This window comes from Lagopus leucura, unplaced genomic scaffold (genome assembly GCF_019238085.1).
Source record: "Lagopus leucura isolate 7727_CA_CO unplaced genomic scaffold, USGS_WTPT01 Super-Scaffold_810, whole genome shotgun sequence".
NCBI classification, from domain to species: Eukaryota; Metazoa; Chordata; class Aves; order Galliformes; family Phasianidae; genus Lagopus; species Lagopus leucura.
This window is the reverse complement of record NW_024962261.1, coordinates 2,563,769-2,707,947: the sequence shown is the minus strand read 5'-3', so window position 1 is coordinate 2,707,947 and position 144,179 is coordinate 2,563,769. Positions and strand designations below refer to the sequence as shown.

The 144,179-nt window shown below is 39.4% G+C and overlaps 1 protein-coding gene across 3 annotated transcripts; it reads right to left on the bottom strand.

The window, feature by feature from the left end:
* Positions 1-37,021: 37,021 nt before the first annotated feature.
* On the bottom strand, positions 37,022-142,858 carry VCAN (versican). Of its 3 annotated transcripts, XM_042866261.1 has the most exons (16): positions 142,712-142,858; positions 135,135-135,210; positions 126,657-127,028; positions 115,363-115,537; positions 115,121-115,248; positions 103,952-104,245; positions 88,971-92,147; positions 65,816-71,323; positions 63,605-63,718; positions 62,031-62,144; positions 54,610-54,768; positions 53,788-53,870; positions 40,254-40,398; positions 38,737-38,919; positions 38,073-38,213; positions 37,022-37,390 (listed from the first exon to the last, which is right to left on the bottom strand). In XM_042866261.1, exons 2-15 carry the CDS (start codon positions 135,202-135,204, stop codon positions 38,083-38,085), a joined length of 10,653 nt encoding a protein of 3,550 aa, XP_042722195.1. In that variant the 5' UTR covers positions 135,205-135,210; positions 142,712-142,858; the 3' UTR covers positions 37,022-37,390; positions 38,073-38,082. The 3 variants fall into 3 exon arrangements, with proteins under 3 accessions (XP_042722195.1, XP_042722194.1, XP_042722196.1); XM_042866260.1 differs by having other exon boundaries at positions 37,022-38,213; XM_042866262.1 differs by having other exon boundaries at positions 37,022-38,213; positions 91,734-92,147.
* Between the last annotated feature and the right edge of the window lie 1,321 nt (positions 142,859-144,179).

Below are 144,179 nucleotides of genomic sequence, written 5' to 3'. Positions count from 1 at the left end.
CTTCAGATACCTTAACGCAACCAGATTTCCACAAAGCAGGTGCTCAAGGCTTTCTGAAAATTTACTCCACTAATGGCGTCTCAAGCTGGATATCCACAAAACAGAGGCCACTGATAAAAACATCTTGGTCTTGAGTAATCTTTTAGGCATTTTGACATTCTCTATCCAGTGTTGGTTCTACCACTTAAGAATGTAGAACTCTTTTCCTATTCCATGCTTGCTGACATTGAAGATATCAGAGGACCAATATTTGTATTGCACAAAGTTTTGTATCTTCCCACTGTTTCAATATCTAACAGAGATGTATCTAAGTAGGCAACAACCAGTAATCTTTCATGAAGAGCTTAGTGTAGATATGTTCCCATGGACATGAGTAAAACTCATTCCCAGAGTGGCTGTGGTCCTATGTTAAAATCCTGTGAACAAACCAGGAATAATAAACAATAGGACTGTAGTGGAGAGATACCATGGTGTGTGGTATGTTGTGCTGGAGTTCATTCCCATTAAGCTCAGAAGCAACTCTCCATCCTTCCATGTCACTGTTAGTACGACTTCTTTCTCATACCATTCAGATTTAACAGATGTTGGTGCCAAACTACCCCTTTCCCTTTTTTGTTCAAACTGAAAGCTGGATGCTCTTGGAGCTCTATTGCTTAGTTTTTAATAGAGAGTAATTATAAGCCAAGCCCCTAAGCCCACATAATCTTTACCCATCAGCCATTTTTTAAATCAGTGCCCATTTCACACACTTTCTTAGGGCACCAGAGCCTTTTCCGCACACTTGGGAGAAAAGAGAAACAGAAACGGAAATAGAAACAAAGAATACTTGTGCAAGAGGAGGAATGGAGTGTGCAAGACTGGACTGTGACCAGTAGAAATACATGTTGTTCCCCCATCCAACCTTCAAAAGTATGGAAACAGAGGTCAACAGTATTTCAAAGTCTCTTCTGGAGCTTGGACAGGGAGACTGTGGAATAGGAAAAGCCATGGGGAGTGTCCCAGAGTTGTTTTTCATTCAGCTAGAACCAGAGCTGCTGCGAAGTGGGCAGATCCAAAGATCTGCTTGGCTGGTGGGAGCCTGCAGATGTTCCTACTGCACAGCAGTTAAGAGACCCTCGTGGAATTTTGTTTTGTTTTGTTTTTTACCTCTCCAGAGAAACCCTTCACAGGGTTTCACCCAGACACATTTTTTTTGCAGGATTGGGGATTATAATGTACCTGCATAAAAATGTAGTCATCCAACCCACTCGTGGGGCTGGCTGAAGTGCCCTCACTGCTAGACCAAAGGCACTGCAGGAAAGGCGAATCGAGCCTTTCATCAACTTCGCAACATGTTGGGGATGGCTGGTCAGGTCCTAAATCACAGCAGTCTCAGGCTTGCTCTTGCTTATGCTTTTTGCCTCCGCATCCTGGGGCTGCCGCTGTGACAGCCCGGGCGTAGCACGTCACCCCGCTCTGTGCATCACCCAGCCCGGCTGGTGGCTGAGCAGGCTCTGCACTACCCATGCGTCCCCTGGCTCTGGGAGACGTTCTGCTGCTCCCAGTCTGGCAGCATGACGAGGCCATGGCACAGCAAGGAAGGAGCGGCCCTGGGCTGCGGTGTGAGCACAAGCGGCAAAATTATCGCTCAGCTGTAGCTTTAAGTTCACACTGAAGATACCGCTTGCTAGGAAGCAAATGCAATGTAATGGAGTCTCAGTACGTGAATTTACATCTGTCATGTTAATTACAAAAAGCCCAGTAGGCTAACTTGGGATCAAGCTAGTTTTAGATCACTATATTGATATGCAACATTATATATATTATTATTACAGGTAAAGTTAAAGGGATAGTGTGATGAAAATATGTTTGTATGGAAAATATAATTAGCTCTAATGTAAGCAGGTTTAAAAACCATTAAAAGTGTATGAATACTTGCTATATGGGCACAGATAGGCAAGAAGACATGAATTCTATTTATTTTTACAGCTACTGACTCCATTTCCTTTTATAATGTCAAATGTTAGGATGTTTTCTTATTTTTGAATAAGCTAGCTAGGTGCTTGGATAAAAACCTTAAAAAGCAGCTTAAGAACTGGATAAAAGTCTGTGCTATTTTCTGTTGGTGGGAGAAAATTCTATCACTAGAATCAATTCATGTTCTCTGTCATTATCTTGTATTTCACAATGTATCTGAATTTTAATGCCCATGAATGACAACAATTAAATCATGTTGTTTTTTTCAGTATGATGATTTCTTCTTATTGACTGGCCGCTCTTCTTTCTTAGAAAAGACGAAAGGGAATAGAAAAGATCAAAGCATGAAAGAACTTTGACATAGTAAACTAAGCAATTACCAGCGTAGGGAAAGGAAAAAAAGAAGTCATTACTCTGTGAAAATGATTTACAATGATCATAAAGAGGACCATATTCCAGAGCTTTTGTTACATGCTTCTCTGAAGCAATTTGAAAGTAGAAATGCGAGTGCCAGTTTTTATTTCATGTTCTCTTCCATCATCTAAAATAAAGTATATTCAAGGAAGGTTGTTTTCTTTTTTTTTTTTTTCCTTCTTTCCTTCTTCCTTTCTCCCTTCTTCCTCCTTTCTTCCTTTCTTCCTTTCTTCCTTTCTTTCCTTTCTTTCCTTTCTTCCTTTCTATTATTTTATTTTTATTTTTTAATTTGGTTGGCACAGTACTCCACATTTGCACTGCCAGAAATTGGATGCAGAACAGCATGTCACATTTTAGAAAAATTATGAAACTCTTTCTTTGATCCTCTGGGCTTGCAAACTAAGAACGTACAAAAATTTCTCTTTATAATGTGTAACAAGAAAGATTTGTAGTGACAAGCAAATAATTATTCAAAACATGGGGCCAGATTTTCAGCTTCTGTAATCACACAGTTTCTGCATTCATGTATTGATCTGTGCTGGAGATTTAACCCTGAAAGTTACACACGGTGCAGTGGCTTGCTGAGGAACATTAATCTTTTAAAAGCTTATCATCCATATTTAAAAATGGATGAGCAAGAGCCTCAAAGGCAATTGATCTGAAAATTTGATCACTGGGGATAAGGGAAATCTGTAATAAAATCAATGCATGATGAGATTTACTTACTTGATTTTCCAGCAATATAGTTAAAACAATTTTTAAATGGGTGACATTTTGACTTCAGAGCATTAAGCATAAAATTAAAGCTACCTTTGGTAGAAAGAATCCCTCAGTAATTAGTATTTCCTTTGTAGCAGCAGCGCCCATTGGATGACATCCCACTGTTTGAAACAGGGACACTGCCTTCATGTTTGTAAGTGGCTGGACTTTGGCATACATTTGATGGAGCTAACACAGAAAGACATTTTGCCCTAGGACATAGTAAATGAAGTAAGAGGCTGCCATTTTATTTGGCCATTCTCTCATTTACACACAAAGCATATTAGCAACTTTCTGTTCATTAAGGACAGCAGCTAATTGTTCTTCTTGAAGGATTTAAGATGCTGAATCTTACACATTTGTTATGGAAGCTGAACAACTACACCACAGGGAAGCAAAATTCCAGTGCTAGGTATTTTTTTCCTGTAAAATGAGAAGAGACTTCAATTCAAAATATAAAATAAAGAAATTTAAGAGAACAGTATGAACTAGTCTATGTTCCAGAAAGTAAGGGTGAAATGATGAAGATTAATTCTTTAAAAAATACTTCTCTTCCTATGTCAAGAAAATTGAGGTGCACATCAAAAGAGAGATAACTTGGACAGTGCTTAAGGAAAAGAAAATAAGACAGAAAACAATACTTTGGGTCCTTGTCTGTCACAGTATGTTTGCCTTTTTCACACTGAGCCCAGCAAAAATTAAGACACCAGTTTAAATATAAGATTTTTTTAAAAAGTAAACAAATAATAGTTGGGGGAAAAGAAAGAAAAGCAACACACATTGAAGTAGAACACGGGTTTGGAAAGGATTTCATCTTTTTCTTCAGCAAGCCTCAAACTGGAGAAGGAAAATTCCCATTAGAAAAGAAATATTTTTCTCTTTTTTGTCTGTCTCAAACTGTGAAAACACTGCAGATTAACATGCAAAGTCCGTCTATTTCTTCAGTGTTGTGTCAGGAGCAAGCAATTGTTTAACTAATGACAGCAGTCCTGACGTGGTGCTACGCTAATGAATTATGCACTAGCGTATTTTTCAGTCCAACCATCCAGTCCAACCATTTTTTTAATATATATTTGATATTTTTTAATGGCTAGGAAAAAAAAAAAAAAAAAAAAAGAAGAGAGAGAGAAAGGGGTTTGCAGTGATTCTATTTGAATGAGAGGTTCAGTTTCTACTCCTTATTAAAAGGATATGCTGCAAGGCATGTCAGCTCATTACTTCCAATGCTCATATTCACTCTTATTTGCAAGCACGATAACCTTTTCCTCCCAGTTAATTTCATTCTGATTTCTTTAACAGCAGAAAATTAATTATCTGATTATGTTGAGAAACACCAGATTTCAATAATTTCAAGTTCTACCTCAAACACAGCATAATTAACAAGTCTTCATTTCAAGAGTTGTGGCTTTTGAATCCGTGGCTGCTTCTTACCATGGCGAGCTTCTAAATCCTATTATAAGACTAATATATTTTTTGTGTAACCACACACGAAGCAGAAGTGACTGTTCTTTTTCTTCTCAGGGATGCTTTTTTGAGTTTTTATTTTCTTGTTAGTGCTCTTAATTTGGAGATTTTTTTTTTCTTTTCATTGACAGTGAATAAAATGGAAGAAAACTGGGCACAAAAAAATGCAACAGAGTAAGAACTAGTAGGGGAAAATCCAACCAAGAACAGTGGACGTCAGTAATATTTTAATAATGACACTGAAGTATGAAAAATAACCATAGCTGATAATTTCAGTGCTTTACTCCGGGGAAGGCCTGCCTGCAGGACTGCTCTCCCACAGTTCCTGCAGTATCTCATGTCTTTCTGCCCCTTGAATCTCAACTGGACATCTTTCACCTGCCCCAGAAAGGTAAACGGGGTGGGAAGACCCACCAGATAACACAGCAGGATGCTATGGAAGATGTGAAATCAGGAACAGTGCAGCTGGAAGGAGCTCTGAGTTTGCTCTGCAGATTAGGAGAGCAACTTCCTTAACCCTGTATAATGCTCCTCGGTGCCCTTTTACCAAGGTTTTCTCAGTGAACATCAGAGACACAGACATTCACCTGCAAACCAGGTGCCCCATATGCTCAGTGTCAACTTTTGTATTTATATTACTGCATGAATAGTAGGTGAAATGCTCATTTGACCCTGCTCGTTTGCCAGCTAAAAGCTTCAGAATTTTTGAATCGAACTTTTCTTTAGTTTTCTTCAGTTAGATGACAATTTAAGTGCACTGCACAGAGGCTGATGTCACAGTTACATACGGCTGCATGTACATTAAAAAGATAACACAAGTAACTGAAGGCAGCTCTTCAATTTCGAAGTGTATCTTTTGGTCACCTACACTTCTTGTACTTTGATTTGTTTCATGGAGAAATCCTGTTGGGCATGAATTAGATTATCTTTGGAAGAGACTAAATTGTAAGCTCAAGTGGAGGTGGACATCAAGTGCCCCCCAGCCCTATGGGGTAGATAAAGGTCTGAAGCAATTCTCCGTCCTTCAGATATCTTCAATCCACATAACTGCAAAGCACTTTTGGTTCAGACTAAAATTTAACACACTGAGAAATACTACACACCGATGTAAGAATCCCAGCACTAACTACTCCTATCTGATGAACCCCTCCTGTGGTATTGATTTATTTGCTAATACAGACATAGAACAGATGGACAACATGGAGTGCTGTTGATAAGTGTGTAGCCACAGGGATAACAGCTCAGTGGTATTTCCTAACAGCGATCATTCCCAGCTACCAGGAGTATTGGATACAACACTCTTGCACCTGTAATACAGATTTACTTCATGTCCTAGGAAAGTACAGTGGGTTGCTATCATGTCCAGTGAGTCTTATGCAGGATTTTATGTATGTATGTAGACATTTAAACCCCCAAGTGCTTTGCATAGAGAAATTAATAGTCAATCAAATGAATAATTCATCGACTTCACAAAAAGAACAAACCTTACAGTTCTTGCTGTCTTTGAACTGTGTGTCCAATTGTAGATGCATGCTGTATGCTCCCTTTTACTCTGAGTCTTTTAGGGATAGAAGGATCCCCAATAGAAGGGATGGAATGGTTAGGACTGGTAGGTACTTAGGTATCATACTGTAAAACTAGCTGCTGCAGTAGAGGGTTTGGGGAGGCAATCACAAGACCCTCCCTAGAATCCTCTTTCCTTTTTCCAAGCTCTCTCTCAGGGACGTGTCAGGATGAGCCTCAGAATACAAAAGGCATGAAGGATGCATCCTGCTTCATGTAACTTCTCCCAGGCCGGTACTCAAATTGAACAGGCTCCAGACAATCTCTCAGAGCTAGGTGGTTTCTAAACATGCGTTTTCAAGCTGTTGTGCACAGCCTTTAAAGATGAGACTACAAAAATAAGATCGGAGAGTAGCTTTCAGGCACATCAAACAGTATCCCAGTGCTAAAGTGCAATCATATTGTTTTCATCAAGTTGCTAAATCCCAATCAGTTCCAAAAGATACAGAAAATCTATCGATTTGTTATACAAGACTAAAAATAATTTTCTTTGTTATCAATGCAACACATATTATTAGCATGCACCAAGTATTGCTTGTGTGGAGAGCCAGTAAAATAAGACTTTTTGCTGCTTGTGACAGCAATCAAGTAAAGCTGAGCTTCACTGCATCAGTGAGTCTCTAGGGAGGCTCCTTGGATATATGGTTCTATTACTGATATTTCAAAACAAGCAGTTAGGGCATTTTAACCATTTCATTTCTCTGCTTCTTCCCTCTTTAGTGATGCATTCACATTTATTACACCAAGAGATGACATCCTAATGCACAAGAATGGCCTCAGCTAGAAAACAGAGCTGTGGGAAGTTTTTCAATTCTCACATTATCTGAAAGATAATTACCATAAAATGACTGCATCAATGATTACACCAGGAAAGACTGTCTTTCTAGTATTTAAAATATGGTCTTCAATACTTAATATTTCCTTTTCATATCTGTACTTAAGAATTTCTGAAGATAGCCTATAAATCTTGATCTACTCTGTCAAAAAAAAAAAAGAAAAAAGTATATACACCTTAAAACAGAAGCACTCTACAAAATAATCATGTTGTGGTTCTTTAATACAGTTCTCAGATGTACTATAAGACTGACAATCATAATTATTACTACTTAAATAGATGTTAATTTTTCCTCTGCAGTTTTCAACACCTCAGTCTCCTCACTGATTCAGAACAGAAATGAACTTGGCCATATATTGATTCTGTAGGATATTCCTCATGAGGTTTTTCTCAAGTTGTTATAAACTACAGTGGGAATGCAGTAATCAGCTGTGCAAGATTAACTATATATGGAAATCAATCAAGCTTTTTAAAGGAAATTTTGTATTCCTCACAGAATAGCAGAATTTCAAGTTAGATGTATAATAGTAGTGATTTCAGAAGCATGGGGGATTGATATCATTAACAGTGCTAGTCTATATTTTGGCTATCTTCACTTCTAAAGTACTTTAATACATACACATATTTGGCATCCCTGCCTGTGGCAGGTGGGTTGGAACATGATGAACCTTGAGGTCATTTCCAACTAAAGCCATTCTATGGTTCTATGATTCTTATGTGCAGATATGTGCGTATACATATACATGTATTGTATATACTGTGACATGTTTGTCCGTTGTAATGTTAAGCTAGAAACTAACAGCTAAGAAACTAACTATGGAAAGTCACAGGAATGTCTATCTTGGCATTTACTCTGCCCCCTGAAGTGCCTGATACACCCAGAGCAGTGTGCCCAGTACCATGTCCAAGAGACTTTTGGAAATCTCCAAGGAGGAGATCCCACAGCCCCTATGACCCTGTGGCAGCTCTCCATCACCTGCACAGAAGTGCTGCCTGATGGTCAGAGGGAGCCTCCTGTGCTCCAGTTTGCATCCAGTACCTCTGGCCCTGGCACTGGGCAGCACTGAACAGAGCCTGGCTCCCTTCAAGTATTTATGGACACAGATGAGATACCCTGAGCCTCTTCTTCAGGCTGAGCAGTCCTGTCTCTCTCAGCTTGTCCTCCCAGCAGAGCTGTTCCAGGCCCTGCAGCATCTCAGTGGCTCTGCACTGGGCACTGCACTCTCCAGGGGGCCAGAAATGAGCCCAGCACTCCAGGTGAGGCCTTGCTAATGCTGAGCGGAGGAGAAGAATCATCTCCCCTGGTCTGCTGGTGATACTTTGCCTAATCCAGACAAGAACACTGTTAGTCTTCTTAATGGCAAGGATGCATTACTGACACATACTGAACCTACTGTGCCCACCAGGACCTCAAGGCCTTTCCTGCAGAGCTGCCTCCAGCTGGGTGACCTCAGCCTGTGGGTTTTCTTCCCCAGAAGACTCGGCACTTCTTACTGTTGAACTCCATGAGGTTCTTTTCAGCCCGTTTCTCTAGGTTGCCCACGTCCCTCTGGGTGGCAGCATGGCCAAACAGGACAAAAGTCTGGCTTGCACTCCCACTTACCATTCTCTAAATGGATTTGTTGTTGTAACGGTGAAGCTGTGATGGACAAGACATGGCCTGTCAGTTGGCCAAAAGCAAGTACGGATTAGGTAGTAGCTTGTTCTGCTTTCAAAGGGCATCAGCACTTCAAAGCTACTTAGGTTTGAAGGATGAGGAAAAGGACCTGTTACTAATAGCTACTGTCTAAAACATTGTCATTCATTTCAGATAGAAAAAGTTTTGAAGGAAAGCAAGAAATCAAAGCAAAAATACAAAGACATGGTCTTACCCCTGTTCTTGTGAATCTTCACTCACTGCACACAAGGTGTATACAGGACTTCCCTTGCTTGCAGCTGCTGCCAGGGCAACATCATTCTGACGAGTGCAGCTGCACACACTTCAGCCTCCCATCCACACAGGAACTATAAATGCCTCTGCTACAGCCTGTATTTCAAAAGAGATCAGCAAGGCTTGTACCCCACAAAAATACAATTTGCGTGCATATGATAACTGGAGACAAAATATACACGTCAGCAAGAAGACAATGCCACAACTGCTTAATAATCCATACCTACTCTTGCATTGTTCTTAAAACTTTATTTCCATTACAGATTAGGCAATTATTTCAGCCCGATTTGAAACAGAAGCCCATCTAATCCATACTTAAAATCATAAGCACTTTTATAAAAGTCTTCATGCAAATTATACTTAGCCAAACTAAAAGGTATAACTAGAAAATGTGACTTAGATTTACGAACAAGAACTCTGAGATCAAGCAGTAGAGCAGCACTGCTAAGTATTTCCATCATGGCATGGATTAAAAGTCCACATTAATAAATACCACACATTTCCCAAGTGGAAAGTAATGGTTTATTAATCAGAACTCCACAGTAAGAATTTGTTGCAACTATTAGTCATAAAGCTATAACATTTGTTCTGCTGCTTAAAGACTCCCTGCCCATTTGGTAAATGCCTATTTATAAGCATTAAAAATGCAAAGCAATATGTATATTTCACTGTTTCTGCCTCTGAAGCTGATCTGAGTCACTGAGCAAAGAAACGGAGCTCAGCAATTCAGTAACATGAGGACAAGGACTCTGAAGTATCTCAGCTGTGATGCACAGGAATAAAGAGGAAGTCAGCAGATGAACCTGCAGGATGCTGCTGCTACGGCTGGACATAGCTGTTGTGTGCACAGGGTGGTAGCAGCCATCGCCTCTGCATCCCCTCCTCAGCAAATAGTCCCTTGTATGGTCAACAGGGACTTACAGCTCTGCCAATTCTTTCCCCAGGCAGGGCAGCCTTCATGCAGTTCTTACTTGGACAGACTTTTCTGGTGAAATACCGTATTTCTGTCTTTTTTTAGGAACCAAAATGAAGAGCATTGTTTCATTTCTCATGATAGCTGTGGTGCAATTGGAAAGAAACTTTCAGATAAAGTAAAAGGCACTGCTTCCTTCTGGGAGAACATTGTGAATATCCAAGCATTTAAGTGGTTTTTGAGATCACAGCAAACAAACAAACAAACAAAAAAAAAAAACCTAACAGCAGCTAATCAGCTAATTACACAAAGAAATGCTAAACTATAGTGTTCCAACAGAGTAAAGAAGGTATCTGTGAAGTAGTACTTGCCTATAGATTAGCACAAGCAGAGATTTTTAAGAGAAACTGGCATTGTCTGACCTTCCCCACTTACTTAAAACCAGCAAAATTAAGAAAATTAAGAATGCTAGAAATCAACACATGAAGTAGCGAACTCAAATTGGACCATGAGGGGTTAAGACTGGGTATCAGGAAGAATTTATTCATGGAAAAGGTGGCATTGGAGCAGACTTCCCAGACAGGTGGAGTCCCCAACCCTGCACGTATTTGAGAGACATACAGATGTGGCACTAAGGGGCATCATTTAGTGGTGTGCTTTTAGAGTCAGGTGCTGTTTGAAACTGATGATCTTAAGGGTTCCTTCTGACCTGATTCCATGATTTTCTGAAAATCACGTAAAGCAGATGGCTGCACAATCACACTGATCCTCTGGCCAGGAAGCTAAATCTCATCCTATCCAGGTACCATGTTGCTGATCCATGTCCATGAATGAGAAATGAAGGTGAATCCAGGGCAAGGAGGTCATCTGGGATCACTGCCCAGCCTCAGCTCTAACTGCAGCTCTTGAGGATGGGTCACTTACTAATTATGAGGCTTAGCATAACCCAGCAAGGGAAAAAATAAAAGGAACATATAAATTCAGGATGGAGTTCAGTACTGCTACCACAGCATCAAATCTAGTCCCATTTGTTTTTTTCCTTTGCTGGGTTAGGAGAGCCTGAGCTGGTTCAGCTGTAAATAACCAGGCGTATCCAAATACCTCCTTCTCTGATGAAGGACCTTTTTATTTCTGAAAAAATGTATGGTCCTTTATATATTCCCTTTGTGCCTCTGAAGTTATGCATTTTTTCCTCAGATACAGCTTCCTTTCACTATTCTTCTGCTTTTCAGTGAGGAGGTAGAAAAGGACAGCAGGCTTATTTACAGTGCCCTCCCAAGGCAGCAAAGCATTTCCTCCTTGCCTTTTCCTGAGGCTGGTGATTAACAGAGACACTTTGTGAAGATGCAGTCTAAAACTTTGGGGGTTTCTGTAGGGCCGTTTGTTCACCCCTAAACCCACGATATATGCCAAGCCCACGACATCGTCTTCAGAGCCAGCAATTTAATGGAAATTGTTCTCAGTTTTTATTTCCTACCACAGGCTTTCTGAAGCACTCCCAGAATTTTCCTTTCAGGTTAAACTAAAGTTGTTCTGTATAAATGTTTTTCTAAGGGTGTGAAGGGGGAATCACCTTCCACACTCCACCCAACAAAAATGTTGGAAAAAAATGATACATTTTTTGGTAGTCCATTTCAAACATGTGGACAAGGACAGTCTTTGACTGTATTTTAGTTCTTTGCTGGCTGGCAGCCACTTCAGTCTTTGCCAAAATAAAATTAAAAAAAAAAAAAAAAAAAAAAAGGAGAAAAAAAAAAGTGTATTTTAATAATCTAAAGGAGAGATATTTTTTTTTCCCCCCAATCTCCATAATTTCTTTTCTGTGTTCAAATGTATGGTTGTCTATAAAAGTACGATTTCTGCTCAGGAAATCAAGCCTAGACATGAGTAAGATACTGCCCCAATCAGTTACAAGAACGCCTTTACAGTGATGTTTCCACACCAGACAAACAGAATAGGCTGGTCCTGCATTGCAGTATAGAAGGCAGGGAGTCCTCACTGCCCATTTCTCTCTTCTCTCAAAAATGTGGGGAGAGGGAGAGCACGTTGATGGGGCTGAGGCTTCTCCGCCGTGGAGTTGAGTGTGCGTGTTTCCAAAGGGGAGGAGTGAGGCCAGCTCAGCACGCTTTGTACTCAAGGCATGGGAAGCCTGACATTGCTGTCTCCATAATTAACCCCTAACACACCTCTTTTCTTACCTTCCTCATGTTTACACTTCAACTAGGGCTTACTCTGCTAACCCTTCCAGGTGATCGGGAAAATAACTCAGGTCCCAACAAATCTCTCCAAATAACCGCAGTCCTTCAAAGCAGCGCAAGGTCACTGTGGAGCTGGGCATTCTGACACCTTCCTGAACGGGATGGAAATTGTTCTGCTCTTCCATTGTTTATGGGAGAGAAGTTTGTGGAGGAAAGCTCAGTAATCAGGGCTACTGGGTGACACCACAGATGTAAATGACTTGGTCACTTTGAAGCCCTACATGTGCCATATGCCTTTTTACCCTGATCACATTTCATGGGATGACTTTGGAATTACTGGTGTTTGGAATCTGTCACTGAAGTGTAAATTTGCTGAGACACATTTTGCTGTCAGACTCTGACAGCCCACTTGACAGAACCATGATTTAATGCTCTGACCTTCCTGAAGGACAGCTGAGTCTCTCAATTGCTGCTCTGATCTGTCTGAGCTTCCAGATCTGTGCCACATAGTGCATTTAGTTAGAGGGAGAGAGAGAGACATGCACTGGGCATAAAGAACAAGAGAACGAATGAAAACCAAGTCAGGATGTGCCATTTAATTCCCAAACTTCATTTATTGGCTTAATTTATTTTTGAACTTGCATAACTACAAGGTGCTCATAATCACTTTAGGTCAGTACTTAAGATCCTCACTCTGAATATATTTGAAACTCATGTTCCAATAGCTTCATATTGAATTAGTGATAGATTTCTACTTTAAAAAGTAATTCTAATAAAAACTTGGCAGTACAAAATCAGAGTTTCAAGGCAAAATATATATGTAAAAAATAAAATTCTAAAAAAAAAAGGGTCTGTTCTCTTTCCCTTACTCTGTTAAAGAATAAATACTATGTCAAAAAAATCTTGAATTATTGTCTTAATTGGATAAAGAGTGATTCATAGATTTTGTCTTTTTTGGGAAATCTCCTTAACTGTAAGTTAACTTTCTAGCCTTTAAATCAAGACCAGAAGGTTTTTGAACAATCAGCCCTACGTTCTTGTTACTGGGATAGAACTGAAAGTCACTGAGTACATTTTGTGGTATTGTGGAGTCCATGTTCTACACGAAAGAGAACAGCAACGGCCCCAGCTGAATCTAAAAAAAGCCCTGCAGAGCTCATGCTGCTCATGCAGACAGTAACATTTCTCAGCTGTCACCTTTTCAATGGGGCCATCCGACCCAGGCAGGTGTCCACAAGGACCAGGAGCAAAACACAGCAGTAGCTGTCAGGATTGGGCCAGAAGAAGGGGCCCTGATGAAAAGTGCCCCCATGACAGAGTTCGTACAGGGAAAATTAGCCTGACCCCAGCAGACAGTATAACTCATTACTGTCACCAAAGTGAACAAAACACAGGCCTCATTCACCCACAGGGAACCCATGCTACCACACCTAGTGGAGGTAATGTGGGAATCTGTATCTCATTGCAATGTTTTTTTAACCTGCAATGTATAATACAGTGTACAGAGAAACCTGAGGTAGCACTGCTTGAAAAGGAAAGACAATACCAGGTTTGTGGGTAGGTGAAGGCTCACATCAGCATTTTAAAAGTAAAATACATGATTGTTTATTCTTATATATGTTTTTGTGTTTTTTTTCTAATCTCTATTTTCAGGAATAATAGAACTAACCAAACTCAAAATTTCTCATCTTCTGTTCCCCCTTCATTAGGGGATTTTTCATGGGAGAAGAGGGGACTTTTTCTAGAATGTGTATATTTACTTCAAGTTTGATGGCATTTCCAAGTTTGCTGTCCTGATTCTTGCATCATTTTCAAATGACTGAACAGAGAGCATGCACAATTTTTTCTTTCTTGGCTGTAGACAATTATTCTTACTTATGTACCAGAGAGTACTCGTGCTCCAGGCTCCAGGCTGGTTGAGCAATTCCTAGTTCTCTGCCAAGGAAAAGAGGGAGGAAGGGAAGGGACAGCAGAGTGCATTGCACAGCACAGTGAGCACTGCGGATGGACACTAGCAGCTGCTCTTGCAGGGTCCGTTTGTTACGGACACTTTCCTAAATGAGTGGTTTAATCAGTTTTAGCCAACTAGGTGCAGCTGCAGAGGCAAATATTTTTCTGGGCATATTCAAAGGAGCATTTTACTACACAGTGAGGATATGGTTGTGAAGATACCTCAACCAGCACAGCTGTGCCCAGCACAACCTCACAGAACTTGTCCTACAGAAAGACGTGGCTTGTCAGCTGTGACGGAGCACTCTGCTAATAAGGCAAATCCCATCACTGCTGTGAGCAGAGCCATGCCCTCCCAGAGTGGTGGAATTTGGGATTCCCCACCCTGTGCACACTCCTAGATCTTGCACAATATCTTACTGTATGGAACAGCCAGATCCAGGCATCACTTTTGACATGAGTCTGCCTGGCTAACTGTGACTAATTCCAGACAGGCTGCAGGAGACAAAAACAAACAAACAAAAGCTACGAAAACAAAACAAACAAATAAAAAACAACAACAAAAAAAAAGGGTGGGAAAAAGTAAGTAAAAAACAACAAATCAAGCCAGACCAAAACAACAACACAACTTACAAAACCTAAGCTAAACAAGCCATCATATCTTCTTGGCAGTTTGTCTTAAAGGCAAATTCAACACTGCAAAGCAGAATTTTCTTGCCCATATGCACATTGTTTCGCAGGGAACTGGATAGAAGTGCTTCCTTCCATATTTCTGCCTTGGATGGCCTTTCCTTACCTGCCATAGTTTGGAGGTGTATCTCCTTCCACTTACCTCTCATCCCAAGATCCCACACCTCCAGTTGCCTTAAGACCTCTTTGTCCAGTACCTGACACACTCATTTTCAGGTTCCCCAGATCTGCAAAGGCAGTACATTCCTGCAGCCTAACCTAGCTGTATCTCCCATACAGATTTGTAAGGGCTCCTGAGTGTAAGAAGCAAACTTGGGTTAAGAAAACAGCATGGAAACCTGGGTTAGTTTAGATTTACCTTATACAGAACAGTACTAGTCCTTTAAATATTATTGTTCTGACACAGACCATAACAAAACACGTCACTGCACAGGACAGTCATCTATGTCTGCTGTAAGCACTAAAGACCAAGGTCACAAGTGAATCTCAAATGATTCATTGCACTGTGCACTGACTCCATTTTCATTGGCACCTATACTTGGCTGAGTAATGTTTTGGCTTGATAGGTCATTTAATGAAAAAGGACAGCGGCAAGTTGTCACAGAGACTGATGATAACAAACAAAAAAAAAAAAAAAAAGGGGGTGGTGATGGTGGTGGTGGTGGGAATAGAGGTGTGTAACATTTCCTTACATCATTTGGTTAGAGCCACAGAGGTCTTAATTCCAAAAATGCAGTGATGTTCAGAAATCAGATATCTTTCAAAGATAGAAAAAATCATTCAGAAAACTTTCTCCTGTGAAAGCTCAGCACATACTTGTTACTCATACTATCAGAACAAATGCCTGTAAGTAGCAGGTAAGGTAAAGAAATAATTGTTGTCCTCTAGATCAACACACCATCAAGAATCTATGTGATAAAGCAGCCTCAGTCCTGGGAACAGTGGAACCTCTATTTTGAATACTACTGCTCTGTGCTGTGCTGGCAGCACTGCTGAAAAGGCCCCCCCACACACACACATACACACACACACACACACACACACACAAATTACCTTTGTTCAAAAACTAATAATAAAACTAATTCATGATTTTCAAAGTAGAAGTTGATATTTCTTTTAGACAAAATTAATTCAGTGTGTCATATTTCACCCATTTTCTCATACTCACAAGGACCAAAATGGACACGTCCAGCAGATGAGTGCAACAGAGAGGACAAGTAACACCAACTACCAAGTTCCTACCATATCTTCTAGGTTTGTCTTGATAGGCAACGAGCTAGGGTTATTTTGACTAAGTGTTTCATAGACTCTCAGAATAATAGAATCATTTGAGTTGGAAGGCCATTCTTTAAAGGCCATCTAGTCCAATTCCCTTGCAGTGAACAGGGACACCTTCAGCTCCATCAGGTGCTCAGAGTCACATACAGCCTTGCCTTGAATGTCTCCGTGGATGGGGCATCCACCACTGCTCTGGGCAACCTGTCCCTGAGCCTCACCTCCTTCATTGTAAAAAAGCCTTCTCTTACATCCAATGTAAATCTCCTCCTTTTAATTTGAAATCATTTCCCCAGACCCTGCTAAGAGTCTGTCCCCTTCTATCTTATAGTCGCCTTTAGATATAGAAAGGCTGCTATCAAGTCTCCTCAGAGTCTTCTCCAGGCTGAACAGCTCCAGCTCTCAGTCTGTCCTCACAGGGAAGGTGTTCCATCCCTTGGATCATTTTTGTGGCCCTCCTCTGGATGCACCCCAACATGTCCATGTTTCTCTTGTACTGAGGACTCCACATCTGGATGCAGTACTGCAGATGAGGTCTCACCAGTACAGAGCAGAGGGGCAGGATCACTTCCCTCAATCTGCTGACTGCACTTCTTTTAATGCAGCCCAGGATACGATTGGCTTTCTGGGCTGTGAGGACACATTGCTGGCTCATGTCCAGCTTTCCATCTGCCAGTACCCCTACGTTTTTTTTGGCAGGACTGTGTACCGTCCTCATCCCCCAGCTTGTACTGATAGTGGGGGTAGCCACAATCCAGGTGCAAGACCTTGTACATGGATTTGTTGAACCTCACATGGTTCACATAAAACCACTGCTCAATCCTGTCTAGGTCTCTCTGGATGGCATCCCATCCCTCTGGTGTGTCAACCTCACCACATAGCTTGGTGCTATCCTCAAACTTGCTGAGGGTGCACTTGATCCCAACATCAGTGTCACTGATGAAGATATTAAAGAGCATCAGCCCCAGCACTGAGTCCTGAGGGACACCACTCATCACCGATCTACATCTGGACATTGAGCCACTGACCAGCCCTTTCTAGGTACCATCCTGCAGCCAGTTTCTCACCCATCAAATAGTCCACACATCAAATCCATACCTTTCCAATTTGAAGAGAAGAATGTTATAGGGATCTGTGTCAAAGGCCATTCTGAATTCCAGATAGATGATATCAGTGGCTTTTCCCATGTCCACTTATTCACTTACACAATCACAGAAGACCACTAGGTTGATCAGGCAGGACGTGCTCTTGGTGAAGCCATGCTGGTTGTCTGGGATTACCTCCCTCTCTTTCCATAGCATCTAGAAGGATACGGTCTGTGATATAACCTGGAGCAGTGGTGAGGCTGACAGGTTCATAGTTCCCCAGCAAAATTCCTTAGGAGTCAACAATCATTCTTGGGTCAGTGACTTATATCATGTTGCTGCTTTGCTTACCAGTCTCAAGATTTGATATCACATGGTCAAACAATTCCTGAAAGCCACATATTCCCAAAGTCCATCAGTGTTTATGGAGACACTGTTTCAAGAGACACTAGGTATTTTCATAGCCATCCAGTTCATCTCTCCCAAAAGAAGAACAAAGGAATTCAGAAAGCTTTTCTCAAAGTTTCTCATCACTGCATAACTGTTACTGAAAGGGTCTTTTCTTTGCCATGCCAAGACCTGAACTACTGCTCTCAGAACTCAGAAGAGGGAATCCAGAGGGAAGTGGAGAGATGTCTCAAGCTCAGCATATACTCTGCTAATGCCCCTGCGCCCACATCCCTCTTGTAAAACATGTCATTGTTGGCATGTTACAGCATTCACAGATTTCCATGTTAGGCTGCAGAGGTATACTTCAATCAATGCCAAGGTAATTAAAGAAAAAATAAGAATCAGTGGGAAAAAAAAGAAAAAAAAACAACAGAAAAAAACACCACCAACCTCCCCTCCCCCCCCCCCCAAAGCAAACACACGCAGCTAATACTTCCTGCTTCACATTTTTGAACACCATCAATTTCTCTCAAGCTTTGAACACTCTCGAGAGACCTGTCAGGAACATGTCAAGCAATAAATTTCACTGGAAGCCTTCCAAGGAAAGCTTCACTTTATATTGAATTTTTGTGACTGGCTGTTGCTCAGTCAGTAGGTCTTCTTCCCTCTTGCAATGAGGTCTCTGTTAAGGTGAAGAAAAGAAGTTCATGCAGATGGTTAAGATGTTTCATTTTTGTGCAGGATGGATTTAAGCACATTATTTAGCACCGTGTCCCTGTGCGGTCTTACACAATTTGTATTTGTATCTTCTCTGTGCATCTAATGTAAAATGGAAATAATTTTCCCTGCATCATCCAAACTGTTACCGGGCACAGAGATACTACAGCTGCAAGAGCCCTGCAGTGCCAACAATAGGTTAAGTGTAAGCTCAATTGCTTCAGTAAGGAGCAACACAGTAGGTTATCCTAAATGTTATCCCAAGTGATGCCTACCAGAAGAAATAGCTGATATGTAATAATCCCTAGTCTAAAATATATAGTGATAGAAGAGTAACATGCACAAAACTTTCATCAGAAGGCTTGAAACTTTTTCTCCCCCTCTGAGTGTGAAGGAGAAACTTCAGGAGGGTCCTGCGTGTCTCAGGTTTCAAGGGAGGATCAGGGGCCATTTGGAAACCAGCAGGAACTCATAAATCAGACAGGAGAGGACTCTGGGTCTACGGAGGAGGGAAAAGAGATTACTAACCCCTTCATCTCACATGTTGACTTAGCCAGATTGACTGGACATCTCAAGATAAACTGCCAGACATCTTTTGAAGAGAAGGCCCTGCTGCTTACTGTCTCTTGCCAAGAAATCAGCACGTTTTGTCTCAGCTGGAGTTCACAGCTGTGGTCACTGAAGCCATGAAAGTGTCTTACCTAAATTCCTGTCTTGCTGTTTTGCACTTTGTTGAGCACTTTCAGGTCTCCTTCACCACAGTTACATTAACAGTCACAACACAGTTACTACTGCTCTCCTTCCCATATCACAGATCACTGTTTATCAGTGGGTCTGCTCATTCGTTCTTTTGAACTGCCAGTGCATTTCCAGCTGTGCTTCTTTTGCTGTTAAGCAGGGCTTGAAGAACCCCTCATCCCTTGCCCTTCAGCCGCAGTTGCACTGCACCACTGAGATCAACACCCTTCCTCCCACAGCTCCTGGCACGCCAGGTCCCTGAAGGCTGGGGACATGAGGAGGGCACAGTGAGGGTGCCCCATTCTGCGTTCTGATAAGAAACTTGTTAATTCTCATGGGTAGGATTTTCTTTTATGTTTACAAATTCAACAATTAATACAATCAGTTTATTTAATGCCCAGGTTTGAATAAATACAAAGTAAGTGCACTTTGCTAGTCAAATCCTACTGAAGTTTGCTCACTAACTTCCTGACTGAAAAAGCAACTGAATTTGTATTAAATTACAAAATAATAATAATAATTCTAACTAAATTAGGTTACAGACCTTTCACAATAAACAGTCTAGATAAACACATTTCAATCTGGACCAGATTTTAGCTAGCAAATGTAATCTTTGTCTCTGGATGACTGATGTATTTGGCACTTACAGATACTAGGCTTGATCATTAAAACTATTCCAACCCTTCAAATTACTTGGGCAATGAAAAGTAAAAAGAAAGCTAAATTGCAGTGCATTGAAGATGTATTTCTTGCAGAAAATGTGCATCTAGCTCTGGTGCTACCAGAGGTTCCCACTATCTTCTGCTACACAGCAAGTTTCGAGTGGATATGAGAGTAGGCTCAAAAATTCATTGCTTTCCAAATTAAAATGACAAAAAGCCGATTCTCAAAGCACCTCCAGTATTCCAGGAAGAACAGTGATTCAGTAAATCTGCCTCTGATCTCACTTTCCAGGCTGGCTCTAAACAGCAAAGTCTTGTAGGTGGGCAAGGTCTCACTCTCCTGTGTCACTCAGTATTAGACTGTCCCAGCTTGTAAAGAGTATCCTTGTACTGCCTGCCTGGAAAACTTTCACATACCTTGAAGGGTGCTTAGGGGAAGAAATGGAGAACTGGCCTAAAATACACATGGAAAACAATTGCTAAATGTTCTTCTTGCATGTTTAACATGATGCAACTGCTGTAGTCATTATATGTTGTCTTTAATATGAAATAATGAGACCCATATTTAGCTCTGCTGCCCCTCCACATGTGTGCAATACAATGCTCCCAGTTTAGAGCATGCACAGGTCTTCAAGTAGACCTTGAGACCTCCACTGTTGCAAAACTGCAAGAAATGAACCATGACCTTTCACAGAAATACTTTGAGTTATATACAGACACTAGTTTTGTTTTGCAAAGTGATTCTGGAAATATTATAGTTGTGGGGAAAAATAGGAAGTCGTACAAAAGTTAGAATCTCAGAATCATAGAATCACGAGGGTGGAAAGGACCTACAAGATCATCTAGTCCAACTGTCCTCCCCTTACCATTGCTACCACAAGCACTAAACCATATCTCGTAGCTTCTCATCGACACGCCTCTTGAACACTGCCAGGGACAGCATCTCCACCACCTTCCTGGGGAGGCCATTCCAGTGCCTGACCACTTCTTGAGAGAAAAAGTTTTCTGGCACAACTTGTGGCCATTTCCTTTCATTCGTTCCTGTTTTTTGCCTGGGAGAAGAGTTCAAACCCTTCCTCATCAGAATCTCCCTCCAGGTATGTAAAGTGCAATGAGGTCTCCCCTGAGCCTCCTCTTCTCCACACTGAACAATCCCAGCTCCCTCAGCCATTACCCTTAAGACTTGTGCTCCAGACCCCTCACCAGTTTCGTTGCCCTTCTCTGGAGACATTCCAGGGCTTCCATGTCTTTCTTGTAGTGAGAGGCCCAAAATTGAACACAGTACTCTAGGTGCAAATGTTGCAGAGGTCTTTATCACTGACAGAAGAAACTGTGCAGATACCATTGTGGATAATTTTTGCTCCCAGCAGCCTGCCTGACTCTTTGGATGAAACACTGCCCTCTTTGTAAAATTAGGGGTTGTCTCTGACATGCCCTCTCTACTGCCATGCCAACAAAATTGGAAATGAAGGTAAGCATCAGTATTTTCTTGACACTGGGGCAAGGAAAAGGGTGTGCAAAAAGAAATATGAAGAGAATAGGGAAGTAAAGATTTGCTTTTTGTATATCAAACCTTAAAAAAAATGTGAGTAAATCAAAATCAAGACAAAAAATAAAGTATAAGTCTGTAGGAGAGGGAAGAGAAAGTAATTACTTTGCATCTAATATTGGGCAATTTTTTTATTACCACTCACCAGTATGTAACTCCTGTACTATCATCCACGCTTAACTAGGGGGGCTGTGTTCATGTAAACAGACAGCTAACTAAAGCAATGAAAACCTTAAAGTTTTTTATTGTAGATCCGAAGGAAAAAAAGAAGAAAAAAAAGAGACCAGATGTCTTTAGTTTCCTTAGAGTTACAAAAATGGGAAAAACAAAACACAACTAAGCCATTACTCACACTGAGAGTCACACTTGTTGAGTGATAAGGTTACAGTCCTGTACCCAAAAAATTCCATATGAATGCAAATGATTAAGCATAAACACGCAGACAGTTCTCAACAACTTATGAAAAGACTGTTTTTTCTCCTAACTCTGCAGTGGTCCATCACACCATGGCTGTACTCTTTTCTGTACCAGATTCTTGGTGAGAGTACAACAGAGAACAGTTCCCAGGTGGTTGGTGTTTGCCTTCGGTATGCAAGCCCAGGGCCACTTCATCAAGGTTTCACTGCCAAGGGCTTGGTGGAAAGATTTGTACAGTGAACAAAGAGCCTTCCACCAAGGGAGTGCCCTTGGCACTCAGTGGTGATTCTGAGGATTACCTCTTCTGGGATGATGACTAAAACTCATATCTGAGTGAGGAGTAAGAGCTAAATCCTGCAGAGGGTCATCACCAGCTAGGAAGATAGAGAACTCCAAGATCATGTTGACTTTGAGCACAGGTTGTACAGGAAACATGTCATGACTATAATTAAAAAAAAAAAAAAAAATTAAAAAATGGAAATTAATCCCATTTATAAATCAAGTGGAGATCTATCTCTACATATTTAAATATTTCTCCATTGATCCATCCTGGATTTTAACACTGTCATTTCATGCTGATAGCCTTACTACCGTTCTTGCAGTGCCCAATTCCCAGACACTAGTATCATCATGCACTAACCGTGAATTATTTATTTGATTAAAAGGTTATTTAATAACATTGCTTGACAGACAGTCTTTCAGGGCACTCAGGCAAAAGGCATTGCTGTCTGCCTCTTTCAAATAACATCATAACTCATGAATAACCTTTGTGATGTTTTGCCACATAGTCTTCTAATGCTGCTGCCAGCAGCATGGCTCACCAGGTTGTCCAATGATATTTTGGTTCTTTTGCTTGTCATTTGCTGAGACATTGTAAATGTATTTGAAATTGTGTTCCTATATTAAACATTTTAAAATTGCCTTCTCTCTGATCTACTCATGTAGGAACAAATATTCTTCCCTGTCCCACTTAATCTGCATCTGACCTTTACAGTTACAAAGAATACGGAGGAATCATAGAATGGCTTGGGTTGAAAGAAACCTTTAAAGAGCATCTAGTTGTACAATAACAATTTTCAGTTCTGGATACACTTCAGTTTGAAATAATTTCTTTTTACAAATATCCATTCTACATAAGGCATATATTGTATGAAGAACACTGATGTCTCTGTTGAGAATATATGCCCTGTGAAGAAGAAATAAACTGGGTACCCAGCAAGCATCCTAAGGATATCAACGATAGAATGTGGAGACAGCAACAATGGGTCACCTCTACTGGTGCAGATCGTTAGGAGCCCAGCATGCAGGCTCTTGTTCATCAGTGGTAAAAAATGCATAATTAACTGTGGTGACTTTGTTTAAAGATAGTGGTTTGCAGATGAAAATTTGCTGACTTTTGGTATTATTGTGCTCTTTGTATTTGTTGTTGTTTCCACAGAAATACAGAGGAGGCATTACTTTCAGAGCAGCCTACTTAGGATATAGTTTCATTTCTACATCAAACCAGAACTTGAAGCCATACCTCCTCCCCAGCAGATGTGAATACTTCTCTTTCTGTTTTCAGTTATTTCACTCTGTATTTCTGTTTGACTTAAGCCAGACTACTAAAAAAGCAACCGTTCTTTTTCGTTTATACATGGCAATAATTAACTATAAAAGATCATGAAAATTTAGGATTTTAAGTATTCCATTCAACATTTTCTGCATCAACTATGATGACATGAACTATGACCACATGATGTTACCTGATCCTGTGGGCTGAGGCAGCTGCTTGAATATTCAGAATTCATACCACTATTTAGCTGGGATGGAAGTTTGGAAGTATTCCGAGACTTTAAAAAAGCCTTACTAAAATTTAATGGACAAGAGTCTATGCTGAATGTAACATCAAAGTCCAAAGAGCAGGTACAGATTTTGGTGTGCTGAAACAAGTTTTCCAGGAAGGGATGGTTGGCATCATGCAGTCAATGCAGCTTGTCAAGGAGACCAACCTCGATGAAAACTGATCTGCTACTCAAACCCCACATAACTGGGGTTGGAACCCCCAGCACAGCAGGCCCCCTGTAGTGGGCTGCACAGGTAAGCACCCAGGTAGGCTTTGAGTATCTCCAGAGAAGGAGAACCACGGCCTGCCTGGGCAGCCTGTTCCAGTGCTATGTGCTGCTCCTTAACACTTCATGTCCAGAAACGCATGGAACTTTATCTTGGTAATACTGAACCTCTGAAAATTCACAGTCTCCATTCAGTCCAGTGGTAACTGTGCAGACTACATAAAACATTTGCTTTTTCCTTTATATTCCTCCAGCTCTGCTTGTTGGCCATGCCTTTGCAGTGACACAGAACTCTTCAGAGTCTCCCTGTAGCTGTTGGCCCAGCCTTCAATGATCACTGCTGTCTGCACACACTAAATCACTGATTTAATACCCAACCTGCATTCAGCACCAGGTGCAGACACGTTCACTTTCCTGCTTCTGCCTCATGCAGTTCTGCTTATAAATCCACATAGCAGAAAATCATATTCTTTCTGTACATGTTCCCTACATTTCACAGCCCACAGGCATTATATTGACGAAAACTAGGACTGAACAGTAAAGGTGGTGAGGCACAGGGACAGGTTACCCAGAGAGGTGGTGGATGCCCCATCCCTGGAGACATGGAAGGCCAGGCCGAAGGGGGCTCAGCACCTGATTGAGCTGTAGATGTCCCTGTTCATTGTAGGAGAATTGGGATGGATGGTCTTTAAAGGATGGCCTTCCAACTCAAATGATTCTTGGAAGGCACTTGATAGACTTTAGAAGCCTGCTGATGGAAAGAACTTGTTGAAACCCTGTGGGATGTTTTTCCCTGCACTCTTAGTACCTTTTACCAGCCTGCCTCAACTGTTTGGATCAAATTCACAGCTAAATTCCCTTTTCAAAATAACAACTTATCAACTCAAATAACAACTTATCAAACTGTGGCAGTTATCAAAGCAGTGTTTAATTTTCTCTTGTCACAATTAGGGTAGCAAAATGTAGAAATTCAAAATTTTCATGTCCCAGGCACCAATTAACAATTTAAAGCAATTCGTGATAAAATCAGTCAAATTCTGCAAACGAACTTCAGGACAACTCACACAACTGGACAACAGTGGTTTTTTTAGTAGAAAAAAAAGAGACACGTAGTTTACTGTCTATGCTCCAAAGAGTCTCAAAAGACTGAGTAACAAAGGCCAGGGATGTGACTCTGGGCAGCCTGGTCTGGTAGCTGGCGACCCTGCACACAGCGAGGGGGGGTTGAAACTCGATGATCACTGTGGCCCTTTTCAACCCAGGCCATTCTATGATTCTGTGAAAAGCATTTCAAGTATGATTCGTGGAATTCTTTGTGATTTGGGGAGATTTCAGGCACATACTTTAACTAAAGCACATACTAATCTTTACTGCTAGGAAAAAGAAGGAAGCATCAGGAGTGGCATACATGGAAATGTTTCGTGCTGTCATAACTGCAGCAAGAACCTGCATCCTTATAGGAATCCCAAAGGCCTGAAGATGCAGTTTCGACCCGCTTCTACGCCAAGTACGGCAGAGCGATCCCTCGCCTCCGCCTGACACCTAGCGTCGGGCTGAGACAAGGACAGGCGCTGCCTCCCGCAGCTCGCTCCGCTGCTCCGGCAGGCCCTCGCTCACACGGATGGATTTCCTTTTATTGGGAGATGCCGTGTTGATGACAAGATGAATGCGAGCCAGCACTGTGTCCGGGAGGCAAAATGGCCAGCCGCGTCTGCGTTGCGTCCGGACCAGCGCTGCCATCGGGCGAGGGGAGGGGATGTGCAACTGTGCTCTGTGCTGTGCAGGGTTGGGTGCCTCGGTGAGAAGGACACAGAACTGTGCTCTATGTGACAGTGACAGGGCCCGAGGGAACGGCATGGAGCTGTGTGAAAGGAGGGGCAGCTGGGGGTCAGGGAAAGGGTCTGTGCCAGAGGGAGGTGGGCATGGAACGGGATGCACAGGGCGGTGGGCACAGCCCTGAGCTGCTGGAGTTCGAGGAGCGTTTGGACAGCATGCTGAGATGCAGGGTTTGGGTTTGGGTAGGGCTGTGTGGTGCAGGGGTTGGTCTCATTTTTTGTGGATTCCTTTCAACTTGGAATACTCAGTCATTCTATGAAAACCAAAGGCTTTGCACTGCGCTGCCATCTAACTCGGAAGGGGGAACCTTTTGGCCTGTTCTGCTTGAAATCCACTCCCCTACCCCAGTGTGTCCACACAAAGGGCAGAACAGGTGGCAAGGATGCTCTTCTCACTGCTGCTGCTCACACACCACCATCACCCCCAGTCCTATCACACATCACCAAGGAAAGAGCAAAGAGCTCATCCAAGGTGCCCCACAATCCCTTACTCATTCCAGAGAGGGGGAAAAAGTGCATCCTTAAGATACAATTATTTGATAACAGGTCTGAAATTGCTTTCCCCTTTCTAGGAAGACTAGTACTGGTAAATTAACCAAGTTCGTGCCATCTGAAGAGTTAAAAAAAATAGTGAATGCAGACATTCTATCCATAGTACAAAAAAATCATTGCAGAAACAAAAACTGTCTAAGGAAATAAACTTCACTGAGTAAGTTTTGGTTTTCCTATGCAAGTTGCAAGTATGTTGGCGTTGTTTTTCAGATACTTAATTGGATATTGAGGTAATGGTCGCTGCTGTACAGTTATTGACATTTATAATTTCTGTCGTTGTTGGACTGACGAAGTAAATAAAGCATAGAGATTTTCTGATGCTCCTGAAAGATCTATTAACAGCACCACCACCAACAACAACAACAAAAAAAACCAACAAAAACAAACAAACAAACAAAAAGATTCAGAAAGCAAACAGTACTTCTGTTCCTAAATTCCCTTCATGTTTTGGCAAACTTATCCTTAGTATCCCACAATAAGTATCACTTACTGTCAATAAAGAGCAAAATCTGCAAGGAGAGCTTTTCTTCTTGATTGACTGATAAGAAGAAAAGGAATATACATTCAGATGCCCAGTATATATTTTCTATTTCAAACTGTATTTCTGGCTTAAGATCAAATTTGCTATTTTAGCAGAGATCATGCAAGAATATAATGAAAGGCAAAGGTTATAAGCAGATCCATCAATTCACTGATGTGGTTTGTTAAAGACTATTTTATAGTGAAGGGGAAGAAATGCACCCCCCTCAACCCTTTGCTCTAAGAGGAATGCTCAGAAATTGCTTCTGGGACCACAGTGCTTTCCTTCCCCGCTCTGCATGCAGACAATATTTAGGTCAAACTGGAAAGGTCGGACTTGAATCTCCACAGAGCTAAATTCTGCAGTCCAACAACACTCAAAGAGCTGTCATATCACAACTGCATCATGACTACAGATGGTGGAAGACAGCCTTTTTAAAACTGAGGGATATGCCTTTTCCATGCCAGAATATTCCTAGGGAAAGAACATGGTACATTTTCCTTGCAAGAAACCAGAAGAAACCGTGAATTCATAGGCCATATGAGGTCACCTTTTCTTACAAACCAGAAAAAAATCAACAGATGGAGTATCTGAGAGTAATTTGACCTGGCATTGCTAGAAGCCAAATCAGATTGCGAGAAAGACACCTCATATTGCAAAGGACAGAAGCTAATCACAAAGCTAATAAAAATAACACTTGCCATAGTCAGCTACTAACATAAAATAAAACTGCCAATGAAGTAGCAAAAAACCAAATGTCCAAGAAACTCGTTTAAAAAATCTTGGCATATAAAGCACTGATAGTTTAACTGAAAATGCTCCATCACCATAAATTGGTAATGCCATTATCAATTTAGAGTGTTGAGAGGAGAAGGACCTAAGTTTTAGAGCCAGCGTCTATATGCCTCTTCATCCAAGGACAATTAAGTCCAACGTGGTTATGGAAAACAAGGCAGGAAAAAAAGGAAATCTTAGATGACAGTTTCAAGCACTTCTCCCTCGTGTGGTGAAGGGTGACAATTACATCCCAGTCAGCAATAGCCGTCACTCCTGAGCCCTCTACAGGCTGGGGATGTTTGCCACAATGACTTGTCAACGTCAGTCCCCCAGAAACCAAAACGATGCTACCAGCAGCACTTTGCATCTGACATGAGTAATGTCTGCTCATCTGATCACTGGTCAGAATAAAAGGAAATTCTGATGAAAAGAACAAGTGAATATTCATGCATCGTGTGAAGATACTCACAGGAAAGTGATTTCAGAAAAGTACAACTCTGAGAACAGAACAACATTAATTTCAATCACTGTCATTCACTTTCTTCTGTCCTAGACATTGCTGTTTGTATGTTTAGCAAAATGTGGTGTTAATTTGCTCCTCTCAGTTTACAGAATCACAGAACTTTAGGGGTTGGAGAGCAACTAGTCCAAGCACCTGCTAAAGCGGGTTTCCTACAATAGGTTGCACAGTTTAGATTTCCTTAATTTAGTCTTTTATATTCTGTCTCTGCACATTGATTGACAACTGTGTTAAAATTTATCATTCCTGACCATCTCTTCTGTTTTATCTGCAGCTGTTGGGCAAATGTTCTGTGGTTCTTGTTTGCCAAAGCAGCTGGAAACAGGGTGGCATTCTGTGGAAGTGAGGTACTGATATAGTGGCAACAAGGAAAGTAAATTAAACTGTTGGAATTCATCCTTGTTATTGATGTATAATTAAAAAAGATAAAATAATAAGTACTAAATTGGTGGACTCTAACCCCATTCAAGGGAAAGATACATTATATTACAGAGGATATCACTCATGTTCTCAAAGAAAAGATGTATGCCTCACCCACACCAGGTGGCTTTGAGCAGAAGCTCGCCACAAGCATTTCAAAGCACCTTAGCTTTATTGCTTCTTGAACTGCAAAATAAGTGAAACTAGCATACAAGAATAAATCACAATCTCAATGCAGCCAATTCATCCAAAGAGCAATAAAAATTCCTCCTAGGTTTCTCTATGAATGTACATTCATGTGTTTAAAGGAATAATTTGTCATGGCCAATCAGCCAGCCTACCTCCAGCAAAACATTCTCCAGCAAGCGTAACATGATCACAGGTGTAACTCTCAGAATTGTCATGGGCAAACAGTGCTCAGTGTTCCCACCAATCCCTCTCAGAAGACTTACATGTGCTCTACCACATACTGGTGAGGGGGAAAATAGAAGCATTTTCACTGAAAACACACAATTCTACACTACCACTAGTGTTTTCTGCTTTTATGAATGGTATTTGCCCCTAACATAAAGACTGAGGCAGTTGGGAAAAGTAATGGTTTTCCTTTCAGTTTCTATACTTTGACAGTGGCCACAGAGAAAAACAAATCATCAGGCAGTGGAACATCCCCTGATGGTTCTCCATTACACTGTCAATAAAATGTACACAGCACTCATCTGTGCAGGTCTTTGTGGCTCAGATGGAGATTTTGAATGTGTTGTTGCATGTATGTAACCTAAGAAACTCTTTTTTTTGTTTGTTTGCTTCCCTCACAGGGAATTCAACATTTGTATCATCACTATTGAGATTTTTTGTTGAAGTCTCCAATCGTACAAGAATTCAGCTTTTATTCAGAAGCAAAGCAAAGACATTCAGCTAATACTGTGCAATAAAAAACTAAAAAAAGAATCAATATCATTTCGGAGTTAGAAATCAGCTTTCTTGTCTAAGGGCTTTTTGAGCGTTTGGCATTGGCAAGATTCTGCTTTGCTAAACATATTAAGTTTAAAGAAAGAGAATAAAAAACTGTCTTACCTATGGCTTTGTACTGATAAGTGGAGAAACACTGGAAATATTTTCAACATTTGCTCTAAAATAGGAGAAAAGAAAAGACATAAAATAGAGAAGTGCTAAATTGAAACAGCTTGTGGTTCAAATGAAAGCTGAGTACATGCATGTTAGGTAACTCTAAAAGGCTCAACAGATCCATTGGTGGGAATGTACAAAGACGCATGTTCCTATTGTTCAGCCTGATGGATGATATTAACAGGTGACCTTCCGCTGGGAAGAAAGGCTTTTATCAACAGCAGTAGCAAATGTTACATCCTTCTGTAACATCTGTGAGCTAGCATCCAGCTTGGCTCAACTTCTGCTTCATCTTTCAGGGGTACACTTATAGCTCCTACAAAAAACACAAGCAGTAAGTAGTGAAGTTGCACTTCCACAGTGTTTCTCCATTATACTTTTTCTATCTGGATGCTTGAGGTTACAGAAGGTAGCATTTGACATCTGCCTGCTTTAACTTGGCCGTTTTGAACTTGGTCCTGAACACACAGTGAATAAAGGCATGAACATTTGGACATTTATTTATTTAGTTGTCTTTGGCTTTGTATCAGTAAACATGGCCTTGAAGCATGATATTGGCTGTATTGCATAATAAGATATTTACTGCATTAAAAAAATACTGGAGCAAAGCCCCAGATCCTGGGTGTACCAAAACTTTTAGTGCTGAAAATTTGTTTGCACAGCCCAGATGTACGGAAGAGTGGGTGTGAGGAAGTGCTAGAATATTCTAAGACCAAGCTTTCCATGCTTATGTATTTCATTATGATCCTTGGACAGAAGGCATGCCCATGTAGCACCACGATGCTGTAAAACACATCTTACTGGCATATGTACATACTTCAAATATATGATCTGCAATTAGTACACTCATTTTTTTTAAGCTATCCCATTTTCCTTTTTGACTTTGTTCCATGTAGGCACAGACTATATAAACCTGTGGGTGATACAACACTGACTTTGTAGCTACCCAAAGCTACACTTTGAATAGATGAAGAGCAGTACTAGTTTTGCCATTGACTGAAAACAATGTATGTTGTAGGTTTATGAGTTTGGGACATATATGCCTTCATTTGGGGACTTTACCCATGTCATTTTTCTTTTAAGTAAATAACACAGGAAAGCAAACAGAATGCCTCCGGCTCTAACTCCTTGACTATGTATCTCTGAGGAATCAGGCAGCTATATGCCTGCTGCAGGACGGGTGCAAAGCATGGAGACACAGTCTCTGTAAAAAAGATTTTCCTTGTCTCCTGCTGTTGTCATCATGTTGGTTATTTCATCCGAAAATGTCTTGGACCCATGGCATAATATATGGGTTTAATTTCTGTACGTGTGGAAAACTGAGGAAGTAATAAACTGTAATAATATCCATGTACTCCAATGTTTCTTCAAGCTTATCTCATTCTTGGACATGGCGAGGCTGCTCTTGGAACAAGACTTCCTAATGCCTACCAGAACAAATCTGAACAATATTTTTCCCATTGTTTCTCTGTTCTCATAGCATCATCGAATGGCCTGTGTCAGAAGGAGCATTTGAAGACATCCTGCTCTTTCCTTCTCCTTCTCTTCTTCCTTATCTGTACATGTAATCTATGCATTTGCAATGTTTGTACAAAAATCGATGCTTTCCCTGTTGTAAAGATGAGACTAAAGGAAATGACCCATGCCTTTTCATTTTGTTGTAAAGTATTAGCTTGTATGAGCCCTCGCTGTGGGCACGCGTCAGGGACAACTGCACTCTGCCTGCAGGTGAAGAATCCTGGATGGCATTTTTGGCAACAGATATGACTGTGTGACTACCTGGTGGCCTCAAAATGAGTAACAGCCCTTCATTTGAGAAGACCCATTCTCCCTCCAGCTGTACAGTCAATCCCATCTTACTCGTACACACTCTGGCCCACATTTCCAATGAGTACACCAATGCAAAAACAGATACAAGAAATTATTGGCAAAGTACTCCTCTTCTGCCTGGCTAGCACAGAAACTTCTACCCATGGCTTTGCATTGGTCCTTCAACATGTCCCTGTGCCTTTACATTTTACTCATACTGTGTATGGGGTTTAGATAGCTGAGAACAAGTGCTGCAGTGCCCTGCTCATGATCTGGTATTTGTAGCCCTACCTCCGCATGCAATCTCTTGTACTCGGATTGCACAAGAACACACAGGTAGTTGAGTAAATGTGTGAAATACTGGGATGCAGCTGCAGAAGGGTGCAGAGGAAGGGCAAGGCCTGCAAACCCCAAAGAAGTGAAGTGGAGCTTAGCAAGGGTGGGGATGGCCTGCAGGAGAAGTGTCTTAAGGGACAGCTAGCTACTCCAAACACGCATGGATCATGGCAGCAGATTATGTTGCGTGAAGGGATAATTTTGAACTGCATCCTTGTTTGGAAAGCCAGTGATGTAACACAAATGTAAATGTACTCCCACAGAAATGAACTGCAGCCATCCTAGCAGCCTGAAGATTTGTTGCACCATGCACATTATCCTTATCTGCAAATTCAACCCTGTTTTACACTGGTTCAAAATACACTGACTTGAACATGCCTATGACACCAGTCCCAGATACCCTGCATTCTCTCTTCCTCTCATAGCAGACCTGTTACTTTTGCAGAAAAAAAAAACAAAACACTGTATTTTCCTGTTATCTTTCACATTCATCTCTGGGAACAACTGTAGGAGACGGTGGATATCCTAAGCTATTTGCTTCAGAAGTCATTTCACTTAATCAATATGTTAGTATCACTTGAGGTGTTCCAGAAAGACCTTTTTTATATTTCCACTGTTTGTCATTTTAAACTCAAATATTTGGGTTTAGTAGTATAAATAGGTGTTCCTAACCATTTTCCAGGACTAGAAAGTCACTGAATGTGTAGCCCACTTGCACAAACACCATGTGGAAAGTCTGTACTAAGAAAAGTCCCGAAAGATTTTAGGAACTTTAAAAAGTTCTAGTAACAAAGTGCAAATAAAAATTCTGCTACTGATCAAGAAAACATTCATTTAATCCTACTTACTGAAAACTACAGTAGCATGTATCTTATACTATAACTAGCTGTTATACTGATGTACAGTCACAGAATACAACTCTCCAGCTGGTGTAAATTTTTTAGTTTAAAATCAAATTCTTTCCTAACACAAATTTAATATGGATTGACTTACCATTTTCAAAGCAATGACTATGTTCTTTTCATCCAAACATTTTTCCTGCATTTTTCCTCTGACTTCTTTTTGTGACAATATAATTTCCATAAGACTTTGGTCCATTTTAACCTGCCTTTGGAAATGGCAGTCTGGAGAGCATGCCCCTGGGGAGAGCCAGGCTGCTGGTGCGGAAAGGACATGGGGGAGTAGGAATGAAATAGTAACTTTTTCCAGTCATGCCTTTTTCCTTAGAGCATTGCTCTCTGTCAGTGACCACATAGTGACAACAGAAATTCCTTTGCTTCAGAGAAAGTGCTGCAGATACCACGTGGAGATCCCACCCACATAGAGACTGTCGCCCAGTGGCATGCAATTGATTAGGTACCACAAATTACTGGTATGTGTAGGATCTCCTACCGCCCCAACAGTACTAGAAAGCTAGCATGAGCTGCCCAGTCTACTTTGTTTTCCCCCGAGCAAAGGGTCACAGGCAAGGTGTGTGGGATGGGAGTCTGGCACCTTTGGAGAATGCATTGGAGACACCCGGGTGCGTGTTAGGGAGATGTGGCCCAGCCACCAGCTGTGGTTACCTCTTAGTCCTTGAAGTAAGGGTTTTACCATTGCAGAACTTCTCACCTGTGCCTCTGGAATGAAAACTTCCATCTTCTAGAAACCTTTTTTTTTAAAAACCTGCAAAGGAGTAGGGTCCCTATGAAGTACAAACTCATTTCTTGGGTCTGCTACAGATTTTTGTATGCAGTTTCTGCCAAGCTTTTGTTTCCCTGCTGTGTAGGAAAATTATTTTTGATTAACACCATGAACACTGCAATGTAAGAGATGAAGGACATCTGCTATTACCAGCAGAGAAAATCATGCTGCTGCTTCTCTTTCCTGAGCTGACCTCCTCCTGCTTTTTTCTTCTACCATCACAGAACTTTTCACCACTGCATGAAGCAGCTCCTATATCTTACAGACAGAAGCCATATAGTTGTTGGTTAAAACTGTTGTATTAGTGCAGGACCACACAGCCTGTGTTTGCCTGGCCTGTAGCTTCCCCTCATGGAATCACAGAACATCTGGAGTTGCCAGGAACCCACTGTCAAACCGCAGATCTTCTGACCAATTGAACAGTAGGACTCCAGACCACTTCCAGCTCGAACTGACCTCCTGGCTACTGGCAGAAGGGACATCTGGAGGCACTTCTGTAGCATCGTGAATCCATTCCAATCCTTGCAATAAAATTCTTCTGATACACCTGTCCCTCTTTTTTTCTTTCTGCACTTAAACATTATATTAGCCTTTAGCGCAGATGACTTCCTCACTTGAAAAATATGTATTTTCCATGAAAGCCAGAGTTTGCATCAAACTGTGCTTTCCAAAATCTTGCATTTCCTTTAATTTCTATTGCATGAATGTTCAGACCATAAACATTTTTGCTGCATTTTTCTTCTTTCCTTACAATTACTGTACTTCTTGGCTTCACCGTGTTAATGACCTTATGTGGCCTCTTTGCATGTCACAGCTTTCTACAGTGCTCAGTTTAAACAGCATCTCTATCCCTTTCACAGCTTGTAGGAAAAACAGTATGCTTGTACAGGCCTACACATGTTATTATGGCTTATGGTAAATAATACAATGAAAAGAGACAAACTTCCCTTTGAGTTTTAATGCAGCCGCACTGAAAACACAAATATTTCATCATTTTTAGTATGTGCAGCCTTAAACTTTTGCTGGTGAAGGAGTGTTTTTTCTACCAGATAGCTGTGGCAGGGCAGCCAGAAGGCCAAGCTGCAGGGCTTTCAGCGAGATAAGATGGCCTCCCTCTCTCCCTGCTCTCCGAACAAAACTTCAGCTCAGGTTCACACCACCAGGATCTCAAACCTCTTCCTGTGAATGCCATGGGAGCTCAAGGATCTGCCCCACAGCCCTGCTCAGTCCTGGGGTGTTTTGGAGACACAACGAGCAGATACCGCCCTGTGGGGCACCGGGTAGCAAGGACAACCAGCAGACATAAACACAGCCCTTCTGGATGCCAAGTTGCCAAGGCAGCAGCGTGCAGAGATTCACAGAGGATTTAATTCTATCCACAAGCACTGTTAGGACTTTTATCATGATCCCAGTTTCCAGCAGTTACATAATAACGTTTAGGTTAGTAGCTGAAGCTGCTGCTTGCCTTGCTCCCACCAGCCAGGCAGCCGTGCCAGTGCTTCTCACAGCTCTGATCACACTGGCTGTGGCAGGTCCATCATCCTCTTGTCAATGAAATGTGTCTGCATGTGTGTGCTGGCTTCTGCATCTGCTCAGTGAGGATCTTTCACTTACAGTGACAGGGACCCAAACCATTCCACAGACTGACCCTGCATCAGTGGAAGGTCAGTGTTCAGTCATGGCCCTGGCAAAACCCTCCCACACTGCAAAGATCTCTTTGCATGCTATCCCTTCCTTTGGTAGCCCCTTGCCAGCCCATTTTGTACCTTGCTAGTCCTTGTATTTTCTTTTGTGCTATACTTCTATCCCCAGCCTCTGATAAGTCTCTGTTTACAGTGACAGTTCAATAGGAGGTCCCAAAGGCGCCAGTATCCTGCAAGAAGATAAAGCTGTCTTTTTCTGCCTAGATTCAAGTCGTGCAGTCTTTATGGTGTAGCTGGGGTACAGAAATTTTTCCACTTGGCAGCACATGCCTAATGCATTACCCCTTAGAGATGCTCTACCAGAATATGTGGCCTGGTTTGTCCCTGTCCTGTGTAAGTGCTAAGCTCTGAAGGAGGAGAACCTCATCTGCAGAGGGTGGTCTGACAAATGTTAAGCAGGATCCTTGGTAAACTTGGAAGGCAAGAAAAGAGAGCTAAGGAAGAGCGTTTAAAAAAATAATGTATGTAAATCCCTGGCTTTGCCAGCAGTTCCTGTACATCTCAAATGCCCTGTCATGTTCTGGAGACCAGTGTTGCTGCAGTGACATCCCAGTGTCCCATCAGACCTGCCCTGTGACATGAGTTCCAGCACTGGACAATCTGGGATTCAGATCAGGCTTAAAAAAAAGTTTAATTATCTGTCTAAATAAACAAGCATGGGTAACAGGTTTTTTTTTTTTTTTTTTTTTTTGTATTTTTTTGTATTTCTTTTTCTTTTTTAATAAGGAATGTTGTCAGTCCTACTTTATTATGCGTAATAGAAGGAGGTGAAAAAAAAATCAATATAATCACTGCACCTAACCTACTTAAACTACAATCACAATGTTATCTGACTGCCTTACAACATTGTTTAAATCCAACAAGTAGACAAGAAAACAACAAATCTATGCAGGGTTTTTTATACATATGGTGAGAAAGTTTGCAGAATGTTAAAATATATTTTCTGTTCTGTATGCTTCTGGTACAAGGAAGGGATGTGCAGAATACTGTATACTTATGAGCAGAGCCGTGACTCATACAAACAATAATCAACTTCAGAACATAAACTGCATATCTTAAAATGTTACTCCAAATCTCCTACCATTGCTCGTATAAAATAAAATCCAGCACCTACTAAAGTTCAGCCAGCTGATTCTCTTTGACTCCAGTGGGCATTTGACCAAGCCCATGATGACTGTGAAGTACCTGACAATTTAATTGTATTCATATGAAAAAAATCACATTGCATAGATTTAAACAGGAAGACATGCAATAACAAGACAAGTCACAGTATAGCAAAACCTTGTTTCTTTGGTGAAACAGAAGCAGATATAAAAGTTACAAAGATTTTAGACTTTCATTCACAAAAAAACCAGACATTCACATTGTACACTATACAAGATAATATAAATAGAGAAAAGTATTATGTGCATTGTTTGGGGGCAGGGGTGGGGAATGAACCAGCCATCGCAGCGATGCATTGCCAGGCTGAAGCACAAAGGCCAGGTACCCAGCATGGAGCAGTCACTGCCATTTTCTTAGGAGATATTGTCTGGGACTGTAACCACTGTTCCCAATAAGCTGTGGCAAGGCTGCCTCATGGGTAGCTCTGCCTAGGACAAACTCGCTGTGTTTTCAACTCTTTTCCTTTCCCTTTCAACTTTTCGTATCATTTCTACACGTAACACAAAGGCATAAAACTCTCATCTGTCTCTGTATTTGCAGTGACATTTTAGAAAGTGTATCCCAGGGAACTCACTGTTCTTCATTTTCCCTTTTTCTTTCCTTTTTTCCTGTGCCCAAAGCTGCGCAGGGAACTTCTCAGAAATAATCACAGTCCTTTATGTGGAGAGGTCCTTTCAAACATTACCTTCTACACTTACTGTACACATCCAGGCCAGTTGTCACACTGACCAAGGTAAGAAATTAACAGAAAACTCCTACGCACACACTGCACCAACTACAACCTATAATTTCTTTGTGCACACACTTTTGTCTAGAAAGCCAAGATCCTGATTCTTCTGCAAGTCGCACAGATCTCACCCATCTAACCACAAACAAATGAGCCTGTTTAGCAGGAATTTTTGTTCTCTAGGGAAATAGCATAAGATGGTTACAAAAGTGGAGCTCAGGGGCTAATACTGCTCTGGAGAGCTCTTTTAATCTTCCTTGCATGGGTAAAATAACATCCAATAAATTAAATCAGTATGGCTTACTTCATTTATTTATGTACGCTTCACAGCTGCAGCATTCATACACAAACATTCATTACTTTATAAAAAGATTAAAAAATGGTTATATATACAAAATTATTTACTTTTTTGATTTTGTTTGTTTTTTACAAAAATTGATCCCCCAAATACTAGGTCTATCTCCATTTTAGAATGCAGAGACCTGTAATATAGACCTTGTAGTTAATGTTGTGAAAGTCATTTTTTTCTTCTTTTTTCTTTTTTCTTTCTTTCAAAAAAGGTGGCCCTGGTTGATAAAGTTAATGTATTAGCACTTGGATTTTTACAGGCCCTCCTTGTCATATACAAGTCCTCCATGCAGTCCTTTCTCACGAATGATGAGGCTGGAATGGAGAGCAGAAAAAAAGTTCCACATTGCAGTCCCTAGTTCATGCTATATCCCCGCTTATGTGCTCTAAATTTTGCTTCACATGGACACAAACTGTACCTTGAATGATAACTGGCACAGTTTGCATTTAAAAAAAATTCATGTAACTTTTGTGTTTATCTTCACCTGTTAATAGCAAATTTCAGTCAGTAAAGTTATTTCCACCATTTCCAGCCTAAGTAAACATAAAAACAATGTCATAAATGACTGAAGACCTCTGAGGCCATTCTAACCATAAATATGCCCGAACTTAGTGTGACTTTTCATTTTATATACAGGATTTTAAAAACAAAAAACAATTAAACAACATTAAAATCATCTTATTTACATTTTCATTGGTGCTAAAATTGAGCTGTTTAAATATTGCAAAAGGCTGGTGAGTATCATAAAATGGTCCACACTGATGGCATATAGAAAAGTAATGATCATTATAGGCTGGAAATGGTTTCTTTTTATCCCCATAAGCACTTCTCCTCTATATACTTTTTAAAATTTTCTGATAAACACAATATTTTTGCAAAATGCATTGTGAATACCGGAGTCCGTAGTTTCAAAACAATTTCGTAATACTCCTAAAAGTGATAGAAAAGGCACAGAAAGTTAGAACTTTGGCTGAAATGGTGGAAATCCCCATTCACCATTTAGCACTCAGCGCCTTGAGTCCTGCCACGTCCTGATCCAGCGATGATAGTGTTTTGATGAATTTAATGATGTTCCCTTTCCTGACGAAGAATGTTTATAGTAGTATTTCTTAGAATAAGTCCTTTGGTATGTGGACGCTGCAATGAGGAGGAGGAAAAATAAAAGGAAATCAAAATAATTCAAGCACGAATCATTCGTCTTTCCATCCCTTTCTATTTATTCTTGGTTAATTAGAGGGCTAACAAATGATTAACTAGTATGACCATGTTACAGACAGGAGAATCATCTCTTACACAAAGTCAGAACACACCGATAGAAGTTGTGTTGTAAGTAACCTATTACTTTAAGTAACCTATTACTTTAACCTATTACTTTTAGGGACTTTGCAAGAGGCCTGCTGTTTGATTTAAAACAATCTTAATGGCTTCTGTAAAAGCAGAAAAGCCACATTCATGGTAGCTCTTGGATCCAGATGACTTTTCTACAGAGGGAGTTGCACTGCTGTCATCATCTGTAATGCAAGACTTTGTTTATATCTCCTGCACTTCTCTTAAAAGATGTGCTTGTTACTTATCATTACTTATAATTATAGATGATAATTTTTACGTTAATGAGCCTATTGATCCCAGTCCAACACCAACTCATTTTCAAAGAACTTACGATTCATGCATGTAATTTTAGGCATATCCCATCTTCCATTCCCTTGGCAGCGTATGGTTGGAATATGACGCTGGATGAAACCATCTTTGCAGTGATATCTAATAAGGGAGTTAATCTCATAACGAGGTTTCATCTTCCCAAAGGTCTTTGCATTTTCTACAACAGGAGGTTGACCACAGGCAACTGAAAGGAAGACCAAAACAAAAAACAAAAAACAAAAAAAACCAAAACAAAACCCAAAATGTCAGTTAGTGAAAGCTCATCTGAATGTGATAACTGCCTTCTGCACCAGTGGCTTCAGCAAGACTCCAAAGAGACACGTTCAAACAAGAACAGGGAGATTGGTCTTCTATTCTTGTAGAGCAAATGGGAAATGGGAAATCACAGGTTGTGTTGTTAGTATTTCCTTTTTGCATTAAGTTACTGATATAAATTTGAACCAAAAAAGTTTTCATACTCACTGGAGAACTGTAAAACCTGAAAAGTATTGAAGTTACAACAAGCATTTAAGAAAATTATCTTATTCTCAAAACGTATCATGTCCTCCTCAACAGCACCTTGTTTAAAGACACATTGAACTCATGCGTTCATCAGTGCACAGAGAACATAGTAACAAGCTGCAAACAGTAACTGGGCAGTGATGAAGTACACACAAGATTTTTGTTCTTCTTTATTTCCCCAGTCCAAAGAGGCAGAGAACAACTAAGATGTTAATGTACAGCTCCTGGCATTTCTCAGATTTATTCTATCAGCTTTAACAGTGTGTAAGCCCAGAATACATTTCAGATTCCTAAAGTGCAATTGCGGTTGGACTGTATCTCAGAAGTCTTTTCCAACCTTAACAATTCTATGATTCTGTGATTAAGCTACACGGTTTTGGAAAATGTGGAAGGGAAGGGCAGCATCACTTGACAGATGATGCTCAGTGCTGAAGAGGCAATTGGAGTCTAGAGCAATTTCCAGATCACTTTAGGGCTAACCAAAAGTTAATGCATGTTACTGAGGGCATTGTTCAAATGCCGCTTCAACACTGACAAGCATGGAGCACCCACCACCTCTCTAGGAAGACTGCTCCAGTGTCTGGCCATCCTCACAGCATGGAAATATTTCTTAATATCCAGCCTGACCCTGCCTTGTTGCAGCTTTGTTCTGTTCCTATGCATACTATCTCTGCTGCCCGCATCATTCACAGTGATGTCATCAAAGGAAAGAAGAATTGGTAGTATTTTCAAGGCATGCAAGTAAAACAGTCCTGCCAGGTCTGTGAATGTCTCTTGAGATCAAATAATAAATAAGAAATTTGCCTGGTTTTAACCACGAGTTTCAATTGGGTATCATTCTGTGTCTGAGTCAAAAGAAGACTAGGAAATGTGATTTGCGGATAAAGGTGATTTTGAGGGGCTAACTCACTTCTGAAATCCTTGTACTGATTACCAGAAATCTACAATATTTTGTCCCGTTAACATTACAAAACCGGAATAAAGAATTATATGCCATAGTTTCTGTAATGTTTCTACCTGTTCCTTTCTTGCAGGTGTAGGTCAGGTGGTAATTGCATGGAACATCATTCCATTGTCCATTCTCATGCCATATTATAACAACACAGTCTTCTCCAGCAGAAAAGAAACTATCTGGCTGGTTTGGTCGCCAGTTCTCATATTGCTGCAGGAAAGATTAACAAATTCATTATTTCCAGAGTTGAGATACATTTACATTCCATTTTACAGAAGAGCACACAATATTACCATTAATGAGCAGCAATTTCAATTGTTTGGTTCAAGCAGTTAAGCACAAACTAAACAAAGCTAGATTTACAGTATCTTCCCACTTTACTAACAGATGCAATAAATAGACTACTATCCCTGCTAGTCCATGACTACTAAATGGCAAGACACAGGTTGGCTTCTCAGATTCAAATTATCTATCCTCTGACTTCATTTAATGAAGCCATGCAATGGGACAGCTTGCAGAATTAGGTGTAAAATAAATAAAGGTGTCAGGGTGTGTGCCCAGATCACTGCAGATCGATATCTCCATTAAAAACTAGAATATAGTACAGAGCAGCCTTTCAGATTAAGAAATGATTATCTTAATTCATCCACCTGAAAAAAAACTAACATCACAGATATCTTGATCATATGAGGGCTGCTCCGAAAGTATTGCTTCCTAATTCTTTCTGTTGGCTCAGGACGTCAGAGGCAGACGTTGGTTGGTGGTATGGCAGTAGAAGTTAAACCTTCCCACCAATATTCTGTTACATGTTATTGCCATGTGACTGATAGCAGTAGAGGGGCAGTATGACAGAATGGCATCTGACATGGAAATGCAGATGAAATGAATTTGGAACTGAATTCCTCCACGTGGAAAAAATGGCACCTGGTGACATTCATTGATGCTTGCTGAACTTCGATGGAGAGCAGCCAGTGGACACGAGCACAGTGAGGCAGTGGCTAGTATGTTTCTGCAGTGGCGTCCACAATGTGAAAGACAACCAACGTTCTGGATGGCCATGCAGACTGTTACAAGCACACATGAAGGTTCTTGTTCATCACTGGCAAAAATGAAATGCATAGCTAGTGGTCGTAACTACATTGAAAAAAAGTGTTTTGTAGCTGAGAATTTGAATTTGCTCTCCCAAATAGTGTTACTATGGTTTTTGTATCTGTTGACGTTTCCATGGAAGTAAATAGGAGGCATTACTTTGAGAGCAACTTACATGTATCTGTGGCAATGAAAACTGAAACTTGTACACTGTTATTGGAAGTACAAATCTGGTTGTTAGTACGTAATAGAAATTTTAAAAAGCTTATTTGTTTATTTATTTATTTATTTATTTACAAACTAAATTTTCTAGCCCAGTACCTGGAACACAAATCTGGCACATCAACATAGGCAGGCTCTGCATTTGGGGTTCTAAGATGGCAATATACAGATTTGGAGTGACATCGCTACACAGCTCTCAGCTTCCAGCTCAGGATCTGCCTAAGTTATGTCCCTACCAAGAGCTGTGTGATCATGACTGCTGGCATGCTGTGTGCAGTTTGATACTAATGCATCTTGATGGGCTAGATGACTTTTTGTTTGTTTGTTTGTTTGTTTTTTTCCCTAACTAGCAGGAAAAGCAGAAGCAAAAGAATTGTCACACAGATTGAAAATCTGTGCAACAGTCTTTGATAGGTTACGTGTGATTTGCTGTCCTTGCAGTTAGCAGAGGCAAGATAATCTTTACTCCACTTCTTGTTTCATCTTGATCCCCAGTTAAGCACAATAATTTGAGACTTTCATAATGTTATGCAAAGGAAAGCTTGAGTAAATACGGGAAACTATTCTTAGCAATTTTCTTTGGGATTTCTGTGTCACCCCATGAAGAATTTAATGAAAGATAAAAATAGATATCTAAAAGAACAGGAATTCACATAAATGCCAGACTTTAACTGGGCAGACAGTCCCTTGTATGGTCAAAATGGCAGAGTTTCTATAATGCTTATGTTTTCCTGAGTGCTTACATCTTTCTGACTAGAGCTGGGCCATATAAATGTCATAAAAGTTTAGCTTTCTATTTTCTTAGCTTATCACTGCCTGTGTGAACACATTTTAGAAATACAGTTAACAAATGCCATGTGGGTAGCATTTACCTTACAATGAATCAGGCTATGAAAAAGAAAAAAAAATTGACCTTTTCCTGCTTTATGTCATCTCATTCATCACAGATTTTAATTCTCCAAGCAATTTAACAATTATAGTCTAAATAAATTTGTTCTGCACTGAATTTATTACCTCTTCCAATTCATAAAACATTCTTCAAGTGCAACAAGCTTAATTTCATTGTTCTTAGTGTCATCTGTGTCTAATAGTCCTAAACTACAATTCATGCTAACTTCTTTACTCAAGACCAGAATTGAGTACTTCACACCAGCTCCCAGCTAAGCCACACTCCATACACTGCTACTTGCCTTGCCTTAAGAAGCTGAACATTTGTGTTTGCTTTGTTGGCAGGGCTGCTGTGTAATGGCAAAGGATTATATCTAGACTTTGTGGTTTATTCAAGAATGTCTGATATCCTCTAGCATGACATGCTGTTACCTCACATCTGATATCATCATTGCACACATTTATGTTGGCGGAATACCACTGATTTGGCTTGGTTTCAGTGCCAGAATTGCTAAGCAGAGGAAGTTCCAGACTGCTGAACAGTTTCTTAGGTCTCCACCCAGATCTTCTGTAGTTTCTCAGTTCCTTACTTAGCCACTAATTACATGATAATGATACAAAAAGATTCTCACAGTCCTAGTGGAACAAACTGTTAGAGAAATAAACCAATGCGCTTTTTGGTTTTGTTTTTTTTTTTTTTCCCTCACAGATGATATTTTTGCATGGCCACCAGCTTGAAACTGTTTTCTGCTTTCATAACTACAAACCAGAGGTGATTGCACTAGATGCAGTAAAACTACAACAGCAGAAATTTAGTGGGAAAGAACCAAAAAGAACCAAATCCCTTATACCAGACAGTGTATGCTACTGTTGATTTTCAACAACACTCCTTACAATCTCATACAAAGTGTGCTAAGTGTAAACACTCCCTGCACCACACAAGACAAAAACAAGAAAAAATGTATTTTAAACACTCCATTCATAAATTTTCATTCAGAAAGCAATGCTCAAAATATTCTAAATAAGATGTCACTTAAGATCCTCAGTGCAATTACAGAATTTTATAGAAGTAATATTTTACTGACAAGAAAAAAGCTCAATATTTTAATTTCATTCCTTGGCAACATGTATCATGTAAGACTGTTTGCCTTTTAAGACCATGTCCAAAATAGATCAGCCATGGTCAGAGAGGAGCCAAAACCCACCGGCAACATCCCATGCAGCCTGCTGCTATGTCCACATCACATCCACACCAGCAAAACCACAAGAGGAAGCACGGTGTTTCAGTGGATGAAGTGCAGGGCATCCTTCTGCCAATAGGCAAGCTTCAATCATGGCCATTAGCAACATTTTTAGCTGTATCACACATGAAGTACGAGTTATATTTCTTGTGTTTTGCTATCTGTATTTTCATTTGTCTCTTTGAGAGCTACACCTCTGTTGTGTCTTACCATTAGCTCTCACTGAAAATATGAGCTCCTGTTATACTTTTTTTTTTTTTTTTTTTTTTCAGAAATCTTTCTTGTGTTGTCTTTTGATGAAACTGAAGTCCACATGATGAAAAGTACCAAAAATTTCCCTCAGGAATAGGACAGAATGCCTATGGGTTAGAGCCACAGTTGAGACAGGCTTCCCTGGCTGAGTGATCTCCAGTCAGTGACACAGTGGCAATGTGGGTTCTTGTCTTGTTCCTTATTGTAAAAGCTATATGTGTTTGAGGAAGATTTCCTTAAGCAGGATTGAATTAAATTGCAGCCTTAATCAGATGACAGGATAAAGTAGGAAAAGAAAACCAAGATCACACAAAGAATTGTGAAAATACTGATTTTAGTGGCCATCATTTTTGTCATTCAGATGGCTGGCATTAAGCATCACTTCCCTGATATGTACAAGATCCTATCTTGTGGGAGATTTGTTAATTTTTATTTTTATTTTTTTAAGATAGCCAGCCTTATTTGAGGAACTAATTTCCTTCTTAATGAGTTATCCATTCATCTCTTTCAGATGTTTGCCTTGCCAAGATGAATCTCCAACCCAGTATCTGACCAAGCTCTTAGACTTTTCAGCCCTCCCTTTATCTCCAAAGGATGCACCGATTGGTTTAGATCAATGACTGGGTTCTGCATTCCAGAACAGTCAACAAAACCATGTTTAATGAAGCACAGCTACTGATGCAAACAAAACATTACTGCTTAACCCCTTTGTAGTGCAAAGGCTAGTAATCTCTTGTATGTAACCAGAGCTAGGAAACAGCTTATTTGAAATGCAACTACTGTTTAGATTTATAGGCTTAATGACTTTACTTTGGATTAAGAATGCATGTTTTCAGCATCTTTAAATGAGTTTAAAGCATAAACTTGTCTTGGCTACTTTTGGCACTTATAATGTCCACCATGATTTTTATTTTGTTTCATTTTGGCTGCTTTCCTACCATATAGCTTGTTAATGCAAGGTTAATGTAGCTAAAAAGTAAAACAAATGAACAAAACTAAACAAAAAAGCAGTGATGCAGGGAGTCAGCTGACTGAATGTTCTCTATGTCATTTTAAGTGAAGCACGACATCATTAAGCCAGTGTAAGCCACCATTACAAAGCTTATTGGCTGCTGTCTCTATTTTTTTTTCCCACTATTTTGCTACAGAATAGGAATGTATTTTTTTCACAACAGCAGACAAATTCTTAGGAGTCTTCTTCAGAAAAGCCTTGTGAACATGTCCCTCACTCTGAAGGTTCTGTTATAACTAGACTACAATTCCTGGTCATTTCCCTGCCTTATAGGTTGGGTGAATGAAAACAGATCAGTACCAGGGCACAGAAAGTACATGGATCACCTCAGAAATCTTTGGCTTGAGGCTCATGCTGTTAACCAGCACTGATACTGTTACATGAGATATTCATGGGGGGGTGAAAAGCATTGCATTTCCTTTCAACAGGAAAAAAAAAGTCAGATTACTGTGAGGATTTGGCAGTGAATAAAATACTTACATTAACTTCACCTAGTCTTTAAATACATTTATACATTGAGAAAAATGTACTTTACAGCATAGGTTCTGTTTCACTTCATTTCACCCCAGTCCTGAAAAAGATTTCCTGTTTAATTTTATGAATGGGAGTAGTTTGACAGAACTCACCGAAAGTATTTGTAAGACTAAAAAATCCATTCAGTGGGTGCTTAAGCACAGGTCTTGTTTTAAAGCCATGGATGGTGTCCTAAACTCCATAGGGTAGATCCCATGCATACTTCAAGCACTTGCTAAAATAACACACTGAAAGAAGGGATTGGGCTATGAAAGTTGGCAAGTCTCTGCTGCGAGAAATTTGAGTCAATTTGAAAACAACAGCTATGTCTAAACATGCCTATGAGCACATAAGATAAATCACATAATTACCCCAATATTATGAATATTTAGATCATAGCTGAATGACCTGCCACAAACCCTTAATCTGGGCTTTTTTCATGCGACTTGGGAAACAAACAGAATTTGGATCAGGCAGGCATGCAGTCCTCCCCACTGCAGTCAGTCACTCCGTGAGCAAGTCAAACTCTCAGGAGGAGCGTTGCTAAGGACCTTTGCAAAAGACTTCCCTCCATAGGCTTTTTTGTTGTTATTTTTTGTAACAGATGTAATGGTTCTGTGATTTTTGGTTTTCAGCATTCCACATCATAACATCATGTAGTGCACTGGGAGTTAAACTGTTAATGCTCCAGTTCTGGGACCTGTCTGGAAGAGAAGAGCTACATACCCCAGGGGGCTTTGTGGTCAGGGAGGAGATATAACCCCTGGTAAGGTCACCTGATGTGCCCTTCTTCATCAGCTCTTCTTCATCTCCCTGCTGCTCAACCAGATTGTGCATCTCACCTCAGTGTTGTGGTGAGGCCTATCCATCTTTGGACATTCTCTCCCTCATTATATTTGATTTATTAGCTTCAATTCTAATTATATTGTTTTATAGTGTGTTATCTTGCATTCTGATACTATATTTAGTAAATTTGTTTCTCCTGAGATCATTGCTGCTGTTTTTAATTATTTTGGGGTCCCCTGTTTCCCTTTTCCAGAGGCGCTGGTTTTATGAACCTGCCCATACACCGCTGACAACAGAGCAATCAGATATACTGCAAATGCTTTTAGTTCCTACAAAACAACTTGTAAATACAGACTCAGAAAAAATTTTGTGTGGCTCTGTAAACATCAATTAGAACTGATCACATATTGAATAAGCATTAAGATTTTTGCAAAAATATACAATTGGGATAAGAAATCTAGGAACTAGGATTGAAATATGTAAAAATGATTTGCTAGCTGATGTTGCTGAAACACAAAAGCAGTACCAAACCTGTATTTTGGGGGGAGCACAAGTTGCATGTATGGCAGAAAATTCCCACTAGATGGCAATGTCTACTCACGACTGCCTCCAGCTGCTTGCAGTAGTTTCAAAATCATTATTCAGAAAAGATCTTTCTTTTATGAACTCTGTTAAAACTAACTGAAATAAGTGGACAGCATCTCAATGATTTTGACCTGCTCTGGACCAAGTCCGCTTAGGGTGTTAACTTTCACTGCAGTTCACAATGGTTCATTTTTATGAGTATACTGTGTTGGTCTTCCAGTATACTCCTTAGTACAGAGAATGAAAAATGAGTGGCACAGAGAGCTGGTGAAATTCTTTTGCTAGTGGTCAGGTGTTTTACTGGAAGAAAAGTGTTTTACAGTGTTAAATATTGGTTGACAGAATATATGTTCTTTGGGAGTCACACCAACATAATTATATGTTATCAATGTGATGCAAATTGTACAGGGTGTGACTTTCTCCTTTTGTGCACAACTTCCAGGAGAGCCACTCAAAAAAGAAAATCTTCCACTTTGTCATTTATTTCAACAGTTATAGCACGTCTGAAGTTGTCCAAGAGCTTTAGCCCAGCTGAAACAAGGCTCTGATGGAACTGGCCCCATGGGCAAAAGTAAGACAAAAAAATACTTTGTCCAAGAGGCCCTCCTTACTGCCTATGACATTCTGAACTAGAAACATACCTGTCATTAATAACATTATATAGTTCTCCTCCATTTAAACACAGGTCAAATGAGCATCTTAAAAAGAGGCTGTAATGACTGACTGCAGCATAAAATCAAAACATTTGGTAAATTTAAAATCTCCTTCAGCAGGGATCCTGTGGGATATTGGCACAATGAGCTTTTTGTTTGCAGCTGACTACAGTAGTTTTTAGTTTGTTTGCTTTATTTAACCCTCGGAGGCAGGCTGCCTCCCTACAGTACCCTGAGCCTTTTGAAGGGCTTTGCATTTAATAATGTTACTCTTTCTATGAGGACGCAGTTATGGATTTGCTCAGGCCAGAGCCTTCTGATTCACTGACCAATAAAGAGAGGACAAGAGAGGGCTTTGTTTTTTGCCAGAATTAAACTTCTGTTTGGTTTTGCTTTTTTTTTTTTTTTTTTTTTTTTTTTTTTTTTGCTTTGTTTTTATGTGACTACCTAGCACTGACAACTGCAGGGCTAGCATTGTGAATGCAGGGTGTAACGTTGTAGTGCCAAAGGGACGAAAAACGAAATGGAGTCTCTGGACAGTATTAAAAGCAGCAATATGCCCCATTACTCTCCCAGTGACAGACAATCTGGCCACAGACACTAGCCAGCTCTTTATTACTGTGCTAATCTTATGTAATGGGAGTGATCTCACTGCCCTACAAAGCATTAATTATCAACAGCATTTTCCAAAGGGTATGAATAACACCCCTTGTGAGATGGAGGCCCAAGGCACAACCCCAAGTAGCTATATATGTGCTTAATCCATAACATGAATAGCTCCAAAGGACTCCTTTACCACTGTGCCAGCTCACAAGGGTCCTTAACAGTGAAATGCCAGCAGCCAAAACACAATGGAGAAGCTGCCAAGAACAACACCAGATTTTTTCTGTGTGGATGGGTGTGCTTTACAGCTGTAAAAGTTACTATTCACAGAGTTAAGTGAATTAATTAAATTCAATTTCCCTCAGATATTTTCAAATGTCACGTTGTGTTCATTCTTTCCTAGATCAAGCCAATTGTTAAATGTCTCCACTGATAGGTTAAGTCTTATTACTTTATGAAATTCAAGTCATAAAAGGACTCAAGTAGTTATGGACAAACTCTTATTTTCCTACAGTCCTATGACTGTTATAGCCTTACCTCCTTCTGTATCACATGACTTTCCAAAAGTTATTTGTTTTTGTTGCTTCAAGATTACAACGTATGTGGCATAAAATTTATCCATGATTGAACATATAAGAGTTATTCACTATCACAGAAATGTCAGAAGAAAAATTTACAGAGAAGTGCAATAAATAATTTTAATCCTGTATATAAACTTAATAAAACTTAATAAAATATTTTATGTAAATAAACTCTTATACATGTATTTTGATTCCCTTGTAAACTACGAATTGAAGTAAAACTAAGGCCTTTCAACATCAAATACCAAGAGCACATAACCACACTGCGAAAGAATGAAAGCAGAGCAAACAAAACATGCTCTGTAACATTCTATTATTTCCTTCTGCTCTTCCATCTGTCAGTGCAATCATATCTGAAATGTCCTGAACAAAAATTTGCTTGATTTTGAGGAAGAAATGAATAATAAAGCCCTAGGAATAGTGGGGTACTGGTAAGATTAGATGTTTGGAAGCTGGGATCTAGGCAGGCAGGTCTTGGTAGGCCCAGTTTTCCTTCTTAGTGGCCCAGGTTAACTGGTGTGCTACCAATGTTCCAGATCTACAGCCATGGCCACTAACTTTCTGCAATCATTGTGGTGAAAGCTGAACTTGCACAAGTTCAACTTCGGTTTCCTGAAAGAACATGAACATTTTGTGTTGCACTCACACAGTGGCAATCAGCGCCCTGGGAACACTGAAACAGAAGAAATAGTGCTGAAGTGCTTTTCATGTAGCAGTTAGCTTCAGAACACAAATCCAACTTTCTTAGCCACTGGAAATGTTGGAAAATTCTTTCTATGAGAAATGGATCAAGAACATATTGAAGATGATAAAAGATTGCTTACTGCCGTACTGATACAGTGCAACAATTAGAACAAACTAACAACTACAACAACTACAGGTGGCCAGCAATAGCTTTCACAGTTCACTGAAATCAGTTCATTTTGGTTTACATATTGGGCAGGATACCCTAGGCTTAGCCCAGAAGCTCCTTTGATGATGTGCACTTACGTCATCTAAGAAGCTCCCAATTATGTCTTATAGAAGAGTTATAAAAAAAATAGACAATTACAAATAAAATATGTCCTGGCTAATAAAATCCCATGTGATGTAGTATTAGTTACCTAGAAAGTAATCTGTTTATGGAAAAGTAAAGTCTAGACTACCAACTGAACTATAGGGTATAAAACGTATTACCTAGCTACTTTACTCATGTTATTTGGCAGTTTTCAAGCCCAGTCTGTGTTTCAGATGTATTGGGAACAGCATGTTAACAGGTGTTTTTACAAGGAAATAGTAAGATTTTATTTAGACAAGTAAATCCAGTGCATAACACTGTGCTATTTTGCCTAAAAGAAAGGAAACTGCTGAGCAGTTTAACATTAAAAGCTACCTTACAACAAAGACCTAAAATCTGCCAAAATTCACTAAAAGCACATAGATAAATATGTACCAAATGATTCAGTGAGGTACATCAAAGTCTTCCCACATTCTCTTTGCAGGAACAGAGCCACACAATACGATGAATTATGACTATGTATGTTTCTATTTTGTTAAGAAAATTTTCCTTCTCCTAACAGTTCTCCTTAAAGAAAACATCTTGATGTTTTCAGTGTGTAATGTCAGTACAGTCAAACAAATATATTCAGCAGCACAGACATAGAAAAATGTCCTGTGGACTGAAAAAGAGTTTTAATGTTTCTGATGCTATAAACACTACTACTTGCTTTCTCATTGAATTTGATTGGACATGCTTCATTACTGAAAACATCTTCTTTGTGTCCTGAGTAACTCTGAGAATCAGACAGTGCTTTTACAGGATTACTCTTCATTTTTTCCAAAATATGCTTACTGGTATTATTTTTGCAAGTTAGATACAAATTCCAGTTGACAGATGAAAAATAAGCATAGGAATAGGTGGGCTTAATGCACTGCTACTCTTTTTGATGAACTGTTGACTGTCAACACTTTCTGTAGGGAATTAAAAGAATGCTAAGATACTCAAAGTGTCTAACAATAGTTAGTTGATTATTAGGCACCTAAATAATTGCCCCTGTTTTCAATATGACCATGAACCTGTTCTGCTACCCTAGCTTCAGTTATGGTTTCCCAGTAAGAAGCTTAATTATATATGTTCACTCTTTAAAAGCCTTGGTCATATTCTCCCTAAGGAGTTAAAAACAAATCTCCCATCTGACTGAAGTGGCATGAACGGATCTCATAGAAAACTTAAAGGCCCTTTCTTAGTTGACCAGCAAAACTGTTATCCATTGATTCATTAGGGAGGGGAAATTTCCACAACCGCATCAGAGAATCTAAGCCTTCTCATATTACTAGACTAATGATAAAGAAAAACTCATCACTCTCTCTCTAGTCCTATAGCTGCAGCATTTCAGTACTCATCTCATATGATTGTATAAGAAGGCTATGCTGAAAAAAAAAATAGTATTTTGGGAGCTGATGGAGTTAAAATAGCACACGATTTAAAGCCAATGTTTGATATGACTATGAAGTCCACAAAAAGTAGCTGAGGTGTGTATTCAAGAGCACACTATAGATAGAAATGATGCACAGTGCATTTGGATGTATGTTTGCTGGTTTTCAATAAGGAATTCATATATGTGCTTTTGTCCGATGGTCATAAATAATAGTGGCTGGCATTTAGTTTCAGTTTAAAAATTCTGGAAAAACACACGGCATGGTTTTGAGCTGAAAACATTAAAAAAGTGACTGATTTCCTTCAACTGAATTCATTGGTTGAAATATCCTATAGGTGCAAATGTTAAAAAAGCATTTGACCCTTTTTCCAGAAATTGTTAATGAGCTGTATGCAAACACCTGGTAAAACTTCCTTTCAACATGCTGAATATTTGAGTTGTGGGTTCCTTATGTCCACAGAAGAAGTGTAACAAAATAATCCAAGCCTTATTTCATACTGTCCAATAGTAAAGTCTGTCATTCAGTGATTCTCAGTTCCAGTTGTAATGACTCCTTTAATTTGGCTCAGAAAGAAAAATTAAATGAAAGACAAATCATAATTTTTTGTATAAACACTTTTCACAGCTATTTAATCTGGGCAGTACTAGGTCAGTTGCAGCAGTGGGCCAATAAGTTAATCCATAATGTGTCTTGCTGTTGGTAGTGTTATTCATTTGCTCCTGTTTTTTTAATCTACTAAATATCACAACTTTTTTTTAACCCAAAAGCTTAGAAACCACTCAAGTATGATTTTCAAATTAAGCTAAGCTATTATCATAGTATATAAACAAGTATCAAAATAAAAATGAATGTGAGCTACTTTTATATGCACTATCTAGAAGTTTGTGTTGTGATTTTGATAGTAGGGAAACTCTTTATGTCAGGGGAATACCCAGCAGATTTGGCAAATTTTCTACTAAGTTAGAAGTCTTGAATAGAATCCCTGAATAGAATTGGATAGAAAATATTCTCTTGGAGAGGAACTGGGCTACAAAAATAAAAACAGCCAAATTACAGATGCACTCTGATATATATAAGTTTTAATATATGCAACAACCTCTACTCAGAAATTCATAACAGAATATGAGTTTTTAAGAATTAATGCTTATTTTTAAGATTGTAAATTAATACTATCATGACTGCTTTTCAGCTGCAAATACATAAATGATGTAGATTTTTGAACTATAGTACTGAAATTCATTGGAATTTTAGGTCAACATCAGGGGATTACATTTAATGAATACTGTTGATTATGTCATTATTTCTGTTAATTAATAGGGAAGTAACAAATCACTAGCAATAGAAAGTAGTGACGTCAAAGTTAAACCATCCTCAGTGGATGCCTGTTGCTGTTAGCAAGGTATGAGAAGCCACATTAAGAGAAACAGAATTAACTCATCTAGCATGAATAAAGTTTGAGGCTACGGTCCATCTTTTGCTTTCAAAAATACATGAGGAGAATTAAGAGAAAGTGATGAAAAGAAGCTCCTCCACTCACATCCTGAAAAATTATGTGGCTCCAAGCACAAATGGGCACATTTGTTTGACCAAAGAGTCACCAAGCAACCAAGTGCACAAGAAAACTTATCATCTTCCTTCTTTTTTCCCCATATTGGCACCTCCCACGGTAGTTTCCCAAGAAATGGCTCATTTGTAAGTCATTTAAAGAACTTTAAACCTTTGGCTATTTACATGAAATGGCAATAAGTGAAGCCTGTTCCAGGTGTCTGTCTACATAAGCTGTAGCCACACAGAATGCAGTAAAGTACACATGTAATTATGTACATATGTGAGTATGTGCACATGTGTAACCTGAAGTCCAGATGCTTTCTTCTTTAAGAAGAATTCATAACTGGAAAGGAAATGAAAAGCGAACCACTTCTTTATATACTTGTGTGTGTGTCTGTGTATATACGTACATATATACATGTACAAATATACATATAAATACACATAATTCAGTGGATATTAAACAGCATTAATACAACTATCCCTGTTCTGGTGGAAAGAGCTCCACCATTTCCTGTACCGAGCATGCCTCTTTGATCTAGGTTAGCTAAAGGTCAGCAGAAAGTGTTTTCCCTCTCTTTCTGCTGATTTTCCTTTTTGTTTTAAGGTAACAAATTGTATCAACAGCAACTTAAACGTTTATGGACAGATAATCAATTAAAGATCTCCTGAACCACCTAAGGATGGTACTTCCCCAGCCTAGCTGCACAACTGCCACACAGACTAGGACAGCCTCCAAGAAAACCTGAGAGGCTCCTTCATGCATTCTCAAAGATCCAGCCAATATAAGGGTTTGTATGCCATACCTTCATCCAAAAATAAATAAATAAATAAATAAATAAAAAGCATTCTGCTCTGTATATGTAAGGAAGAAAGGTGAATTGCTATATGTCATAATGTAAGAGCTGAAGATCACAAATTCTTCTCCATTTAAGAAGTATACTTAAGTAATGGTCTTAGACAAAAAGTCTAAGAGTTTTTCTCTTTGGAAACTCTGGGAGTCCAACATGTACAATAATAAGAAATAAGATTTTAGAACTACACCACAAAATAGTAATTATCCCAAAACAAGATGGTGTGCTGGTTGTTTGCTTGGATGCGTATTTAGCGACTAGATGTTTTTCATGCAGTTTCTCTCAGTTCTGGTGGGAACTTGATAAAACACCACAAAAAGCTGAGTGAATGATTTCATTTTAAAGGCATCTTACCAGTGGGCTACCATCAGTCCAGCGGAAGTCACGCTCAAACATTTTGTCATTGAGGCCAATCCACTGGTAGTCATGCCCAATACCTAATGGGAAAAGAACCAGCAGGATATTTTTATTAACTTTCCCATAAATGGCAGTGATTTCATCAAAGAAAATTAAAAGAATTTGCTCAGAATGAATCAGACATCCTTTTCTTAAGATTCTTCTAATACCTATGCAAACAACTATTTACAGTTATTTTCAGCTGATTTTTATTTTCAACATTTTTTTTAATTTTAATTTGAGATATCTATAATAAAAACAGATTCTCATCTAACATTTTTAAACAATCTTGCCTCTTCTCTCCTGACTACATCCCCCAAAGAAAACAGATTTGTTTCCTATCAGTGCACATATCAGGAAACCACACTGAAAAAAGCCGTGTATTTAAGTCTACATTTTTAAAGTTTTATTTAGACTGTAGACTGTGACCAAAGTCCAGATTGTGCAGCATTTAGACACAGGAACCTTTTATGCCCACCTAATATGATGGCATTCATGTTATTTGAACAAGAAATGTAAAGCCACCAGAAAAAAGTTTCATTATTTTCAATGCCAGAACTCCGTGTCTCATTCACTTCCTCAAAAAATGAAAATATTCTTCGTAACAAATCGTAGTTTAGTAGAGATAGGAACATCACACGGCAGAAGTAAACACCAGGAAAATGAAGTGCATCTTTTAAACACTCTTAGTGCATTTTAACATGGAAATGCAAACGCTGAACAAACAGGAGGATACGTTGTGAATCCTGCACTTGTTTAGAGAGATGATAACATACGTACGGTTCACAAAGACTTGTTCCTCATGGGATAAAATGCTTGTCAAATGGGCCCCTTGTAGGCGGCATTCTCGCTCAGCCGTATCCCAGGTACGTCGGTGGGCAAAGTATTTGTAGCACTGTCCTTGGAACTTGTGCCAACCATAATCACAAGTCTCTGTGTCTGTGACAAATAAACAAACCACAATTCTGATAATGGGTGTGAAATATAAATGTTTTACATGGATGGATTTTTTGCAAGCACAAGGTGAAGATATCCACTATCTGTAAAGAGGTATGAACACAAGCAATGAGCACTCATCCTTGAGTACTCATTCAATTTGTTTTGTCTACCCACTTCAGTGTAAGCTTCAAGTATATTATTTGTGTAAGGAATATACCCATAACTGGTAATTCTGACCTGCTGATTGAATTATGCTGTACACCGACAATTCCACAAGGGCATTTTTACTCCATTACCCAGGGTGAACGAAATGCCTTTATGCTACACTGCAGTCAGTCTATATATCATCTGAACTTTCTGAGTCTGTATGTGAGGATTAGGATTTTTATTTGTAAGGGCAAATAGTTCTGTGAATGACTGCACTGAATTACCTTGGTTTGGAAGAAACTAATAATGGAAAATAACCATACAGGAAAGTTCTCACTGTTGTTCAGACCACAGATGCAAAGTTGCAATATTACCTTTCTGATTTTACTTCTCCAAATCCTTCACAAAAACCCATCTTCCTTGATAAACTATCAATTAATGAGCTTTAGGCATCAGTTTCAAAAGAAGGCTATAAAGCTGAAATACAAACTAATGTACACTGCCAGTACTCATATGAGGGACGATGCTGATAAGAATATGTAATAGTCAAAAGTTCATATCAGCCAATATTTCCTTTTATATAAAGAGAAATAAACATGATCCTCAGAACAATCTGTGGATTTGATATTGTTTTGTCAAGGGTAGGCAAATGCAATCAGAATACGGAGAATATGGTAAAGAACAAGATTTCCATCCCAAGTCTGCTTCTGGACCAGCACTGTAGGAATGAATCACAGATGTAACTCAGCATTAATAAGATACGCAATAACAAATTTGATGCCTGGGTTAGTCTGATCTGTGCTTGGTAATGGGAAGAACCTGTCATTGAGAGAGCTTTAGAGAGGAATGGGCCAAACTTCAGAGAAATCTCAGGATTATTTTGAGCAGTGGTGGGTAAAGTGGCACCAAAAAGGACACTTTTTGGTGGCACAAGGTTATGGTGTGTTCTGACTACAGCTGGTTCCAGCAAACTAAGCACATGCTACTCATCCTGAAGAGCCTCAGCTGCATGATGATAACGGAAACAAAAGCTTCTGTTTAATCTCCAAACAGGAATTTGTGACTTCCCAGAAGGTCTTGTATCAATGACCAAACAAAGCCTTATCTGAAAGCAACCATCTTGCCTTTCCAGTGTTATACATGCATTGTGGGTATGAATCTGATCTCTTGTTTTCAGTTAAGTAATACAGATAATTGTTAGTAAGATTCTCTGGCCTGAAGGACTCTTTGCACTTTTTCAGGAAAAAGCCAAATACTATAGAATAGCCAATGACATATGTCTGCGTATAATTTAACTATGATATTTCTCAGGTTTGAGCTGCTACCACTGAGTCAGTTTTGGAAAAACAAGTCACAACAGAAGGCTGATTCTTAATTCACAGAAGGAAGATGCTGCTTACATCCTGAAGCATGAATGTGTCAATTTTTTGGAAGTTTTTTGCCTTTTTTAATCTTCTGAGACAAAAACTAAACTTTAAAATATATGAATGGATATGTGCAAACATATAACTTCAGAGGCTTTCCCTGTCAGCTCTTGGCAACGTCATTAACAAAACAATCTCATATCAAAATCTTGTTTTAGGTCATCACATGGATATACTGAATATGAAGGCATAATACAGCTTACGCTTGTTACCTCTTTTCTGTTTTCAACAAGCTAAGCTGCAGAAAGCTGCTTGTGCATTGGCTAATACCAGATATGAAAAAGAGATGTAATCTATACTATCAACTTGTTAGTTTTTGGTGTTTTCTGCTTTGCATTCTGTAGGAGGTGCAGGCTGTAATCTCTGGGATCTAGGCCATTTCAAAGTTTAGTCTGCCTTTGGCTCCTTGAACGTTTTTTTAACCACACATTGCTGACTAACAGTGCCGTGTACACTCTGAAGGCACTTCAGCTTTTATTATTCATCTTGTTCAGGGACAACCCTGTCCCACAGGAAAGAAGCCAGATAACAACAAGTCATGTGTTGCATGTTGAGAATACTGTGGCTGGAGAGCGAGTGCAGATCAGGGCTGTGCTAGTCTGGCTCCAGCACAGGAGGAGCTTCACAGTTTGAGAGAAGGTCTGCAGAAAGGTTGAATGGGAGATAAGGAGTCTTGAAGAAAAGACTGAAAGATCAGGCTCAAAGAATGAGATATAAATGGCCTGAGCATAAATCATAAATCATACTACTGAATACAATACTGCATTTTCATTATATACTTATTCTGGGTTGTAATCACAGCTTTCTGCAACCTTGCTCCAAAATATGATGGAAAGACTGATAAACTGCGTGCTAAATTTACGGTATTTTAAAAGTTGTCTGAGTAAGCCTCAGGATTTATTACAACTTACAGGCTCCAGTGATGTGTGCAAGGAGACACCCACGCAGCTCCTGCTCTTTGCAACTGCAATTGTATACATGTAACAACATCTCTAAAGACTGCATTAAAAAAATGTATTAAATCTGTTCATTTAATACACAGACAGGCATGATAAGTACATTTTCAACAGCTGAAATACACTGCTGTACATCCTTTGTGTTTAGATAAATTTCATAAGAGGCATAAAGTAAATAAAAGAGTGAAAAACAGGTATTAGAACATAGAGTCTTACTTAGCTGTGAATTTTATCTGTGACTGTCACAAAATCATAGAATCACAGAATCACAGAATTGTAGGGGTTGGAAGGGACCTCCAGAGATCATTGAATCCAACCCCCAACTGTCAGTTTTAAGGTATCTAACAAAAGTATTGGGCCCATTAGCTCACATGTCTTGAAGAGGAACCATTTCTAAATATTCAAAATAGCCCTTTCTCAGCTGCAAGACATCAGCTAGAGACCATCTGTTTTCAGAAATTATCTCTGCATTGAGCCTTTCTCAAATACATCCATCCCAGCCTACCAAGTTCAGGGAACAAAGTGAATCAAATGAGACAGAGGTAATCATAAGCATTTCAACAAAGAATTTATGTATGAATAATGTTATTAAAAAAAACAAAAACAAAAACAACACATTGTTCCTGATACAATTATAAAGAAAAAAGCTGTTTTGCTTTCAGAACCTGGAATACAGACCAGCTGGCTATAGTATCCCATGGAGGCACGTCCAGCAACAAACACAAAGGCATCATTACAAAACACTGGGCCACGCGTGCAGCTGCATTTGGTAAACAGACTTAGCTAGGTGTGCCTGCAGGGATCCTGGCAGTGGAGAAAACCAAAGTTTGAGTCTGAAATGCAAACAACATGCCTTGAAAGCAGGTAGATAACAGAGAGAATAACAAGGAGAGGGGGCAACAAAAAGCGAAGGTAACTCAAGCCATTCAAGGAAGGAAAAGGAAGGTAGAAGTACATGCTGATCTACCCAATTACTCTTGATGCTGCCGCCCAAATTGTAATTCTCTACCATTCTGTCGTTTCCAATGTAAACATGAAATATGGTTCCCCTCATCCTAAATATGAGCAGCTAAATACTGAATCAACAGTTGCATACATTGAAGTGCTGCACTGTACATCTTCTCTGGCATTCATTCCACAAAATGTGTGCCTACCTAGATACCTAGCTTGTCCCCTCTCCTCCTTTCTCAGCCATGGAGTGTGTGAAGCAACACTCTGGGAAGAGGAATTGGAATGCTCTGAGCTCTGACCTCATTTATGCAGATGCTGGAAGTTCTCAGAAGGTCTTTCCACAGAAGGATGCCAAGGCAATGACCACTGGCTCCCCTGGGATAAGGCTCATACCGAGGTCTACTTCAGTTTGCAGTCATCCTTTGAAAAACCTTTTCTGGATATTTCTGCATTTAGGAAATGACATGCAAATGTCAGCAAGTGGCATGCTGCGCTTTGAAAACATGCATGTGATGGAAAAAGAGAGTATTTTCTAGCAGAGGTCCTCCACTCCACTTTGATCTAGTCTGATTCAGAAGTAATGCTGGCATGCTGACCTACAAATCTAGTTTAAAAAGGAAACACCCTCAGTTGCTCTATTTCTAACATCAGACAACTTTAGCTCTCTTCAGGAAGAAGTTCCCGGGCTTGGATTGTCTGCTGAACCGCTTCCACCTGGCAAGAAAAATGTCTGTCACAGAGCCAGTTACAGCTCACTGGTTCTCAGAACCGATTCTTTCACTCTGGGTTAGATCACCCTGAAGGCTCCTCAGCTTCTACCACCTACTGGAGCTCCTGGGTTTATCCCCACGTCACATTTCCAAAAGTTGGCACACACTTAAAACTGTGGGGCTTTATGTCAGCTGGAAATCCACTATCCTAAAAAAGTCTCATTTTGAATTTGGTTTTCAGAAGCAACGTGCATTCATTTCTTCACTTCCATCATATTTTGAATACTCAGCACCATGTCTAAGAAAGCCCTTCAACTTCACTTTTTCTGAGGATCTCTAAAATGAATAGTATATACTGAAGAAAAAAGAGAAAGTAATGAAATATAATCTTAGTGTGCTCAACTCCACCTTTCCTGTGGCACTGAGGTACATACTCTGTTGTTCTGGCTGCTCTTTTAATCTAGTGAGGTCAGGACTGGTGCCCTGAAATAAAGCCTGCTTGCCAGACAACTGCATCTCAATTGCCAACACGGTTTTATTTTGTCTGGTGGAGTGGAAATTTGGCACTGAACAATTTTCCCAAGTCTCAAACCACTGCAGGACTTTAAGCAGAGGAAATTTAAATTCCAAAGCTGAGTGAGCAGGGCTCTGGTTCTGATTGACAAACTAGGAAATGTTCCCATTAACCACCTAAAATGCACTCTCAGGTTAGTCATAGCAGCTGAAAGCTACCATGGTACTGGGAGCCCGTCACTACTATGCGTTTGCTGAAATTAAAGGTAGAAAGAAGGAGAGGAGCAAAAACACTTCTTTCTTTTGTTGCGGGAATATTGACAACTCGCAATTTTTAAGAGCAAATTCAGAATTCCTTTCAAATCACAAGGTTGGGCAGACTACTGAAAAAATTCAACAGTGAAAAGTCCTGGAGCCAGTCAGCTTCAAGAGGTTTAAACTCTAAGAAACATCTCTATAGGTTGAACTGGAAGAGTTTTCAAACTGCCTTCCACTCACTGAATATGAGACACAAGCCTGAAAATAGGTAGCACATTGAAGGGTTAAGACACAGCATTAATGACACAAATCCAAAGGTCCAGTTCATTCCCCTGTGAATGAAACTACTCAGCTGAAGAAAAAGATATTTTTATAAGCTTCAGAAAGTACATTTTAAGGTCCCATTTCTTTTTCCTATAGAGATGTCTTCATTAATTTTACCGACAGAACAGATTTTGCTACCCCTATTGCACTCCTATATCTACACACTAAGTAAATGGATGTATAAAGTATGAAGTAAACAGCATGGATATTTCTCTTAAATACAACAACATTTCTTGCAAGGCAATGTTCTAACAGTTACAGAAAATCCGATGTTTGATCTCATTTCAATTGTCCCATTCAGAAAATTTTAAAACTTACTTGTAATTGCAGTCCTGCAACATACTTCTCCTAAAATAACACCAAATGAATCAATATAGAAAAGTTTGGGATGAAGATGTCAAGGTTATGAACCTCAGAGAATTGACATATAATCTAGTATACTGAGTGGGATATTTCCTACTTTCAAGTGACAGCTGTCTGAAGTGATGTGTTCTGATATGTCTTTCACACTACATGTAATTACTTTAAAACAAAAGTTCAGAAGGCAGTAAAATTTTGTTCCACTCATTATCCCAAAGGCATCTCTACAGTGGTGAAATAACCTGATTTTGTGCCTGCAAGCCAATCTGAACAGGATGTGTTTGCCTTGGATCCCAGTTTCAGTTAACATTCAGTACAGCAATAGTACGAATTTTGATCGATTAAGCATGTGGATAGTGTTTGCTCTCATCCATCTGAGAAAGATGGTGTAAATGTAATGCTAAACAAAGAGCCCTCAGCTACAAATCATGGGAGTCTAACATACTCAAATTTTGTTCAGACTAAAAAATGCAAACCCATCTCACAGTTATGATTTCCCATAAATCTTAATAGTTTCTTCAATCCTTTATCTACTAGAAGAAGCTACCTTAATCTAGCTATTCCAGAAGACTATTTAAATGGAAACAGATAGGTGTATAAAGTTGGAAGTGTCTTAGGTACCTGCTGGTATGACTCATCTCTCTAAAATGTTTCTCCACTGTTTGGAAAACAACAATAACAAAAATAACAACAACAACAAAACAAGACAAAATAAAGACATTCTACTCTTCATATTGAAGGTAGCTATGTAGCATAACAATGTGAGAGAAGAGGAAAAAGGATGAAAGGATAAACTTCTGAGTTTAACAAGAATGGACAGTTGGCTGAGTATGAGCCAGCAGCGTGCCCAGGTGGCCAAGAAGACCAGTAGACCAGTGGCATGCTGGCTTGTATCAGGAAAGTTGTGGTGAGCAGGACTAGGAGAGTAATCCTGCCCATGTACTTGGCACTGGTGAGGCCTCACCTTGAGCACTATGTTCACTTTTGGGCACCTCAGTACAGAAAGGACAATGAGATGGTGGAGCAGGTCCAAAGAAGGCAATAAAGCTTGTGAAGGGCTTGGAAAATATGCCCTATGAGGAGAGACTGAAGGTACTGGGGCTGCTTAGTCTGGGGAAGAAGAGGTTGAGGGGAGACCTTACTGCTCTCTTTGCACCAGTATCTGGAAGGCGCTTACAGCGAGAGAGGGGCCGATCTCTTCTCACTGGTGACAGGTGACAGAACGAGTGGAAATGGCCTCAAGATGCAACAGGATAAGTTTAGGTTGGATATGAGGAAACACTTCTTTACAGAAAGGGTTGTTAAGCGCTGGAATAGGCTCCCCAGGGCAGTGGCTGAGTCACCATCCATGGATGTGTTTAAAAACCATTTGGATGTGGTGCTCAAGGCCACGATTTAGTGGAGGGCTGTTAGAGTTAGGGTAGTATGGTTAGGTGGTGGTTGGACTCGATGATCTTAAAGGTCTTTTCCAATTTAATGATTAAAAAGAAAAGTATATAAGCATGACTTCCGGCACTTCAACTCACTTAAGTTCTCATGGAAAACATGACAGAAATTTTCCTCTTTCACAGCCACATACACAAGACTTAAGTCATTCTAGATTTAAAAGCATATCTTACCTTGCTCACAGAGAGCACCGATATAGCTCGGTAGACACAGGCAAGTAAAAGTATTGAGACCATCTATACATGTGGCTCCATTGCGGCATGGGTTAGACTGGCATTCATCAATATCTACAACATACAGATAAAAATGTTTTTATAATTCACTCAGCTATCAGAAGGGAAATGTTATTCTGCCTTATTCATAATTATTACTTGGACAAGTTCACACCAAAAAAATGAAGTATTGCGAAAGATCCAAGAGAGTGGTTTTATTTGCATGACAGCTGATTTCATACACATTTCCTTTCTCTTCATCCCAAAAGCAAGAAGCAGTTTCTTCAGTAAATGTGACTTTACTGATCCAAGAATCCTGCACTCCTGCTTTAATTTGTAAATATTCAGCACTGCATTGTATAGCTGAGAAAGAAGTTATCTTGCACAGCAGGACCACTATCAGTAGAGAATTTTGCCTGGATTTGTGACCATCACACAAAAAAATTCTCATCAAACACTGGAAACCTCAAATATCTTCATAAATCTCAAATGAAAGGAAAAAAAAATATTCTCTGATCTTTGGCTGGTAAGCAGGGGATTCCTTGACAAAGAGAAACATCTAAGATGCAGTATCTAAACCGTGACTTCTAGCAGCAACAACCCACTAATGAACTACAAATTTCATCCATGTAAGCCAGGAAAAATACTGGCTAAGTATTTTTTTAATCATCTATCTTCCTGCAGAAAACAAATGAAACCATAGTAGTCCTGATAATTGTTCTGCACTGATATCAATCTTTGTCTTTTTTTCTCCCCAGTATATTATAAGTGGAATTCATTTTAGCAATATTGCATAACGTTTTTTTCTTTCATATTCAGTGGATGACAAACAAACCCATGATACTGATCAGGGAATTAAATTAAAAAGTTTTCCAAAGACTAAACTTGTGCAAAAGTTGTATACAAAATAGCCACGCTGCTAGTTTCATCGTCATTTCGCTTGTTGGTTTGAAAGGAAAAGAAAGGAAAAACTGTTTATCCTGAACTGTATGGGTGAGTTTCTCAACCCAAGTTCATAGCACAGAAATCCAGGTGTCACAAGCAGTTTGAAGAGATCCTCTGCTAAAAGAGTTATTAAAATACTAACCTTTACCAGAAATGCATCTGATTATGGTCATACTTAAAATTTTCTTGAAAAAATACCAGCTAACATTCAATGGTTATATTTGGGTCTCGGCTATTTTACCACTCTTTAATATAATTACACGATGCTTTTAAGGAATTATCCTGAATAAACTGATTTTACTTAATGTATTTAGGAATTTAATGTTTGTGCTTCTAGGTGATTCAGTTATAATTCACTTACATTTGTGTGTGCACATGCTTGTGCACACTACAGGCAGAGAGAAAAGGGGACAGTGGACCTATTTGTGTTCTCTTCTTAAGTAAGGCTTTACTGCAGAATATTTTCATATGTTCATGTTTTCTTCAACTTAAAAAAAAAAAAAAAACCTACTTTTGCAAATCTCACGTATGAAAACTTTATACTTAAATTAATCTAAAGACAATCCAGTATCTTGATGACATCAACTTACCTAATTCACACTGCTCACCATTGAAACCTGGCAAACATGTACAAATGTAAAATGAACCACGTGGATAGCAGGTACCACCATTAAGGCAGGGATTACTTTTGCATGGATCTTGTCCTGTTAAGTAGAAAAATAAAGTTTACCCTGTGGTCCCAAAGTGCTGATATCTTTTCGAATTTTTGGAAAAATAAATCTTTCTTCATTTTTGTACTGATATTGCAAGACCTACTATTGTTACAGAAACTACAATAATAAGATAGAATATTAAGATGCTTTTGTAAAATAATAAAGTTCCTTTTCAGGCATCACTATTTACAACTTCAAAAATTACATGGCATTCACTGTGAACCAACATAAATAATTTTCAGAATCTGTACTACATTTGGCAGTCACAATGATCTACTGAGGATTTAGTCAGCATGACACGACAATTAATTATAGCTGAAAATAGTTAAACATAAGCAAAATGAATGGAAAATGCTTTTGCTTTTTTTGAACAGGGTTAGTTTATGTAGAATGACTGGGTACACAGAACATATATCTCTTGAATATACTGCCTGCCTGTTGATGGTTCATTTCATTATATTCAAACGATCAGTGCACACAGATTCTTATTTCTTTGAAAGTATGTTTTCATTCATGTACATTTCTCACCTTTCCTTAAACCACACTTCAAGAATACAAATAAAGGTACTGAGTACATTTGTAGCTGAACTAAACATTAAGATAAAAGCTTACCTGCTGTGAAATCCTCAGGTATTACGGGAGTTATCATTTAAATAGATTTTTCTTGCAGAGGTGACTTCTAGTGATGTGTATTTCAATTAAGTTTAAATACCTAGGTATTTGCAATTGATTTAATGCCTAGGAGCAATCACTCACACAAAAGTTCATAGACAACGATTCATATCCACTTCTCCGCATTAGAGGAAAATTATTAAGACAACCCTTTTGGGATACAAGAATAAAGACCTAACTTACAAAATGGGTAAGAATTTTGTCATCTAAGTTGATTCAAAGACAGGAAAAAACTTTATATTTTGGTTACATTTTCCCAAAGTGGTTTGGCTATTCTTTATAAAAGAAAAGATAACATCTGTTTTACCCTTTCAGGTAAAATTTTTATGGAAGCAGTGTTCTTAAGGTACCAAATTCCCTATCTACTCGCTGGAGGTAAACTAAGTTCTGTTTAAAGCCTCCAACAGAAAATCCCCCTTTATAAGTTTGGGCATGTAAGTAAGTGGGCAGACTCCTGCTCCAGAGGTTTTCAAAAGAATCTAATAATCTTAAAATAGAGTTCTTTTAGGACTGCTTATGTCTAAATCCAAAAAGCAGACCAATGTTAAGCACGTATTTTTACTGTGCATGTGTTTATCTACAGATAATTTTCTGGAAAACATGTTCAAATTCATAGCTACCTGGATTATCTGAAGATATATAATAGAAAGCTATGTAATTTTAAACTTGCCTTTTTCCTTCTTCAGCTATACCTAGATAAAATAAATTGAAGTTATACTCCTTATAAAGATCCTACCTGCACCATCTGTGTATTTGATTAAATGGTGCCTAATAACCATTAATGTAAACCAAAATATTGTAGCAAATTATGTCTAACAAAAAGGTTTATAATTTATGAAAGACAGATGCTTTATTAACTAGGTAAGCTACAGATAAACTGAATTCATGAAGCCTCAGTTTCTTCTTGGAAAATTACCTTGTAGATTAAGAAAATATATTTTTTAATGGAAAATTCCAGTACTTAAAATGCAGCTAGATCTGCTCTGCAAAGTAATAATACTCTGAAAATCCTACCTGTAAACCAGTTGTATAAGTGCTATCATCATGCAAACACAGAACAGCTATCAGATAAAATAACTGCATATATCTTCATAAAAAACTGGAAAAATGAATAATCACAGCTGAATTCTCTATCACAATCAGTGTTATCATCCTGACTTTTAGAACTTGCTGGGCAGCCCAAGTCTGATGCAGAGCTTCACGATGCAAACACTCAGGAAATGTCACTGACTTGAGTTTTGGTCTCCCATCCTCCTTCATTTTGTCACAGTAGAGTTTACCATCATACTGATTTCAGGCATTTCAGGTCATGAGTTCTGTTGTATTTCATTGCCATACCTCTTATCATAGTTAAGATATTCATTTGCAATTATCATAACAAATATATATATAACAGTGATCATATGTGGAAGTTACCTGGAATTTGCACTGCTGTGCCTTCAACCGAACCCATACTTGTGCCAATCAGGAAATCTGATCCATTAGTGACTTCCGGAAGAGAAAATGATGAAGTTACAAGTTCAATAGTATTTAGCTCCTCAGAGCTTATTGTTGACTGTTCATTTGAATAAGGATTATTTCCAGGGGCTGCATTGTTTGTTGCAATGTTAGAAGAAACTGTTGTGATCTCCTGTCGACCAAGCAAAGCTGACTGTGTTTCCAAGCTTCTGTCCAAAGGCTCTAAAGATGAAGTTAGCATTGTAACTGTTTCCTGGTCAGGTTTAAATACTCCAACTTCTATACTGTCAGGTGAATCTGAAGCAGGTGTGGATGAAAGCCTTGGTGTCTCTCTCTCAGTACTCCTATCACTTTCTTGACTGGGATTTTTCACTCTCTCTGAAGAAAATTCAACTTCTATGGTGCTAAGTTTTGGAATATCTGTGCTTGTTCTTTCTCCAAAATTCAGAAAAGCAGTAGGGTAGTCATGTATTGACGGAGAATCTCCAGAAACAGTAGCATTTTCCTCAGTAATCAGATCATTTACAGAAGATTCTGTCTCCTCTGACCTCTCTGTTACAAGTTTATTAAAGTGAGGAGTACTTTCAGTAGTTACGCTTTCTGATTCAGGCTCAAAAGAAAACTCTATCAGAGAAGACTCTGTTGTATCTAGGTCTGTTGTGGGTGGTTTATAAGTTGCTGCAATATCAGAACTAACCTCTTTGAAAGTTCCATCTGATGAGTGATCAGACTGATCTGAATCCTTTGCAGATGATGTACTTGGAATGATTACCTCAGGATATTCAGATACTCCGTTAACTAACTGAACAGTTACCGAGGATTTGGGATTTTGAGAAACAGAATTTAAACTTACTGAGTCTGTTTCTTCATACTCTGCTGCTGACGCTGATTTTGTTTGCACATATACTGTAGAGTGCTTTTCTTCACTACTGCTAGATGATACAGTTGCATGTTGGGACATACTCTGTGTGGTGACCATACTTACATCAAATGTGTCAGTTGTCAAAGCCTTTTCTGTCTCCATAGTCAAATCTGGTGTGAGGGAAGGAACCACAGGCTTTTTATCACCTGATTCTTCTTGGCCCATTCCAGAAAACCCAGTAACAGACATTGTTTCACTTTGATCTGTTACTATTTGGTTGGTTGCTGAAGTATAAAGCTCATGCATATCATCTGCACTGCTTGTGCTTCCAACATGCTTAGCCTCGAACTCAGATTCTTTAGAGTCATGAGGCATATGGGGGCTTACCAGCGCGGGTACTGTTGGAAGGAAAATTCCCAGTTCATTGAGTATGGTAGTTGTGAGAGTTTCTGTTGCAAACTGCATAGCATACCCTGAACCTACATCCTTGTCTACTAATTTTGGTCCATGTCCAGCTGTCACCGATTCACTATTTGGCTGAATGGAAGTAGTCAAAGAAAGATTATCACCAGATCTAGATATATTCTCTTCAATTATAGAAAAATTAAGTGTTGAATCATACTTATCCTCTTCAGCTTTCATGCTATCATCACTGCCATACGTTGACTGTATGGCAAGATTTGGCGCTGTCTGCACACTTATTATATCTTCAGGCATTGACTTGGAGTGATCCATGTCTATAATAGTTGTTTTTTCTGATGGGATTTGAAGTCGTTCTTCAATTAGTGTAATATCACCATAAACAGAAACATTTAGTGTAAGATGTCTTCTATCATCAACCACTGGAATAATATCCAGTGACATCCCAGTATCACTTGTCAGCTCTTCTGATGTAGCTGTCTTTGGATCAGCAGCAGTTTGATTTGCCACAATCTCTTTTTCTTCTGTAAAAAGTGAACCTAATCCTGTGATCACAGTCTGTGATCCATCTCCTGGTGCATCTGTTGTCATAACTTTAGGATAAATTTCCTTAGGAACCTGAGATGAAGCAGTTAGTTCGACTTCTGTCACAGGAGGTATTGTAAAATGAGTAAATGCATCAGGGGGAAATGAATCTGAAACACCATCCTGACCAGATCCCTCTCCAGAACTTTCAGGAAATATTCTGCTTGGCATTTTTGTTGCTGAGGTTGAAAGAGATTTTCCCATTTCAAGATAAGGAGTTTCACTCAGTATTACAGAAACAGGAGTTATGTCATCTGTAGCCAGCATATGTGAAGATTCCTCATGAGAAACATCTCCAGGAGTAGCTATTGGCCTGTTTGTTTCATTTTCTCCCCTCCTATGGTCCATTTCCTTATTGTAAGGTTCTTCAATCACAACAAAATAATGTGTTATCTCTTTGTCTTTAGAGTTGGAGCGATTGGAACTCTCTTCTTCTAAAGCTGGGGAACTGGTGGCCATAGAGTATGCAGTTTCTGTCAGCAGCTCTGCTGCAGTAGTTCTAATTTCTCCATTAATTTCAGCATTTGATTCAGTGCTTCCACTTTCAAAGACTTGTGTCATGTCAGTGGAAAGTTTGGGTCCTACACTTGCAGGAAGAAAAGACTGAGGACTTAAAGTATTTGTGGTTTCTTTGACAGCCAGTGAATCCACTGAAGAAATAACAGTAAACTCATCTCCTGATCCTTGTCCTGAAAATAATGGATCACTGATGAGATCATTGTTTGTTGGTTTTTCTTCTTTAGGTGTCAGGAGTAATCTGGGAATATCTTCTGTGGGAAAAATATTTTGTACCAACTTCTCTTCTTCCTCTGTACCTGCAACAGGAGAACTTAAGTATTTCCTTTCAATTATTGCAGACTCAGTAACTCTGTCATTATTAAATGGCAACAATATTTTTTCACCAGATTCAGCTTCTACTTTGTTTTCTTCTGAATATGGTCTGATAGTAGGAACATCTAAAAATTCCACATGTTCATGGTTAGCCTGTGTACTTCTGAAGAATGGATCCTCCATTGCTTCTCCAGAAGATTCTATTGCTTTTGTTGAAATTTCCCTTGGCCTGTCTTGCCATGAGTGCACATCTTCTGACACAGGAAGATTTGTAGCGAAAGATGTCACTGTCAGCTCATTAGCTGTTTTCTCTTCCATTTTTGTATCAGTTACAGTTCGCAAAATGGTGATGTCATATTCAGGATTTGTGACTAGCTCATTAGGTTCAGCAGTGAAGGCATGAACCACAGCGGATGGCATGCTGACAGCTTTTCTGTCATACTGCTCTTGTTCTGGTTTCCCAGTGGGTAAAATTGATGCTTTTGTAAATGATTCAGTTAAAGTTTCTGCTTCCCCAGATCCCTGATCAAAAAGTGAAAAATGCACTTTTTCCGTAGGTTCATTAGACATTAGTTTTGTGGTGCTGCTGTCAGCTTTGAGTTCTTCTCCAGAGCCATGCTCAATCATTAGAATTTTACCCAAAGAAACGGTTGAAAAGCTACCTTTTCCCTTTTTACTTTCTGTAGACTCAGTTACTGCTTTTATGCCATCATATGTCACCATGGTGTCAAGAGTACTGTTATTAACAACTGATTCTGGAGATGACGTGACTTCAGCTCTTTGTAAATCCTTTGTTCTAATTACTGGTGCAACATGAGATGTTACCTCTCTTCTAGAACCAAGTCTTGGTTTATTGTCAGAAGGAGTTGTGTGAGTTGGTTCTGCTTCTTGTGTTTGTTCTCCTTGGTTTTCTGTACTAAAGACATTCTCAGACATCCGAATTGCTACTTCAGAATCCTTTGTTAAGCCATCTGACCCAGTACTTGAAACTGATGTTGCTGGTTCACTTCTTCCTATGTGCTCTTCATATTCTGTTGTGGCATTCTTCAGTGAAACATTGATGACATAAATATTTCCTTCATGTCTTACTGTTTGTGTTTCCATGATAGACCTTGATGGAACTGAAGTCAAAGCAGCAGACTCAATGATAACATCTATGTCTCCAGAACCTGAATCAGTAAACGGGGAGTCAGTACTTACCACTTTTCTTGTGGGACTCCCTGAAAATAAGTCTGCTGGTTCTTCAGCTGATCCTTCATTTACAAAAAGCTTCTTTTCTCTCAAGAAAGGAGAGGTGGTAACCTTTTTGATTTCAGAATGCATGGTACCTGTTACTGGTACTGTTTTTCTGAGAGGGATCTGTTCCTGACTTACAGTTCTGACTTCATTAGTAGTGCTTCCAAGCTCACCCAGTTCTGATTTTCCCTTTGCAGCAGTGGCTGAAATTTCCTGACTTGAATAAACAGTAGTCTGTAATTCTTTTTCATCTTCAACTTTCTTTTCAGTTGCAACAGAGCTGCCAACTAGTTGCTCCGTAATTAATTCAGACACAAAATTGGTGGAAACAGTTGCTTCAGAACTTTGATCAAAAGTAGAATAAAGATTTCTTCCTCCTCCAGGCAAAGCAGAGGTGATTTCTGAAATGCTTACAGAAATTTCTGTTGGCAGTAATGTGCCAGAACCCAGAGAAATATCTTGCACTGAAAGTGTTTCTGCAACTGCTGTTTCTGTTGTGGCTGAAGCTAAAGTGCTGTTCTCTTCTACATCCCCAGAACCTTCTAGAACTAGAAAAGAAGCACTCATCTCAGTCTTTATTGCATGAGTTGTTGTTTCCAGGTTGCTTTCAAAAGGGTACTCTGCATCAAGTTTAATAGTCGATTCATAGTAATTTCCCGGAGTGGTGGTCCCATCTTTTGGAATAAAGTCTTTCACAGCTATGCCTACAGTAGCAGTATCAAAACCTGCACTTGGAGCAGCAGTTACTGCAGAACTTTCCACAGAAATGACACTAGGAACAGAAGTTGTACCAGAAAATTTTTCATTATCTTCATGACTTGACATTGTCACAATTTCTGTGAACACAGACCTAGACAAATCAGATTCAGTGGAGCCATCTCCAGAAGATTCACTAGCAATCAAAAGCAAATTTTTTGTGTCTTTGGTAGAACTCTCCTCAGATCCATGCCACATTACAGTCTCCTTATTTTTTTGTGGTGACTGCTCATACATAGAAGTGAACTCTAAATATTTGTCTGTTGTGGTAACTTCTGACTCACCACTATATACTGGTTCTAACATTGCAACATCTGCTGTCGGTTGTGTGACTTCAAATGCCCCCATTACTTCTCCAGCTTTGCTTGGCTGCATTGTACCAGAAGCTTCAGTTTCAGATATTATAAAGGTATTTGTTTCATTGATTTGTGAAAAGGTTACATTTTTTGAATGTGCAACACTTTCAATTTGATCACTTCTTGCTTCCTCAGCTTTTGTACTTTTAGGTGCACTTGTCACTTGTTGCTTTCCGTTGATGAATTGCAAAGCTGGAGGAGTTGTAACATCAGTAGTATTTTCACAGTCTTCTTCCTCCTCTTCAAAGTCCATAAAGTTTGGAAAGAAAGGATCCAATATTATATATTCAGATGAATCCTGCACAGAGTCTGAAGTACAGGGTTCAGTCTGAGATGATTCTGCATCAGTATGGGGTTCATCTACTGCATGAGGAAGAATGTGGCGACTGAACAGATCCAAAAACTCATTCACCGGATGATCTGCAAAAAAAAAAGAGCTTTTCATAATCCCTAAGTAACAGTCATGGTTGTGCATTATTGCAGACACATGAAGTATGAACAATCCTCTAGAGCAAGAAAAGAACAACAGAAAAGTCAAACATCAAATTCAGTATATTCTTCCACTCACAGTATGTTAAATGCTTCCACAGTGTTTTACTTTCTACTCAGACCTTCTGAATATTGAGTTCACTGCTTACGAAGTGCTGTCCACACCAGAGCTAACTTTTCCTGTGCTAGATAGGAGAGACAAGAACTATTTCTAGACCACAAGACTCTGGTTCCAACCTGCAACAAATGCTTGTGATGATTAGTGATGTTAGCTAACCTCCACTAAAACTGAACGTAGAGGAAGCTAAACAAAGAGAAATCTAAATTAAAGTAGGACATAAAGAACATACCTTTATAGCTCCATTTATCTTCAGTATAGAGTAACTCATATTACTAGTAACACCATGAAAACCACACCATGTGCTCTATTATTTACACTTGGATCCTTGGTTAGCAAATAGTCTCACTCTACAAAGTTGTTGCAATTTGCCATTCTAAATTTTATAATAAATAACAAAAAAAATACCAGATTCAAAGATCAGTCATCATTCAGACATTAACATGAGTAAAGCCCAGTTATTTTTTTCTGTTTAATACTCGCTTCAAAAGATTTATACGATCTTACAGACTACAGACCTCTCATCTTCTATCTAGGTAGCCAAGCAGATAAAAAGGAAGAAAGAAGTTCTATGTAGACACTACAAGCCCTCATGAATTCCCCTAAGACTTATGATCATAAAGTCCACTGGCACTTCATAAATGCACCTTCTCAGAACAAAGATTACTTAAAACCCTCTAATCTAGATAATAAATACTATCCTCACTGAATGTACTCACATCCATCCATGCATACAGACAACAGATTGAGAGAATAAACAACAATTTTCAGGCTTTGATTAATACAGCACTTAGCCTACTGATTTGAAGCTGGAAACTTTGTTCCAAATGTTACTCCACAAACATATTCTGCTTCTGAGGCCATGTTCAAAGCCATTTGGTCCAAAGTGAAATTACACTTTGCTGGTATAAACTCGAATAACAAATGAACCTCTGTCTACAACTACCTGAACCAACATACAGGACTCTTTGCAGCACCATTGGTAATGGTTACTATCCAGAGAATACGTTTAGGTCTTTTAGCAAACTAAATACATGATAGAGCAAAATTTACAAGTATATCTTCCTCATTAGAACTATTTACACAGAATAAAAGAAATGAAAAACTAAGAGGAAAAGTATTTCATTTGTTTGAAGTAATCCTATGTATGAACATCATTTAAGCTCTGGGACAATTGAGCCCCCAGAGATAATCAGATGATAATTCTAGAGAAGTACGTATTAAAACATGTTGAACTGATGCAGAACACTGTGGAAGGTTGGTGAATCTTTGGCTTGTTCTTTTTTTTTTTTTTTTTTTTTTTTTAATGCACGCAAACTGCAACTCAGGTTTTTGAAAGATCACTGCAACTCAGTAGAGAATTAATGTTCTAGTTGTTCACCCTGTGCTTACTGCTAAACTTAGAATTACCACTAAATCTTCATTCTGATGAATCTCAAGCTGAAGAGTAATGGTATTTCACAAAGAAAAAGTATTAAGTGCAGTGAATCAGAGGCTATGACCTAATTGCTAAAGAATTTGGGAAAAATCAAGATCCATTCAGGTTGCACAGCATTAAGTTCAGGGCTCCCATTACAATGAAAAATATTATCTTATACCTGATTCTGCCCAGCTATTGGCGTATTTTCCCAGTGAAGCCTGTAGTATCAAGGAATTGTGTTTTCAAAAAAATTAGAAGCTCTTATTAGCACAAAATTGTACACTTTGTTTTCAAAATCCTAAACTGAAAAAATACACAAGAAGTCAATTAATGAAAAAGGGAATGGCAAGTTAAATCTGCTAGAGAGCTTTCAGAATTTGATTCTTGGTAAGTTCGCCATAATGTGAAATACAGAAATACACAACCAGAGAATTACAAATGAAAATATGTACAAACAAGAAAGATGGCTGTGTACAAGTTTATGAAATAATATGTATAAATACCCTAGTATATAGACTAACGTGGCATAAGCATTATTACAATTTCGCATACAGCTGTTAGGATTGTGTGCACAAAGCATGTATCCTTTTGCAAAGAACTGCACATATTTAAGAAAAAGAAAGAAAAAAAAAAAAAACAGGATGGAACAGGATAGGTTATAATTCGTAGGAGGATACCATGACTAACAAGTTCTGACCAGTGTACTGCTTTTTGTAGCAGTGCACACCTGGGAGTCCCTCAAATTACTAGCTCATGCTAAATCACAGTAGGTAATAAATTAACGAACAACATCTGTTCCAAATTTACCTAGAAGACATACACAAATTCTTACATATGCAAAGATCTCTATCAGACATTACTTCTACTTTGTTAGCTCTTTCAAGATCTCACATGCCACAAAGATCCACATAAAAGAACCTTGGCTATGGTGTGATGTTCAAATAATAAATTTTGAGAAGACCCTTTCATCAAATACTAAGTATAATTGTCTTGTTTTGTTTTTCCCATGAACAAAACTACCAGCTCTTAAGAAAATAATAAGGAATCCAATTGAAGTATTTTTTGTTAAAATTTCTTCTCCAGAAAAGTTTTGGTTATTTAAGTTGCCAGCACTCAGCAGTAACAGCTATAGTAAATTGTCTTAAGCCTTAATGAGCAATAGTCTAACAAACAATATAAGCTCATATACCTTGTAATCTTGTCCTCTAAGAATAAGCAAGACTTTAGGATGAAAACTTACGTACAATCATTAGATGTGAATAGGGAGGGAAAAGCAGATGCTCAGGGCAGACACACAAACACTCGCAATAGCTTTAAGCTGTCTAGATGTAGCTGAAAGGTGCTGTCTATATTTATGTTTGTGCCCATTTCATCTGCAGGGAAAGACATATACATTGGAGCCTGTTAATAAGGTGGAGTGAGGACAAGGGAAAGGAATTCAGTTCCTAAATGCTCTTATCAATAGTTCACACATTACAATGACAGATGAGACAAAAGGAGCACTCAAAGAGGTTCAAAGAGGTGCTCTTCTATTACTCTCAGAAGAAAGTAAGAACAAGCAATTAAAAAGTAGTCTAAACAGGGGTAGTAGGTCTGCATTGCCAGTCCAACAGAGATTTGCCAGTAAAGCCTTCTGTGGAGAAAACTGAAGAGATATGCAGTGAAATAAAGATGAAATAGATAGGTGGATAGGTTTACATGCAGCCTACAGTGCTTCTTAATTGATTTAATGCATTTAGATGTTTTAAATTACCTGCATAGCATAAGAATCTATCTCAGAATATGTGTAACTGTGTATAAGAAATGGAAATTCCCTTGCTCCAGGCGCTTTTTGGACACAAGAGAATACTACTGAAAACCACACAGCAATGGATGGAGATGGCATTAATTTCCATTCCATCCCTTCTCATGATCCTTGGCTCTACAGTCAAATTAATTTTCACAGACTCAATGACAAGAATTCCCCAAAGTTACTCACTGCTGCCTTCCACACATGTAAATAATGTATAACATGTGATATCAGTTGTTGGTGTTTTTTTGTTTGTTTGTTTGTTTGTTTTAAACAGTATTAATATTCTACAGAGAATTCTAAAAGACTTTTTCAAGATCATTTGGGAGGGGGGCAGGCATTAGAGGGGGCTTTCCCTCTAAAAACCCTTCTGATAAACAACTGAATTAGAGTAAAAAGTTAAATGAAAAACAGATTCTGATTTTTTCAAACTTTTAAAAAACTTAAATATAAAAACCAGTAGGCTTATGCACTGAGCAGATTCTTGTCTTTTTCATAACAGGAAAATTAGCATTCAATCTGACATTCTGCAAACAGCACAGTTTCACCTGTGGATTTCTGCAACTTCTCCACTGATGGTGAAACTTCCAAAGTTATGTGCCAGAAGTAATAGTTCTTTGTTTTGTGGGACTAAAGGTCTGATAAACCCATGGTATCCACTGAAAGATTCACACAGTGTTCTGCGGACTTTGATTGAGGCCCTGCATTTTGTTTAGAATACAGATAAAAAGAAAAGATAATTTTAGAAGAAGACCAAAAACTTTTTTGGACTGTTTGTCTTTTAAGTGTGAGTATCATTCCATAGTGGGACACTATCACAAATTACATAGCATTCGCTATCAAGAATGCAGAGCCAGAAGGCTAGGATGAAAGAAACAAGATAGTTTGCATTACTCTTATTTATTCCTGCATTTCATAATCAGGAAATTTTTGTTTTGGCTCCATCAGAATTATATCACAGTGGATTTAGTTCATATTATGACTACAATTACAATACAATACTGTATATATGTGTCTTCATCACATTTCTGTAAACGTGACATTTAGTGACTGTTTTAAAAATGAAATGTTTTTATCTTGCAATGCAAATTAAAAAAAAAAATAACCTTTGGCTCAGAAGGAAAATTGATTAACGATTTAAGACAAAAAATGCAGAATCCTCCCCTCCTTTTTTTTTCCTTAGTACAGTTGTTACATTCCATGCTTTGCTGGTTACATCACCTTGTTTCTTCCCCACAGCTATATACTCTGCGCTTAATTTCAGGTACCTCCGCTTCTTTGCTACAGTTGGTCAGCACAGTACAACAACCACCAACTCCTGAAGACCCCCATCACATGCGCTTTGATAAACATGCACCTCAGCAACAGCCTTGAACATCACCTCCAATAGACCACATGCTCTGGGACTATCGTTGGGTGTCTGGGGTGGGGACTAGGGGATAGACAAAACTGTAATCCCTAGCACTGTGGAAGAACAGATCATCAGCTTGGGCAAGCTGATAAAAGAACTCAAGGTCAGAGATCTGAAGCTGATGGTTCTTCAAACCATCCATTGATTAGACTTCTAGAAAACATTCTGAAAAAGGCAATGCAAAGCATGATTGTATTTCAAAAACATGCTATGGAAAGCACAATGTCAGAAGTGAGGACTAGGTGCAGAAGCACAAACCAGTATCTGATTCATTTTTGTATATTCACAAAATTTAGCCTAGCTTCCCGCATGAGATGGGTCACAGAATTTCACTAAGTCCAACCTTACACAGTGGAAAAACAATGCTTTGAATAATCGATTCAAACACGCATGTTGCGTTTGACTAAGACTCTATGAAGAGTCTCTGAAGGCTTTTATGTGTTGTCCAAAAATTCATGCATGTTTGTGAGACACACCTGATAGGTTAGCAAGTGTGACCTCCCAACAGCAAACACAGCATCACTGGACATAAATTCAGACAGCAGATATTTCCACTCCTTCTATAAAATATTTAGTAATCCTCAAAGTAAGGGGTCCAAACTGAATTATTTGAACTGTGAAAAAATTCACTGAGGGCTCACATCTGGGTTTTGGAGAAGACCAAGCCTGAGGAATGACTAAGAGCTCCAAATGACACACTGACTCCCCAGAGCTCTCAGCTCTGCAGAGGAGCATCACTGCAGCTGAATCTGACTCAGTAGTTTGACGACTACGGCTTTCTGAAAATCTTCCAGTGAAAGAAAGCCCCGTCAATCCCATAGTAATGTGTCAGTCTCAATGAATATTTCAATTTAAAAGCGTGATGAAGGAGTGGAGGAGCAATTTGACAAGATGGCCTTCAATTAAAAAAACTGAAAAAAGTCTCTAAAGTTTCAAGAACTGAAATGTAGAATGACTTCTTTTTCCAAAAAAAAAAAAAGTTTACATTTGAATTGATATAGAATGCTTCTGTTTTACAGAAATAAAACATTCTGATAACATCTTTTGGACTCTTTTTTGTTTCATAGAGAGGCTTTTTTTTAATTATTATTATTATTCTTTTCATCTCATTTCAAAAGAAATAATATTTTGAAATACAGACATTTCCTGCTGAAGGAAAATTCCAAGTGTCAGTCTACAGTATGTGCAATTCCTCTAACTTGTGCCATCTTGTAATACCATTAACCTACCTAAGCAAGGTCAAAGTGCAGCAGTGCTCCAGGCATACCTCATCTCCCCCACCAGAAAAAGGTGGAAATGCTGCCAAGGAGCTGGTCTGAGGTGTTAAAGAAACATGGCTACTACTATACACACCTGAGTAAAAGACAACAAAGACAAGTCCAGAAATAATTAAACTTTTGATTATTTTAATCCTTTTACTTTTCATTAACATGCACAACATGTATAATGAGGTCTACTTAAAGACAGTTTCTTGATTACTCTTCAGTCTAAATAAATAAAGGGTTTTATTTAGTTCACTTGAAAGTGCTCCGCAGTTAGGTATATATTTATGTAAGTTTTGTTAACTTTGGCTCCCATTAGAAAATTTTAAGGACATAATGTACATTTCCATTGGGGTTTTTTGGTTGCTTTTTTTTTTTTTTTTTAAATCAAGTTTAATAAAAAAAATTTTTTGCTTTCCATCTGACAGTCAAAAGAGAAGTTACTATTCCTTAAATCACATTAGTCATTTTGAAAAGAAAAAGAAAAAGAAAGAAAAGAAAAAAAAAAAAATCAGACATAAATTCTATACATTGAGCTTGAAAAGAAATCTAAATCATTCAAGCAAATATCTGGAAGCAAATATTGGGAAGGAAGAGTTTGTGTACAGCTGGATGGGTAGGAGTTGAAAGCAATTCAAGGTGGGTGGTCAGCTTTGTCTCCTCAAATGGACTTCACCATTCTGCTTTACCTTATTTGAGTACCTCTGTTTTCATGTGAGATACAGCCCTGCTGAAAGCCTTAGTATCAATTGCTGGCATTAAGCTGCAGCCTTTTTCAAACTATGCCATTCCACATGTTCACACTTGACTGAATTGTTGGCCATGACCAGAAACACCTGTGTAAAGGGTGTCACTCATCTGGACATCTGTTTTGCACAAGGCTCTGGACTGCATCGTTTTGTTTCAGCATCCCTGCCAAATTTTGGAGTAATAGACATGATGATGCAAAAACCATGTCAGAAATAAAGGAACTGTTTTATTATGAAAGAGTATCATGAAACCTTCTGGCAGCCTTTGGCGTTTCCTTCAGCCTCATTGCTTCCTGCTTTCCCCCCCCTGACACAATGGTGAGCTTGTTAAGAAAAAACAGATTGAGTAAAATGTCAAGTTGTTAAAAACGGCACTTTTACAGTGTCAAGTCTGAGCCCCTGCAAGTGCAGGATATACTTTCCTGGATAACGAGTGAGTATTTGCCATACAATATCCTAAGGACAACTATTTTGTTCCCATTTCCTCTCCGCTCCAATATTTCATTAACAAAACTATGTTCCAGACAGCAGCGTCTCACTCCTGAGCATCCTTCCAACAATGACATTTTACTTTATGCCCATGGAGAAGACACTTCTAAAACTCTGCAGGGCTAAACAAACCCTAAACAAACCACTGGCAAGTACTACATCCGTTTCTGCAGCTAAAATCCTAAACAAAGTAAAAAGGCAAAATGTGCAGCCTGGATTAGCCGTTCTGCCTGTTATTTATAAAAGTCCAACTCCAGAGGCCAGCTCACCAGGGCAGGCAGAAAATTTGGCTGGGAAAGGAAGACAACCACTCACCAAAACTTTAGCTTTGATCCCATGGGTACTCTTCCATGGTAAAGAAGGAAACAGGTCTTGCCCTTTGCTAGCTGTCATTTACATGAGGGCAACCCCAGAATGCTTCTGTCACTACACATTTGGAACAAGTCAGAATCAATTCCATCCCTACTAATGTGGGAAACGACTGCCCCTTCCCAGCAAAAAAATGACCTGTAGCCACAAAACTTTGGACCAAAACATCAAAATGCGACAGCCACAGTGCTAAAGCAGATGTCCATGAGACATGAAACGCCCAGTAATTAATGCTCAATCCCATGGTAAATGTCAGCAATCTTTGGCTTTAGCAACAAACTTAAGAGTAGACTCCCTACTGTGTTAGTTACCAAAAAATTTAAGTTGATTTCATATTAATGTAGGAGTAATACAATTGTTTTATGGAGTACACGTGTGCTCAGTTTTACTTTCTTAACCAATGTTATTTGCTTCAAAGGTGAAAGATTATGTGGCAAAAATAAAACCAGAAAATTTCCTAAAGTTCAAGCTCTACAACAGGTCATTCTGTTTATACATACAGATGCACAAGTGAATATATCACATTATCCCACCTGATCTAGCTCACAATGCTTTTTCTACAGAGTACTGGAGTAGTTTATACATATGTCTGCCATTTATTGTGATGCTTCTCTGAAATTTTATCCCCTAAAATTCTCTAAACATCTCTCAAACACTGCATAAGCACACTTATAGTTTAATCTCTGCACAAACCTGCTGGTCAAGCAGACAGCACAAAAAAATATAGTGAATCAGACACACTTTTCAGCTGCAGCCCCTGTTTCTTCTGGGGACAAATTTATAGCTATTATTTTTGTGACAATCCATACTCACCAATCTATTTTAAGGCTCGAATTTTATTCACTGAAATGTGAGCAAGGCTTTTCTAGAGTAGTCCATTGTGGGCCAAATCAATCTTGGCCAGGACCCATATGCTTGTGTTACTATACTTCTCTTCGTAAAACTTTAAATTCAAATGTATGTTTTCAAATATTTAGAGTGATTGTACTCATAGATATTGACTTACTTGGCATACGGATTTTTGCACATTTTATGCACTGCAAATTTACACAGAAAATACAGAATAGATTCTGTAATCGCAATTTCAATGGGCTGTTCAGAGTATCATCTCTTGAAGTGTGAGAAAAACAATAAAAAAGCCTTCACACATTTCAGATTTATTGTGTAGGGGGTTAATGAGCATGGTTGCTTTGGGTATTACAAAGCCAAAGCAGTTTGGGAGTAAATTGGACCCTCAGTTTTACCAATATAAGACTGTATAAACCCATTGTTGCTGACAGAATATCTCAGACATGACTCTTACTTTCAAATATACTTTTAGGAAAAGGAGAATAGTGCCATGCAGGTAAAAGCCTTTCAAAAACTAAATACTAAGCTTGATACAAAATCTCTTTCTGAATCAACTTTGGGATGTCTTTGATCCTCACACTTTTTTCCAGTCTGCAGGGACATGTGCACAGCAAATGAGACAGAAAGAAAAGTACAGCCAAAAAGGAAGCCTGGCAGAGCAGAAATACTCCAGAATGAGGTTATAACTACAGAGGTCTTATCTGAAAGCAACCTCCTCTATCAATAATAATTTAATTGCCTCCTAAACTGTCACCTGGAGCATACAACTTTTCCACAGGACTTCTGAATTTTGCTTGCAATATTTAATGGTGACTCACTACAAGCCTAAATAGCAAATGCAGGAGCAATCCAGGAGTCATTTCAGTCATCACCTCAAAGAAAGGGGAAAAAAAAAAGAAAAAGAAATAATTTAAGTAAAATCCCACTATAAGTTCTCATATTAAAAGAATGTCATTCTGTATACATATAGGCATATCCCTTTTATGTTGGCACAGAACTATATCAAGTATGTGGAAATTCTTCTTCAAATGCCAAAAAACTCCAACTTGAAACTATCAAACTCTCGCTGGATGATAAAAAATCAAAAAGTTACAGTTAAAAAAAAAAAAAAAGAAGTAATCAAATACAGCATAGGGTTCTAAAAGACAAAATCAATCCTAAAGAAGACAAAACTTCCAACTCCTTATCAGGAGAGAGAGGAGAAATTTCAGCTCTAATCATTAATGAAGAGAAATGTCCGTATGATTTTTGCTACTGAATTATCCTCATTGAAGCAAGGACAGTAATATAAGACTGATCAGACAAACCCTAATACAATTCAGCAAGCAGTTTTTTTTTAAAACATGAATTACTCCAATGATCAAGATGGATGACTTCAACTACATGTTCCCAAAGGCTACAGAAAATATGTAGCAGACACTGAAAACACATTCTGACTTGTGCCAGGAAATAATTCACAAACCTCCTGAAAGAAACCAGCAGGCATTATGTATATTATTGATCAAATTTATCATCTAAACACTAAAAAACAGAAGGTGATAGAAAAGGCTAGCTGGATCAGCAGGAGTGAATTTAATAATTACATCTAAAATGTGCAAAAAACAGCAGCAAAAAAAGAAAACTATGCACTCAGAAAGAAAGAATATTGCAAACACTTTTTGAGTGCTATTATCAGACCTAAATACAAAGTGTCCTATCTTAAAGGAATGATTTTCTATTAAGAGCTTTATTATTTGAAGCACTTATAAAAATATCTTTATTTATATTCCTGGGACCATATCCTGTATTCACTCAGAGTTTCACTGTATCCCATTAACATTTCATGTAAAGCAACACAGTATAGATAATGTTTTCTGAAAATGGCAAAAAAGTTGATATCCTCATCGTAAGTAGCAAGATTTCTTACAGAGGGACTAAGCTCAGAAAATTTTGGAACAGATGATCACCTTCCTTAAAAAAAATAAAGAATCATATTGTAGATATAGTTTCCATGTAAATGACAGTTCATCTTTTCTGCCAAAGGACTTTTACAGACTTTCTTCACATGTAAACAAAACTCCTAACAGAATTCTTCTTCCTTTACAGCAGATGAATGAAAAACTACATTGTACCTATGAATAAAATTCCTTCATTTGTCTCATGAATAAACAAAGAGCTATAAGAAAGCTACAAATGTGTAATCCCTATGTCTAGGACGGAGACGTTTCCTTGGAAACAATGCAAAAACAGCAGGGAATGTGTATGCATCCTCTGAGCAGTATTTAATGTGAGGGCAGTGTTCCCTGTATCTATGGAAGTCTATAAAGGAATGTGAAAAAAGAAATCATTGCTCTTTAATAAGACTGCAGGAAGAGCCAGCAATAGTGGCTTAAAAACTTCTTACTAATTCACAGACTTAGTTTATTGTGAAAGCTTCTGAATATCAAGTTTTAGCACAGAGCTGTTATTTTCAAAGTACAAAAGGTTGGGAGCTTGGTTTTTTTAAGTTTATTTGTTTGTTAGCACTTTCTCCCATGTCAGGCATCCTTGCTGGTGCATTTTAACTATGATTTATATGTGATAGTGACCAACTTAATGGCACTCCTTAAAACATCCTTCACAGCATCAGTACAACATGAATATTCTAATACAGAAAAATTCTAACTGGCTTAATTAAGTAACAGGTCTATCAGTTAGAATTAAATATGTTGCTTTAACTCCCCATGATACAAGTGTCTTTTGAAGTAAAATGTAACTAATTATAGAACAAAAGAGAAGCTGTGAATGCTATAAAGACATTCCTATTGTCCCCTGAACAATTCTGCTCTCAGTCACCTCACTGTTATTACTGTGGTGTAATTACACCAGGAAAGATGATATCAGAATCTGGCCATGTTTGCTGGTGTTTAGTCTGAGTTACTCTAAACAAAATAAAAATTTGGCTATCTGTATTCTACATTTTACAAGATACAGAGAATTCAGTCACTCAGGCTATGAAAATTATTTGAGCAGCTATCTAATACAGACAGACCTATTTCATTCAGAATGTGTTTCAAAACTACTAGGCATTTTTCTTTCCTAGCTGAACAAACAAACCCAGAGCTCCAAACAAAACACCACTAGGAAAGACTGCATTAATAATTCATCAGCTGAAATAAAACCATGCCCACTGACTGCTGCAAACAGCAGGGAATACGACCAACTCCAGGGCTAGTGAAGGCCAGCAGCCACCATAGTCTTAATATCAGTTGGAAATCAGTTAGTAAGCAGACAAGTCCAGTTTCCATTAAATAAACAGGAGGCTTTGTATTTAATAAGATAGGAAGTTTACTAGTGCTCAGCTTACTAGTGCTCCAACATCCCAACAGAAATGAGCTTAGCTCAACACAGTACCAATAGAACCATGGCCATAGAATACCGTATCAGAAGAGATACACTTAAAAATTAAATGACATTTTGCTCACCATGATGCTCAATCACATTTTCAATTCTCTTTCTCTTAAATGCACAACTGATACCAGGAATCACACAGTTGCTAAGAGAGCTAAACAACCTGTGCAGGCAGAGATGTTCTATCCATACATGTTTGAGTGCGTTAGCAGGCACTGCATAAAGAAGGAGAATGCTTTATGCAGGACAGCATTTTTTTCTTTACAATAAACTTTGATTTGAAACAGTTCCTAAGCATAAACAATGTTTCTGTAGCACATATCTATCAATTGCAGGAGGACATAAATGATTTCAGCACATAAACGACAAGGTTTCTTCTCCCTCAGCAGAACTCTCAAACACAACAATTATTATGTTAATAATTTCTGAAAAGTACACCAAAAGTTGCACATAGCACACGTGCACCTACTACAAAGAACAGTGTCCAGATAGGTATTTGCCAGTAGACATAAATAAAGCAACTTAAAAGACAACAGTGTGGGTACAGGTGAAGACAGCTAGAAGAACAGATGCTGCAAGCTCCTAAAATGGCTTGATCACATGTGAGGTTCTACATGGAGAAAGCTGGGAGCCATGTAGTTCTGCTTCTTCACACCATCACCCAGCACCATCCCAACAACCCTGAGCAGTAGATCCTGCTCCTTGTAGAATCCCACAGCATTTTCACTCTCTCCTCAGTAATGAGAAAAATGAAGGCTGAAAGGGGACATGGTTATTCTCTATGACTGAACAGAGAAATAAAAGTATCAAGGGATAAGTGTCAAGAAGAAAAAAGACCTATTCAAGCTAAAGACAATGCTGGCAAGAATAAACACGAGTTTGAACTGGCCAAGAAACAATTCAGGCTAGATATTAGAATCAGACTTTAGGAGAGTCACGATGATCTGGGACAGCCTTCCAGAGGGAGCAGGGAAGAACAAAAGGATTAAATGAATTTTAAGATGGACCTGCAAAGACCCTATTCTGCCTCCTTTGTTCAGCTTTACGACTATGACTCATTAACATCTTGCATTCTACAGTACTCCTTTTCTTCCAAATTTCAAAATCTTCTTACACTACTAAGAAATAAATATGCATGTCAGGGAATTACATGTTGAAACACAAAGGTTTGTAACCCTCTTTCCATAAAATTCCTCAACTACAGAGCACAAGTTTCTGCAATTTCATTCTGCTCAAAGCTGGAGGGGACAAGAAACCAGGCAGAGTTGGTGTGAGTCCCAGGGTCCAATAAGTGCTTTGAAATACACTCACTAAGTAAAGACTTTTAAATGTCTCCAAAAAATGCAGGTGTGCAAATTACTCCTGATACAGACAGGAGTTATGTTTCCAGTATCACTGTTAAACAACACCCCCACAAGCATTTTTCAGCTCATAAAATCTTTATGAGCTGAAAAGTTCCTTCAGGTTTTTTTTTCTTTTATTCCCAGCTGCTGATACACTACCTTCCAGTAACAGCACCAGCGCTCACAACTGCAACACATATCAGATCTGTGAGGAAATAAAGGATACAAGGGAACAAGACTTCCCTCTTTGCCTTGAAAGAGATGATTCCCTTGTCCTATCCTATGTAACGAAGAAGTGCTCATGTGGTCAACACTGAGATGAGAGCCACTTTGCTGTGTCACTATGCCGCAGGAGCAGCTTACTGCTTCGTAAAGGAGAATGAAGTTCCAGGCTTTCTCCATCATGAAACATGTGCATGATCCTCCTTATTAGAATAAAAACAAAGGAATGGTTCCCTGAACACAAATATATTTTCCTCACTAATTGGAACATTCAATCCAGACATGGCCACGTACCATAGCCCATCAGAAACACCATGCCTGATATTTCTCTTAAATCTGTGCACCTGCCTCACACGTGCACACATGGAAGTGTGTGTATTGCTTATACATGACATTTTCTCACTGAAAGGTGACATATTCTGATACAAACAAGCTGTTCGATCCATCCAATGTTGCATTCTTTCCTGTCAGCATTTGAGTGTATTTATCAGAATTTAAGCTAATGAGGATGACCTTCCAACTCCCCTAACTCTGCTTCCATAGTTAAATTTAATTATCTAAAAGTAACTGAAACTTCCCTTATGAAATTTTTAATGGATTGCAAGCATGCATTTTAAAAGCTAGGAGAAGAACTGTTAAGCTCAGGGATGGCATGAGAAAAGAAGCCTACTAGGAGATACTGTTCCTGGATGGCTGGTTCAATAAATTCAAAGGCCTATTTTATTTAAAATCAGAAATATCTGACTTACATACAGTACCACTACAAATTATTCTGGTAGAGTATAAGAGAACCTGAAATCCTTGTCAATAGATTCAATTGACTTTAACATCATCAATATTAAAAGTCTTTTAAGTGCAGCTTGAGTCTACAATAATAATCAAGAACCATATCCCCCACATTCCATACATCCATAACACATTCCATGCTTCTACAGCACATTCCAGCCGATGACTTCAAAGCACCTCAATGAAGGTGATGCAACTTTAGCAAGGCCTTGAGATCAAGTAGAAAGGCACAAGAAATCCTCCCTCTTTCTCCTCCTCATCATAGAGTGTGGCCATGGAAATGTTCCTCACTTCAATGGGCACAGGAGAGATGCCCATGGCCTCCCTATAGCCCTTGGCATGAGTCCTCTTCGTGGAGTGTGAAATATTTCTCACAAAGACAATACTACCTCCACAGAAATAGTGTTATGACTACACTACAGATGGTAAATGGAACTGCAGAGAGTGCTATTCGGCTGTTAGTATAATAGCATGACTATACTGTAGCCATGTGGCTAGGGAACCAAATGTGATAATGTATTTCCATTGAGTACTGCTTCTAAAGAAAGCTGAATGGCAACGTGGTGAAGAAAGATTAAAAAAAAACTAATCCCAACGATATTTCCAATACTTGTGCACACACAAGAAGGAAAATACTACATTCATTTATACACATTCATATATGCCCTTTATATAGCAGATTTCCCATTACTATTCCACAACAGCTGTTGTTTGAAGGGTTTGGTAAAAAGAAATTGCCATTTCTAAAAATATACTTCTGGATAATGACTTTAAAATCATGAGGGCCTTTTCTGATATTCTCCACTGATTATTTTATTTAAGAATGCTAAACTGTATTGCCTTGTAATGAATGCCAAAGCAAAAAAGGAAAAACTCCTGTTTTATGAGTAAGAGATAGTGAAAACTATGTCTTGCTGTCATTTAGCTGAGAACAAAACATCAGAGGCACAATTTACGTAGTTTGAGTATGTCTGCAGATCAATTTTCAGACAAACAATGAAAGAATAAGAAGTTGAACTGTGTCTGTGTGAAGGGCATATGTTAGTAATACTAGCCAAATTCATTCCTCTTTAGCACCTCCTATATACATTTTCTTCAGTACAAAGAAAAGTTTATGGACTGCATAACAATGAAGTGAAACTTGGCTTGGCAGTCTGTTTCAAGCACAGTCTCTCATTTCTGGAGAAAGAAAAGAAAGCCCTAAACCATATCCTCAGACAAAACAAATCTTTGGCAGCTCTGATTTAACTTGTTGCAAGTAGGCATAGGGTGGCTTTTCTCTCTGAATATCTAAATGGAGGAATTATCACTGTCACACATGAAAATAGAAGAATAAAGCTCCTTCTTGACCTTTCACTGGGTACTTGATAAATCCTATTATTATTTAAGCAAAATGAAGATACTACTGTACTATTCTAGGATATTTTTTTTCCTATGCTGATAGACTAAATCAGTCCTAAGGGCAGAATTTTAAGGCTGTAAACTTTAATTCAACATATAACCATCAAAAATATGCACACGTATAACTAGAAAAATGTTTGTGAAGAACCAAAAGATAAACCCCGAATAAAGTCGGTTCTGAGGACTACATCACCCCAGTGAGAGAAATCATGGCTGTGCACTGATCTGCTGTTCTTTAGGTAGTCCAGAAATTAGGAACTGGATTAATTCCTACCCACAGCATTCCAAAGAAAGCATAAAGAAGACTATCTGAGGGAGACAGAGAAAAATCCCGAATCATACACTGTAGGCATTATCTGAAAAGACAGGCAGATTCCACACACTGCCAAACCATCCTACTACTTCCCATCCATGTGGAACAAACAGCTGCCTGAAGACATCTACTCAATTGCGCAACAAACTACTGTATAAATCAACAATGGAACAGAGAAAACTATTATTTCACTACTACGCAGTCCTCCTATTACTTGTTAAACAGAATTATCCAAACTTCCTAAGGGATAAAAATATGTAACTTAACTCTAGTCTTGAGAAATTCTGTTCTGACTTACCGCTTTTGTCTCATTCAGTTGAGATTTCCAAGACACTGGCAACAACTATGGCTTCAGTTAAGATAAAGATAATATGTCACAGAAACAAAAGTAGTGCTTAAATTTTAAAATAACTATTGTTTTCTGAAATAGGTTCAGTCACTGCTGATATGACTTGTGTAGTTTTATGTCCAGTAAATATAAAGTACAGTAACAAGCACAAAGTAAATAAACATACCAAGTCCACTGGGAAAGTCAAATAACAATACAGCACATCTCAAGGGTTCTACTTCTGCCTCTTCATTTTTAAACATAATTCTACCAACCATAAACTTAATAAAACCAGTCTACCAGACTTCCATAAATTATAATTTCTGTTGGATACATTATTCAAAATAAGGAGATTATGGCAAAGAACCAATGACAAAACAGTTTCTTGCATAATCATTCAAAAGCATCACATACAGTTAAGCTATAAAAAGCATAGAATGAATTTTTACTGTTTCTGTTGAAAAACAAAAAACAAAAAACAAAAAACAAAAAACAAAACAGAATGCAATACCGAACATACTAGATATTTGAGCTCTTTCCTTTTTATCAGTGTTCAACGCCTAATTTTTTAAAATAAGGTTTTACCAAGGCTCCTTAAGTAATGTTCATTTTACACGCTTCTTCAACTTTTGAATTATGGAGACATATTCTTAATAAAATTAAAGAGTTCATTGTTACTTCAGAAGTTTCTGTTCTGGATACCCATGGAATTGAAGCTGCATACACATGTACAATGTCATCAGCTAAAAAATAGAATGAAACTGCAAAAAATTACATCAACTTACATCTCAGATTCTGTAAAACTGGTAGAAAAAATCTAAGAAAACTTCAGAAACCTTTCTCTAAAATCACAGGAGATCCATCTTAGGACACAGCAGGATGCATTAGCCTTTTTTAGCTGACTACATGTACATGGCATTGTTAATTGCTACGGACTAATGGAATGTTAAAATAATCTAGTGCTTTGTTTAGGACTAGTAACGCATGGAATGGAAGCTGTGAAATTAAAATGCTTGTTCCACAGATAGCTGAAGTTAAATCAGTGACATGACAACATTAAGTAAGAAAACTGGAATATAACCACCATTAGTCTTAATAGGAAGTGTAACAGTTCAATATTATTCTTACATAGAAATTAACCTCACCTGAAGCCATATATATAACACTTTTCCAATCATTTTGAATTGATAGAAAAATAGACCTACCAACACTTAGCAAATTGTTGTCTAGATAAAACTTGTGCTTTGCATGCTTCAGTGATCCAAGTAGCACTTCCTGTATATTCTACAAGTGTCACACCAGCCTGTTATGATACACTGTCCATCACGATGGATTGCAGGTCTAAAAGGCAAAATCTTACCTGTATCATTGCCTGTGATTTGAATAACATACAATCTTATGTCAGTTCCACTATCAGGCTGTGAAGTAGGAGACACCTCTTGTGGTTGCAAGGCCTCTGTGGCCTCCATCACTGTGGGTGGGGCAGTAGGACGTGAAACTGCAGTAGAAGTTGATGATGTGAAATATTCCTTATCAATTTCTGGTTCTACCATCTTTCCTGTCAGATCATCTTCAGCAGTGGCTTTACTTGCAGAAATAGATTCATCAATTACTATGATGTCACTGCTTGTTACCTCCTCATCTTCCTCGGGAATAATACGTGGCGTCTTGAGAGAAACAAAAGGTTTGGATGCTGAGGTAGGCTGAATTTTCTCTACAGCACTAACAGATGATGTATCTACATCACTGAGCACAGTTGTTTTAACTGTTGCCTTAGATGAAAATGGAACTGTTCTGACTTCTTCCAGCTCTTCTGATATTCCTGAACCTTCTGGAGTTTGACTTGGAGAAGCTCCCAAAGTCAGAAGACTAATGCTTCCTGCAGTAGAAGGACTACTCAGCATCTTATGGGGGGGCAACACAGAACTCCAGCTCCCTATATTTCTGTCTTCTTCCCTTGTGGTGGTTCCTTTGCTTTCATACACTTTTGCCTGCGTACCAAACATTACAGGCATCGCTTCTGTAATCTTCTCTTCTTGCTCAGTAGCAGTCTCAGCCTTGGGAGTCACTGTGAGATGCGAAGACCTGGTGCTAGTTACAACAGGCCCTGAAACTTGTCCATATTCTGTAAGCATTAATGCAGGCACTGATAATTCTGTTGCTGGATACATCTCATCATAGGCTGAACCTGTCTCATCGTGTTTTTCCAGAGTGGTTGTTAGAGATGATTCAAATCTTGCTGTCGTCTTTTGTTCACGCATTTGTACAGATGTCACAAACAAGGTAGACCCTGTGGCAGTACCTAGTTCCCTATCTTGATCTTTTGTGGAGAGCTCCTTTGGAAAAACTTCACTAGCTTTTGCACTTGTTACTGTTGCTTCAGTATGAATGATATTGTCAAAAGAAGTCTGATCAGTAACTCCAATGTTCTCACTACCTACAGTGACTGGAACTAGTGAAATATCATGTTCTCTCTGTGGAAATGTATTCTCTATCTCAGTTAAATTTGTAAACTTAAGGGGTTCCTTTGTTACTCCTAAGCCAACAGATGTTTCTCCTCCTCTTTCCTGAAGTGTTGCCACTGACTTCTCCACAGTGGATGTCATACTGGTTGTCTGGCCTTCTTCTGTCACTGTGTGTTTTGAGATCTCCGTCCCTGTAGAGACTTCATCTTCAGCAGAGGTTGCTGGTGATTTCTCAGTAGCCTTTCTTTGTTCACCTTCTGGGGTAGAAAGAGTCATTTTCATAACATGTCCTGATGTTTCATCTGCTTCATGATCAGTCACCTCCAGGACAGTGGGCACAGCAGTTGGTAACACAGTACCACTAGAGGAGCTAAACGATTTAAATGTTGCACTACTTTCATCCACTGATATTTTGGATACAGTAAACTTTTCCAAATCTAAAGAGTTGCTTGTATGGAAGACATCTGTAGTACCTTCACTCAAATCAAAATCAGCTGATACAGCTTCTTCATCACTTTTTGTTTCTGCTGTCTCCATGCTTGTGTTGGTTTCATCCGTTACTGCTGAAACTGAAGCTCTCAGATGCTTTGTATATTCTATAATTTGCTCTGGAGATGATGTAGGCTCCATTCCAGAGATACCATCTTCAGAGTCTAGCTCAATTCTCTTAGGATGAGATATTTCTTCTGTTACATAGCCCTGATCCTTATCTGTCTGTAGCCACATGCCAGAAACTGGAGGAGTGTGTGTGAACTTCTCACTTACGAAACGTCCCTCAGATCTTGCTCTAACAGAAGCAGGAAAAACAGTTGTGACATAAAGGACTTTATCATCTATTGTCCTCACTTCTGGCTCCTTTGTTTTTTCCTGCTTTTCTAAAATAGCTGATCCCTCTGTTTGCTGAGATGAGTGAAGAACAGATGTGATGCCTTCTTCAAACTTTTGTGGGGCAATGGTACCTTCTGTGAGAACAGATCCTGTTTCATTGGCAGTGAATACAGAAAAGGATACAGGTATTCCAGATGATGTAGTGTGATGCACATCTTTTAAATCCTCTCTGCTTCCCTCAGCTGATGCCTCATTATCAAACACAGTTGCAGACGAACTAAATTTAATGAATGGAGTTGACTCATCTGCTGTAGAAGATTGTCCAGTGGTTACCACAAGCTCATCTATGAGTGTCTCTGATACAGCAGGCACATTTGATTCTGGGATGCTAACCAGAGCCACACCAGAAATTCTATCAGGCATAATGGTGTACATGCTCTCTCTTCCCTCCCCCTCTGTAGTAAGATCATACTGATCAGTGAATAAAGCCTTAGGGATTACAACAGTTGTAAGTTTCTTGTCAGATTTTGCTTCCATTGATTTTTTTGTGGGTTCTTTTGTTGAGTGAGAACCAAGATACAGATTTTCTTTTGTTAGTGAAACTGAAGTCCCTGTCCTGGGTAACTCTCTCTGAGAAGCTGGTACCAAGCTATCTGTAGCTGTCATCAGAGGACCCACTTCTATTTGTTCAGTCTGATTATCAGCATCATGTTTTTGTGTATCTCCTGTTTCAATATCTTCCCATGAACCAGTGGAACTCTTAGCTACAGCTGTGCTATCCTGAAAAACTACAGAGGTCAAGAAAGCGTCCTCAGTGCTTTCAGACCTACCTTGTTCCTCGGACAATTCTGCTTCAGAGTAAGTGTGCTCCACTTCCAAAGCTGCAGATGTGCTCTCTGTTAACCTAGGTGAAACATCATATTCAGTCCTTCCCAGCGTATCATAAGGGCTTATTTCACCATCTGTGACAGTCTGAGGTAAAAGGGTGGTTAACTTAATGTTCTCCATAAGCACCTCCATTTCCCTTTTCTCCTCAGCCACTTCAGTAGTCATTTTTGTATCTTCATTCTCTAGGGTTGCTTCTTCCCAAGCAGGGACCTTTGTTCTGGTGACAGCCACTTCAGTAACTGAACTCTCAAAAACAGAAGGTTTAAGAGTAACTTTAGCAGTTGATAGTTTCACACTGTCAGTTTTCAGAGTTGTAACCAGCTTAACAGTTGTAGGCTCTGATACAATTTTTTTACCTTAAAAAAAAAAAAAAAAAAAAAAAGAGAGAGAGAATAAAGAAAAGTTAAGGAATCATTCAGTAAGATTACCAACATTTTCAAATAGTTCACATATTCCTAGAAGAAATTACATGTTACATTGAGAAATATGTATAGAGGCAAAAAAGCTTTCGACAACTGTTGAGCATACAACTGAGCTTTGAGTGACATAAATATCATATTATTTAAGTTGCATGTAACTTAATGTCAAATGAAATGAGAACAGGAGCAGTATTCTTTGTAGCTGTTATTTATATAATTATCTCTGAGTATCCTAATACTATACAAGTATCCATTCGACAGCTAAGTACTGATCAGGACATATAAAAGTTTATTCCACAATAGCATAAATGAGTAGTACTGCAAATCTGTGGGTTTTCTTCAAAGCTTACTATAGCATACAACTCAAATGCATAAGGAGACTGAAACAGCACTTCAGTTTATTTTCAGCACATAATTACTGATTGCAAAAAGGAATCCTCACAGGAGAGCACGCTTGAGAAACAGGAACAAACATACCATCAGAAAATTCTGTATTAAAATGCAAGAATTGCTGCACTGCTTTAAATTACACTGAGAGAAATTCTGATTACGGGGAAAGGTGAGAATAGTAAACCGTAAGACCATAAACTTATTGCTATGATGATGATCTCTGGAAAACACTTTAAAGATATAACTGAACTTCTTTCACAAACAAAAGTGCTCCCATGAGAGTGCTGAACTCTCAGAATTCTCATGAAAAAGCAGAGCGATGAACCTCCTAAATGATGTGAGCAGTAAAGGGTAGCTATGCTGGATAGCTAAGTAGGCACAAATAACTTTATGTCATTCCAATGAACCAAAGTGTGATGGTTTAGAGGATCCTGGTGCCATTTCTCTGTCCAATCCTGCCACAGATTGCTACCCCACCAGAGCAGGAATTGAATCATTCCACTCCAAATTTTGGTAATGGAATTTAAACTCTTGAAAAAGGTGGATTTGTGCTCAGAAGGCAAGATTTACTCAGGAAAAGTCCTAGGTAGATATGTCTCCCCTTCTGCCAGTTCTTCTAGGTCAGCAATCTTCAGAAGAGCAACAGGAATAGAGAGGTGGGGGGTGTGAAAGTCATAAATCATGTTCATTTCCAAGTGACTAAGAGTCAGAAAACTTGGATTGACACCAGCTAAGAGCAAAGCATTGCACCAAGCACAAGGAGGATGCATTAAATAGATTGCATATATGAGAACTAGCAACTTACCACAGTCAGTTATTATTAGACATTTGGTGTCTAAGAAAATACTGCTAAACATCTATTTGAGCAAAGAAATCTATTCCTCCAACACACAAATATCAAATCAGATTCAATATTTTGTGACTCCAGCCTGAAACCAGAGGGTTCTTTTTACTACTTTGAGATAGTAAAAGAGATCAGGAAACTCTAGCTATTGTAAGGAATGAATACCAGTTACTTATTGGGAGAAAAGTGCATTCTGAAACTGGATTATTATTGCCTGGCACAGAGATGAAGATGTTCCAGATAATGACCTGGGACACTGGAAAAATTAAAGGAGTTAAGAGTATGCAGAAATAACAGAATGTAAACAAGGAAAAAATATTTAGGAAGGCTCAACTGTAGCCATATATATTTGTATAGTGACAGTTTATTCTCAAGCAAACCCAGTATGTATGCACAGTTCAGTTACTTTCACACCACTATGCCTAAATGGGTGAGCCTTTGATACTGAACATGTGGATTTTGCCTTTGCAAGTGAAGGTCATGCAAATGTTTGTTTAGTTTCACACACAAAACTTTGAGAATGTCACCTTTGTAAAAAAGCTATTTGAACTACATTGAAGGAGACAGAAACTGCTAGCCAGACGCTGGCTGCTTAGAATATGTAGGTGGATTTACAGAGCAGTGGAATGAGGAAATAGAAATGACATTTCAGCTTTCTTGAAGAAGTGAAAGTGAAAAAGAAATTGTGAGGGTAAAAATGCAGGATGTTGCTGTGTTTAAAATGATGTTCTTTGCCAGCAGAAAAAGGAATAGATTCAGTTTCTACCACATATCTAATCTTTTGTGTACATGTGTGTGTTGCTTTATAAGGAAGATTTAGCCACTTATACACATTTTTTGTAGGCCAAAGTTGAGCACTTGAACAAGCAGGAGCAAAACTCTTGAAAGCTCACTAAGCAAAGCACAGCCTTAATACCAGTGACTTTTGAGTTCGGGGTCCTATGACCTGAAGAGGATACTCATTATTTGTTTCAGTACCTATGATCTTTGAATATGAGATGCTGCTCCCAAAATCAACAACTTAAAAAGTACTATGCTTTACAGTGCTTTTCATCACTGAGTGTGCAGGGTGGTCTGAGGCATGGAGTTTCTTTTCATAAGCAGGGAGTGAAAAGTAAATTAGAACAGCTCTGCTGAGTGGCAGCAGTTAATTGCTGCGCTGACACCAAAGAACCACAGATCTGTCACACACCTCCTCTGAACAGCAAAGCGGGAAGCACAAAACATAGTGCCATATTATCCCTTTCAAACACAGGATGCATTTCCTTAATGAAGACTGAATTTGTTTTGCAGCAAATATCATCAATTGAGTGCCCAATTACTCTCCCTTAAGAGACAATTAAGAGCACTCTTGGAAAGAATATTGGTATCTAATACTCTTTTACAAAGCTAGATAAAAATGAGGGTGCAAAAGTTGGCTTTATAGGCAGTGAAGTGAAAAGTAACTTAATTCTCCTGTGGCTGGGAAATATAAGTAACTTCCTGATCTCCTGGAAGTGTTTGCAAGTGCCAGAAGATCAGATTCATGCCCAAAATGGAGTTACTTTTTGTTTCCTATAATTATCTGTTTATCAGCGATAAAATCAGTACACTGTCAGTAAATCTGACCAAATAGTAAGTGCATTTGATTTAGCAAATGTGAATTCATATACTGGTATAAGTAATATATATATAATTTTAATAATTAATCAATGAACAGCCTAACTTTCTCTTTTCCAAGACATGCAGTTGCCAACATGCAAAGAGCAGTTCTGGTTCAAATAAACTTTAGGGCCTCCAAAACTGTTTCATCATAAATGTGATATATAAGGCTTTCCATACACATTATTCAGGTTCGCAGATTTTTTTGAGTTTGTGTTTTGAGTTTTGAGTTTCTTGGAGAAATCTATCAGTGTTCTTTTTTTTTTTTTTTTTTTTTCCTTCTCTGAGAAAAGACAAAACCAAAGAGAGGATTGCCTTTTTAGTAGAATGAACATCAGTTTGAACTCTTCACCCAGATGTTTTGTATTACTGTACTTCTTGCAACACGCATGCAATATGCTATCTCCTCTGTTCTTCTTATGCAAGACATGAGGCAGATTTTCCTAATAATATTCATGAACATACTAGCAACAAGAAAGCAAATTATCTCACCAGCAGCTGTTCATATCAAAGACTATCTTTCAGGTTTTTAATCAATTCTTTTTACAGAACAGTCTGAATTAAGTTGATTTTGGATGGAGTATATGGTTTCATAAAGATACTGCACATTTTCATTCTCTGTTTATTTTATGTTTTCACTATACAGCACTTTCTTCCTCTTCTCTCCCACTAATGTTTAAAGAAGGATTTAAAATAATGGAGTAATATTGAAACTTAATATTTTTTCAAGGAAATCACAATGCACTACTTTATACATGGTTTAACTTTGCAATTACCAAAAAAGGATTTTAATATGTTCTATTCTATTTAATAATACTTTCAGGATATCTAGGTGTACTTCTTGGAGGAGAAAATGCTTTCGTAAAAGATTACATAAATTATCTACATTATGACTTTTATATATACATTTTCAGCATAATCAGTTCCACAAAACTTTAACCATGTGTCTAAAATGAGCCACTGATGCAGTCTCTTTGCTGTGTTTCATGTACACATACTGTGATAACTGCTGCTTCATTAAGTTTGCTCTTAGTGTCTGTTCCTTCCCTGCCACCTGCCCGAGCACCAGCACAGTTCTGAATGCTCCCCTGCAAGATGCCCCATCTGGAGTTTAAACAATAGGCAGAACCTCACTGCCTGGACAAGTCTAAGAATCAGATCAGAACAGAAAAAAATAAAAACTGGAACCTTGGGCTGCAGACAGAGCCAAAGATTTGTCAGTAGTACACCAACTAGGTACCCCTTCACTGCCTGTGAGATGTGCGATATCATATGGAGGCCTCAACATCTGATGTTACAGCTATACAGTTTCCCTATTACTCGAGGAATATACTCCCACTTACCTACATTGTGTTTTGATATCAGAACACAGCCAAAAGTAATGAGAAAAAAAATGAAAAATCTGAATGCAGTGCCATTTTTCACTTAAAAAATACATGCAAAATCAGAGAAACTAAGTGGGATTCTTAAAAGTAATAATTCAAATCAATAACTAGTTGGCAGTCTACTTTATTTGAAAGGAAAAACTTGAGAAAGAAAGGTTATGCATCCTCCTGACATTGGCAGCTAAGGCTGCTTCCTTCCAGCTAACAACGCAGCATGGGCAGCAGCACCATGAGCTCTATAAACACAGATACTGTTCTGTAATATATTTACTGTTCTGTAATATCTGCTCAGGCAGATCAGCTAAGGGGGGAAGGATGTTATCCCTAGTTTCCCCAGATGTAAATGGGGTTCTGTGAACAAATTTTAACTTGCCTGCCCACAGAAAGAACAGTAGCAAAAAGTACTTCTCTTTCCATGTTATTTATAATTAAACTGCCAAAGGATACAAAATTTAGGTGAGCCTCTTTACTCAGCTCTTCCTAACAAAGTCCACATTCCAGCACTAAATAAAAAAAAAAACAACCTTTGTTTTCTGGCTGCAAAAATAAATGATGGAAGAATAAAGAAAGCCAAGATTGTCACTTCAGTCAGGAACTGGTACAAAAAATCTCAGTGCTTTGTTCTTGCCACCCACTGTGAAAGGAGACAAATTACCTGTATGTTCCGTGGGTGGTATGCAGCTCCCAAAGCAATGAGCACAGGCAATAAAGAGTAAAAAGGATTTGTCCTCCTTGTACTTAAATACCCAAAGGGACAGACCCTCTACCTTTTTTATCCAAGAGGATGAAAAGAAAATGCCTCCCATTGCGTCCCCTTTCCTTCCCTGTTCACTGTGCTCAGGGGTGTGCTTCAGCATCCCACCTGTGGACCTCTCAGAGAAATGCATATTTGCATTCTTTGGCAAAAGAAGTGCATGAACCTGAAGCTGTACCTCCAGAGACACCAAAAGGCTGCAGCTGGATTACAGGACTTGGTCCAGGGTAAATCAAATCCTGTCTTTATACTTCACATGATATTTAAAAGGTTAAATTGCACCCAGCCACCACCTCCTCACCCTTCTACAGGTATCAGGGAGGTGTGTGGCACAGAGAATTCCTTGCCTATTTTTGGTGTGCTCTGAATGCTTTTGCAAAATCCCTTCACTCTGTAAGTGTGGCAGGCTGACATAAGAACCACTAGAAGTTGTCCTTGTGCACAGCCTTCCTTCACAGCCTTCATGACATTCACTCACAGACCCTGCAGGGAGCCTGGGAATTTAGACATTTCTGGACAGCTCTGTTGCTTTGTAGGTCTGGCTAAACAGCATACTTGGAAGAGGCATAGAAATCCGCCATCTGAGCAAAATAATGAAAGCCAGAGAACTGTTTTGTTGCAATAAGGCCTCAACTCCACAGTGGGAAAGGGAGCATGAGCACAGCCCACATTGTTGCACATACCAGCCAGCACCATCACCTACAAACATTTGCTTGCTCAAAGTTATTTTGCCCATGCTGACACTTAAACTGAGCTGTGAAGAGGTGGAGGATGCTGGCTTTGACAAAATCTGTATTCTACTGTGTTTCTCTAAAGATAAACAGTTTTTTTAAAATTTAATCCATGTTTACATTGTTGTGTGCTGAGTACCACTATCGCTGAGTCTACAACCTTCTGCAGCCATTCTCAAGCTGACCAAAAACCCACAGATCTCCCTCCGTGCTGCCCCTGACATGAGGCTAGAAATAATCTCTCATCCAGAAAATAGGTAGGACATTGTTGGTTGCTGTGGAAAAGAATAGGACTGCTTAGTTATTTAATGTTTTCAAAACCAAGGAACACACAGCAAACAGATAGTCAACAGTGTTTCTGCCAGCTTTTGAGTTATGCCTAAAAATGTTATCCTTTTTGCTGTCAGACAAGCTAAGAACAGTTCATGCTCCTGGGCAGCAGTTTGCTGTCATGATGGCTAATGCTGGAGGACATTTTTTTCTTTCTAATTTTTTCTCACTTCCATAGAAAACATTGCTATCAAGTTACCAAAACCCGCATCCTAATGAAACACACCAAATAAAATAATAAGAAACAGAGGGTTCAGATTGGAAAGGCTTTGGGGCTGACAGGACAGAAATCTGCATAGAGACAAGTATTTTCCCTTTGGGTCTTACAAAGATAAGTTCCTGTTGCATATTATGAAGACTGTAGCTTCCTGTATTTCTTTGTAAAAAATGCACTGATTTTGAACTTCAGATGAAGCAGCAAATGAGCAAAACCCATTCATCCCAGAAAATCAGCAAGACCCAAGAAGCAGATAACTTGAAATGACTCCTGATGCAGCTCTTCTGAAAGAAAAAAAAAAAGAAAGAAAAAAAAAACCAAACACAGACCCTGTTCATGGGTGACTATGCAAGGAAATGCTTCCTCTGATGCAGAATTTCCCAGTTCCCAGCTAAAAGGAAATCATAAAGCCAAACCAAAGAGTGTAATGAAAGAGAATCAGTGAAGGTGCATGAAATAAAAAGTCAAAATGAAAAAGCAAATATGAAACAAAATGGTCAATCCAGAGCAGAATTATTCCAAAATGTCGAACAGATGTTTTGAGGCAAACAAAAAACTGTTTTACTGAGAAGTTCACAAAAACCATACAGCTCTATGAAAGTATTCAGCTTCAATAAACCAGCTTTTCTCAGTAAAATGTGCATTTATTCTTCAAAGCTTCATTGACCTCTGTGTGTATCTATTTCAGTTTTGCTACTGATATGCACATCAAAAACTGCACAGATATTGCTTAGTGCATTTCTGGAGCACAATTTATTCTACACATAATGCAGTATAAAGTGCTTAATCCAAAGTCTGTTGAAGTCTGTGCAAGGTTCCCACACACTTCACTGAATTAAGCGTGAAGAGACAGAGGCTGGGGTGAGAATGGGGTTAAATAAATACCCTATAGCTCCATGCAACAATGAAATATTAAACAGGTATCCAATTAAAAATGAAGGAATTTTTTGCTGAAGCAATGCTTTATTCTCTTATCAGTTGTTCTACAGCTGTTCTACCATTAATTCTTGCATGGATTTTTTTTAATGGGTTGTTTTTTTTTGTTGTTGTTTGTTTGTTTTGAACCGTGACTAGAAGTCCTATAGTTTAACACCTGAAAAACTTCCCTTGATGATGGTCTCCAGGGAGCTTCAAGTACTTAATTTAATCTGAAACTTTTTAAGCTTTATCAGATACATGATTAGGCACCTCTTAGAGAAACTGTCATGGTTTTGTGATTTTTGGCTTTCGGTATTCCACATCATAACATCATGTGGGGCACTGGGACTTTAACTGTCAATGCTCAAGTCCTGGGTACCTGCCCTGAAGAGAAGAAGAACTACATTCCCCAGGGGACCTTGCGGTCAGGGAGAGGAGGTTTAAGTCCTGGCAAGGTCACCTGATGTGCTCTTTCTCGCCTGCCCTTCGTCATGGGCGCTGCTCCCGTCTCCCTGCTGCTCAACCGGACTGCGCATCTCACCTCAGCGTTGTGGTGAGGCCTGTCCACCTATTGGACATTCTCTCTCTCATTATATTTGATTTATTAGCTTCTATTCTGATTATATTGTATTATAGTGTGTTATCTTGCATTCCGATAATATACTTAGTAAATTAGTTTGTTTCTCCTCAGATCGGTGCTGCTGTTTTAATTATTTTGAGGTCCCCTGTTTCCTTTTTTTCCAGAGGCGTGGATCTGTGGATCCCTCCACCCCGCTCGTCATGGAACCGGGCCGAACCAGCCCGGAAACTGTTGACAGAAACAAACAAACAAACAAAAAACCCTAAGATGTCTGTCAGCTCAAAGGATGAGCTGAAACACATGGATAATGTTTCAGAAATTCAGAGCCATGTGGTTTCTGTAGAATAAGAAAAGGATTGATCAAAGTGAAGAGGGTTGTTATTTTTTAACAAGATTTTTAGATTTTAAATCATATATTACTAGTCTAGACCACTTCTGTTTACCAGAAGTAAAGACACTTTGCACAACGTAATTATGTAGCCAGAAAAGAGCTGAAGTTTAAAAGTTGAACTTCACTATTAAATATTGTCCAGGTCAGCTGTTTTATTGAAATTAGTGCCTACTGGTTTTAATTTACAGTTGAGTTATGCTTTTTTTTAATACATATTTTGATCATGTGAGTCTGAAAGTTAGATTTTCAATGCATCAGTTGAAGCTTCTTCTAACTCTACTGCAATCTAAAATTAATATATTGTGATATTCCATTTAAATACATTCAATCACAAGATAGGAGTAAAGACTTTAAGGAGGGCTGAAGAAAGAAGTATCCCTTTTCTTAAACTCAAGACTTGTCTTCATAATGATTCAAACAGCTGCCTGCTTTGCCACAGACCTATTGCTTTAGAGTACATGTAAATTTGAGAGCTAGACTCTGGTGCTGGGCAGCATTTGCTGCAGTAGTCTTGCTCAGGGAGGAAAGTGTTGCTCCGCATGAGTAGAAGTGCAGGTCTTCAGTCATTGTTGTTGCGCTTCAAACAAAATATCAACATGTGGGCACAGTACTCAAGGCTTGATCAATGTGAACCTTGCTGGCAGAGGAAACTGCATGGGGATGCTTTAAAAACCCCAGGTCACTGTATGAACATCTGTGCTGCAGACCTTTGGCACTGGTGCTATCTGGACAGGCAACTTGTTCCTTTCTTGTTTGCAGAGGAACTGAGTGTTTTTTCTTGTAGCAGATGTGCATAGTCACTTCCCCATTTTATTCTTTTTCAGCCACAGAAATGTCTTGTAACATCAAACACCTAATCAGCATATTAAGAGCTATGGGCAATCTATTAGAGTTAACTGCAAAGAATCAAGGTTTTAGGGAAGAATGTTTGGTTTCTTGGCACTGCAGGAATCACTGTGTTAGACTTCATATCAAGCTGAAAGCACTCAGAGCATCAGGATAGAGGACTTAATGTGGTGTATTGCCATGCTGAAATAAAGCTGACTGGGAAGCTTTAGATGAAATTTCCATATAAAGGATCATTTGAAACAAAGACTTAAATTCACATCTCCTGCTATGCTGCAGAGCCATTTTTAACTTTTTCCCTGTTCCTCTGTCCCCGAAAAGGGATTGGCTCCACCAGCAGAGTGATTCATTACAGCTGCCACTTCAGGAAGCTGTCTGGGATGTGAAAGACCAAACCACTAGATAGTCTCACTAACACATGCACAAATCTTTTATCAAAAGCAATGGAGAATTGCAGATGGTTTCTGAGAAATTCTAAGCACCTTATGAGAGGGAGAGAGAGTTTTCAGCAAGTATGAAGGGGAGTACATACAATTCAGCATTATACTTCTTTTTTTTTCCCTGCACAAATCAAGATATGTTTGGCAAAACCTGAGTCATCTAACTAGCAGTGTTTAATTATGTCTGATGTAATGTTGACTGCAATCAAAATTGCTAGAATTCAAGTTCACTATTTAATAAATTATGGTGGCTTGGTATGGTCTTCTTTATTTTCTCATTAAAAGTTCCATACTCATGGACTACAAGCAAATCACTCAGTACTTACTTCAGTTTTTTAGAGGGATTAATGAGTTTTATGTCCACTAGTTAATTTTACCTGCAACTTACAAACAATAAATATGAAGTGGCAGAAGGAGTAACATGACAAAATTATGCCCTGCAGATTAAAACACACTCCTAACATAACTAGTCCTTATTCCTGATATACAGTTCCTCTGAAGTCCTCCAGGACTACCTTTACGTGCAAAGTTTTGCAGTATCTAACTCACAAGCAACAAATAACAATAATAAAAATTAAAAAATGCACGTTCGAGTGTGTGTGAACAATCAGACTGTAACATTACCCTAGATCTTGGGATTTGTTCTCAAGCAGTAAGGTTTGTTCATAAAGGAGCCTTCAGTGCCTTGGTTGGAGAGATTCACATCTTCAACTAGCTCATCACTGACAAAACTGAGGACAGCATAGGTTGCAAATTTCAAGCAATGGTGACTTACAGTCATAGAAGCGAGCCCCTCCAAACTGTACTTTCTTAGTTAAAGACTAATACAACACAAGCAGTCTTTATTCCTTAGTGCCAAAAGCACTGTCTGTAACCACAGGAACTTCACCAGAGAGGCCTGTAGGGAAATTATTGAGAAGTCTGACCTTCCTGTGTTGGTGAGGAGCCTGTAAGACTCAGGACATTCAGCTGGGAAGACACAAACTCCAACCTCTTATACATGACTGACCTTCTAATAGTATCAGTGTCCTCTTGCATCAGGAACAGTCCTGTGATAGAAGGGATCATAAAGGACAGAAACAAGGTGATAGAATCCTCTGCTAATTGACACAGTTATCTGGTCTGCAATATTTGAAAGGTCTACATAGCAGCTCAAATGTTTATCATAGGATGTATGGATAAGTTATCTGGAAGTGGAGGGGAGGTGGAGGTGTAAGTAATCATCAGTGAGGATGGAGAGAATTGTCAGAGAGGTGTTCTGAAGAAGGCTGGGCAGATGAGGCCAGGTTCTCCATAGTGGTATATGAAGCACTGTCAGTTCCAGGAAGGTCAGAGAGACAGGCAGGGATCTAGACCTGCAGTACACAGGTGTGATAATGGTAAAGGGAAGAGAAGCTCATAGTAGAAGCTGGGGAATCTTTGAGACAAATGGAATCTGTGCAGGGATAGACTGCACCATAATAACAGCAGAGCCAGGCTGCTTGACCAGAAGATGGAAGAGGTTACAGAGGAACATTTAACCCCAAAGACCAAGGAAAGTTGACAGGCATGAAGGAGATCTGATTTAGATTGATGCAGTTTAAAGATGGATGTGGCAAATACTTGATGTGCTTCAGAAAATATCAGATTAAAAAAAAGCAGCAGTAAGAAAGGCAATTTAGACGATCCACAGTACCAGTTGAAAAGTACGTGAAACATCACGTGGGTGAGAGCAGAACATACAACTGCTTTAGAAGCATAAAAAATATGATGGGAGGAAATGTCTAGAATCCAATGACAGCCTCCAGATTACTGGCATTTCCATGGGTAGGGCTAAATGCAATCTGTAAACAGCCTCTCTTACTGCCATTATTCAGAATAGAGCATCAGGTTAGATGATAGTCACTCCCTTGGTCAAAGAAGACATCTTTTTCTGTTCTCATGTTCATTGACATTACATACAAGGAATCAGGGTGCAATGAGGCACTGAATTACATAGCATTCCACAGTCACAGGTCCCAGGGTGATTGTGGATAGTGTATATCACTGCATAAACAGAACAGTACTTAGCAGGCTGAAATCTTACCTTAAAATTTTGCATCAATGTACCAAGATGTTACTTTAAGACATTTGTCTTAGTTTGGCTTTTCTCTTATTACTTTTTTTAAAGCCATAATGATAAAACATTTTTTAAGGACTCGTGCACTTCAAGAACTGAAACAAAACATATTATAGTGAACAATTTTCAGACTTAGAACAGTGAGTGTACTGAAAATTATAACTAAAAAAGCTTACGTTCGTAGCAGTAGGCATCAAACTTGCTATCTGGGTAAGGAAAGCCTGTTTGGTTCTCATAGCGATACAGGGTTCTCACCCCAAGTAAACCTCCGCCACACTGAGGCCTAGCCACAGAGGCAGGGTAGCGAACACTTCCATCCGCCAGCCAGCCGTAGTCACACTGGTCAAAGCCATTCCTCCAGGCAACATACATGTTTCCAACAGAAGCAAGAACACCATCTCTTTTCCGACATAGCTCTTTTGCTTCCTCAAAGGTGAGTTTCTCAGGAACAGAAACATGAACAACTTCATCTACAGGGAGAAAACAAAGACAAAGATTGAGTATCAAATTCCCTCATTTAGTCAACTTAGCTTCTCTCATCCTGTCCATATCCTGCAAGGTGACTTTCAAATTTTGCTTAGATACCTTTTACTTACCATTTTGCTCAAAACGAACAAATGAACAACAACAAAAAAAAACAGACAGAAAACCTAAATCTCACTTTTCTTATAAGTGAGATATAACTCTCTTATATTTCACTTGTAGGCACTATGAAAAAGTGTCTACAAGAAAGCCCGAGCATTCATACTCAAATTATACCTACATCATGGTTGGAGACCGAGTCTCTAGGCAATGGTAACACAAGCCTCAAAGCTCCTCCGTGACCTCCGCTGGAGCAGACTTTCCCACTCAACTTTGCTAATTAAATCCAGCCCAACAGAATTTACTTTCTCAGTATAACAAATCCTTTACATCTGCAAGCCTTTTACCTGACCTTTTTAGTCATCGCTAAAATCTCACTTGGGACACAGACAAAGAACAAATAATGCTCCTCCCTGCCTGCTTCGCAGCAGCTTCAAATGTCTTATTTACATCAATCTTGCTCTTGCCTTGTGAGGAAACACAGATGAGGGAATGCATCAGACATGTTGTGTGCACAAAGCCCAATTTGTGAAAAAGCCGAACTAATCTCAATTACCCCTACTATAGTTTTCTTTCCATTAAATAGTAATTTGCACTTACTAGCCTCTCAGTTATAGACTGAAAACAAACATTATGCCTAATATTTTGCTTCAAAGTTAAATAGCCATTATATAGTTGATTTGTTGCCTTGTTCACCCAAACTATAAGCAAAATCAAGGCTCTGATCTTTCTGTCTTGGGAACGAAAAAGTAAACTGACTTCTTTCCAGATTTTGCTCAGGCTTCAGAAAGTACTGATCAAACTTAAAATCAACACATTCATCTGCAGAAAACAGTGCAAACTCAAAACATTTGTTACAAGATAGCAATTCTCTCCCACATCCCTTGTAAGCAGGCCAGAACACAGCAACCATTGTTGCAGGACAGCACCGCTTATTCACATTGGACATGCAATCTGTCCCACCTCAGCAGCTGTTTCAAGACAACCTAGCAAAAGGCAGACAGACTACATCACCCTAAGCAATTTCATTCACATATTACACTTGCTTCAGGCTTGAAAGGAATGCAAGTGTGAAAGAAGGCAAAATGCCAATATTCTTTTTCCTTCTAGGTAGAAACTCTGGTTTGTTATTACAGCTGTGATATCAATTCCACAGTGTAAGTTTCTTTATATGTGTTGTAGGGAGTTTTTAAATCAGAAGTAGCAACTGAAAGGCAGAACATGTCTACCAGGAACACTTCATGATAAAGAAAGTGAATAATCATTCACCCTCAGAGGTATCAGAATGCTTCTTCCAGCTCTCCAGACCACATAGATAATACAGCTTTTTTATTAAACAGATCTGCAGAAGACAGCTTTTTCTGTGTTGTGGAGCAGATCTAGTATCATGGCCAACACAGAATGAGGGCTGCAGTTATCCCACAATCCCAGATGGGGACGTCATTAAACACCTCCCTAGTACAGCTCCCTCTTCTCTGAGGAATATATGCTCACATAGCAGCCATCATACACACACAATTTATGTAGGTTGCTCAGTAGGTTGCAAAGAAATACCCAAGAGGCTCAGGAAGATTTTTACATAGATATTTGCCTGAATTTGTCTGTATATGCAATATTGATAATACTGCAATTTTAATAGGAGAGTGACATGCCTGTACCTAATCAATTCTACCGACCCAACACCAATTCATTTGATTCACCTCTTGAAGCTGGCTATACCCACACAGACACAGTCTTTGTCAAAGGGTATCTTACCAGAAAAAAATTCAATGATTAAAAAACCCCACATATTTAAGAAAAAATGCAGTCTAACTAGAACAGTTCAGCAAGCAAGTAAAAATCAAGCTTTTCTTTCCCACCTATTTGGCATATTAAAAATAAAATCTGAAGATAAATTCACAAAGAATGTAAAAAGGTACCAGAGCGATCAATAAAATGCTTTTATTTTCCCTTTAATCACATATCATTCGTGTATTTCAAGAATACTGCTGACAAAAAAAAAAAAAATAAATAAATACATGCTAAAACTTAGCAGCTTGCAATAGCTTTAAAAAGTGATTTGCTCTGATTCCAGAATTCTTGTTCTAAAAACAATCCACTGAATCCACTGTTTAAAAACAACTCCACAATTTGGCTGTCCAGATTGAAGATAAATTTAAGTTCTACCTGTTCGTTTGAGTGTACACTTGATGTGTGTAATAATTGCTGGGACAAAATGTTAAAAAAAAAAAAAAAAAAAAAGCAAATTTTTAATAAAGGCCTTGCTATAGAAGTTCAAACATTCTTAAAAGCTGTCCTACAATCTTATTTCAACACCACATTGGAAAAAAAAAAAACGGAAAGGTTTGTCTTCTGTCAAGCAATTGAAAAGAAAGCAGTGTTCAATATATTTCATCAGCTGGATAGAATGAGTTTCATTTACAGCAGCCCAAGAACACAAGATGCACAATCCCTCCTGCACATCCCACCCGCAGCACGCTGTGGTCATGTAAGATGCACGTACAGAATTCTTTGCACTTCAGGGATCTGCTAACCCATAGAGCACAGAAACAATTAATCAGTACCCACTGTTTGTGTGCACTGAGTGCAATCAGAATGGAATGTGTGGGGATGTTAAATGTCCTGTATTTCCTAAAACCAGCTTTACACTACTGCAGATCAAGAAGAAATCTCCTATCTCTATATTTAGATGAGATATTTTGCTATCTGTGTCATTTCTCTAACATTATTAGTTCTTAGTCAGAAAGTGATGGTTACCAAATTACCAAAACTTATCATGCATGTGCTGCAAGGACTATTTAATAATATCCCACTTCCTTTTCCTGCACTTCTATCCCCACAGCTGTGTAGAAATTCAGTTCATAGTACGTGAAAAGAGTGTTGGTCCTACTTCACTTTCCATTGGAAAGAGAATATGGTTTGAAATCATGTTGCATTAGCTATCCTTTTCCCTCTCTATTGCTTCTTCCCTCTTTCAAACAGATCAAACAGATTGAGGAAACCAGCTTTTTCTCTTGAAGACAAGCTGATTCACTGCAACCCCCAAGGAAAAAGCTAACAATCCACAAAGTTATCAGCTAGTTTTATAGCAAGCTTCATTCTTTTGAAGGCTAGCTCACTTATCTTCTCTCATCAGAGACATCTCACTGAGCTGGGCACGTTTGTAGGTGTGAATTTCATGAATCACACATCTTAAAAGCAAGCACAGAAATAAGGGCAGGCATAGCCAGGGGTCAAAATGCAACATGTATTGACTAGGGCAAAAGTAATAAAACTAGATTTAGTCCTACAGCACAGACCTCACCAGTAATTTATCTTCCAATAGATGAAACCACAACTAAGGTATTGGTATGCTGCTATTTCCTATAGTAGCTCTTTGAGCCTAGCTATGTGGCACTCTTCTCCCAGAGTATAGCATCACCCAGTTTGACAGACACAAGCCATGTACACTTGCAGAGGAAGGCATCACGTGCAAGTCACAACAAGAGTTTTACAGGGTTCCCCCAAAATGCAGAGAAGCTTACAAGAGAACCCATGAGTCTCTCACTGAATATTCTGTAGACAAAAGTGGTAGCACAGCAGCTGGTGTTGATAGTGGTTGGTAACTACCTACTGAGTGTCCTAGCCATTATTCAACCCATTTCTAAGAATGACCAAAAGACCCCTGCATTTATTAATATTTAATATTTTTAGCCTTTTAGCCCATTTTACTCTCCCAAAGCAACAAGACTCTTCATTAACAATATCCCATCTGGGATTCAACAACAATGACTAGGAAAAAGAATTCACAAGCATTCGCCAATCTTGTGGCTGGGTTCTCAGAGTTTACAACTTCCATTATCATCAGTGTCATCTAAAGAAAGACAAAGGGAAGAATCAGGGCAACACAGGGGAATGTTAAGTACACAAGAATCTAATAGCTCCCAAGAAATTCCATTTTTGCCTCCACTCTTTTTTTGGCCAAAAGATCCTTGCAAAAATGCAAGCACTGACAGGGCTATCAGACTGCTCATGCACCATAAACAGAGAGTTATTACTCACATCTACCCTACCTAAGTACACGTGCATGAGGACACAGAGACCTCTACCCTTGTTTTGCTTACTCTGGAAAAAAAGCACATGCACACCCAGGACAAGATGGACCTGACAAATTCACCACATGCAGTGTCCTTAGACACTGTGTACAGTTAGTTTGTTTATTAGTCCAGCTCTCGAGTCAATTTTCATTTCCCAAGCTGCACAGACAAGATTTGTTGTCTCAGCTGCAACTCTTTTCCTCTGTCCTGCCTCTGCTAAGGGCTACTACTCTGATACACCAGACTGTTAAAGAGGTATCCTTAACAGAAGCCCAAACAATGATGACACTCTTTCTAGGAAAGGAAAACCTGGAAAACCAGCCTGGATGTACAGCTTTGCTCAGGTTTACTTAAAGAAAACAGACTTACGCTGCCTTGAACATTTTATCACAAAGACATAAGCAGCTACATTGAACTTTAAAGCAGAATGTTAGGCAAGCTGAAGTCTTTTTCCTTTACACGTTAGAACAAGTTAGTTGATTCCTTTTGATACACATCAGTAACAATTTAATTAAATTCTCCTGATTGTCTTGGATCTGCTCTATGCAAAATCACAGGCTGAACAGGAATCTATTGCACTTGATAGGACTGGAAGAGTATACTTTCCCCATCAGCTTGCCCTCCAGCATGCAAAGTACCTTGGCAACTGCTGTGTCCTTACAGAGCTTTGTCACTGCCTCATACAAAGGCAAGAAATGAACTTTGAACTGCATATGATTTTTTTTTTCCTTTTTGTGCTTTACTTTCATAGAAAGTATTCAGAAATCAGAATTTTCGGATCTCCCTAAAGACAAGATTTCTCATGCTCCAGATCAAATACCACATCATGCATAAAAAGCAGCATAGAATTACTTTCTACCTAGTTCCATTATTTGAATGCTTGAGAACTCTTGTATCCTTAAATCTACACCAAATCACATAGTTCAAGGCTGGAGACATATCCAGCAAATACCAATGCAAAAACTGTGGCTGTATCACAGGCCTTGAACTGAGAAGAAAAAATAATTCTCTGTGCTTCCTCTTTAAAATCCAATTGTCACTCCAGAGTAAGAATGGACTCTAGGGAAGATTTTCAGCTGCTCAAAACACAAGAGACTTCACACCTGAAGCAGTATTTTAGACCTCAACCTTTTAAATCACTATTGTTCTCACACAGATTTCAATGACAATAGCAAAAATGCATGAGACTAATTTGAAAGTATTTAAAGGCCATCTGGTTTTGTTTTCTTTTTCTTCCCCACACTCACTAGGGGGCTGAAAATGGTGCATGAAAAGGAGACTTCATAATCTTTCCCACAGACACCCAAAAATAACTTTCTTAGCATGACTTCCCATCTGCATACTATATACGTTTATTAGACATATATGGCTTGTAACTCTCTTTGGACAGAAGATGCTGCTGCATGGAGTAGTTTGTGCTTTGGCTCTGCAGCCCACTTTCACAGTCCCTCACTTCATCATTAGGCTTTGGCAACCAGATTTCACTTTGTCTCTATTTCTGACAGCACATCAGTGTCTCTATTTCTGACAGCACATATTCAACCTTATCTCTGAAGAAACAATGGAAATCCTTGTTCCTCATCAACCGTCTCTTTACAAGGGAGTCTCCTACATCAGACATTGGTCTGGACACTTTTCAGTTGGAGGTGTTTGGAGAACCTCAGTTATATCCAAACCCTTAGCACTGAATCTCTTTAGATTAAACTCTTATTTAGGAATCCTCTCATATTTAAAGGTAGATACCCTAAATATTTTTAAACACTTAGCATACTGAAATATGCAATGAAATATGAAGATTTAGAAGTATATGAGTGCACAGTAAGACCCCCAAGCCCAGTACATATTTAACAAGATCTTAACTCCAGATTTTATCTCCACATTCTTATTTTTATCACTGGGAGCTCAGAAATTGAAAATCCTTCTCAGAAGTATTATCCTGTGTAGTTTGCTTTTAGCAAAACTCAAAATATTTTATGCATAATTGTGTAGTCTTTAATTTCAATGGGTTTCCTTAGAGCAAGGAAGTGGCAAGATTTAGTTTAGACAACTGGTTTTAATTTAATTTTTTTGTGTTTCAAGGAGAAATCCAAGTTTTTGGCTAACTTACATGGCCAGAAAGGAAGAAAACTGAAATGGTGTGTTCCTACAAATCCTCTGTGTAACTTCCTGAATTAGTACTGCAAATTCAATACTACAATGTATTCTAATTAAGTATTCCTACCACCATTTATGGCCTTCTAGGCTAACAATATCTCTAGTATTGGCCAACAGATCATTAACTATTCAATGACTTCCATGCTGACATCTCATCATGGTCTAGATTTTGATATCATTAATCAAGCAACCATCCTATTCCATGAATAGTCATCTGCCCAACATGAGCTCTCTGAATAAGGACTTATTTAGCCCAAATATAACATTTGGCACTGAAACAGAACAGACTATGTAGATAAGAACTTTCAAATTTGGATGGAAATAATCGTGTTTAAGCACAGTTCTACAATATGCAAAGTATCAGCTGTTTTTAATGAAATGTTGACAGTACTCAGTACAAGGGATGGTTGCACTTTCAGAATCAACCATAGGTGGGGTAAATATGGAAACTAGAAATTTGACTAAAACTTAATCTTGAACCGCTAACTTTTCCACCAGTGGAGGAGCATGCTACAATGCAGAAGATAAAATGCAGGAGCTGTTTTTCTGCAGTGTTCACTTTCCAATAACTTCTGTTGGCAGTTTATCTAAATTTAATCTGTCTTCTGCAATGAATGGTTGCAAAGTGTAATCCCACTGGCGTAACTTGAAACAAGTTCTGCATTTAAAATTATCATTTGTTCCTTAAAAAAAAAAAAAAAAAAACCACTCTGCTTCTGTTATTCAGACAAAGCCATCTTGGCTCCATAGCTCTTTCTTAAAAAGGAACTCTGGCTCAGAGGCACAGGTTTGTGTGAAGTCGGTGGAAAAAAGTTATCCTGCATTATACCATAACATGGTACTACATCTGTTCCTCTTCAGCAAAGAGAATAAATTAACTCCCCTGCATGTCAGTGTAACATATCTATACCATATAGCACTTCTGACTTGTAGATACTTTCTTCTGACTCGAGTTCATTTAAAACTGAGGAAATAGGCAAAAAAAAAATGTGGTTAGTTGTTGCAGTAGTCTAATAATCTGGCATTAAAACTGATAGACAGAAGCAACAAAATCCCTGTGCAGTGGGCTGAGATTCTACTGTTAATTGGCAATTCTCTTCTCCACCACAGTTGCCTCTTAACATGAAGAACTTTCCAGCTACACAAATAGAGAGCTTAAGAATAAGCTTTATTATGTGCTCAGTATTGATCTGACAGTACTTTCTTGAAGTCAGTGGTGAAACTCTGACCGACCTAGTAGGAATTCTCCCCTCTACTCAGATTCAGTTTATTATTATAGTAAGGTATTTTGTGTAGTAATACCATTATATATGAACATAACCCACGTACTCCAGCAACTGGGACCATTCTGTGACCATCTGGTCTTCATGGGGGACTTAAAACACCACGATATCTGTTGGTGGGACAAGACAGAAGGATGTAAGCAAACCAGAAGACTTCTGCAGTGTGTTGATGATAACCTCCTTCTCCAAGAGACAGAGGAGTCAACAAGGAGAGGTGGTGTGGTAGACCTACAAGGAGAGGCTAATAGAAAATGTGAACAAGGGCAGCCCCAGTAGCAGTGACCCTGAAATGTGGAGCTCAAGATCGTTAGGACAATATCGAGGGCATCAAGTAAGCATGCTGCTTTGCATTCAAGGAAAGCAGACATTGGCCTCTTCAGGGATCTGTTTGATAGAGTACCTTGAGAGGCTGAAAAAGCTGGCTATTATTCAATAATCATTATTTCCAAGCTCAGAAGTGATACATTCCAACAAAGAGGAAGTCAGACAAAAGCATCAGGAGGCCTGAAATGAACATGTGATCCTGGACAAACTCAAACACAAAAAGGAAGCCTATAAAGAGTGAAAGCAATGGCAGGTATCATTGGAGGTATACAGTGACACTGTCCAAGCAGAGAGAGATCAGGGTTGGAAAGCTAAGTCCTGACAGAATTATATCTGAATTAAATCTGGCCAAGGAGGTCAAGGGAAACAAGGAAGACTGCTACTAATATGTCAGTGATAAAAGAAAGTGTAGGGAAAATGTGAGCCCTGTCCAGAAGAAAATCAGAGACCTTGTTACCCAAGTTGTAGTGAATGGTGAAGTATTCAACAGCCTTAGTCTTCATTGACAAATGCTCTAGCCCTACCATCCAAGTCAGAAACCAGAGGATGGTACTAGGAGAAATGAAGGATCACCCACTGTAGGAGAAGAAAAGATAAGGTTTGAAACCACCTAAGGATCCCAAAGATGCCCAAGTACACAGGACTTAAGACACATCCTAGGGTCCTGAAGAAATTGGTAGACGAAGTTTCTAAGCCACTATTCATCATATTTGAGAAGCAGTGGTAGCCCAGTGAAGTTCTCACTGACTGGAAAAGGAGAAACATAACCCCAATCTTTAAAAAACACAAAAAGGAACACCTAGCAAATCATGGACCAGCAAGTCTCCTGTGTCTGGTGAGATCACAGAGCAGATCTTTCTGGTAACTATGCTAAGGCACATGCGAAACAGAGATAACTCATCACAGGCAATATGACTTCACTAGGGGCTAACTCCACTTGACAAATTCTGTAGCCTTCAACAATGGACTTACAGCAATGGTGAATAAGGGCAACTGATGTCAACTGAATGGACTAATGGAAAGCATGTGTCCCGCATGACATTCTTGTCTCTAAATTGGAGAGACGTGGATTTGACAGATCAACCACTAAGAGGAACCACCTAGATGGAAAGGGTTGCAGTCAATAGCTCAATGTCTACATGGAGACCAGAGATAAGTGATCTTCTTCAGAGATCTGCGCTATTTAACATCTGACGTAGGCAGTGGCTTAAAGTTCAGTAAGTTTGCAGATGGCACCAAGCAACATGGTGCAAATCTTGATGGAACACAACAATGGGATGCTATCCAAAGGGACCTGGACAGGATTGAGAAAGACCTGTGTGAACCTCATAAAGTTCAACAAGGCAATCCAGAACATGAACGTGGGCTAGCTAATAACTGAATCAAGAGAAGCATTGCAAGAAGGACTTTGGGGTCATAGTAAAAAAACTCAACACGAGCTGGCAATGTGTGCTTACAGCCCAGAAAGCCAGGCATGTCCTGGTCTGCTTGAAAAGATGCCTGACCAGCAGGTTGAGGGAATTGTTTCCATCTAATGCAGTCTCATGTGACACCACCTATATTTAATTCTGCAGTCTCCAGCATATAAAAGCTGTGGATCTGATGGAGTGGCATCCAGGATGAGCTTCTCCATGTTATAACACTTCCCTGTAATAAAGGGGTAAATGAAGATAAGAGAAGAACGCTTCTCTTTTTCATTCCAGAACAATATAGATTTGTCAAAACTGCTTCTGAAAGCTAGGAACAATCTATTTTGAATGTATAACCTTAGATTCAAGAGCTGATTCGGAGGTGAATTCCATCATGGATTTATGGAGGAATTATATGGATTCTCTGTGTTCAAGCATGCTGTTCACTGTCAGACATAGAAGGAACATAAATAAAACTAAGACAAAACTAAGAGCATTAATTGCATTGCTTAATTTTCAGTTCCCAAGCTTGTATGAATTATAACTACCTGAAGGGAGGTTGTAATGAGGCAGGGGTCACCCTCTTCTCTCAGGTAACAAGAGATAGGGTAGAGGGAATGACCTCAAGTTGCTTCAGGCAAGATTCAGGTTGGATGTTAGAAAACACTACTTCTCCGAAAGAGTGGGTATGAGAATAGACCAATCACAGGAAAATTTAATGTTTTTTTTACTTTTCAACATCCAACACCTCGTTGAACCAAGACTGATCACATGATCACAAGTGGATCATGAAGTACCACGGACTTCACATCACGATCCATGGTTTGTAATCAACATGTGGCAGGATCATAATCTCTCTGCTGCATTAGAGTCATTTAATTAGCAACTTTTGCAAAGACTACAGTTATATTATATAACCACAAATAATTTAATTAAAAATGCTAATCCTCAATAGAAAGTTCATGCTTGCGTTTTTCTTTTTGAGATGACTCTCTTAAAAAAAAAAAAAAGATTAAACTTGGATTTCAATTAAATATCTTTCTAACTTTATGTTCGGGACATGTGAAAACCTCAATTACATACCTTATGAACTATAATATATTTAGCAGCATTTGCATCATATCCATCTTCATATATATATATATAGATATATATATATGTATGTATATGCATATATATATAAAAGATACATACAGTTTCTCAAACTTTCATTGTAATTTGTTTGAATATCCTTTTATAACATCTAAAAAATAAAACATTTTGACACTAGTTTTGTGTGATCTGCTGTCACTGACTATAGCATCTTTAAACCAGACTGACTTTCTGTAGACTTCACATTTGTTTTTAATTAAGGTCTAGTACAGCACAAACTATAGGTTCACTCCACTCAGCAGTTCACTTCAGATTCAAAATGGCCAAAATGTATTGCACATGAAACATATTTCTTTTCTTTTCCATATTGGAACCCCAAGTTATTTTGAAATTTGTCATGCAGAATAAATATGGACCTATCTTACCTTGCATGTGTTCCACATAGCAGTACACATCATAAGTTTCATTAGGAAAACGGCGTCCATATGTTCTGACTCCTTTCTTTCCCATTTTATCTCCAAAGCAACCAATCCTTGGATGTCTAATTGGATATCTGAAATGCAGCATGCCCATATTTATTAACACAGTAAGTCAGAACATTAAGTTTTTACAGGCTAAGCATACTAATTTAGAGAAACTCTGTCAAAGAGTGTTCTAAGCATCTCACCTAACAGTCTGGTCAGACAACCAGCCAGCATCACACTGTTCAAATCCATCTTCATATGCTGCTTTCAGTTGCTCTGGGCTTGCTATGACAGCACCATTGTCCAAACAAGTCTGCTGAGCTTGTGTAAAATTCAAAGTGTACCTGCTGGTGGCTGCACGATAGTGAAATACTACACCTGAAAAGATAACAAACTCAGATTACTGACACATTTTGCATCATTTCTGCAGTCATCATCATATTGAACTTTACCTGGATATTATTATGATAGTAAAAACAGATGGGTACAATTAAAACACTAGAAGGCTGAGATATTCCACCAATTGAATTATGCCCCTCCCTCTAGTGGCTACTACCAGTAACTATATGACACCCTATCTTTTTAATAGTTTGAACTATATTCAGCATACTTCGAAAAAGTAATTAAACCATCTAAGCATTTCCACTTAAGTATAATGGAACATTGTGACCAAAAAGAACGTACACTGAAGTATATCCATATGCTGAGGCACTACCTGACACACTCACTTGTCAGCCCATCCAATTGCAAGTCGAATCATGTGACCAGGCAAGACTGAACAGAGCTAATCAAAAAGCAAGAAAAGAACCAGCCTTTTGGAAGTAGCCAGCTGCAGTAACTGCATGCAGAAATGCCAAGAGTGAATGGGGCAACCCTTGAGTGTTTGAGATCTGTCAGCCACAGGGAAGCATGCAGCAAGCAGGCACACTAAAGAGTTTCTTTTGAGGCAGGCTAAATCATCAGTGATGGCCCTCGTGTCTGATCCTACACATTCACAGATTATTGCAAACACAACATTTATAAATATATGCCTGTTGGCCTATTTTTCATTGCTAGGCTTTCCTGCATGCAGTACCAACAATACAGACAAAACAAAGCTTGCTTTTATTATTGCCTTTCTGGTTCTGGAAAGAATCTAGACAATTTCCAAAATTACAAGAATATGTCAGATGTCTGGAGAGAGAAGGGTAAGAGTTAAGATGGTTTTTGTTAAGACACGTTGTGTCAAGGAACCACATTCTGTTTTCCATACACTTATGATTCAAACTCAGTTTGACAACAGTTGTGCCTGAACACCTAAAACAATATAAAGGGCACCAATTCTAAGATGGCAGACAACAGATACCCCATCTGACCAAATCACATCCTTCTCCATTGCTAATGTCTTTAACAGTTTAGCACCAAAAGGATACCTCCTGATGATGATTGAAAAATAACACCTAGTCTCATTTATTTAAATGAAAATCTTCAGAAGCATTATAGTACCATAAATAATCCACTATGCAGAATTGCCACAAAACAAGAAAAATAAATCACAAAATGTTATTTTTAGTGATAATTTTATTGGGGTATTTCCTGATGAGGATACAGTACACTGTTATGACCTGGGAAATGTTGGCATTAAAACAATAACAAATTTAATGAGAAGTCTTTGTTATTAGTATACTGTTGAAAGATGGAAGTCTGATAACTTACTAGTAAGCAGCAACATGAGAAGCTTCTAAAAGTGACCAAATTCCAACATACCTAGAAATTGTAGGTGCTTTTCCTGAAGATTAATTTAGTAAAATTATCCTATCAAAGATCTAACTATGGACAATAAGCAAAAAATACTATTTTTTTTTCTCCTTATTGTGGTTTGCTAAGAAAGTTTCTCAAACAAAATTACAACACACTGTGTGTATTCACACACAGGTAGTTCAAAGCTCAGTCATCAGACATTAATTTTCATTAAAGCTTCTGGCAGAAAACAAAAGAAATGGAAGAAGCACCAGAAATTTCAACTTTACTGTGGACCCACACACCAGCTGCAGCCACCACTTGGATCCTCATAGGCTACTATTGACCCATAAAGTGCATTTTCAGAGTCGCTGACAGAATACATAATGCATAGTTCTTCTTACAAACAGCAAAGTAATTATTTCAAATTCAAATACTGAACTGGCAAAGCCCAAAGTGAAGAGCAGGTCACAAAAAAATTATGGCTATGTTTATATTACATAAATTAAGTATTCCAGGTGCCTGCAACTCCATCATCATGACTGCTAAAACTGCTAGACTAGTTCGGCAAGTTACTTGGCTCAGGCCTCCTAACATCCTTCCAAACAATTTTCTAGGCAGACTTCAGGAGTTAGCAAAGAGCAGGGACAGCTGCCCGTGAGTACCTTTCTTCTCTCTTGAGAATGAGAAGAGCAAGTGTAATGGTACAGATGAGGACCACAGCACTCCAATGGCCCGTGCACTATGGCACAGCCTCGAGGAAGATATGCTCTTACTAATGAAAACTCTCTCTTCTGAGAGACAGGGAATGTCAGAGAGTGAGATTTACCAGCTCCTATGCCCCTACACTTTCTCTGCTGTAAGGCTTCTTCCACTGCCTGCTTTAGGCAAATTCACAGATCATTTGTGTTGCTTTAAGTTGTGCAAAACTTTATCCATGCATACGTGTTTGCATACCCATAAGCATATGTGTAGCAGTATTTTGGCTTTGTTTACCCCATAACCATGCAGTTCCTTATCACATGTCCATGTGTCCACAGTACACTGCCTTACAACACAAAAAGTTAAGGTAACAACAACTAATTACTTTTTGAATTTAAAAATTCAAAATAACAAATATGTTAATTGAAGATTTAAGAGCTTTATTTTAATATATTGGTTATTTTATAACACAGTCAATAATCTGGGCCACATACCTCCTGGTATAAACCAGCGTGACTCTATTCAGTGGCACAATAGTAAATAAAAATGCTGAGGTTCAGTTAACCTGTTTGGTCATGGTATAATTCACAGGCTGTCCAACTTGGCCTTATTGTACCAGTAGCATACAATATTTTACACTGACTGTTATACAGAGTCAAGCCAGAAATGCACAAGTATGTGAAGTAATTTGCTCATTTCGCTTGTTGTTTTAATTTTAATTAAAACAAATTTTATAGACATTTAGACTCATTGCCTCAATACTTTTTCCCCCCTGCAAGTTCACTTAACTGATGTAACATGACTTCATCCAGGCACAAGAACACTGCTTTTCCATAAAGCCACAGAAAGGTTTATTAACTTAGCAGGAGAAGGCAACATACTTCTCTGAACTCGCATTATTTTAAAGCTTTAAGCTGCCTACATATGAGTGCCTTCTCAACAAGCCCCTTATTTCTTACAAACTGAAAGCAATCAATGGCTTTGCTGATGACATGTGGACCTTGCATTACCTTGGTAAGGCAGAACTAAAGAGTTAGTGCTAACATAAATTTAAAGAGCTGCTGAGAAAATGCCTTTGGTCATTTGTAAATCCTGGAAAGGAACTTGGAGAATGCTTTGTTCTCCTCACCCAGATCCAAAAGGTAAACTTCACCTATTCTCCGAGTTTAAGGCTCTTCCATTTCCACTGAGGAGCCAATGGACATAAAAGAGCCTCCAAGATGAATGGGTAGGAAGACGTCAGTATGTATAAGCCTGAGCAACAGCTGCAATAATTAGAAGACCCCCTGGGGCTAAGAAGATTAAAGTGCAGGACTTTCATTGTTTCAGTTAGACAGAGAGAAGGGGGCAAAATCCATTGTCCGAGTTCTTGCACTTTACAACATTTGTAAAGGATTTTTCCCCTTTGTCCACTTGCCCTCTGAAAGAAAAGGCAAGAAAGGAGTTGTCCCAGGAACAAATAAAGTAACTGGAAAACAGACTACAAGAGCGTAATGTTGTCACCGAACATCTGGCAAAGTCAGTCTAATTACAGGAAAGAGCAGCAGTGTCTGCAAAAAAGAGCACTCACAGGAAAGTAATCTGCAGCACCCAAAAATTCACTGCTGCTGCCTGAGCAAGAGAGAATGTCTTTCATTCACTTATTTTTGCCTTACACCAGAGAAGGAAAGCATGAAGTATTTCACTTAACAAACTAGGACCTTCCTGAGTAAGAGACTGATACTATGGTTTTGCACCTTTGGATTGCAGCTTTGCTTTATCACTTGCCAGGGTATCATGCTACAACACTTCCTAGAACTGGAGGGAAGGGCTCCTTCAAGACACTTCCTGCTTTATTGTGGCTAATAAACAACAGCTTTCACTAGTGAGCTCATGCTGCTGCAACTTGCCTGCCTGGAGTCACATAAAGACTGAACTTCAGAAGTAGTCTCATAACACAAAGAATATGTAAAGAGAAAAGATAATTATGGCAGTCGTTATTCTGTTCATTTTTATTTTCAGGTCTCAGTCAAAGTGGTATAGACCCTTCAAGCATCCCTCAATGCCAAAGCTAATAGAGTTCTAAACAAATTGGGTGATCTTCCTTACTTTTATGCAGAAATCAACTTACATTACAAATACAATCCAAAACAGAGGCAACAGGGAAGAGCACTGCATTAAAGGAAGAAACAGGAATTTTGAGCTTCTTGCAATAATTCATCTCTTCTCCCACTCCAGGCTCTGCAAACATCTTGCAACTCCCATCTCTTGCTCTGGCAACCTGAGAGCAGCCTTGCATTGCATTCACAGATGTCTCCAGGATCCTCTCTGCACGCAAAGAGGAAGCACAAACCAACCACCCAGTTCCACTTGCTGGCTCTCCAGGGACAAGGCTTCTTGCACCAACTCACACATCACCCCTCTGCCCAAAATCTTTGCATCCATCTTTACAAAGTAATGCAGCAACATGCAAGTGTACACAGACTCCTCTAAACAAGCTAGTGCAGAGAAAGAAAGTAGTTGATGCTCAGCCTGAACTGCATTCTTCTGACAGACAACTTGCCAAAGTGGAGGACTTGGTTACTACATCTGCAGTACCTCGGAACAGACAGCCTAGATCACTTACCTGCTGTTATCTCTGCATAACAATGTACTTGGACACACAGCATTCAGTGAGGCCAAGACATTGATATTGAAATTTAAATTGTTAAAAAAAAAATTAAAAGAAATACATAGCCTCTCAGAACTGTTCTCACAATAGGAGACTGACAGGATAAAAATCAGTGTAGCTATGCATATCAGCACCTACTTTACTTTATCTTCTTAAGGGAGAAGGTGTGTGGTCCTCTGCAGATCCTCAGCCTGATCCCAAATCACCTGCAGCCTGAAAATCAGCTGCCACCTTCCAAGTCCCTGTGCCAGGGCTGTGACAGATGTATCATAGCATCCTCATTCCAACTCCCTAGACACAGATGCATGCAGAACCAGGTATCTCAATACAGAATTCAGTTTCCCTCTCTTTGAGCCATTGTATATTCTGCTCTTTACCTTGTAGCTAAGAAACCTCTATCTTCCCTACCATCACTTCCTCAGGAGAGTAAAGAATAAGCTTAAAAACGCAGCAGTCCATTTCTATTTAGTTATCAAGGAAGTATGAAATTTCAACATCAACAGGTGATAAGGATTCAAGATAGATAAATCTAAAAGATTACAAAACCCCATCTCTTCAAATGCCATACTTAGGTGCTAATAAAGGGGAGTTCTGGCTTTAGAGAGAATAAATCAATTACGTTGTCAACACGCAATCTCTTAGGGCTCAGGGCACAACTGAGAGGCAGTGTTCCCACACTGAAAACAACATCCATTTATTATCACTATAATGCCTGCAAGAAAGAAGTTTGCATAAAAATAAAATTGTGAATTACAGTCTACTCTGCCTCACTAATTGCTGCTTCTTCCCTTTAAAGAGGTCAGTATTTTAAGCCTCGGATTTTTCTTATTGGCTTTTCTCTACAATCCGATTTGTAAAAAGCCTCTCAAACAGTGGACTCAAATAGAAGCTAACAAAAGAAGGCCTGTGAAAGCAGTGAACTCCCAAGACAGCAGTAAGAAGAGGGTAACATTATTGCCAAAAAAATACTCTCTGACAAGATTTTCAAAAAGAGCAAGAAAACTGAAGGATCACATTTGCCACTTCAATCAAATGTGCAGGCATTTCCAAGGTAAATAACCAAAAACTGGCTCAAGTGAGTTGTTAGATCAGTTCTTTCATGTTCCTTGCACTTGTCCAAATATATTGCTTTTTAATATCTCGCAGAACTACAAAAAACAACAGTTTCATTAAATGCTCAATTATGTTTGAGAATGAATCATGCTGTTACTCTGCATGTCCAGGTCAGCTTTTTATAAGGAAACTTACATCTGTTTTACACAAGCGAACTTTATTATACCTAGAGAAATGGAATAAATATGGAGAGGTACAGTAATACTTTTTATTAAACTCTTTGTGGAATTCAAACTTACCACTGTTACTCCTGAAGGTTAGGAGCCTAGTTTACATTACCTGTCTAAGACTCTCTGATCAGGGAACAGGAATGAGAACTACTAGAGAGCTCATCTCACCCACAACTCTCATCAGAAAAGAGCTGAGTGCTAGGCATGTGACTTTAAATCACTGAAAATAAAGTAAATTCTACTCTGACTTCAGACACAGCACACCTGTGAAACTTGATAAACTATTAGTGGGAGGCTGAACACTCAAGGACGATGGTCAGAAGGCCTGAAGATCATTGCCTGCTGGCAATCAACCTCTACATTATCTCTATCCAAGTATCTATACTGGGTTGCAGGTGAAACCTCATCTGTTTCAAAAAGCAGCTTGAAGTGGGAATGGAGAGACAGCTCAGTGTCAGCTAAGGCACTGTATTTGAAGTCTCTTGATGTTCAGTAACAGCAACAGGGAAGAAACTAAGAACAATGGCAAAATAGGTTTCCAAAGACAGTAATAGTAAAATAGAATAATTCAGTTGGAAAGTACATATAAAGATCAAGTCCAACTGCTTTGGACTCCTAACAGGACAGAGTTTATGATCTGGGTTTAATAATTACAAAAAGGGTCCTAAAGATAAGCTCAAAACACCATAGAAAGATAAAATTACAACAGCTGAAAAGGAGGAACCGCACACAAGAAAAAGAAATTTTCAAACAGTACAGTGTAAAGAGGAGACATCACGTCAAATGAAAAGCAAATATGAATGTTCTGAATGTTCCACTTTTTGTAAGAGGTCCAAGTGCATAATACTGTAGACTGCTAGGTCTGCTATGAACAAAAAAATCATCCTGTCTGAAAAGTCGATTTAATTGTAGCAACAAGTAGGGTGTAAGGGAAGATTTTTCTTACAATTAGTAATGGAAAAGGAGGTATCCAGCATGATGAAACTATGTAACACTGCTGAGCAGTTGATGCAGGCTCCCTCCCCAGCCTCACGGAGAACCCATTATTGCCATTAACTAAATATGGTATCCAGGTGGTAGCCTACAGCTTCCTGTACAATTAAAATTAAGTATTTCACACTTCTCTCTTAAGCTTTCACCATTGAAAATAGTAATGAGGGTTACAGTTCAGTCTCACCATTGAAAATAGTAATGAGAGGTACAGCAGTCTGGTCCTACTGATGTTCAGTGACATAGACAGTGGGACTGAGTGCACCCTCGGCAAGCCTGCTGATGACATCAAGCTGAATGGTGCAGTTGATACAACAAGAGGAAGGGAAGCCATCCAAAGGGATGTAGACAGGCAGGAGAAGAGGTCCAATGAGAAGATATTGAAATTCAAAAAGCCCAAGTGTAAGGTGCTGGATTTGGGTCAGGACAATCCCAAATATGAGGACAGACTGCAAGAACAACTCATTGAGAACAGGCCTGCTGAGAAGAACTTGAGGGTTCTGGTGGATAAAAAGGTGGACAAGAGCCAGCAGTGCCCTTGCAGCCCAGAAAGCCAACTATATCCTGGGCTGAATCAACAGAGGAGAGGCCAGCAGGGAAAGGGAGGTTGTTGTTCCCCTCTACTCTGCCCTCACTAGGCCCTAACTACATACAGGCCTGAAGACCTCAGGACAAAAAAGATGAACTGCTGGAGTGGGTCCAGAGGAGGGCTACAGTGATGATCATAGGTCTTGAGCCCCTCTCCTACGAAGAAAGGTTGAGGGAGCTAGGATTGTTCAGCTTGGTGAAGAGAAGGCTCCAGGGAGACCTCACATTGTGTTCTTTCAGTGCTTTAAGGGAAATTGCAAACAAGAGAGAGACCAACATTTTACATAGGCAGATACTGATAGAATAAGGGGAGGAGCTTTAAAGTAAAATAAAGGAGATTTGGATTAGATATTACATGGCGATTCTTCACTCAGAGAGTGATGAGGCCCTGGCACAGCTGCCCAGAGAAGCTGTGGGTGCCCCATCCCTGGAGGCATCCAAGGCCAGTGTGGATGGAACCCTATCTGGTGGGTAGCAACCTGCACGTGGAGTGGTTTGGAACTGGATGGTCTCTAACATTCCTTTCAACTCACACCATTCTGTGATTCTATGATTTTTGGGACATAACATGCAAAGTGCCTGACAACTCATTTAAATAGTAAGCCCTGCTCAATTTGGGCATTAATGAAGGTACACAACACAACATGTAACATGGTGATCTGTAACACCAAAGGAATAAGTTTTCAAGCGATCAAGCATGTCCTTTTGGTTCTATGTTGCTATGACTTCTCCTTAATTTATTCTTTGATTTAACACAGTCAACAGTGTTGGCATTAAAATAATTGAAATAGAATATTTAAAAGGAGATTATAATCAGAAGGGAAATCAAGTTTTTACAAAGGTTGATAGTGATAGGATAAGGGGGAATGGTTTTAAACTAGAGGAGGGAGGATTTAGATTGTTTGTCAAGGGGAAGTTTTGCACTGAGAGGGTGGTGAGGTGCAGGTATATACTGCCCAGATAGATTTTGGATGTCCTTTCTCTGGAGGTGTTCAAAGTTAGATTGGATGGGGCCCTGGACAACATGGTCTAGTGCTTGATTTAGTGACTTGCAACCATGCCTGCGGTAGGGGAGTTGGAATTTGATGATTCTTGAAGTCCCTCCCAACCCTACAATTCCACAGTTCTAAGATTCTGTGCTTCCCGAAGCATCACAGAAGCATTCCTTCCCACCTCTAAATTGTCCCCAGAGTGAAGCTGGCAAAAGCCTCCAACAAGTTAGTCATGTTGGGTTCATCTACACAATCAAGAAGTTTACTGCAATGTTCGCAGTCATAATAACTGCTTTGTCTACACACTTTTAATCCACTGAAAAGGTGAAGCAAAAGGTGCTTGCTCAGACCCCAGAGATTAAGTGCTACACAAACGCATTTTATCTTTCATTCCATGATCATAAAATACGCACATTAGCAAAATGAGTGATAATTTTATTCAGCTTTACACAAGCAACATCACCTGCAGGTCTGCTTGGAAGAGCAGACCAAAGCAGTGCTGAGCCACACCAGTACTCAACTCAGAAATGACCACAATTAACGCATAAAGAAGATTTCTCAATAATGTTAACTGCTAACAACAGGTGATGAAGAACACACAAAGAACACACATCTCTCTTTCAGTAATTGTTATTATTTCAGGGCACAGATTCAAAAAGATGACATAATCAAAATAAATTATGTTTGTGACTAATACAATTGGTTTTGTTGGTTTGTTTTTTTTTCTTTTAAGATAATAGCTGAAGTCTCAAAAATGCTGAAGGCTTATTGAAGTAAGGGTACAAAAATTAAGCAACAACATTAATATAAAATTTTTACAAGTCTGAAAAATTATATTTGTTTAGTTAATATAGAAAATGGAAAATCAAGTGCACAAATGATAACTTAACGATGTTACTTTACCATGTGTATGAAGATACAGCTTGTTCTGTTCTCCAAATTTTGACATCAAAGACAAAAAACGACAAAAAAGAGTAGCTTCAGAAAGAAAATGCTGTGTTTGAAATTTTCTTTTAATTTAAAAGAGATCTGAACTGTGCATCTCATTGCGGTGTACTGTAGCAGCAGTAACACAAGCTAAAGTACTGCTGTAAATCATCTGATATTTTATTGTAGTGAACATCTGCTGCTCCTGGATACAGATACATAGCCAAGGGAGTGCTTTAAAGGGCTAAGGAATGCCAGGTATATTCATTACTGAAAAATAATGTTCAAACCAGGATTTCTTTTGCTTTTGCCATTAAGACTACACAGCTTATGAAGTTAGAAAAAAACATTAATGGTTACACTGATTTATTGTATTTCCAAATTAAGACCACACCTTCAAAACCTTTCATTGAACAGATGCCAAAAGACTGCTAAAGTTAGGTTAGGCATAGTGAAAGAACAATATAGTATTAAGCTTACAAAAAATCTTAGCCAAAGCCACGATTTCCAACAGAAGATCCTAATGTTTGTTTTGGGACTCAGTCACTTGAGTAAATACCTAAGTTTCAAAAAAACACCTGAATGCAGAGAAGTGCAAGGTAGAGTCCAAACTAACGCTCATGTAAGCTGGTACATCCACACAGCCCAGTGTTCTTCCAAGTAATTTTGGTCCAGAATTCACATGGCACAGTGCCTGGGCTAACATGTCCTGCTTTTCAGCAGTTTAATAGTTCAGGCTTGGTGCCAAACTGACAGGGCATCAGGCTCTGGAGCAGTCTGCACATGGTGCTGTATAAGCAGGAACTTAAGAGAAAAATGCCAATAGATCAGATGCTACTTTTGCCACCAACACTCTATTTGAAGTTTTGTTTCCTGTGCTTCTTTACAAGAACAATTCTCTTCCCCAAAATTTTGGAGGCTATTTCCTTATGGTGCTTGCATGCCAACTCTTAGGCCTGAGTCTTCCACATGGAAGAATAGCAGCCTTCTACTTGTCTTCCTGCAGCTTTTGGCAGGTGATTTTCTTAGCTATCCAACTGCTATTATGGAGATAAACTCTTCCTTGGTGCTTGATGTTTCTATCACAGAAAGAGCTGTTTGAGGTTAGACGGTTTACATTCCCACTGCCAAGCAGCAAGAGAAGGCAACCAGAGCTCCAGTAGAGCAGAGCAGTTGCTTCTTTTCATCCTACAGAAACAATTACTAAGAAACTGCTTCTGCCTGCCAAGTCTATCTTCTTATAAAGACACATTTTCAGATAGATGTATTATGTTATGTACTATGGTTCAAAAAGACTGGTTTTGGAGAACTTTAGAGGTACTTGCTAAAAAAAAAAAAGTAATTGTGAAAACAGGAGTTCATCTTGTAAAGGATATCAAACCAATCAACGTGCTACTGGGACAAGTGAACAGCATTTGCTCTGTGAATCAAGAGTATCCTCCCAGAACATGTGCAGGAGAAATGAGAAAAATATGGGCTGGAAAAAAATCTTAAAAATAATCAAAAAGAGAATGGAACAAGTCAATAGTGAAGGAAGAACAATTTCCTAAAACTGGTCATATGAATGCCTTGTAGTTATAAGTAGTAGCTGTTACCGGTTTGACTGGGATTACTGCTGACTACAAATGAAATAAATGAATTCTTACCATCAACAGCCAGCGATACAATGCCTTGTGTGTCCTCAACTCCATACATCACATCACAGCGGTACACCCCTGCATCACTTGCACGCAGCCTAGAGAAAGTCAGTGAAGCATCACCGGTCTCCTCTGAATGGGTTGGAACTGACACCCTGTCCTTGTAGTTCTGGCCTATTTTGATGTTCCCATTCTGGGCCACAAGGACCGTGGTTTCTTTTGCATCTTTTCCGCTTTTATCCAGTTCAACCTTTGACCATTTGATTCGGAGATACTCAGCTGCGTAGCTGGAGGCTATGGTGGGTGTGGTTGAAAAGAAGCATGGAAGGACTGACGTTCCAGAGAGGGATCCCTTCACCAGGGTTTTTTTTTCTGCCTTAACTAGAAGAATGGGAGAGAGGAAGAGAAAGGATATATCACATTAGCAACCAGCAAAATCAGAAACACTTACATTTCATCACTGTTTAATGATTAACAGACTTTTAAGACCTGAACTCTAGCTGGTTCACAAAAGATCTGACCAGAGTAAGCCAAAACGGAGTCTGTACCAACATCCTCAGCCCTTGACTGAGCTCCTTCCTGTCTGGGTAAATTAATTCACTGCTCTTTGATTTGTTTTTTCCATTTGTCGTAGTCACTGACTGTAGCAAGGATTGGTATTGGCTTCCTTTGGAAACTGTTTTGAAGGTTACAGATGACAGTTGAATTGTAAGAGCTATGTTTTCAAACTTCACCAGACTAAAACCAGTTGTTGAAAGACAACCAGATATCTTACATTTGTTGCTGGCCAAAACTAGGCACTCAGGGGAGCTAGTGATGTTTACACTTTGTTTTACCTTACAGCAGCCTGTTCATATGCTCATGTAATAGAAGTAAAACACAGCCCAAGACTTTACATACACTGCCTTCCTTCTTCCATTTCTCTTTCAAGGGTTAACTCTTTTTATTGTATACATGCTGAAACAAAAGCCTTTTCAGTGAGATTATCCTAAGTTGTCATTCTTTCAAAATTATTTCCTTGTAGCCCAGGGGCCTTTAACACATTACAGAAATGGGGTATTTTAAGATGTTAAAGCAAAGAAGGAAGCAAAGCACACAGAAAGTCCCTGCTTGGCTCAAGCTTGACTTGATAGGACCTTTATCATTTTTATGACATCTCCAGCTGCAAACACTTTACAGTGAAATGCTTCCATCTGACAATATCCCAAGGGGAAAGTTGACTACTGTTCATCCAACCTGCACACAGCAACTGTGTGAAAACAGGATTTCTGTTAGATTTATGTTGTTATGTGATGTTATTTCACCATATTTAATGGCTTAATGAAGATTAAAGGCTGTCATATAATAGAATGTATATGTCCTCTTTCACTGACCTGCAAACATTTTTTCAAAGGTTGAAAATGCTAATCATTAATTTGAAGTCAGGTAGAATTCATAAAGTTTAGAAACAAAAAATGTCTTCAAATACCAGGCACCAGCACGAAATATGAGATACCAGTACTTGAAAAGTTATCTAGTTATTTAGTTACCATCAAAAACATCATCACACTATAAAGAGAAGAATATTTTGAAAGAAAAACAGGAGAGAAGGAGAAAAAGAAAAAAAAAAAAGAAAAACTTTTTATTAAGCTGATGATTTTTAACAGATGCACATCACACAGAGAATAAAACATTAATAGTAACATCTACAAAAATATTCAATAATCACCAGTATGACAGCCATGCATTTTTACAACAAAGTCCTAGCCAGAAAAATACTGGCCCAGCCAAGGATGACCAAGACGTTGGAACGGAAGTCTTCAAATAGTTTCCATTCATACCTACCTAAGTTAAGATTCTTGGGAACTTAGTGCAGAAACACTCAAGCTAGCTTTATCAGAACTGATTAGACCAGAGAGAGTCTAACAACAATGGTGTAGCATTCTGCCAATACAGCTGCACTGCATCCAAAGCTCAAATGAAAAGTTCACACAGAATTGAGCTGATTTACCAGCAAGATTTTTCGCTCTGGTTCAGGCATGTAGTGAAATTTTCAGTCTTACAAGCAAAGATTGGTGAGATACTACAACTCATGTTGAACAAACACAACTTGAGAAAGATCTAGAAAGGATGTACTTATAAAACAGTGAATGACAAAAACAGGACCAACATATAACTAGGACTGAACAATTCACAAGGCTTTAAGACAAGCCTGCAGCAGTTACTGAAGACTATAGACTAGCTCAAAAGCTCTGATTGCAAACACATTTCTTTAAAAAAAGATACTGAAACAAGAATTTGGGGAAGTCAGATATTGTTTAAAAAGAACTAAAAACCTGACTTCCCTACAACTGATTGCTAAACACCATAGTGGGCTGGTTTTATCCCAAGATTTACAGTAGGAAAACATCACTAACTCTTGTATCACCTTTAATTTCTTGGAACTTTATTTAATTACATTTGGGTAGAGCTAGAGAAATAGAATGAATACTCAATCCTATCAGTTGTGATGGAAAAACTGCCAAATCGCACAGGTGGGAGATTAAATCAGTTTCAAAATATTTAGTTTTTATTATGATCTCTTGTCATCTATATACATTACAGGAACTTCTTAAATGAAAAATGATCTACTTATAATTACGCTGACTGACAGAATTTTAATAAACTTTCAAAGGCGCTGTTTTCAGCTATGTGTGATCTAGAATATCAGTACCAAACCCTGAGGAAATTTCCTCTTCAGAATTTGTGTCTTCTCATCAGTAGAATGAAACCCTTGACAGCAAACAGATATCATAATGATATGCAAATTAGATCTACCCTAAACTGGACTACATCCAAGAATAAGGCAAAAACTATGTACCTACAAACTCATCTAGCTGTAGAAAGCACTATGAAGTGCTTTTAAAAGCACTCTGTTTTGACTAGCAGGTGACAAAAGGGGAGAAAGTATAATTCACTGAAAAGCTTTGTATTGAAGATTAAGAAATATTCCCATTCAGTTTCAAAAACTTGGTTTCTTCAGTAGTCCAAGCCAGTTGAGACAGACTGTACCTTAGAAGGGATGCAGTCAATAAAATGCAAACAAAATATTTTGTAACTGTTTGCAAATCTGAATATGAGCTGAGAAAAGCAGGTATTTACCCAATCATCAGTGAAGAGCAATCCTAGCACTGAACGTTGTTTCATACCGCGTCTTCACCATCTACCCAAGTAAAACCTAAAACACTGATAACTCTTAAATGAGATATGGTATGAGCATTCTTTTCTCTTACTAACTAAAATGCATCACTCTTGAGCATATTTAAGTCCTTAGGGAAAATAGACAATAAAGAAACAAAATACACAGTTAAGTCCAAGTAATCTGGCTACAGATCTATCTTTCAAGAACTGCTGGTAAAGTCAATGAGAGCTTTGTACTACATGATGGGACAGCAGATTCAAGCCCAAAGCATGACATGCAGTCAGGTTATCAGCAGACTCTCTGTGTCTTAGCAGCTGGGTTTTTATGTCTTCCTCAATTTAAATATTAAATAGGTTCAATATCAGAATAAGAAGCAGGAACAGAATGAAGATCTCTCATACAGTACCCTGACAGGAAACAGTCCTGTCAGGGTAGGGGTTTCACAGACTAAACAATGCTGTATATTCCCCAAACCTAAAGCTAAGACATTTTAATCAATTTATCATGGAAATGACAGTATATATGAATATTTTTCCCTAGATGCCTTATCTTACCAATGACACGTGTTTTTATATGTTTCTCTTGAAGTTGGACACAAACTACTTCTTGCTTGAGCACAAAGCAGTTCCTTAGAATTCTCTGTGCAATTGTTTGTAATCAATGTACTTATAGGATATATTTCCTGTCAAGAAAAATTGCAAAGACCAATGAAATTGTGTACTGTTACTTTAACGACTAATACTGAGCCTAAGAGATGTCTTTTCATTAACCATCATTTCTTTAATAAAGATACTGGAAAACTAAAATGTAACGCACAGCTTTTACAAACTTGTATGAAATTTTGATAGCAGAGGTAGTAGAAGACCAAGACCAATAAAGTCCTCACTCAAGTTCTTTACAAGGTAATCTGCAGTCTTAAGATGCAGAGTAAGAAAAGGAGGCAAAGTAATGAAAAAACAATTGTTGTCATATTCTGTAAGAAAATCATTCCGCCAGAAAAACATAAATTCCAGCTACCAAACCCAGTGTAACATGCATACAGATGTGCAAATATTATAAGCAAGCACACGTGTTCTAGAGCACGTATAACATTAACATGATATGCCAAGTTGATGTATATTATTTGTACCTTCAAAAGGACATTATCACATACTGTAACCTAAGATGTTTGTATTCTTTTCTGGATTGTAGGGCTTTCATAAAAACACACTTATTCGTGACATGATCAATAGTAGCTTATAATGAGAGAGGTAAACTTCAACAATGATCATAATCACTGGGTCCAGCTTGTAAACCAGAGAATTGTAACACCAGCTAGTTCAAAGTGAGTAAATGGCAGGCCAAGAGTAGGTGTCATGAGCAAACCTTGCACATGAACTTCTATCATTAATCCTTCACATGCACCACAGCATGTCATCTAGAGAAGGGCAGTGAAACTGGTGAGGGATCTGGAGCACAAGTCTCACGAAGAGAGGCTGAGGGAATTGGGATTGTTCAGTCTGGAGAAGAGCAGGCACAGGGAAGACCTTAAACTCTCTACAGCTGCCTGAAAGGAGGCAGCAGCAAGATGGGGGTCAGCCTCTTTTCCCCCATAACTAGAAATAACAAGGGGGAATGTCCTCAAGTTGCATCAGAGAAGGTTCAGGTTGGATATCAAGAAAGATTTCTATCAAAGCATGGTCAGGTGCTGGTTGGGCACAGGCTGCCCAGGGAGCTGGTGGAGTCATGGCCCCAGATGTGTTCAAGAAACACATTTCGATGAACACGTTTAGATGTTATACTAAGGAGCATGCTTTAGTAAGGCAATATTGGTGGTAGGTGAATGGTTGCTTTAGATAATCTTGGAGGTTTTTCCAACCTTTACAGTTCTATGATTCTATAACCTAATAATCTCTTGGATTCCAGAATTAATAACTTTGTTTGTCTGTTTTTTGAAAAGAGGGGTTTGGGGGAACTTCCAAAGAAAGCCTTTTGGAGCTACTGGAAGAGAAAAGGAAGTGCTTCAGTAAGCAACGGAATCAATGATGCCAAAATCAAACATCAGACTGAATGACAGATGATCAATACAGACTGGATAGTTTAGCCTCTAAACAGTACACATTTTCAAACATTAGTATTCTCAATTGATATTTAAATTTTTCAACACAACATTTTTCCTAGCAGAAAATGCCAACTTGCCAAAGCTTATTTCTTTCATAAAATAACTGTCGATTTTGACAAATTTCCTATACGAGTTTCAAAAGAATGAATCTAAGCTTTCAGAACAGTTTTACCCAAAGGGAAACACTGCTATTAATCATAGGCAAGTAACTATTCAATCAACTCATATGGTTAACCAAACCCATTTTGGGAACAGAGAGTATGGGAATCTGTGTTTCACAAAAGATTTCAAGGCATCAATATTTCATTCAAATTCAGGATTAAAAAAAAAGAAAAAATTGAAATCTAAGAAATTCCTGTCTAGCTTTTCAAAATGCAAACAGAGATTTTATTTTAAAGGGTTTTTTTTTGTTGTTGTTGTTTCTTTTTGTTCTAAACAGCAGGACTGGAAAGGTTTGTCTGTGACCTTGTAATATTAATCCTCAGAAAAGTTATTACATAAACTTACTATTATTTCTACAAAACAGAAAGATATGGATCAAGCCCAGACTTCATTGGATTAATTTACATTAAAGTTTACCTCATCTTTTTCCTCTTCAGCATGACCATATTCTGAAGAACTTCCCATTTGAGAATCTCTGAGGCTAAAGTGTGATACTCAACTTCAAAAATAAAACCCATGAAGTCCACAATATATTTCTAGGAACACAAAGATTTTTCTGCACTTTTTCCAAAAAATTTCAAGTGAATGAGGACAAGTCAGAACTTGGTCTGTATTCCCGAGATGACCACACCAGCACATTCACAGAACACTTGTGTTCTTGAAATTCTTTTTCTGGAAATCACACGAACAATTTATAAACCATTTCAGAGGTGATGATAAGTGGAGTAAGTTGAGGGGCATCAAATGGTGTCATTCCTTCAGTCTCACCTCTCCACAAATATTGATGCACTCCTAATTCCCTAATTCTACCAGCTCAGGCAATTGCGTAAATCAGTGAGGCAGATCAAAGATCTGATCCAGCTGAATACTAACTTGCAAAAAGGGTTATCCGATGTCTCTCAGACAAGTCATTTACCTGACTGAGCTGGAGAGATATGCCCATAAGTACCGTCAACACAAAGAAATACATGTCAGCCAGCACCAGGGTACGGAGAAGGGGAAGAACTACCCCATGTAGTGCTAAATGATGTATGTGAATTAGACTGACCACTGAATTAAGCCCTAAATAAACATGATCAGATTTTCAATAGGTTGTAATAGAAATGTCAGCTTTACATACAATGTCAGATTCATTCGTCTTGCTTATCCTCTTCTTACATGCTCTCCTCCCAAAGGTTGATTATCAGGTAAAATCTTAACTTCATACCTCTCATCCCATGAGTGATGTACAAGCATTTACTCCGTTTTAAAGCTGACTAATAATGCTACAACTTATCAAATAAGCATTTTTAAGTTCCCTATATAAACTGACATTGTTGGTCCATGATTTCTTCTGACAATCACTTGCTTTGCCTTCCAGAATACTTCATATGAACGAATAATTAAATGCCTGTAGATCAAAGAGCTGTACAGCAGTGTACATTTACAGATTTTATTGAGTAAAAAATGGAAAGAAAGAAAAAAAGCTTGACATTTAGTAACCAAATGAGTTTCAGCCCTCAATAAATGAGAAAATGGAAGCTTAGTTTTAGCATCTTGCCCCTCCCTGAAGCTTTGAGTCTGTTTCCTCTGAGAATGTCTTCTAATTGTCTTGGTCTGCTGTGTGTTTAGTAAAGAATGGAGAAACGAAACTAGATTTAAGGAGGAGGGGATGACAGGAAACAGAGAAGGATAGTGCTCCCAACCCAAGTGAAGGAAAAAAAAAAAAAAAAAAGCCCACCATCTTTTCTTCTAAAGTCAACACTTAAGCAAAACAGTTTTTATCTTACAGGAAAAACTACCTAAGAAAGAACTTTGCTATACACAGTATAAGAGCTAAAAAAAAAAAAAAAAAAAAAAAAAGTAAAAAAAAAAAGAGAAGTATAAAGAGTATATCTGATTTTCCAAAGGCTCCTGAGAAGAAGAAAGTAGAATAAAAATTGTCTTGATTTGAGGCTTGGGAAAACCATCATTCCAATTTTCGGAGTCTGCAGCTGCTGTAGGGACCTGCTCTGTACTAATTTTGAGTCAAAAGTTTCAAACCATAGCAATCATATATGAATATGTACTTCAGCTTAACACGTAATCACCATGAGAAGTAAACAGGGCTCCAACTTTCTATCCAAAGCTAACACCTGCAGCTGCTTTAAGATGTTTTGGTTCCAGGCCCCAGCAGCCAGGAGATTGCCACAGCTTCCAACCAGCTTGGCCTACAGCAGCCCCCACCACGGAGGGTCTGGCGAACCCAAAAGCATGCCTCCTTAGGCCCATTCTTCTGTTATTACAGAGGCAGGCAGAGACTGGGGTTCTTGGTTTCTCTATATCTCACTTGTATGTGGCACTTTTCACCCTGAATATAGAGAGTGTCAGAGACATACAAACTCATAAGGCTGCTGTCATATCAATAACATGAATGCATGCATTGGGATCTTACTGGTAGATGTGCAGAACAGCTGTTCCTGTAGATCCAAGACTCCCCCACTTAATTTGCGACCTCTGCAGCCTGACTAGGTGTGTAGCAGCAAGCTGCTCTTGCTCTCATGCACTGGCACTTCTCAGTGCTGAAGCCCTCATGAAACTGTTTGCTTTTCACCAAAACTATCCCCTCCAGTACTCCCCACTTCATCCATGCAGGGGAACTCCTCTGTAGGCCATGCCAAATGAAGGTATGAGACATATCTGACAAACAGGTCCAACATTTCACAAACAGAGGTTAAAGCAGTTAAGTCACATTCCTGAACATTTGAAGAAGGCAAGCTGTTTCGCTTTATGCTTTCTAATGTCTTTATCGCATTATCACGCTGTCTTTATCATTACTCGAATTATAGTAATGGCACTGACAAACCTCAGGAGACACAAACTGTGTAAAAACCTTGCCAAAAACATGCTCAACCACCAGAAGTTTTCTATGTAAATCAGTAGGCAAAAAGGAGAAAACAGGAACAAAATTAGTTACACAGTACAGAGATAAAATCAGAAAACACATTTCCCCAGTCCTGGGAAGTACTTTCCCAATTGGACTGTGCTCCTTTCTGCTGTCACTGGAATTAATTTTAATAAATTATTCCATACATAACAGACTTACCTTTAGGTAGCATATAAGTTATAGCTAATGTAGAGCACATCCATATGATGCCTTTTATATTTAACAACATCTTGACCTACAAATAAAGAGAAACAGAATAAATAGTTTAACACTGAGTCCTTACAAAGTGTAGCAAGTCAGTACAACTCTATTCATCATTGGTTGATACTAGAAGCAGTCATGAGCTCAAAAAATGATGCTCAGAAGGACAGTGAATAATAATATTCTGATCTTCACCATTTTGTACACTGTTTTAAATCTGATACCACACAGCAACAGCAGTCCATAAGTAGAACATGATGACTTCTTCCTCCTGTAGAGCTGCCAATTCAGATGCAGCCTCCAGGAAGATCTGCATCCATAACATAGACTGCCCTATCAATTAGCATCAGCAAATATCCTTAGTTTAAAAGAGGCTCCCACAATAACTTCATGAATTCTGAGCGTGAATCAACATCTGCACTATGCACTATGACCCTTTCCATCTAGAAAAGTCCTGCTTCAAAACTGCTGTATGTATTATTTCATAGTGGAGATTTATTATAGTGGCAGTTCTAATGACTATAAAATACTAATTCATACTGAATTTCAGTTTACTGAGTCTGCAGTAATAAACAACTGTGTCAATCCCCTTTGTGTTTGCTTATTGCTCCTTTTACAGGCTCCATGCTCTCACAGCTGAAAACATATATAACACATACATAATACATTGCTTGTTCATAATGGTATGTTCTCATTTTTATTTCAGTTTCTAGTTACACATCTGCAACTATCCTGCAAACTTAAGAAGCATTCTAGCAAAACCATCACAATTCCCATAAATGTCAACTATTGGAAACATAGAATCATTAAAGCTGGAAAAGACCACTAAGATCAGTTAGCCCATCCACCGATTCACCACCACCATGCTTTTAAAAACAGTTCCTTCCCGACACAGTCATACATATGCACTACTGAGGCATCTTAAGGAATAGCTCTCAGTAATGATTTGTCAAATGCCCTTGAAAAGTTTTAAATCACAGAACAGTGAGTTTCCTGATACTGCTGTCAAAGTACACTACTTGGCTTGGAAATAAGCAAGAAACCTGAACTCTAAAATAGATTGCAGCTCAACAGCAAAATAAGGATTAAAGAGATCTATGTTATTGCTATGAACCTTGTATTACTTACACATTTTCTGACATTTTTTACATTAGCATTTTAGTTATTTAGTATTTATATGTAACGTTGTAGGGTCAAAGCCTTAACTAATAAACCCACAGACGTCCATAAGCTATACTGAACACAAAAGTGAAATACGCAGTAATTTCAAAAAATTCAAAAAATTACTGATGATGTGTTCAACCCCAGGAAAATTCCCTACACCGGTAACAGCTGCAGCCCATACTTAACATGAATCTGTGTGAATTGGCACCTGACCTGTAAGCGCTGAATGGTTCAGAAAAGACGCAAAACATCTCAAATGAAGAGTTTCCAGTGAGGCAGTCTCTAACATAGCAGCATCATGCTCAAAATTCCCACCCAAAAGGGTTGAAAATCCAAGCCATTTTCATTCCCCATATGCAGATGGCCAGGGCTGGCTGGTTGCACTGGGAAACATATGCTGCAACCTATTCCCAGGGCGTGGAGGAAAGAATACAGCTGCTTTCCATGGAGCAGGCTGCGTGTTGCCAAAGACGCCTCATTTCTGCTTCATCCATTTGACAGAGCTCACAGCACGATGTGATATCACTGATTTGGCAATATTAACTTCACAGAAACTGCACATTTTATGAGCCAGTCCCAAACATGAACCAAGACATCTCTGACTTTATTCAGTTTGAATCCCATCCTCCACTAAGCTTTTTCTGAGGACTCAAACACTAACTGGCTGGTTTTATCTTTCTCTCAACTAACATAAGCAAAGCAGCAAATGGAGAATACACGTGTTTATTTCACAACTAATTTTAAAAACCTATACTGTGCTTCAGAATATTATGTTCCCACAGAACACTGTCAAGAGTAAGAACGTTGCACTTGGTAAGAGCTGCAGACATCAGAGTGCTTAGAATTCAGAGGGACAACTTTCAAATAAAGGCAGCCACATATTCTTAAATAAATGCTCAAGTGATCCCTGTTATTACACAAAGTCTCAGAAAATGAGAGGTCACTGTGAGACTGCAGATGTGCTGAAACCAGAAGATGTTTCAAGCACCTTTGTGTCCTGAGACCACTGTAAAACACCAAGGCCATTGTCAATTAGCTCCTGTAGCAAAACAAGTACTGTGAAGGCAGCACACAAAGGAGATCTACAGTATTCTCCAACCTCAAAGACGGTGAATGCAAAAGCTCTGGCCATTCTGAAGACATGGTAGTTCCAGATCTTGCAAGCTGTTCTGTCCACATGTTTCCCATGTGTCACACACTGGCTGCATCAACAGTTAAACAAAAGTCTAGAACAAACTATTTACAAGTTCAGCTTTCCATGTTTACCCATGCACTGCACATCCCTTCTCCCTTAGTAGGCAATTGTGGCTTTTGAGACCAGAAACAAGGGAACTGGACAATGGGATCAAACAAATTCACAATGGAAAAGGAATAAATGACTTTCCAGGAAGACAGGTATGCAGCACCTAAGCAGGGTGGGTTGCATGCTCCTCTGCAGTAGCTGCCCCTCTGTCAGTGGACAACATGCACCTGTGCAAGGTCTTGTGTCCCCCGAAGCTCACTGGAGTACTGTGACACAAAGTGGTGCAATCAGTCCCATATGCGGGTAATTCCACCAGACCTGCCACCATATTGCAGAGCTGCTGAGAGTCAGCTGCAGTGGGTATATGAAAGTTCTCACCTTCTCGTTCCTGCCCACCTTGCACACAAACACAGAGTGCCATGCCTCCAGCACAGTGCTGGTTACAGCACTCTTAACATAGTTTGAGGAATCTCATTGTAAAAACATTTTCAGCTTTCAGCCCTGAATGATGAAAAAAAACCCCATATACTCAAAATGAAATGTGGAAACAGAAAAGACAACTGCAGAGAGATGACTTCCAAGACACCTTGTGACTGCTGAGGACCAGGTGGTATCAAACCATTAGAGCACTCATGGTCGGGATCTTGACTTGGCCTTGTGATGAGGATTGATAAAATTATATTTGCTATTTGCTATAGTAAGAGCTCATACAGCTAAAAAAAAAAAAAAAAAAAAATCCAAAATGTACTGTACATGACCACAGAGCTTAATACAAGACACCTGCCAAAAATCCCCACCCAGCACTTCAAAAATCTTCTCTCACACAATTTTCTAGATATCCTCCACCATGAGGCTGTTAAGTAATGAAAAATGCTAGGGGAAGGGTTCAAATCTTGGGTTCATGAGCATCACGAGCACAACTGCCATGCAATATGCCATGCATGAGAGTTTTCACAGCCTGATCCTCCATGGGTTCCTATAAACACTCCTGGGTTACAAAGTGCTGCTCTACCACAGCTGCCAGAATTAAATGTGAAATTGCCCTGTTACCCTGTCTGAGGAACAATGGGCAGATGCAAACAGCAACACCCAGCCCAGCCTGGAAAGAGCACATGGGCCTCTCCTGGCATGCACCAATCTCCCTCAAAAGCAATCTGCAGGGCAGAGGAGCCTGCTAGCAACCAGTGCTTCAGCCACTCAGGAAACTATGATCAGATGGGTCTGCTCCTGCAACAAAATCTTTGCTCTAAGAGTGGCTTGTATTTCTAGTCCTGCCCTCTACAGAAGCCTCTGCTGGCTGGCTGCAGCATTAAGTATGCAGTAAGTAGCCAAGCTCTTTCCAGTCATACCTTCTCCATGAGCTTTTTTTTTTTCCCTTGGTGTTGCTGCGCCTAGAGGAAGAGAAAGCCATAACACTACAGACAGAGCAAAAAAGTTCTGCCAACTAAAGGCTGCACGATTTGAGAAAGTGTTTAATTTCCACCTCCTATTAAAAAAAAAAAAAAAAAAAAAAAAAAAAAGCATCTTAATTCATGTGACCACACTCAGGTTGCCACTGGCAGGAGTCCAACTGGACTGGTCCACTTCATTTGGAGTTGCTGCTCACGGACTGATTCATAGCAGTCATTTGCATCACATTTCTAAACTGGATGCAGATCTGAGTTTTAAGCAAAAGTCACCAAGTCCCTGATAAACTTTATATCTCTGAAAACTAATGGTGGGGGTTCTCCCTCTGAGCAGAGAACAGAGCTCCTATTTTTGCAGGCGCTGCTCCTTTCCCTACAACAGCAGAGTGTCATAGGAGCAGTAAGTTCTGATCAAATTCCAGCTTGTGCTTAGTTTACAGTGCAAGCTTGATCTCACACCAATGCTATTTTAATTTAACCAGGAGGGGGAACATCATGTCTCTAACACAAAAGGTTTCCCTAAAGTAGGAAAAATGAGAAATTAACTGCTGTCCTAGAGTAACTGTCATAAAAGGCTGCAGCTTCTCAGGTCATTCAGCACATGTTCTGCAGTTGTATGAGATGCAGAGTTATATGTTGAGTATGAAGAAAGTAGTCTCTGCCCATTTAACCTCTTTGCCTATATAATGAAGTAAGGTTCATACCAAGAAAGAATAATTTTTTTTTAAAAAAGGGGGGAGGGGTAGGGGGGAGGAGGAGAAACATCTAAGAGAACCTGACACTAGAGTCATAAGTCGAAGTTACTGTACCTACTAATGGGAAAAACAGTAAACTGCATAACTTTCCAGTGCAGCCCAGATGCAGTGCCTTTTCTACTGCCTCCTGAGCACCAGGCACTGGGACATTCTCAGCTGATGTCTGTTCTAAGGCTCTGCACTTTCTTTTCTGCTGGCAGGCTTTTGATTCCTTCATGCCATCTGACTGTTAACTGCCAACACATACCAGCTTCACTGTAAGTACCGTTCAATTGACTTTGCTAGTTTCACCGCATCTCCGCTGTGTGATTTAATCAGCACACTGTGTTGTCTCATCTCATCGTTGTCTCGCCTTCCATCTAACTCATCATCGTTGTCTGCTGGCCTGTTATCACTTCCAAAGGAATTACTATGGTCCTCAAAAAGGCTGTGGGGCATCTGCTGCATCCTCACCCAAGGTGCACTCCCCTCACCCCAGAGGGCAAGCAGCACAGTTGGTGGCCCCAAACAGCAGCACAGACGGGACAGTGACCAGAGCACAGTGTTCTGGTGATCCCCATGCTGGCAGCTATGGGCAACCTGCTGCTGCCTCAGGACATCCCTCCAGGCCTGCACTAATTTAAGCCAGAAGCAGCTCTGGGCTGGCAGGCAGCTATGCAGAGAGGTGTTGGGAAGCTGACCGAGGAAAGCAGGGCGGCTCAGCCTCACTCAGCTCTGCCCGCCTCTCCCAGCACCTCCAGGCCGAGCCGAGCGCACCTGGCCCGAGCCTCAGCTACCAGGCACTCTGGGAAGTTGACGTCGTTCTTTCCCCGGTACCCTCAGTGCAGAAGGTGGCAGGACTGGCCGGGCAGGGACAGGCGCTGCAGCCATGAGGTGGGCATTGACGCGCTTACGCAACATGTCCGCCTCTTCGCAGAGGGAGCGCTTGGCTCGGTCTGTGAAAGCCGTTACCAACGCAGGATATGTTACCCCTGAGTGCATAAAATTAGCAGGACTCTTAGAAACAAAGCGCACGACGGCGGCTGCTGAGCCAGCAGTGCCCCGACGGCTGACTCGGAGCAGCTCCGCAGGATCCCCGCTGCCCCGCAGCGGGCACGAACTGGCCCCGCACCACCAGCCCCCGCCAGAGGCGGGAAAGGCGCCGTTCGCCGCCCCGCCTCACGGCGGTGCTGCCTTGCTGTCACACCGCGCCCACCCGCCGGCGCACGGCGACCATTTTATCCCCGTTTTCGTTCTCCATTCTCCTCCCGAACGCGAGCAACGCCGCCGGCGGGAAATTAAACATTCGTACAACCACAGCTCCCCGCCCCGCCGCCGGTCGCCGCCAGGGGGCGCCATAACGCTGCCGCCGCCGCTCCCCGTCCCGTCCCGTTCCTCGAGAGCGGCGGAGCCGCGCCCGGTGGCATCGGGACCCCTTCCCGGCCCCGCCACGGAGTACGGCCGTGCCGCCGCTCTCGGCACCGGGGGGAGCTCCGTGGGAGGGGGCCCCGGGCGCGGTTTCAGCGCGCTGCTGGTGAGCCCCGCCGGCTGCCCCCGCTCCGGCCATCCGCGCGTCCCCGGGGTCCGCCCTGCCGCCCCAGCCAGCGCTCCCCGCCTGCAGCCAAGTCTTACTCATCCCCTTTTGGAAGGAAACTTCCTTCTTTCTCCCTTTTTTTTTTTTTTTTCCCTAAAAGAAAAACCGCCCAACATTTACACTCCAGTTGTCATGGGATGGGTTTCTGCAACACGTTTCATTCCTTTAAAAAGGAGGGGGGGGGGGGGGGGGGGGGGGAAGGAGGAAAAAAAGGAGGAAAAAATGCTTTTGGGTCTTAATCCCTGTGCCCGAAGGGAATGGGGGTGGCCGGGAGGACGTGACAAGTGGGACAATGAGGGCTGGCCCGCGCCCCGTCGCCCCTTTGTGTGGCGGAGTCACCTCGGGGCCGCCCGTGGGGGCGGATGGAGGGACAGAGGTTGTACGCGGGGCCCCATCCCTTGCAGTGGGTGCCCGACCCTCCGGCAAGCCCCCCTTACCCACCCACCGCACACACAGACCCTCTTTTTCCCGCCGTCGGAACTCCCTTAATTCCTTCCGCGATGCTCTCTCACTTTCTTTGTGACACAAAGGCGAAAAGCCGAAGGGCGGCGGGGGAAAGCAGTGCCCCGTGCCCCCGAGAGCCGTCCGTGGCTTTAGAGGCGTTGCTTTGCTCCGCTGACCCCGCGGTCTCTCTCCGCGTCCCCTGCCAGCCCCTCCCGGCCGTGGAAATGTGGTTCGGACGGTGCCCGTTCTCCGGCTCCTCCGAATAGATGCTGCTACCCGAGCGCCTCTGCCCCACTCTGCCTTGGCAGAAGCTTTCCAGAAACAAGGAAGAAAAAAAAAATTAAAAAGAAGAAAGAAGTAAAGACAAAAGAGAAAGAAAGAAAAAATGAGGAAAAAAAAAAAAAGAAGGTGGGGGGTGGGGTGGGGTGTGGGGAGCACACAAGGGCGGAGGAGGCTGAGCGCACGCTTTTCCAACGCAAGGAAACCTGGTGGCCGGAAAGGTTCCCTCTGGCCATTCCCTTCTCCTGCTGCACGAGCGCTTTGTGTCTGCAGTACCCGTAGGAAATAGCTTTCTTCTTTCTCCCCAGGCGAGAAAGTGCCCCATCGCACACCAAGGTGCAGCTCTACCTTCCCGAGCAACCGGTACGAAGACTTCTGGGGCACCCACCCCAAAATTGCCCAGTTCTCTTTGTTCTCCTCTTTGCACCGAGAGGTTTCGTTGAGTGCCCGGGCATCCCTTCTCTCCCCCGGCTGTCGCTGAACTTACCCCAGGTTGTTCAAAATCATCAGTCATTACTATCCTCTCCCGCTTAAGGTTTGCCGTTCAACTCTTTGTCCTTACAGGTACCGACAGCGAAACGATCGCTTTAAACCCCACGCTAGGTGTTTACCGGAGACCACAAGTAAAGGAGGGGGTGAGGGGAAAGCGCGTTAAAAAGAGTTATAGTTACCTTAAAAGGTAGCGTATTGCAGAGATTGCAAAAAAAAATCACAACGCGGTGGCCAGGCTAGTCCAGAGATCCCAGTGGCCGCATGAAAGAGTAAATTCCCTGGTTGGTGCTGGAAGGAGGTGCTGGTTCCGGGGGTCTCCCCTTCGACCCAAGCCTCCCCTCCCTCCCTTCCCACCGGTGAGCACCTGCCTGCGAGCCGCGCCGAGCTGCGGGCACCCGGAGCTCGCATGCAAGTTCAAATGCGAGCCTCAGCCACCCATCATTATTATATCGTTGTACCGTCAGCGCTGCAGAGGAGGGGCGCTGGCTGGGCGAGAGGAGGGTTCTCAGGCTCCACCAGAGCCTCCTCGCGATTGCAAAGCTCCCTCATCCAGCAGCTGGGCGCGGGAGACCCCTGCTCTGCGCCGCCCCCGAGCCGCGCAGCCCCCGCGGGCAACGCAGGGGTCCCGTAGCCCCCCGAGAGCCGGGGAGCCCCGCACGGGTCCCTCCGCACACCGGCATCAGCCCCGCAGAGAGGGGCAGGCGGGCGCGAGAGGAGCATTGTTCCCCAATTAAACAATTAACCGGGGAGAGAATGGGGAGACCTCCTCCGCTCTGGCTCCCGGAGTCGGCTGCAGTGGGGAAAGTGGCTGGGACCAAAATCCCTTTTTCCCCTCTGCCTCCCCAGTCTCAGCACAGGCTGCAATAAAAGAATATATGGGTGATTGTTCCAAACTTCCCCTAGTACTGCCAATTCACAGGCAGCCTCGCATCGGCAGCCTCCCGAGCCAAAAGCTTCTCCACCCTAGTTTTGTTTTACGCATCTCCAACCTCTTTCTTTCCTTTCCTTTTTCTTTCCTTTTTCCTTTCCTTTTTCCTTTCCTTTTCCTTTCCTTTTCCTTTCCTTTTTCCTTTCCTTTTCCTTTTTCCTTTCCTTTTTCCTTTCCTTTTCCCTTTCCTTTTCCCTTTCCTTTTCCCTTTCCTTTTCCCTTTCCTTTTTCCTTTCCTTTTTCCTTTCCTTTTTCCTTTCCTTTTTCCTTTCCCTTTTCCTTTCCCTTTTCCTTTCCCTTTTCCTTTCCCTTTTCCTTTCCCTTTTCCTTTCCCTTTTCCTTTCCCTTTTCCTTTCCTTTCCTTTCCTTTCCTTTCCTTTCCTTTCCTTTCCTTTCCTTTCCTTTCCTTTCCTTTCCTTTCCTTTCCTTTCCTTTCCTTTCCTTTCCTTTCCTTTCCTTTCCTTTCCTTTCCTTTCCTCCTTTCATTTCCTTTCCTTTCCTTCCTTTTTCTTTTTCTTTTTCTTTTTCTTTTTCTTTTTCTTTTTCTTTTTCTTTTTCTTTTTCTATTTCTTTTTCTATTTCTTTTTCTATTTTTTTTTCTTTTCCTTAAGATTAACCTTTGCATTTTCTTTCCAGACCTCTCAGAGATTAAGTCATAAGCAGAACTCTAAACTACCCTTCAAAAGGGGACTTGCACCAGTTAATAAAGTGTCAGTTGT

Bases quoted from the DNA above. Each gene is read 5' to 3' on its own strand.
- VCAN (XM_042866260.1), bottom strand. From the start codon at position 135,204: ATGTTGTTAAATATAAAAGGCATCATATGGATGTGCTCTACATTAGCT. The intron at 115,249-115,362 runs GTGAGATGCTTA...GCTGCATTTCAG, and splicing joins TTGTCTGACCAGACTGTTAG to ATATCCAATTAGACATCCAA. The intron at 38,214-38,736 runs GTAAGTTCTTTG...TCCTCATTGCAG, and splicing joins TAAAATTACATGCATGAATC to CGTCCACATACCAAAGGACT.